This window comes from Mus musculus, chromosome 14 (assembly GCF_000001635.26).
Source record: "Mus musculus strain C57BL/6J chromosome 14, GRCm38.p6 C57BL/6J".
NCBI lineage: Eukaryota > Metazoa > Chordata > Mammalia > Rodentia > Muridae > Mus > Mus musculus.
Genome location: NC_000080.6, coordinates 110,365,606 through 110,509,784, shown reverse-complemented (window position 1 = coordinate 110,509,784; position 144,179 = coordinate 110,365,606). Strand labels below are relative to the sequence as shown.

Sequence of the window (144,179 nt, the reverse complement as noted above, 5' to 3'; positions counted from 1 at the left end):
CAGGCGCGTATGCAGGTGTCCATGTTTATGTTTTACCACAGTACCTGTATCTCTGTGTGAGAATAAAAGTGAAACTCGGGAGCTTATGGCTGTTTAATATCTTTTCTATGTTCTATGTTAGAACTACATACAAACAAAGATATCCTGTTACTTGAATTACAGATTCATTACACCCACATGTGAAAATCAGTATTCTTCCCTTCCCACAAATGAAATGCCAAAACTTGCTGCAATCCTGTTCTCTTCAAATGACAAAATCATATTCATCACATTTATAATAAGCCAAAAATTCCTCATTCCTTCTTTCTCTTTTTATTTAACCATGCACAATCTATTATTAGATAACTCAATTTGATCTTTTGTTTTGCTTCCCAATATCTATCACATTTTAAGGACAATCTCTCATTAGCACATTTATTGATATTTTTCTTGCTCAGTTTGTGTTTATCTAGTCACATTGATGAAACTTTATGTAGCTTCTGAGATTCCTAGTAGACCCAATCTCACAAGTGTGGGAGTTGTGTAGAGGTATTGGAGTCTATTGGGAATGGGCTCCACAAGTCTGCATTTTGATTGGTTTCTGCCCTGCCTTTTTTTTTTTTTTAATGATCTCCATCTGTTGCCATGAGAAGTTTTTTTGATGAAGGATGGTGACTAGCCTTATCTAGTGGTCTAAAGACAAACTTTTAGAATATAATTAGGGATTCTGCTATTTCAGAACAGTGTTGGTTATTGGTTCTCCTCCAAGTTCAATGTCATGCTGGTTCATACGTGTCATGAAATGATAGGACTGTATATTGCTTCCAACCTTTGGAAGCTTTCATGGAGTTTTCTCAGGCCATGAAATCTAGTCATGGGGGGAGGTTTTCAGTTCACTTCTAGCTCAGGAGCCTGCCATCCCTCAGTTTGAAATGCATAGTATAACTAGCAATAGAGAGTTCCTTTCTACCTCAGAAGGATAAACAAGGATAACAGAAATAGCCAGTAAGGATTTGGAAGTCTCTCGGACAGTCCTGACTAACAACATAAGAGAAGGCTTCTCATGCCTGTGATTTGCAATATTAGGTAGATATATTTTCTCAGCCAGGCTAGGAAATTTTCATTAAGATATATTTACATATACTATAGGTGTTTTATAGCATAATATATATTATTCAACAGCAAATGGTCAGCCCAGATAACATACCCACAAGTAACAATATACACACCAATTAGGTTTCACTTGTACATTTAGAAATCTATTTAAGAATTTACACATGTATAAAACAGTTAATGAAAACAGAGGCTATTAACTAGAACATGTGTAAAGAAGTATGTACAGAATGGGTTATACAGGAGGAAATCATAGGGAAATTATATAATAATCTCAAACATGAATGAAGTCATTTTAAAAAGTACAAAGAGAAAACATATTCTGCACCGACTTCTAAGAAACATCTCAGCCCTACGTAGATATGACATTATAGCAGTACCTTATTAAGAGATATACCAAGCCATACATTATTACTCTAGATGCAAACAAGCAGATCATGCTAGGCCTAACAAATAATTCACATCATCTTGATTCAGATGTAGCTGTTTTCCTTCACAAACCTGTCCAGCTGTCTGTTTCTAAAAAAGAGTTGGGGTAAATTTCTATTATTTTCTCCTGGTAAGAAGAGATTTTGTTGTCAGCTATATTGGCACCAAAACATTAAAATTTAATAGTTTAAGAAAAAGTTCCCCTCTAGCATACAATAATCATACATAATGACGGTTTGCTCTATGGCATCTCCATAAATGATATAATGCATTTAATCATATTGTATCAACCTCCCAGGCTCACTTATCTGGTCATCTTCTGATTCACAGCAAGTCCCCATTCACTTACAGGTTTGTTTATTTTTAAATTTGTAGGTATAATGAGTTTTATTAAGTTTGCTATAGGCATATTGAAGAAAAGTTATTCACAAGAGCATGGGCACCTTACTAATTGCTTTGCCACTGGAGAAAGTGTTAATCTCTCAGATTTCCTTTCTTCCTATTTATGCTATTATTAATTACCCCTTTAATCTCATTAGTTTCTCGCAGATATGTATGAGAATAGGGCCATACACTGGGGCATGGAAAATCTAGGAGTAAAGGTGAGTGACCCTTCCCTCCTTTGGTAGCCATCAATTACCAACAGTTCTCTTTAAGTCTTAGGTCTTCTCAGGACCAGCCTCCATCTATGCTAGAGATTGTCTGGCTTGATCCTGTATAGGTAGACACAGTTGCTGTTGATTAGTGTTTGCAGTACCAAAGTTCAGTAGTCAGATTTCCATAACTTTCCCGTGCCTTAGGTCCTGTGTTCTTTATAGCCGAATTTCCATGACATTGATGAGCCTTTCATTGGAGGATTTGAATTAAAGGCTCAATCTATAGTCAAGAGCACTAACAGCTAGTTACACCTTACACCTTTTAATATTGTTTTTCTTTGCAGTTTAGATTTATGGACTTTAAAATAGTTCAGAGGGATTCTTCTTTCCTCATGTGTCTTTGTCCTTCCCAGTATATCTTGCTTTGGATGGCTATTTCTATTTGAAGAATGTTCTGTTATTTCATTTTGTATCATTTACATGAACAGAGTTTTCCACATCAGATCCTTTTCCTATAGTTTTGATTCTTGGACATGTTATCTGGATAGTGTCACAAATTGCTTAGATATTGCAATCTCAATCACTTTTATATGCATCCTTTATTGCAATTTAAACACAGTAGACAACATTCTACTCTTCAGGTATTTCCTTCAGGATGGAGACTTCTGGTGATGTTGCCTCTTTTGTTTGTTTGTTTTGTTTCTTTTCTCTTCCAAAATTCCCAATTCTTTTTTTTTTTTTTATAAAATCTTACTTTTCTTATTAATATTTTTCTCTTTTGGTACTTTTTTTCTTTTATATCATTTTCCATCCATTTTGTCAACATTTGTGTGTGTTCGTATGCTTGTGTGTGTGTGTTCATATGTTTGTGTGTGTGTTAGTGTGTTTGTGCACTTGTATGTCTGCTATCTTCTTTTCCCATATTCTAAATTGAGTTATTAATCACCCATCTTTGAGGTCCAAATCAGGATATACCTAGAAGCACAGAGACAAATGAGAAGAGAAGAATCCCTCTGAACAATTTTGTAGTCAAGAAGTCTAAATTGCATTTTTTGATAGGAACTTTTGGAGTTCTTATTTGATATTTAACTCTAAGGATATTTAAATTTGCTTTTTTAGGAGTTATGGTCATTTTGAGAAATGATATTGCTCTGCTTTGTTAAATTTGTGTAGCGTACCTTGTATGTATGTATGTATGTATGTATGTATGTATGTATTTGTTTGTTTGCTATTCTTAATATATTTACATTTATCACTCTAAATTTTATCCAGTAATAGATTATGTTCATAGCACTTTATAAAATGTGCATTTTGATTAAATATATAATCATTTTACTATTTCTCTTAAAAAGGGAAAAAAGAAAGAATCTCCAATAAAGATATTAGCAGGCAGCTATTGCTCCATGTTTGCTGTCAGTGTTTTTAATTTGAGACTGAGCAACTTCATCGCCATGATTAAAGCACATGGTCAAAAGTCTGCTAATAATAATATCCCACTAAAAACTTCAACAAACAGTACTTGGCCATTTTCTCAGAGCATTTATTTCATAACCAGGCACACTGTTTTAAGAGTTTTATTCCAGCCCTTCACAGCAGCCTGTAGCAACATCAAATTACAGGAATCAGTAGCTAATCCACAGCAGACAGCGGTAAGCCACTCTGTTTTTTCTGCCTAAGAATGTGAAATGCTTGATTTTTCCAAAGTTCATCCCAAAAGACTGAATTTACTGAGACTTCTTATTTTGATCTTCAACTTTTGAGGTCAAAACCAGTAGCAGTATTAACAATGACACTGTTACTAATCTGTGTGAAAGAATGGCAGGGACATATTCTACTTGGGCAGGCTTGTATAGTTTCCAACATAAGTTCCAAACTGTAATTTAAATGTTTCAACACTTCCCAAAGAAACAGTTTTGTACTGAAGCAGTTATGTTCAAGAGCAGAAGACAGAAATATTTAGAATATTGTTTTATATTTTTCAACACTGAAACCTCAGGAAATTAATTTGTCAAACCTCAAGTTTCAGAATATTTGAACTTTCTTATATTGGATGGATAGCTTGCGTTTTCTGGGTATTGTTTATGTCATGAGATTTGAACATACCACCACTCCAGAGGACAACCAAAACTCAAATTAATAAAACAAAACAAAACAACTCTTCATGATAGCCATTTGATCTTATATTTTAAATTTCACTTTTATACACTAAGCTGTGGTTTTATCCTAGTTTAAGCTCATTGGTTCCAAAGCTTCTATAAAGACAGTTTATTCCTGACTACACAAAGTAGGCTTGATAGACTTTTATTGCTTAAACTCACCAGAACATTTTGAATGTTTTCCCAGTCAAATAGAGCTTGTTCTTCTACTACATTAGGGGAAAAAGCTTTAAACCTGATACTTAGCGACTCTCAAACGCTTATTTGTTAAAGGTCTTGTCCTTCACTCATGGTGTTCTTGAGAAGTGTTGGAAATATTAGAAGGTAGGACCTAGATAAAACAGGCCTGTCCATGATGAGGGGATTATAGCCTTTTCTCCTATGCTTTTTGTTTCCCTAACATGGTCTCACAATTTCTTGTGGGATAAAACGTTTCTGTCTAAGGAGTACAGTTGAAGTACTAAGAAGTACAGCACGTCATACTGACTCAAGCGTCCTAAATTAGTTGTGCTGTCTGAAAAGCTGAGTCACAGAGATCTGGCCAAGCTCCTGGCATCGCACCTGGTCTACCTGATCAGAAAATAACACTATGAGGTGGCTGCTATTCAATAGAAGATAAACAAGGTCATTGATTTTAATATGCATAACATTTCAGAAATATTTTAATGTGGTAAGACATCCATTATAAAATAAAAGAAAATATTGTTAAATAAATATTTTGTTCCATGAAAACCTTGAAAAAAACATGTTCAGATGGAAGTAATTATATTGTAAGTATAAATAGAGTCTGAGGTTGATTTAAGACTAATTTTAGGATGTATAAGATGGGAGGAATAACTGCACCTATTCACCCAGTCTTATAATCACAATTACTCATGGGAATGAAGCAGGAATTGGAAAAATCAAGGGTATCTCAAGCTACTCAGAAAATAGGTGAACAGGGTGAAAAATTTACTAAGATCATATTTCCAACTTATAAGCTCTATGTATATATGATCTTGCACAGTCATATAAATAGTAACATATATCATATGCTATATGTATGTTACATAAAAGTCATGTATCAATTATATATAATCAAAATTATAAGTGTATATATTGGCTTATATTATAAATATATAACAACAACATATAAAATAGAGGCTATGGATTTTGAAAAGGATCATGAGGTTATTTTGGGATGGTTTAGAGAAGTAAATATGAAGGAACTAATGATGTAATTATATGATCTGAAAAAATATTTTAAAAAATAGGTCTGGAGATTATGATGTATCCCAAAGATTGAATGTTTGTGTTGTTTTATGCATGGTCCTTGGTCTAGTCCTCAATAATTTATTTTAAAAAATAGAAATTTACATAGTAGCTCACTAACTAAAATAGAAAGGAATCCATGTGTACACTTATATTTAAAAGGCTATTGTTATTTTTCATTCAAATGTGTTCTTACTTAAAACTATCTGAAACTCTTTGGTACAAATATATCATATGCTATGCAGTTCAAGTTTGACATTAAAGTTTTGGTGACTGTATAAGTAAAATATTCAACACCATAGGCTGTGGAGATTAAAAGCTTGTATTATGGTTCTCAGGTGTTCACAAATCAGTACTTAAGTTTGGTAAGAGTGAACATGCTGACAGAGCAAAATGAATTACAATAAAACTTGATTTTGACAGCTAAAAAATATTTTGCAGCCAAATAATGCAGAACCCAACTTTCGAGCCTTAGTCAGTGCGGGGGGGGGGGGGCACTTTGATTTTCTTGGTGTATCAATGATGTTTTCAGAAACCCCTCATATGGATGGCATGGGTCTTCTGCAGCAGAAGTGAGTGCCAAATGGAATGCCCACCTCACATCCTGGTATATCTATCTTTAATAAGCACTAACATTTGGATAGAATACTTGGGTATAATACAATGTGTGAAAGTCTATCTGTTGTACTAGTACTGCTTGAAGATGATGACTGCTTCTCACACAGTCCTCCATGTATCAAGTTTCTAAAGTGATACTTCTTCTCTGTAAAGCTAACTTTTATTCACCAGACAACAATTTTTTGTCTTGGTGGCTTACTGCTGAGTAAACTCACTCACTGCTTCAAGTCAGCTGTTCTGGCTCAAACTCCTCTCCAAACTGACTCATTTAGTCTGGCTTCTCTTAGCTTCTCATTGAATTGCTCTGCTTGGCCTCAAACTAACTCTGTCAATTTGGTGTAATCTTCTGGCTCCTTCTTATTCTCTGGCTCCAACTATGCCTGTTAAATTTCATTCAACTGCATGAACTCACTAAAGAACTCACCTCCACTGCACTGCTCTTCAGTAGCTTCTCGTTCCTGTTCTCATGAGAGTTGGTCAAATCCTATCTCTGACTCATTCTGGAAATCTTCCTCTGATTTGTCCCTCAATTAGATGTTACTTTCAGACATGGATGCTTCCTTCTGCAAACTAATTTTACTTCAAAGATATGTAGTAAGAGCAGGTCTCTGTATTCCAGCCAGAGGGATTAAAGGTGTGTGGTGTGTCTACATTTCAGCCGAATCCCACAGGCATCCAGAGATATGGTCCCTTGCCAGAGTAGCCATGATGCTGCATTAAAATTCCTCTACATATTCCTATGTGAGGAGAGCTGGGCATGAAAGCTTAATGTATGTCACACTCTGACTTCAGGTTGTAAACTTCAGGAGCCAACTATGATTGCCTAATCTAACAATAACCGAGGACAATGTGAAATAGGTAGTGAATCTTTACTATTTTTATAAAATGTGATATTATTTAATAAGTTCTAAGTGATTTCAATATCAGTAATAAAGTGTTTCTGTACGAATGCAGTATCTTTTTGTTACACTCAGATACTTCCTAATCAAATTGCCCTATTTAGAAAACATTGTTTCATTTAATCTTTTTGTACAGTGCAGATTTTATCCCCTTCCTGGTCCAGCTTCTGATGGTTCCATAACCCATACCTCCTCCCCCTGTCTCCATGAGGATGTCCCCACCCTGTAGTGCCCACCTCACTAGACCTTTCCACTTCCTAGGGCCTCAGTCCAGACCCAGCAGTCCTCTGCTGCATATGGGTTGGAGTCCTCATATCAGCTGGTGTATGCTGCCTAGTTGGTAGCCCAAAGTCAGATCTCAGGGTCCAGGTTAGTTGAGAATTCTGGTCCTCAGCTTCTTCCAGGTTTCCCTAACTCAACCACAGGGGACAGCAGCTTCTGTCCATTGGTTGGGTCCAGATATCAGTATCTGACTCTTTTGGCTGCTTGTTACATCTTTTGGAGAGCAGTCATGATAGGTCCCTTTTTGTGAGCACTCCAAAGCCTCAGTAATAGCGTCAGGCCTTGGGACCTCCACTTGAGCTGAATCCCACTATGGGCCTGTGGCTGGACCTTCTTTTCCTCAGGCTTTTCTCTGTTTCCATCCCTGTAATTCTTCAGACAGAAACAATTATGGGTTGGAGTTTTTAACTTTGGGATGGCAACCACATCCCTCACTTGAAACCCTGTCTTCTTGTTGGAGGTGGACTCTACAATTTTTCTCTCCCCATTGTAGAGAATTCTTTTTTCAATCTTTTTATTAGGTATTTATTTCATTTACATTTCCAATGCTATCCCAAAAGTCCCCTACATGCTTCCCCACCCACTCCCCCACCCACTCATTCCCACTTCTTGGACCTGGTGTTCCCCTGTACTGAGGCAGATAAAGTCTACACGACCAATGGGCCTCTCTTTCCACTGATAGCCGACTAGGCCATCTTCTGATACATATGCAGCTAGAGACACGAGCTCCGGGGGGTATTGGTTAGTTCATATTGTTGTTCCACCTATAGGATTGCAGACCCCTTTAGTTCCTTGGTTACTTAAGTTCCCTCCCTTTGAGTTCGGAGAGTATCCCACCTCCCAGTTCTTTGACATATTCTGGAGGGTCCCTCCAACCTCCTACTTCCCAAAGTTGTCTGTTTCCACTCTTCTGCTGGTTTTCAGGGCTTCAGTCTTGTTCCCCCTCCCAATACTTGATCATGTTCCTCTCTTCCCCTTCCTTTCCCCTTTCTGACCAAGGTCCCTCTCTCCCAATCCTGTGAATGCTTTTCTTCTCCCACCCAAGTGGGAATGAGACATCCTCACTTGGCCCCTTCAGCTTGTTAACGTTTTTAAGTTCTGGGAATTATATCCTGGGTATTAGTACTTCTTTTGACTAATATCCAGTTATTAATGATTATATACCATGCATGTCCCTTTTAATGAGTATTTTCCATGCATGTCCCTTTTAGTCTGAGTTATCTCACTCAGGATGATAATTTGCAGTTCCATCCATTTACCTGCAAAACTCAGGATGTCCTCATTCTTAATTGCTAAGTAGTACTCCATTGTGTAAATAAAGCATCTAAAAGTATGATCACCTGCTCAGTTATAAAGACAATCACACTGGCATATGGTGTTCATTAATCTATTTCATATTTTTCTAACCACATTTATCCCTCACTAAATAATACATTTTCTTTTACAGTACTCTTGTTTGTCAGGTGTTCTACATTTAAATTGCTGTACTATAATCAATTCAAGTCTTTTATTGAGGCAGCAATATTTGATTGCCAATTCACTTAGTTCCATGGATAGACCTTTTGCATATTATATCTCTTGAGTTTTCCAATGAAGTTGAAGTTCTTACAACTATTCTTCACATTTTAATAAATACTCTGTTCTGAAATGTTTTAAACTATAAAAATGTGATACTACCCAATAGGTTGAAATATTGAATCAATTAATCCACATGGATATAACATTTTTAAGGCATAATTGATTAATGATCTCTCTCTCTCTCTCTCTCTCTCTCTATATATATATATATATATATATATATATATATATATATGTGTGTGTGTGTGTGTGTGTGTGTGTATGTATATACATATATATGTGTGTGTGTGAATTTATTTAGATATATGTTTATTATATATATGTATACATTTATAACTGATCCACAAGCGTACTTTTTGTTTGTTTGTTTGTTTGTTTGTTTGTTTTATTCAGGCGTATATATGTCAGTTCCCAGGTGCCATTCAAACAGGCTGAAAAAGCATCCTACAGATCTTTTTCTAGGAAAGAAACCTGGTGGTATTCAATTCATGCAATTCAGTTATATAGAATACAACATTAACCAGGTTAAGAAAGGATTGTGTTTATTTACTATCATCCTAAGAATACCTTGGTGTAAATAAACATGTTTCACGGTGTAATACTTTGTCATAAGCATTACTTATACAGTATTTCTAATGCTGAAATTACTTTTCACTATTAGTCATGCTGTAATTCTGGAGCAGTATATAGCACTGATTAGGAATAGTGATTCAATAATTCCACTTTTGGGGTTCAATTCTGTCCTCTCTCTTTGCTTTTCTTTTTAAAAATTAATTGATTATTTTATTTATTTACATTTCAAATGTTCCCCCCCTTCTCAGTTTCCTTTCCACAAATGCCCCATCCCACCCTCCTTCCCTTTTACCTCTAAGAGGGTGCTCCCTAATCCACCCACACTGCCTCACTCTTCTAGCATTCCCCTATGCTGGGGCAACAAGCCTCCACAGGACAAAGATCCTCCCCTCCCAGTGACATCATATAAGGCCATTCTCTGCTACGTATGTAGCAGGAGCCATGGGCCCATCCATGTATACTCTTTGGTTGGTGGTTTAGTCCCTAGGAGCTCTGGGGTTTGGTTAGTTGATGCTCTTGTTCTTCCTATAGGGTTGTTTCTTCAGAAAAGTTTGGATTGTAGTAGTGCCAATTATAAAATTGTGATTACAAGAATATCTAATTGTTAATAAGTACAATAAGTGTTTTAAGCCGTTGTTGGGTACATAATAGCTGGTAATTCTCAAAACATAATTGTTCATAATTAAGTGAAGAGACAAAGCTATCATGTATTTTATGGTATGAGAAATGCTTTTGACTCATCTGATTCTAAGAAGGAAGAAAGTTAAACAGAGACTACTACTACCATAGCATTTGGTTTCAGGACAAGAAGGGTGTTTATTTCATCTTGAGAGTATTGTCCTTATGCAGTGCTTTCCCATCCCTCCATTTTTAGTCCTCCTCAGTACAATACTTTTCATTTTACAGGAGGTACTTGTGCATGCTTGGATTATGCCTGAGGGCTCAAACCTTTCTACACTTGAGTGATAATTAAATCAATCAACCCTTCCTCTGCTATGATTCCAACTATGTAGAGAAATTATAAGCTGCCCAAGGCAGCCTTTCCTGATCTGCTTTCAATTACAATTTCTCTGCCTCCACCTGTCCAGTGAATTGAGGAAAAAGGTAACATATGTCTGCCAAGATGCTCCTCCATTCTTCTGTTTAATATTTCCTGGCTGGCACAATGAATTCCCTAGGTGTTGTTCACACTACAATGCTAGCTATAGGAGAACACTCACATGATACTATGTCCCTCAGTCGGAGAACTAGTTTGTTGGTTATCTCTCTAGAAGTAAAGTTTTATTGGTGCATTAGTTTAAATAATTAAATCTCCAATGCTACATTTTTTGGAGGGGGGTTTCCAATAATGTAGAGTGTCAGTTAATGCTAAGTAGGTGGGTGGGTGGGTGGGTGGAATGGGGAATTTTGGGAGAGGAAACTGGGAAGGGGAATAACATTTGAAGTAAAAATAAACAAAAAATAAATTTAAAAATTTTAAAAATTATACTTATATATGCTCAAATTAAAAAAAAAATGCTGACAGGAAGGACTTGATCTTCCTTATATAAGGGGATTTTAAACTAAGACTAAAAGGAGAAGGGCTGGGAGAGTATACCAGGACAGGAAACAGACCAAAGGCATGTGCCATACCTGACTTACAACTGATGCCCCGACATAGGTGGATGTTGAACTGGAGCATAAGGAGTGAATATTCTGCAAGGAAACATGAAATGCTGACTTATCTCTGAGAACTTCTAAAACTGTGAAAATAAAATCCTGCCTATGATAATGAGAACTACCTTTTCATCAATATTTTTTTTTAACTTGGTGTATCATCTGTACTATCATTATAATGCCTGAAACATCTAGGGACATAGTATACTGAAAATGGAGAGTACATAGCACACTTGTATGCCTCTATTGTAGCTGTATGTTCATGATCATGTATTCAATTAATATATTCATTGTAAAAAGAATGAATTTTCATTCACTATGTCTACCATTTCTGGTGTAATAGAAATAGTGCTTATTTCTATTATCCTTATTAAACAAGTTAATTAGCTTTAACATCTTTTATATTACTGAGAATTTTATATAGAGATATAATGGAATATGATCATGTTGACATCCTATTTCTAGCCTCTAAGCTCCTCTATATTCCCTACCCTGGTGCTTTTTGTAACTATATGCATTTTTATAATTCACTGAGCATAGTTAATATTTTCCTTATGTACAGAGTTGTGAATCTAAATTCCAAGGATATGGTAATTTGATTCTTAAAAAAAAGTTCTCCTTCCATCTTCTTCCTGTTATCTAGAATAATAGATTAGGGTTTCTTTCTTATTATGATCTCCTTTGATATTTATTACAAACAAAGATATTTCTCTTGCTATGTTTTAACCCCGCTAGTAATTTCAATCATGGTCAACACTAATGATGTTTTCATATGTAGGGTCAAAAATCAAGATCAAGATTTTGTACTGTGTGGTCCATCTCTGCACATTTGCTTGTACATTGACACACACATACCATTTTGATCAATTGTATTATAAGATGCTGATGTTTAACATGGTACCTGGAATTTAGCAATCGCTTAATGGGTACAAATCAAAATATTCTGTATTATTTTCTTCACAAATGACTTTGTTATTAGATGTCAGATGCAGAAAACATATTAATATTTAACATCTATATAATTTACTATTCGGGATCTCTGATGCAATGAATTAATAGGGGTTAAAATTATAGGCTTTTAAGTTTTTTTTCTCTCTTTGGTTCCCCCAAATCCCATTGGGGAAATTTCATCAGCTTGGCACATAACATTGAAACTAGGATATAGTGTTGTTTTTTGTTTTTTGTTTTTCTGTTTTTTCTGTTTTGTTTTTTTTTTTTTCTCTACAACTCTCATCTCCTGTAACAGTCATTTGTTCCTTTGTGTGTACTGTTCGAGTACCTTAACAAAACAAATCAGATGAAACTGTGTCCTATAGTTTAGAAAGCAGAAATAACTTGAGCCTATGGCAGATGTAATTATGAATGCTGAAAACCCTGTCTTGGTAAGGGTGCTCAAAGTTAAGATGAGCTTCGGGATTGCATCGACCTTCAGTGTAAGCAGAGTTTGAGTAACTGGTCTCTGAGGAAGATTTGGCAAATGGACTGAAACACAACCTCTAAAATTGCTTTAAGCAGCATTTTCTTGCTTATTAACAAGAAAGTTCCCTCTGCTGCTTTCTAGCTACTGCTGCACCTTTTATCATTCTAGCAACATGTCAAATTGGTCTGAAGGCAAGTCCATCAAGGAAGTGGAATGCCTGTATTTAAAAGAGCATTGGAAAGTCAAAGCTCAGACTATTTACTCTGTTTTTTTGTTATCAACTTCTGTAAATGTAGCCAAAGAATTAAATCATTAACAAATTTTGTCACTTTCTCTACATTGTTTTTAATCAATATTGAAAAATGGAGCCAGAATTATGTCTTCATTCCATAGGAATTTTATCTTACAGTTTAAAAACTGCAAATTTCAGAGCTATTGTACTCAGCATATGCTGTGCTGCTTTGTTATGTTACAAAGTCAGTCATAAGAAATCAGTACTGATACAATATACTATATTTCCCATGTATTCATTTTTAAATTAGTTTGCATGTATTTATTTTACTTTATTCCAATGAGTGATATGTGATGCAAGAGCTCTTTCTTGTGTAGTGCATCCTGCTTAAGAGATAAGTCACCCAAGGTATCCACATTGTATTTCTTTGTGGGAAGCCACATGTGCCGTTGCTGAGTGGCACTGACTACTGCTGGCCACCACACATAAGATTGGACAAACAACCAATGTGTACATATGCAGTAAAGTTTTTTGCAAAGACACTGCCTGGCCCAGGCATGATAATGAGGTTCTGTAAGGTACTGGGAGTATAACCAATCAGATGTGAGACATGCAAATGAGGTATGATAATGAGGTTCTGTAAGGTACTGAGAGAGAGTAGCCTATCAGATGAGGAACATGCAAATGAGGCTTAGTGCATAACCAATCCGGGTGTGAGACACGCCCCTCCTAGGCCTATAAAAGCAGCACCAGTTCTGGGCTCGAAGTCTTTTCGCCTCTACAATCAAGCTCTCCCAATAAACGTGTGCAGAAGGATCCTGTTGCAGCATCGTTCTTCCTGGCCAGTCAAGTGCGCGCAAGAAGTAGTGCCGAAAACCCGGGACAAGAAACATCTTCAGGCACGAGCGAAGACCCCCTGCTACAGGGAGGATTCAGAACTGCATCACTGGGAAGGAGTAGTTAATAAAGGTTCCCGCAAAACAGACTGCTGAGAAGGATCCAGCGTGGATTCAGAACTCTTCAGCTGGGGAACGGTGGTAATGAAGTGTTCCTGCAAAACAGACTGCTGAGAAGGATCCAGAGTGGATTCAGAACTCTTCAGCTGAGGAACGGCGGTACTGGTAAGTAGAAAGAAATTAATGTGAGAGGCATGCTCTCCTACGAAATAGATCTGATAATTGTTGCTGGGGTTGCTATCTTTCTTACCTTGATCTTATATCATGGCTTTAATTGTCAACTCCCAAAATGTAAAGATACAAAAAATAGTATAAAAAATAATAAAAAGCAGAAAATTAAGTCAATTTACCCTCCTCTCGAGGACTCTGAGTCGTTAGAATTGTCTAGCTCAGAGGATTCCGAATTATCAACAGGAGAGGAGGAAGATTTGAAGGAGGCTGCTGCGGAGTATGAGGCAGAAAGATCTGGTCCAATAGGGAGGAGTTTCAGTGCTCCCCCACCTACTCCGCCTTATGCAGATAAGAAAGCAATTGGCAATGGTCACTCTTTTTGCACTCCTAAAGGGTTGCAAAAAATATGTCAGGCTTTTCCTGTTTTTCAGGATCATTCTCAACAGCGATATTATGAACCAATATCGCATAAACAAGTGAAAGAGCTAGCAGAGTCAGTAAGGACCTATGGAGTTAATGCCTCATTTACTCAGTCCCAAATTGATAGATTGGCTCACAATGCCATGACTCCTTTTGACTGGATGAGTGTGGTAAAGGCATGTCTTACGATGGGACAGTATCTAGATTGGAAGTCTATATGGCATGATCTGTGTTTGAGTCAGGCCCGTACTAATGCTACTGCAGGGCAACAAGCATGGAGCTTTGAAATGCTTACAGGTCAGGGTATATGGACAAACAATCAATTAGGATACCCAGTGGAGGTCTATGATCAAATTAATCAGGCAGCAGTGAAAGCTTGGAAAGCATTGCCTAATAGAGGAGAGGTATCTGGTAACTTGACAAAAATTATTCAGGGAACTAATGAGCCATTCTCTGAATTTGTGGCTCGCATGATGGAAGCGGCAGGACGTATATTTGGTGATGCTGAGGCCGCAATGCCATTAATTGAACAATTAGTTTATGAGCAATGTACCAAAGAATGTAGAAATGCTATCACACCATGGAAAGGGAAAGGGCTACAAGCATGGATGAAAGCCTGTAGAGAAATAGGAGGACCTCTTTCAAATGCAGGGCTGGCTGCCGCAGTTTTGATGGCGCAAGCAAAAGAAATAACCTGCTATAATTGTGGACAAACAGGTCATATGCAAAAGCAGTGTACAAAGGGTAGAAAGAGTAGGTTTGAAAAGACAGAACCAGGTACTTGCCCAAAATGTGGGAAAGGAAGACATTGGGCAAATGAATGTAGATCAGTCAGAGATATAAAAGGAAGGCCAATACCTCAGTTTAAAGTGCAACAGCCAAAAAACGGGGTGAGGGGCCCCCGTCCCCAGGGCCCCCAAATGTATGGGGCATTTCAGACCACAGTGTCCATGAGGCCACCCAGAGACGGAGGAGAGCCACTCCAGGTTCAGCAGGATTGGACATCTGTGCCACCTCCAGAGTAATTCTTACACCTCAAATGGGGTGCCAACCTATTTCATCAGATTTTAGAGGTCCCTTACCAAAGGATACAGTGGGCCTACTGTTGGGTAGGTCCTCTTCTGCTTTGAAAGGATTGATGATACATCCCGGAGTTATAGACTCAGATTATGAGGGACAAGTTAAGATTATGTGTTCTGCACCCCGAGGTATTGTAGCCATTTCTCCTGGAGATCGCATTGCTCAATTACTGATTCTTCCTAGTTTGCATAACATGTTCCCTAGTAGCCAGGATTCCCGAGGGGATAAGGGACTCGGTTCTACAGGAACGAATGTGGCCTACATATCTTTAGATTTGGATAATCGTCCCACTTTACAATTACAAATAGAAGGAAAAACCTTTCAAGGTATAATGGATACAGGAGCAGATAAAAGCATTATATCCAGTAATTGGTGGCCCGCTTCTTGGCCTGTTAATCAATCGTCACATAGCTTACAAGGATTAGGATATGAGGCTACCCCAACTATAAGTGCAAAATCCTTACAATGGAAAGATAAAGAAGGAAGAACAGGGCTTTTTCAACCTTATGTACTCCATTTACCTGTAAACTTATGGGGAAGAGATGTGTTGTCAGCCATGAACTTTATATTGAGTAATGACTACTCTCAGAAAAGCAAGGAAATGATGAAAGGCATGGACAATGGCCTCAATCACCCAATGAAATGGTCAAATGGAAAAATGTCCTTGATAATAAATGGTATGGCCCGGATCCTATCTTAATCAGGTCCCGGGGAGCTATTTGTGTTTTTCCACAGGATGAAGAAAATCCACTTTGGGTCCCGACGCGACTGACAAGGACCCTGAAAGAGCAAGATGAACCCCAAGATGATTCTCCTGCTCCTGATGATTGAAACCAGGATAAGTATACCTTTATGGGCCATAGTAAGATCATGGCCAGTACCTTTACCGGTACATTCCAATTCTTCTACCTAGCCTTTGTTTTTTGCAAAGGAATGATTTTTGGATGTGCCTTATGCACGACAAACTCCTCAAGAGCCACGGGTGTATAAGAGTACTAGTTTTCATTTAAATTATACATTATGCTTTGTGCATAATGTGGATAAACCTTTTACACCCTGTATATTTTTTAAGAAAAAGATTATCTCTAATTGGGCAGATCAAATTAATACTGCTGACACTATAAGTCAGATAGCAGAAAAAACGTCTGAGGCATTGCTTACCCTGCAAAGGGTGGATTCTCATATCACCTCAGGGTTAATGTTAATGAATCAGAGAGTGGATATTTTACAACATGACATGGAACAGATGATGGATGTCATACAAATGAGTTGTGTGGCATCCACTTTGCATGTGTGCATTACTCCCAATAGGTACATTAATAATTCTTTTATTAAAAGTACAGACCTATCGAATTACCTGAAGGGGAACTGGTCGCAGGAGCTGGGAAGGTTGCAGACGAGGCTGCAGATGCAGATCCTGAACCTTAATGGGACCAGAGTGGAACCAGTGACCCTTGGAGACTTTACCTCTTGGCTTACCTCTGCTTTTTCTTACTTTAAGGAATGGGTGGGAGTGATTTTGTTTGGTGCTGCCATATGCTGTGGACTGGTGTTCATGCTCTGATTGGTATGCAAATTCAGAACTCAACAAAAACGTGACAAGGTGATTATAACTCAGGCACTTTTAGCTATTGAAAACGGCTCCTCCCCTGAAATTTGGTTATCTATGCTCAAGAATTAGTCAGCATGAGATTAGATGAGAGAGACTCAACGATCATTGATCAGCCCTTGCTCATCAATAGGGTGATCATGATTACTCCACTAATTCATTTTTTGGCTGGCCTCTTTTGCAGAGTTCGCCCTAGGTCATTTAGCAGTTATTGTCACACAGCACTGCGGTATCCAGAGACGGGCAACTTTCCTCATGCACAGTCCAACCTAAGACATGGGGCCCGGTGGCGATAGGGTTACCCTATGACGGGTAAGGCCGTGACATTAGAGGAACGACCTAAAACAGGAGCCACGGCGGATGGGCATAATTGCACAGGCCTAGTCCAGCCTCATTTTATTAAAACAAACAGGGGGAGATGTGGGAAGCCACATGTGCCGTTGCTGAGTGGCACTGACTACTCCTGGCCACCACACATAAGATTGGACAAACAACCAATGTGTACATATGCAGTAAAGTTTTTTGCAAAGACACTGCCTGGCCCAGGCATGATAATGAGGTTCTGTAAGGTACTGGGAGTATAACCAATCAGATGTGAGACATGCAAATGAGGTATGATAATGAGGTTCTGTAAGGTACTGAGAGAGAGTAGCCAATCAGATGAGGAACATGCAAATGAGGCTTAGTGCATAACCAATCCGGGTGTGAGACACGCCCCTCCTAGGCCTATAAAAGCAGCACCAGTTCTGGGCTCGAAGTCTTTTCGCCTCTACAATCAAGCTCTCCCAATAAACGTGTGCAGAAGGATCCTGTTGCAGCGTCGTTCTTCCTGGCCAGTCGAGTGCGCGCAAGATTTCTTATGTTTAAAACTCTAGGAAATCATTTTGTTATAGTATAACATTACTATAGATAAAATATGTTCTTTAATTAGATTATAGCATATGTATATCAAAGGCCCAGCCTCACATGCAGAAATACATGATGATCAAATACAGAAAGCATATTGAATTATATAATTCTATCATTATTTCTTTTATGATCAAAAGAAAGGATTTCACCTTAAGTGTGTTTCGTTTTTTGTTTTTTTCTTTTTAAAATTTTATTTAACCTTTTTTTTTTTTTTTTTTTTTTTTTTTTTTTACAATACAGATTTTATCCCCTTCCAGGTCAACTTTCTGACTGTTCCACATCCCACACCTCCTCCCCCCATCTACATAAGGATGTCCTCTACCCCCAACCACAAACCTCCCACCCAAATTGACCTCCCCACTCCCTGGGGCATCTAGTCTCTTGAAGGTTAGGTGCATCTTCTCTGACTGAGTCCAGCCTGAGCAGTCCTCTGCTGTAGATGTGTTGGCAGCCTCAAATAAGCTGGAGTATGCTGCCTGGTTGGTGGTCTAGTCTCTGAGAGATGACTGGGGTCCAGGTTACTTGAGACTGCTGGTCCTCCTCCAGTGCTCATAATTTTGATGTAATATCTAAGAATCCATCATAAAAATCTAAGGTTATGAGGAACTTTTCTTATGTTTTCTTTAAGATTCTTGTGATGACTTATCTTCGTTGTGAACATGACTGGATCTTAATTCAATAGAGATAAGCTGCTGGGTACAGCTGTGGCAGATTTTCTTGATGAGGTCTTTTACCATTTTTCATTTTTTATTGGATATTTTCTTTATTTATATTTCAAGTGTTATCTTCTTTCCCAGTTTCTCTTCCTCCCGGGAAACATCCTATCACATCCTCCCTCCCCCTGCTTCTATGAGGGTGACCCCACACCCAGTCGAATAGTTGGCTGTGAACATCTGCTGCTGTATTTGCAGGGTCTCTCAGGAGACAGCCACATCAGGTTACTTTCAGCATGTTCTTCTTGATATCCACAATAGTGTCTGGGTTTGGTAACTGTATATGGGATAAATTCTCAGGTAGATCATTCACTGGATGTCCTTTCCTTCAGTTTCTGACCCAAACTTTGTCTCAGTATTTCCTCCAATGAGTATTTTGATCCCTCTTTTAAGAAGGCCACAGTATTCACACTGTGGTCATCCTTCTTGAGCTTCATGTGGTCTGTGAATTGCATCTTGGGTAATTTGAACTTCTGTACTAATATTCACTTATCAATGAGTGCATACCATATGTGTTCTTTTGTGACTGGGTTACCTCAGTCAGGATGATATTTTCTAGTTCCATCCATGTGCCTAAGAAATTCAGAAATTTACAGTTGTTAATAGCTGAGTAGTACTCCATTGTGTAGATGTACCATATTTTCTGTATCCATTCCACTGTTGAAGGACATCTGGGTTCTTTCCAGCTTCTGACTATTATAAATACGGCTGCTATGAACATAGTGGAGTATGTGTCCTTATTACATGTTGGAGCATCTTCTGGGTAAATGCTCAGGAGAGGTATAGCTGGGTCCTCAGGTAGTACTATGTCCAATTTTCATAGGAATGGACAAGCTGATTTCCAGAATGGTTGTCCCACCTTACAATCTCACCAGCAATGGATGAGTGTTCCTGACTCTGTTTCACCGTGTGGATGAGATCCTAGTTACCAGAGTTTTTGATCTAAGCCATTTCTCAGGGTTGTTTTGATTTGCATTTTTCTGATGACCAAAGATGTTGAACATTTCTTTAGGTGCTTCTCAGCCATTTGATATTCCTTGGTTGAGAATTCTTTGTTTATCTCTGTACTCCATTTTTAAATAGGATTATTTCATTCTCTGGAGTGTAACTTCTTGAGTTCCTTGTATATATTGGATATTAGCCCTCTACTGGATGTAGGATTGGCACGCATCTTTCCTAATTTGGTGGTAGCTATTTTGTCCTATTGACAACATCCTTTGCTTTACAGAAGCTTTGCAATTTTATGAGGTCCCATTTATTAGAGCATAAGCCATTTATCTTCTTTTTAGCAATTTTTCCCCTGTGCCCATGTATTTGAGGCTCTTCCCCACTTTCTCCTCTATTAGTTTCAGTGTATCTGGTTTTATGTTGAGGTCCTTGATCCACTTGTACTTGAACTTTGTACAAGGAGATAAGAATGGATCAATTTGCATTTTTCTACATGCTGACCACCAGTTGAACTAGCACCACTTGTTAAAAAATATTCTGTCCTCTTTCCACTGGATGGTTTTAGCTCCTTTGTCAAAGTACAAGTAACCTTAGGTGTGTGGGTTTATATTCTTCCATTTTGACATATTTTTAAATGATTCTTGTTCTTTCCTATTTCTTCATTTCCTTGCACTATCATCTCCTTTTCACCATTTTCTCTCAATATTTATGAACACCTGAGCTAAAGATGAGGGAAGCTAAAGAGAACCAAGTTTCTAAGTGTCAACCATTATACTGATTTAGCTCTAAGTGAAAGCTGGATTTGGTAGTGTATGCTTGTCACTCCAGCAATCATTGGCAAAAGCATTACTAATGTGCATGGCGGTTAACCAGACCAATTGGTGAGATCTCTCTCTCTCTCTCTCTCTCTCTCTCTCTCTCTCTCTCTCTCTCTCTCTGTATGTGTGTGTGTAGGAGCTAGATAGATGATATATAGAGAATAACATACCCATTGCTCACTTATTATAAACAGAAGATTGAAAATGTCACCACTTGCAGTGTTCTAAATTCTCTTAAAAGAAGTACACATGATTATTACACTTGGGTCAGTACAGATGGGACGTTCTCAATGGAGGGACCCCAAAGCTGCAAATATTTTGTGATAATCTGGGCAAGGATTTACAGGAGATTTACAGGAGACAGGGAAGGGTGAGGAAAGTTCTAGATAGAGTAAAGAAATGTGGCTTCACAGCCCTCAGTAAGGAGTCTTGGCAAAACTGTTTAAGAGAATCTTTTAGTCAGTCTTTGAGGCCGAAACTCAGAGAAAGTAGCTTAACACAGTTTATTTGTCAAAGGAGGATGTGAACTCCAGGATGGAAGTTCCAGAATTTAATAGAATTTCTTTCTGTTTTGAAGATGGAGTTTTCTTATCTTATCTTTTCATATAAAAAAGATGAAGCTTTCCATGGTGTCCTTAACAGTGTATTAAAAGGTGCCTTTTCAAAATGTCTTCCATATATGAGCGATTCACCTTTCATGCCTTAAGATTTTCTAAAGGCTCCTAAAACTGTTTGTTACCCTAAGTACTACAACTGCAACATTAAAATTTGAAGGAAGATTAAGGAGGCCGCAAATAGTCTGAAATAGAAGCCAGAAATGAACTCTAAACTTTCCAGACTTTTAAATTTGATCAGGTTTTGTTTTTGTTGTGTTAATAATTTATGTCATGCATAACAAGTGAGAAATTAAATAATGTTATTAAATATAATAATTAATCTATATATTTTTATCAGCTAATGTAATTAATCATATGTAAATTTTATGCACACATTTAAATGTATACAAACTTATTTAACTATTAATACTTTTTCGCATGCACTAAGATTTATAAATCTTGAGTCCTTTGACAACTTGGATATTTGCCAATTCCCTATAGGGAACAATTCAGTGCAAGACTTCTGATCTATTCTATTGTGAATTGTACATTACTGCTTATGAGTTATACAAATTAACCTCAACAATGTCAGTCAACGTTCATCACTGACAAAGGTCACCAAGCAAACTGAATAAACACTAGACAAGGACATTTGACACCCTCTTATTATTGTTGTTACTATGTCTTCAAGTATGAATTGTAAATCATTGTCAAAAAATTCTAAAACCAATATGAAATATGACATTTCAGCAACTTTTGGAAATATATAAGAAACATTTTTATTTATACAAATAGTTTTTGTAAAAGAGAGTAGTGTCCATGATACCTGTATGCATTAATTTTAAGATGTTTAATTATAAAAGTCTCGATGAAGTGAACAAGATATGCTCTACAAAACCTGATACACAATATAATAATTAGCTCTATTCCCAACAGAGATCATGACATGCAGCATACAGGTTATTAAATAAAATTATCTTTACAAAACAGCAACAAGTTTGGTTTCTGAAAATGAGCACGTTAATGTGATGTACAATGCATGTCTCCTAATAAATTAATAAATATAAACATGAATGATACTTTAGAAATATTGGAAATTTTATTAGATAAATAATTGCATTCTTTGTTTCATTATATCATACGATCTGTGCATTTGCATTTTAATTTTACTTTAAAATTCTACAATAAAATTCCTTTATTCTTTGAAGTTAAAGAAAAATGATTAAGAAAAATGGCAAAATAACATTGTATTCAAGAATAACTCGTAAGTGCCTTATGCATTAATTATTTCATTGAGAATTAAAATCAGAATGTGTATTAGTTTTACTTTCAGAGATGCTTTTTAATCACAAAAACAATTCCTCTTTTGATGATGGATAGAAGATGCATTTTACTTTATTCAAGAGTATACCAACCGTTTCATTAGGATGTCTATTTTGCTGTCACAGGGTTAAAATCGTGTGTTATTTATACAATTTTTGAAAGAAATATTTGATCCAATATTTTGTCTACTTTTCTATATTTGGCAATAGCTTCTTTAATTAAATTATGCAACACTTTCTCAAAAGAAACATGCAATGGCTTTTCTACTTCTGGTTACTCAGGTAAGACTTTATAAAACAATTTGTTTTTATCTTCTAGAATCTCCACTGTTCTTGACTTATGATCTCCACATATAACTTTTTTCTCTGGAGACTGAAACCATCATAACAGCTTTTCTATCAAATAGCAAGTGATATAAATTGTGGGAGACCGAAAAATCCACATTTGCAGTATTTTTCCTGTGTTAGCACTCTTATAACTACTGTTCAGCTACATACAGACTCTCAGACCTGGAAAAGAAGCAGGCACCCTTACCAAACTGTCTTCCTGGGGGAATATCATCCCACAGCATGAATGTTGTCAAAACTAACTTAGATGTCTGCATGTTATTTAAAGATGTTTCTCCCCTAATATGTGGATCATTTATAATATTAACAATTTGTCATCTTGTTATCACTTCTATATTAAAGCATATGTGGTCATAACGTTTTTTATTTTAATATATGTAAATATATTTATAATATTTATATTACAAGCATATTTTTACAAGATTACAATGCTATTGAATATACATCTATGTAATTCTATAATAGTTTGCTGGAACTTCTTTTAAATTAGACTATGAGAGATTAAATTTTGTATTTGAATACCTACATAATTCAACCAAGAGAATTCATTTCTGTTTTAAACTGTCTGTGTTAAAATCTATTTGTCTTGGGCAAGTTGCTTCATCTTTCAGTACCACAATTAACACATTTAGTAAATGAGGTTAAAGATACATAACTTCATCAAAAAGCCAATCTAGCAGCCAGGTACCATGAGCTCCGGGTTTGAAAAGGTCATGATTATTTCTACTACTGATGATTCAGTTTGTGTGTGTGTGTGTGTGTGTGTGTGGGTGGGTGTGTGTGTGGGTGTGTGTGTGTGTATGTAACTTTAAAGGAGACCAACAGGTGACCACAGTGAAATAGAGTTTGTGATGACACAGAATCATTTGAAATTTCTCATCTCATCCAAGAGTTTGTATATGGTGTAGTCACTGTGCATTCTTCTCATTAAATCTTCACCGGAGTATCCTGTCCTTATCTCCCCTCTCTTGACCCTTTCCTTATTTTGCTTTACTCTTGTGAAACTCTCTCTTTATGCTAAGAATCCTGTATTTTCAGTTTTATATAAAAACCTTTGTACTTCAGATATTACTTCAGATTTTAAAAATATCAAATATACAAAGAAGGCTTAAAGAAATGTGCCATGTTCTATATAGTAAATAAAGTTACAAATAATGCAAGAGTCAATAGATAGTATATTTTTAGTTCAGTATAAAACTGAAATAAATAAATTAGGAAAGTTAAACTAGATTTGTAACTTGTAAGAACAGTAATGAAAAGGAAGAGGGAAACATATTTAGAAAGGAAACAAATTACACATAACCACTGAAGTAATAAAATAATAGTGAAACTAGAGAAATATTCAATATAAAAATAAGCAAAAGGTATAGCTAAAAGTCAAATATACAATAACATAACTAAGAAAACCAATTGATGTTGAACAAGTAATGAAAATAGTTTAAAACAAATCTATGTAAAGATTACAGAAGTAGAATTTTCCTAGACAAGTACATAATCCATGTTTAAAACTTATGTGAGTATGACTCCACTTACAGATTCTTTCTAAAAGAAAAATCAGTTATCAGATTCTAAATTCTAATTACTAAGAACCTTATAATTTCCGTGTAAGTAGTATTTGCTACAGATTAAGAAAATTAGAATTACCAAGATACCTTTTACACTGATGTTATTGTCACAGCTATTTATTTTTAAGCTATGTTAGTTTGGATGTGGGAAACATTTTTAAGTGTAACTCATGGGAACAATCTTATCCGCTGATTGTCTGTGGGAAATAACTGCTAATACATATGTCATGAGAATGGCCTACTTTCCAGCAGTTTCTCAAAATTCAAGTTAAATATACATTGGCTCTTCGCCCACAATCTTTGGCAAACTTTATTACACAGTGCATACAGATACAGTCACTTGGACACACGAAACACTTTCTTTAGTAATTTCTGTGGATAGGATGAGATTTGTATAATATAGGGCAGAATCTTAATATTAACAGAGAAATGTTTATCTGAATTGGTCTTTAATGTACATTACATCAATTTTTATGTTATCTACAAAATGATCCCTCTAGCTCAAACACAACTGCTGCTTTTATTTTTGTTTAATAAAATTTTGTTTTGACAAAAAAAAAATTTCTTTTAGTTTGGAAGTTTATGACTTGAATTTACATTCTGATTTTACCTTCCTTTCATGGGATGCTAAATAAGAAACATAATGCCAGAAAGGAAAAAATATAATTATATTCAAAATATTTTTATGTAACATAGAAAAACATTCTAAACTAATGGAAGCTCTAAAGGAAATTATTATTATTATTATTATTATTATTATTATTATTATACAATTTAGTAAATTATTAGTTAGCCAATTGGAAAATTCTTCATCAGACAACAATGCTTCTATGATTTGAAGATTTATTCCTCTAAAAGCCACAAGTAATCTCAAAGTCTAAACTAGGTCAAAGGTCTACTTGGAACTGGTTTTAATTTAATGTGCAGAATTTCATTTCATTATAAGAAAAATATTTCATTCATGACTAAGGTTACAAATCTCTACCAAATATGAGTGTGATAATAGCCTAAAAATATATAGTCAAAAATTTATGCTCCAGAGTAATTTTGCAAACTAGGTCAAATCCATGAAATTCTTGGCTTTAACGTATCAAGCTATATGCAGCAAAAAGAAAATGGAATTTTAAGTAATACTTTTTAACACATATAGAGTAGTGGAGATTCAATTAATCAATGACAGATGATTTTATTAGCTCAAATGGCAAATAAAGTACTGTCATCAGTAATAATTATATACATTATACTACACACATTCAAGGTAGAGATTTACAAATACTTCCTCCTGAATTATTGACATTCTTAGCTGTGATTGCTTGTTTCTGATTCTGTTAATTTTTAAAAATCTTTTCTTATATGTGAACAATTATCAAATATTCATTATAAGAAAAAATGTCAAACAATCCACTTTGTATTTATTATGAAAACTCTCACATAGTATACTAAACGTGTCTATTGCATGCATCATATATACTCATAAAGTGCATAAAATGAATTTTGGTACCTGCTAAATAATGAATAAAGTAATCTTCTTCAGATCCAGATGCTCAATTTGAATATGCTATGCAGGTGACCTTGTATCATCTTATGATCACAACTTAGAATCCATACAATGGGGAAGCCTCCGCTTCCAGACCTTGGGTGGCAGTAGTGGTGTTTACAGATGCATTTCAGAATTAACCTGTTTTAATACTCTAATGACATTTCTGGGCATTTTCTATCAAATTCTAAAAGGTCCTCTTTTGATATGGCTTATCTGGACAAACAGAGAAACAAAGTAGCACAGCTGTTGAAACTTGCTGAAAGAATACATCTAATGACAGCAAGCTTTAGTTACCATAAAATTGTGTGGATTAGTGTGATGGTTTGTATATCCTTGGGCCAGGGAGTGGCACCATTTAAAGGTGTAGCCTTGTTGGAATAGGTGTGACCTGGTTGGGATGGGTGTGTCACTGTGGGTGTGGGCATAAGATCCTCACCCTAGTTGCCTGGAAGTCAGTCTTCCACTAGCAGCCTTTGGATGAAGACAGAACTCAGAGCTCCTCCTGCGACGCCATGGATACTACCATGTTCCCACCTTGATGATAATGGACTGAACCTCTGAACCTGTAAGCCAGCACCAATTAAATGTTGCCCTTATGAGACTAGCCTTGGTCATGTTGTCTGCTCACAGCAGTAAAACCATAACTAAGAGGGCTGGTGAGATGGCTCAGTGGGTAAGAGCACCTGGCGGGGGCGGGGGGTGGGGGGGAACCTAACTAAGACAATTAGTTTTTTTTTTTTTTTTTTTTTTTTTGTAGAGTCAGGAAAGAGAGTTAGAAAAGCCTTACTCCAGTAAGCTTGCACTCCTTCAGACCATATACAGCCTATCAGCCTGAGAACAATTTTACAAATTGGGTCTAATCTGTGCGACAGTACCTTTATTTGTCACAGAAATGTTGAGATCATAGTGAAGAGAATCTTAGCCCCAGTATGTGAATTTGTTTTTCATTTAAATTGCAAAACACCTCAGGGGAGATAGATACCCCCTAAGGAGAGGAGGACTGTTTGGCATATGGTTGTAGAGGCTCAAGAACATGGCTCTCACATCTACGAAGTTCTAGTGAGGTTCTCCCCTGTTGCAACACACAATTCACGACATTCTGTTATGATCAGCCGAGAACGAGCTAAACTTAATAAAAATAGTAATAATATAATGAAAATAGTGAATTCCAAAATGATTATAGAGTATGAGTGCTCAAAGATCTTAATTCTAATTAATCATTACTTCTCTGAAATTGAAATTTAAGGAAGACATGGTGTCACCAGCCTATAATGCAAAGTACTAGAAACTCTGAAATAGTAGGAGACCATTTGTGAGCTCTTCTTGGGCTCAGTCAGCATGTTTGCCACCATCACCAAGGGCCTGGACTGGATAAGGCTTAGTGTGTGCATATTTGCACACAGAGAGGGGGAGAGAGAGAGACAGACAGACAGACAGACAGAGACAGAGAGACAGACAGACACACAAACAAAAACATACACACACACACATACAACCTGGGCATTCTGCATTTAACAACACATTAGAATTGGAAAATATTTGTTATGATTTCTTTTCTTTGCTTTGTTTAAAGCAAAATACAAAGGCTGGAGAGATGGCTCAGCAGTTAAGAGCACTGACTGATCTTCCAGAGGTCCTGAATTCAATTCCCAGCAACCACATGGTGGCTCACAACCATCTGTAATCAGATCCAATGCCCTCTTCTGGTGTGTCTGGCGACAGCAATAGTGTACTTATATACATGAAATAAATAAACAAATAAATAAGTAAATAAATCAATAAATCTTAAAAAAAAAAAAGTATTTCTTAAAAATCTATGAAAATGGTGGCGAGGTGTTGTGGATCGCCCTGAAGCTGTTTGTATTTTGATGCTAATTCTGCTTCCTGAAGAGACCTGCAGGAGGAGTGAATCCTGTACTCAGGTGACTGTCAGGGGAACTTTCCCATAATGAATAAAGATTTCAGGGGACCAATCACTAGGAGAGGAGTAGGAGGGACTTCTAGGAAGGAGAAAGGAAGAGGGGAGGCAGGAGAGAGAATTGGCTTTTAGACAGGAAGGATAATGGAGCCAAAATGTAGGTAGTGGAGACCTCTGGTTCGGGTAGCAAATTCGATGGGGTTGGGGTCTTCTACCTGAGGATTAACTTAGAATAGCTTATAAGTAGATTGCTAGTTGTTGTGCCCAGCGATTGAGTTAGCTGTTGATTATAAACTAAGTTAGTATGGTGTTTTCCTTCTAGAGAGAAAGATACTGAGGCAAAGCACGGGTTTGCAAGAAGTGCACCCCAAAAGGCTGTGAGAATTTGGAAATGTGGGGCTGATATGGTAGTGGCCTGTCAGTGGGAACTTAGCAAGCTGGGTAGAGAGAATTTGGAGCTCCAGTTCAGAGACTCACCAAAAATGAGAACTGTCCTCCAGTGTCTGGTTGCCCTATCCACTAGTGCCCAGAAGGCATAGCATGGTTTGCTTTTTTTATACATTTCACGCGACAGAGAGGAGTATTGAAGTTTAATATATTTACTCATATTCTATAACACAGGAGTTAAATTGGTTAAATGTGTTCATATTTTTATCCAAGATTAAATTCATACCTCATTTTATGCATTAATGTTTTTAAAGTGATGAACTCTATAATTCTTTCTCTTAAGAACAGACAAAAGACTATTCCCATTAAAATATACATAGTTCCTCACATCGCTGCACAGTAATTAATCACTGCCTTTTTAAATATATTTTAATAAGTTTAAATACATTTTACAATATGAAAAACAAAAAATATGTGTGATAATAGGAAAAAATTACCTTATTTAAATCATCTATTGTTGACACACAATTTATAAATTCTATATAAAGTGGATTAACTTATCATAATATATAATTCATATTTTAGTGAAGTGAAAAATAATTTATTTCCTATGGAATCCACACTTCAAAAGAAAAGCATATTGTTTGTCTTGCAGCTGGATCTTTATATCTAAAAGTCTGTTGGAATCTGAAGTAACTGAGTAATATTCAAAATGCAATGGGAGCCTTTACCAATGAAAGTGTAACTAAAATCTTTACTCAGGTAAGTAGTAAAATTTGTTTGAAAATTCTTTAAAATTCTTGAGAAGCTAATTATCAGTGAAATTTACACTGGAGTTGTGGTTACTTCTAGAAAACTGATAACATTTATGGAAAAAAATGATGCAGAATATTGATGCCAAAACCTTACAATAAAAAATAAATTTAGGCTTCCAGTCTCCATTTGTGCCCCAGAACTAAGGCTGTCCCACAGCCTTCCATACCCAAATCCTGCCAGGAGAGAACTAGTATCCCAGGAGTGCTCTTACTCCTAAGCCCAGAGGTGAGGTCACCACTTTTCCTCCAATAGCTTTCCAAAAGGGACCTACCAGGAGCTCACAGGGCAAAGGAACAGCAGAGCATCTGGGAACAGGATCCTTCCAGGCTCCGTCTGTGCCCCAGAGCTAAGACTGTCCCACAGTCTTCTGCACGCAAATCCCACCCAGGAGAGAGTTGACACAGCTAAAGTCACAGGTTCAGAAGACCACAAGAGGGACAAGCTTGCTTAGAAACAGCAAGACCAACGAACACCAGAGGTAACCAAATGATGAGAGGCAAGAACCTAAGCAACAGAAATCCAGGCAACTTGGCATCATCAGAACCCAGTTCTCCCACCACAGTAAGTCCTGGATACCCATCACACCAGGAAAGCAAGATTTAGATTTAAAATTATTTCTCATGATGATGATAGAGGACATTAAGAAGGACATAAATAACTCCAGTAAAGAAATACAGGAGAACACATGTGAACAAGTAGAAGCCCTGAAAGAGGAAACACAAAAATCCCTTTAAAAATTACAGGAAAACACAACCAAACAGTTGAAAGAATTGAGCAAACTATCCAGGATCTAAAAATGGAAATAGAAACAATAAAGAAATCTGAAGGGAGGCAACCCTAAGATAGAAAACCTAGGAAAGAGACCAGGAGTTACAGATGTGAGCATCACCAAGCTTTCCAGCTTCAGGCTGTTATAAATAAGGCTGCTGTAAACATAGTGGAGCATGTGTCCTTATTACATGTTGGAGTGTCTTCTGGGTATATGTTCAGGAGTGTAATAGCTGGGTCATCAGGTCGTACTATGTCTAATTTTCAGAGGAACCGCCAAAGTAATTTCCATAGTGGTTGTACCAGCTTGCAACCCCACCAGCAATTGATGAATATTCCTGTTTCACTACATCCTCCTCAGCATCAGCTGTTACCAGAATTTCTGATGTTAGCTGTTCCTACTGGTATGAGGTCTCAGGATTGTTTTGATTTGCACTTTTCTGATGACTAAAGATGTTGAACATTTCTTTAGGTGCTTCCTTGGTTGAGAATTCTTTGTTTAGCTCTGTATTCCATTTTTCAATAGGGTTATTTGATTCTCTGGAGTCTAACTTCTTGAGTTCTTTATATATATTGAATATTAGCCCTCTATCGACTGTAGGATTGGTAAAGATCTTTTCCCAATATGTTGGTTGCCGTTTTGCACCATTGACAGTGTCCTTTACATTACAGAAGCTTTGCAATTTTATGAGGTCCAATTTGTCAACTCTTGATCTTAGAGCATAAGTTATGTGTGTTCTGTTCAGGAAAATTTCCCCTGTTCCCATTTATTCGAGGCTCTTCCCCACTTTCTCCTCTCTAAGTTTCAGTGTATCTGTTTTTTTGTGGAGGTCATTTTTCGACTTGGACTTGAGCTTTGTACAAGGAAGTAAGAACAAGAAACTGGAAAGAATCCAGATGTCCCTGAACAGAGGAATGAATACAGAAAGTGTGGTATATTTACACAATGGAGTACTAGTCAGCTATTAAAAACAAGGCATTCATGAAATTCTTAGACAAATTGATGGAAATCGAAAATATTATCCTGAGTAAGGTAACCCAATTACAAAAGAACACACATTGTATGCACTCACTGATAAATGGATATTAACCCTAAAGCTCAGAATACTCAAGATACAATTCACAGACCACATGAAGCTCAAGAAGAAGGAAAAGCAAAGTATGGATGCTGCAGTCCTTCTTAGAAGGACATAATTCCTCATGGGGGGAATTATGGAGAAAAATTGTGAAACAGAGACTGAATGAAGGAAGGACCATACAGAGACTGCTCCACCTGGGGATCCATCGTATATACAGTCACCAAACTGAGACACTATTGTGGATGCCAAGAAGTGCTTGTTGACAGGAGCCTGTTATAGCTCTCTCCTGAGAGGCTATGCCAGAGCCTGACAAATACAGAGATAGATGCTACCAGCCAACCATTGGACTGATCCCTATGGTCCCTAATAGAAGAGTTATAGAAAGGACTGATGGAACTGAAGGGGTTTGCAACCCATAGGAAAAACAACAGTATTAACCAACCAGACTCCTTAGAACTCTCAGGGACTAAACCACCAACCAAAGAGTACTTATGGAGCATCTCATGGGTCCAACTGCATATGTATCAAAGGATGGCCCTATTGGACATCAATGGGAGGAGAGGCCCTTGGTCATGGAAGGTCTGCTGTCCTGGTGTAGGAGAATGCCAGGGTGGGGAGAGGGGTATGGTAGCATCCTCATAGAAGCAGGGAGAGGGAGGATGGTATAGAGAGTTTCTGGAGGGGATACTGAAAAAGGGATAACATTTGAAATGAAAAATAAAGAAAATATCCGATAAAATAAATGAATTTATATATTTACATTTTTTAAGTAGGCTTTTATTGATTTTTTCCTTATAGTCTAAAGTTAAGATACTCTTTACAAACATAAGTATAGTACACATCAGAATTTGAATAGTGTTGATATTGTCTAAATAAATCACAGGAAGTATTCAGACAGCAGTTTGTTTTCATTTAAATTACTGATATGACTTCGGCAATATACAGAATATTGAGCTATAAATAGATAAATAAATGCATTCGTCGTACAAAACCATTTCTAGCATGAAGACATGCTTTACTTTCAAAGAACAAAGTAGTATTATCGCTATTAATTGGTATAAATAGTTTCCTCTAGTGTGAATTTCTTTCGCTTATCTCATGTGAACATCCTTTTGACAATGATATTTAAATGAGAGTCTATGTGCATTCATCAAGAGTATGAATAGAAAGGTTACAGTTGGTAAAATAAGCCTCTTTGCTCTCACAGTATCTGTGGAGCGATTTACACATTAAAGAGGGAGCCACTCAGACACTGCACTTTTTCAATAGACTCTTCTGAAATAGGAGATCTGATCCCAAATCAGAACGGATACTCAGCTGATCTTGAGTATTAGCAGAGTCTGTCCTGAAGATAAAATACTGTTTTATAACAGAGCGTGCGGTGAAAATGGATGTCATTTAGTGGAGATATACATATATTAATTTGCCCTTGCATTCCTGGAAAGCCAAAATACTTAAATGGCATTTACCAAACTTTTTAAACGGCCAAATGTCTCAATGATCACAATCGGGATGTTCTTTCCCTGGCTAGTTCTTACTTCCTTAGTGATGGCTGGGTTATCTATGATCTCCCATCCCAGCAACAAAGGAGGGATAAACAAAACAAATCAAGATCTGAAGGAAATCTCTAGTGGAGTACAGGACACACACCATTTTATTTTCCCTCAGTGCTTTGCCCCAAAGCCCTGAATGAATTCATTACGAGGGAAGGGGTTGGTATGCTACTCGGGGTAGGTATGTGCAGAGAAGGGGTTGGTATGCTACTCGGGGTAGGTATGTGCAGAGGCCTAAGCGGACACTTCACTGATTCCTATTAACAAGTAAATTTCATGGAACAGAAAAGATTTTTTTCTCTGTTTTTGGCATTTAAGTTTTTCCCCTTAAATAGATGTCCAGAAAGAAAAAAGATAGCGGCTTTATAAAATGTGTGTATGTGTATGTATATCCACACACATTAATATTTACATTTATATATGTATATGTACACACACACATTTTATATATATATATGTATATGAGAGACTGATCAATGGTCATGTTTTCTCTTTCTTCCTCTCACTCTTGTAGACTCTCCTCTTTACAAATTTCTCACCGGCTACTCTTCATTTTGATTTGTGTTACTCTCTGCCTTCTAGGAAGCCCCTGTTTTCAGACAGTCCAGTTAACTTACTATGTACCATATTCCTTTTCATTTTCTATTAACAATATTTATATTACCAGATATTTTACATAAACTTTGAAATTAGTTGGATAGTCTGACTATTGTTTAGAATAAGCACAGAAGATGGTATTGAAGAACACATCAGATATAGACATGTATTCTACAGTTTTTAACCAGTTAATGACTATTGCTGAACCTCAATTTTTTATTTCTACAAGCAGGTCATGAATGATAATAGAAGAGAAATTTTCTTCAGTGACATAAGTGCCAGTAAAGGGCTAAAGGGTATACATTCCTGGTCCTGTAAATCACTTCTGCACACACTTATGGAAGCAACTGAGATAAGCTACACTTGGTCACAAAACAGAAATAAAATATTATGAAGCTATAAGTGCCACTAATAGAGACAAAGGTGAGGTATTAAGGCAAGTGAGGGGGTTAAAAGACAGGATAAAAAGATGAGTATTGTCAAAACATGTTATATGAATGAACAGAAATATATTAAACACATTATCAAATATAATAAGATTAACATATATTTTGTTATAATAATAAAACATCAAAATACTTGTTCAAAAATGTTTATATTTTAAAATTATTAAATTATAATTGACAGTATTTGTCATATCATCACAGCTATGCACATACCATCTTTCCTGATGTACACAAGAGGAATGTGAAAGTCAGGGATGTTGAACTTCTTGGCCAATGGAAGATAGAATAAATGATAAATGATCTGACAGTGAAAAAAAACCTACATTTCTGTGATGTCAAAGCATAAGACTCCATGTTACAAGTGTGTTTCACATCTAAAATTTAGCACAGTAGCCTGATTACCAGAAAATCCTCCCAACTTCTAAGAAACTTCATTGCAGATATTCTGCTTAAACAAAGTGTGACTTTAATAGCAAAGATGTGTTGTTTATTTTACAACTCATTTACCTGGGTCCTTGTGACATGAATAAATATCTGAGGCCAAATGTAAACATATTTATAAAAATAGTTTGATTTTTCCAGAAATGAGTTTTAGTATCTCTCTCTCTTCCTCTCTTCTTCCACCTCTCTCTCTCTCTCTCTCTCTCTCTCTCTCTCTCTCTCTCTCTCTCTCTCTCTCCTTTTCCTCTCTATCCCTTGTAGCCTGTATTACATTACATGGAGCACTGGGTATAATACAATTTATAACCTCAAACCTGCTTACTACAATGTATAACTTTAAACAATCCTTATATTCCGATCAAATTTTACCCCAGAATCATATTTGTAGGCCTGTACCACACTTTCTAAGTAAAATTGTACATGATGATTCAATAACACTATGTGAAACATGACAAGACAAAAGATTTCCATCTCAGTAGAGATGATTAAATTCAGAAATAATAAATAAGCAAATAATACATTCCAACAAATCTTGATAATAAATTAATATTTAAAGTAATGACATCACATTTGCAGAAAATAATATTTTTCCTTTAAAATATACCTGCCAATAAGAGAAGAGTTTTTTCTTTTGATTTTTTTTTGGGGGAGGAGATGGTGAAACAGGGACTTTCTATGTAGCTCTGACTCTTATGGAAGTCTGTCGAACATACTTGCCTCAAATTTACATCTACCCTACTGCCTCTGTCTTTTATGCACTGGGATTACAGCAAGCTACTCTTGGCCTAGAAGAGAGCAGATTTTTGTGCTACATGACAAACTCCTAACTTTAGGATCTTAATATCCATTTATCTCCCTACTCTTTCTGCACATCAGACATCAAAAGACTTCAGATCTGCAATTGGTTTCTTTACTCAGGGTCACCCAGGTCTGAAATTAAGTCATCATCTGGATTGTCTTTTCCCTTGGGAAATGAGATATATAAAGACCCACACTCAGTTCCTTCAGATTGTTGATAGAATTATTCTGATAGACTGTAATGGATGGCAGCTGGCTTCTCCTAAGATAGCCATCTGCAGTAGGAATCTCTGTGTCCTGGAGGTCTGCCTTCAGAAATACCAAGTTCCTGTTTCAAAGACCTCATATATTTCAGTTATTAATATCCTGGAAATTTTCCCTTTTGAGTAATCCAATGCTGCTCATTTAGGGGCCTTAATTACATCAGCAAAATCCCTTCCTCTTGTAAGCAACACAATCAGTGATTTGATATCCCTTTACCCTGCACAGAATTTTCTTGTGTTGAGACAGGGCACTACCGGGGCTATTCATTGTAGAAAGTTGTAGAAAATTTTAGAAAATTAAACAAGGGTATCTATCTCTTTGGGGGTTACCCTAAGGATTTCTATAAATTGGAATATTTTGTACTTTATATAATAGCTGCTCATCAGAGATAATGCAAAGCCACTGTAATTAGTTATAGTGAATATGACAAATAATCTTTTAAGTTGTAAATATATAGGATAAAGCCCGTCATGAATTTCAGAATGTGCCTTACACTATGGTCACCAATTCTGCTGCTTATGATGCCCAATCAACAAAGATTATTAGATATCACCATAGTTTCTAAAATACATGTCCTAATGGACGGGAATTATATAACCCAATCATCACCATTTATCAAATTTTTAAACATATATTACAACACTAATATCAAATAATTGTACTAGACGCAATCAATATAAATATTGGCAAAATGTGTTTGTCTCACAAAAATATTTAAAAATTCTCTTAGTACTTGGTAAAGATTAAATTAATTCATACAAGTGAAAATCCCAAGTTATAAATAATAACAAAGAGATGTAGGGCAATTTCAGTTGTATTTTCATTGGATACACTGGATATTAGAACAGAAATTTTTTGATGAACTCTTTGGAAATTGTCTACTTCACAATAATTCAGGGTGTGGGACCTGGTTTCACATAACGTGCAACCAGATAAAGAAGCAGAGGTGTCCAAATTTCCTTGCAAAAGCACAACTGTCTATCACAGCTTGACAGGGCTTTGAGGGCAACAAGCTACTGGCATTGTCGACGTGAAATCATGTCTTACTGCAAGCCTACAACTATATTTGAATTCACCATCTAGATATCCACCCATCCACTGTTTTTTTAGACTTTTTCTGCACCAGCTGCCGTCGTTATTTAGTATTCTCTACGGGATCTACCTTCTAAAATTTCCTGTGCATCATCAGTCTTACTGCCTGTGGTAAAGGTGTTAAAACAAAATGTTTAGATTAGTAATATCAAAAATCATCTTGGAAAGTGGTTAAAAATATTTACCAAGATGGAAATTGTGCAGTTTTGGAATATATATATATATGTAAAGAATGAAAACAAACAAAACATAACAAAAAAGCAATATTATAAAAGGCCTTTGGACGGGTTCATTTTCTGCTTTCACTTCACTTTAACAGTATTGTAGCCCTTTCAAAGATTCTCCTAACAGGACAACTGGACAGAAATCAAGTAAAACCAACTTATTCACTTTAACAGTTAAAGGTGCTAAATTTTATGAATTATGCATAATTAGAACCCAATGATTATACTAAATTGTCAATCAGTTAAAACTGAAATGTGTTCTCTGTTATGCATTGCTAGTGTATATGACTCAGCAAGAAAAAAAAAAGAAGAAAACAAAAGAAAAGAAAATATTTGTACATACCTATGTTTCAAAAGGTGATGGCAATGTTTTTCTAAAAGCTTAGCTAAAAACAGAGGTTACTCACAAGGAAAGCCATGGAGAATATTTGTGAATTGTTTGCTAGTAACCAGCTATGACCACAGCTGGCAGGACCTGTCATCTTGCAAGATTTTGCTTCTGACCCAAAGTCTTCATGACATTTTTGCACAAATCAAGCTTTCCCTTTTCAGTGGCTTACACGCTACTGTGGGATTTTTTTTCCCCATCCCCAGCTGTCAGTTATCAGCCATCAACAACATCTCTCAGTGCTTCTAGTTGCCAAATAATGGGGTTTTGTGATGTTTCCTCTGCCTCACTTGTTTGTGATCACTCAGCTTCAACCTAGGAGTCATTATGTGGTTTGTCTTACTGTCAATCACCCTTTTGTACAGGCTGGTCCCATAAAGCTGAGTTGCGATGCCTGAGACTCCATTGTCCTCGGGTTCACAGTGTATCACAACTGAGGAATTTCCAGAGAATTTGATTTTAAGTAGAAAGTATGAGCTGGAAGCAACTGGACAATGTGCTATCTGTTACCGGGCCAAAGATGCTCTCATCTGCAGATCACTAGTTCATTTATGAGCTCTTGAACTTCTTGGCATTGCGTTGAACTAATACAATTTTCAAGATCAACTTTAGACTCTTCAATTGTCCAACATTACTGAGTTGTTATCTTCTTTATATATACCCAAGCGTGACTTCACAGTAGACCTTTAACTAAAGAAATTCTAACACTGTACTTTTCCATATGCACTGGGGCATAGCAATGCTGGGGCTCATGGTCTGGAATTTGAAGGGGGAAAAAATCATCTTATAGGATCCAGAAAAGATAAAGCCCACTGAACAGTGGTGACTGAGATGGAGGTCAATTATGCACTCGTCTGAGAAAAGAGACATATTTAGAATCTAAATTGAGTGTTCGGTTTGATTCCACAGGCTGCATTGTATATCCTGTCTTTACTACTTAAAAATTACCAAGTGCTTACTCTCTCAAAATAAATATTTATATATTAATGTCAGGGTACAACTTCCCTAACATTATTAATGTTTAATGTTGCCAAGCTATAATCTTAGGTTTTCTTTATTTCAAGTTGTCTTCATAAAATTAGATAAAATTAAAGTACAAGAAAGTCTTTACATTTTATTAAAATATTAAAGTCTTATATTTTATTCTGTTATACATGGAAGTTTTTATTTAAATTTAAATTTTTAATTAAATATTTAGTCTTATGTGTTCTTTGTTCCTATTTCCATAATTAAGAATCATCATCATTAGTTGATGAGAGAAGTGTTATCTATTCCCTGTGAGCTTTCTTAAGTATAATGGAGAATCTGTATGCTTCTCTCTTTGAGACAAAGCTCATCATCCATAAACAACTGAACAAATCCTACTGGTATTTAAAGGCTATATTCATGCTACCTCTTAAATAGAAAAAAAATACGACAATAATTAATTTTTGTGGCTACTTTCTTCATTATGTGCTTTCCATTCCTTGGAATCTAAATTTTAATTTCTACATGAAAACAAATTTGTCCCTAAATAACCATATTAAAATCCGTCAGGTTTATCGTACCCTTGTGTTGAGTCTCCTTAAAAAGACCAGTGCACAGCCAACATTACTCACCCCAACTTCCTACTTGAAACAACTCGACCTCAATAGAGCAAACGGGAGTTTTAATACAAAAGTAAAACCAAGTCAGCATCAGATAGACTTAACAGACAAAAGACACAACTTAAGCTCTAAAAACTGTGCCAAAGATTGTACTGAAACGATTTCACTTTATTTACTGAACACAAGGGAGAATAATGCCATGTTCCACGCCACAGTAGGATCATATTCTGACAGGTTCCATAACTACTAGCTCTGTCGTTAGGTCACTAGCTGTCTAGATTTTCCTTCAGTTTGGCAGGAGTTGACTTAAATTGGGATTCACAGAACATGGCCCCATTATATTTGTGTCTGGCATTTCAATGTAACATATTTTGTGTTTTTCCAATGCTTGCCAGGTTTACAATTGTATTACTCTGGAAGGCCTTTGCAGGAATTTTATTCCTACATGCTGTTAAAGAAATCTCTGGAGTTCAAGATATTAGAAACAGTGCAAGAACAAAGAATGCAAAAGAGAAATAATTTTAAAAACAAAACTACATTTGACAAACCTACATAATGATTTCTAAAATGGACTTAAAAGGTCTGTAATATGCTAATTGACTTTGTGAATTTCAGATGTCATGCAGGGTTTTGCAAATGTATTTTATAAATGTCTCTCTGGAAGCATATTGCAGATTATTTATTCCTGGGAATGAGGCTGAAAAATGCTGTCTGAGCTAATTAACAACTAATCCTCTGGGTCTCCTTCTTAATTTAGACAGTGCGCATGAATTTCCTCAGAAGATTCAAGGTCAATTTATGAAAAGATGCTTGTCAGTTACTTGAATTGGACTTGGAGTTCTGTATGGGGTTCATTTGTAATAAGGAAATGATCATTTAATTTCTGCCTTGGCCAACAGGAAATTTATATTCTATCACAAGGTAGAATACTGTAATTTCAGCCAGTGATTGAATTATTTCTACTCAGAAACATAGAAGCAAATTCTCTCCAAAGGGACACTTGCCAAAGGCTGATTTTCACATTGTTTTCAGTGCGAAGGTTCCAGTGATTGTAGACCTTTGAAGCTGGAGTCTCCATGTTGCTTGTTGAGAAGAATGAGCAGATTTAGGAAGAGAAATTAGGGCTCTCGTGATTTTATCAAAAAGGCTCTTCAGTTTTCCTTAATAACAAATAGTATACACACAGAAGGAACTAAGTTGCGATAGTGATTTTATTTATGTTGTTAAATTTTCTAATTTTCTGTTCATTTGCTTTTATATGTGTCTCTTCTCTTAAGGGATACTAAAAGCAAACAATTCTTGCGGCTAAAATATCCATAGGAGTAGGGTTTTCATTTGACCATTAATTACATCCAGTTCCTTTTAACGAACTAGAATAACTTACTGCCTTAATACTTAATATAGCAAAGATGCAAGAGAAACTTGACTGGGAAAGGAAAAACACTACTTTCTATTTCTAACTGATTAGAAAAATTTCAATCCATATGAGAAGATCTGTAAAGCCAACCGTGGCTGGGTTTAGATTACAGAGAATCTACAGGGTTAGCCAAAATTAAATGCTTTAGCAAGAGACTGGAAACAATAATGAAAAATAATTTTATTTTCTTCTATCTGTACATTATACCAAATGGTAGTAACATACTGTGAGCATTCTATCTTTTCTATTTTTCATTGAATTAAATACCCTGGTACATATATTAAGATTGTATCCATTTTAAGTATATGGGTGTCTGTACGCATTTATTTCTTATATCACATATGCACATGGTGTGTACTGAGCCAGAGGAGTGTGCTAGATGCTCAGAGACTGGGGTTATAGATGGTTGTGATCTGTCATGTGGGCTCTAAGAGTTGAACATGGGTCCCTTAGAAAGACAACCTGGACTCTAAGTGGAAAGCAATGCCTCTGGCAGTGTAAACAAAGAAGCCAAGACAACAAAACACAGATTTAAAGTCTTTTATATCATTTTTGTCATTTTAGTGATTGACAAACAGTGAAAGTAAAATAACCATTCACTAAAGAAATTGTGGGCTAGAAATACAACACAGCCCCAGGAGTGCTAATATTAGTGCTCCTACTGATGGCATTTTAAAATATACACATTTAAATTTACAAACGTTTTAAAATATTACCAACAAATAGTTTGTATGCTTACTTAGATACTCAGCCTATTTTATGGTCTTTCTTCCATTCTTATTATATAGGTGGCTTATAAGATAACTTTTTGATATCACAAAACTACTGTTCATCAAAATGAATAAAATTACATTATTTTCATTCTAGACTTTTTGGCAATAGGAACACAATATAGAAATTTTAGACATAAATCTAAATACAGAAAACTAAGCTAGCAGTATTTTCTGCCTGCTGAGTTGTTGCCTACTTACAGTTAACACTAGCTCTGAGAGGTTTGTTTTCAATAACCTCCCACAAGTTTGCTGTCTTCTATTTAGCCTCCATTGACTGACATATTAAATTATGCATGATCAACTGAAAAGGATCAGTTAAATATTTGGCACTCGGTCACCATCTGTGCTTTGTACATGGACAGAGCGCATATCATTTTCATGTTTGCTTTATAAGCTGTTTAATGGATAGGGTTTCCTTAGTGTTTGTTGTCCCCCACAACCAATTCTGGTGATTGTCATATTCTGAAAATATAAAGATCTAAGCAGGAAACAGTAGGAAACTAGGAAAACAAAAAGCTCTATTATGCGGTGCCATAATTAATCGCTAACCATTCTCTTGGGGGTTAATACAGCACAGGCTGTTGATGAATGTGTCTAGGAGAAAAGATCCAATTTTATACCACAACCGAGTTTTTTTCCCAAAAAAGAATTGTGTGGTATCTTCTATTTTTTTCTTTTTAAAGCAGGCATAGTCACAAATGTTAAACCAATAAAAAGTCTCTGGCCAAAGTGCTTAGAAAAGAGATAGCTTGGTCCTCAGTCCTGAATAGGTCATCTTTAAGACTCAGTCCAAGCACCAGGAATTACTGAAAAGGAGAAGAGAGATAGAATTGAGGAGTGGGCAGTAATGTTGTAAAATGATAAAGACACTGTAAATGGGAACACACAGAATAAAATCTGCATAAAATTAAATTAATGGGAAAATAAAAAATAATTCAAACACGCTAATTCCCAAAGAATATTTTATCAACTCTCAAATATAAGAAAAATATGAGTAGATATATCTCAACTAGTTCTATATGCACTGAAAGAAAAAGATATACAGTGTTAAAAAAAAATACATTTATAGCTGAAAGAGTACTATGACAGAGCCATTAGATGTTAATAAAGACTTTTTCAACCTGTGTAACTTGACACACTATTAATACAATCATTATTTGTATATACGTATACTTATTTGTCATTATTTTATATTTAGCACTCATTACATACCCACGATATTGCATTAAATTTAATTTTGATCATCCTTTCTGCAATAGACCTTATCTTTTGTATCACATGGAGTAAAAATCCTGGGAATTATTTTTTCTTAGTAATAGTTCCTGACCTACTTGAGAGTTCAAACATCATTTTTGTTTTGCTTTGCCACTATAACTGTATATGGCAAAGCCTTCATGTCAAATGAATTTTAGAACTGCTGACCTACATAAACTGTCACAGTCTCAAAAAATAAAGACTTCTCATGAGCTTAAGTATAAGTGGAAGAAATTTTGAAAGTTATTAAACATTCTAGTAAGCTCAAAGTCTCTCACTCTTAAAATTTGTTCCTTTGTTACAGTCAAAACACATAATTAAAATGCTCATGATAGAAACTTATGGTTAACGATTAATAGGCTCACAGAGACAAGGCAAAGAAACCACAAGTCACAGGGATGAAAACTCATTTTCTTGGCCATCAAAGCTGTTAGGAGCAAGGATTAAAGTGAATGTCTTCTCAATTGCAACTCCTCCTTTCCTTCTGGAAGTAAACACAGGGGTGACTCTCTGGGTAAAAAAATCAAAGCATATAAAAAGGCATACATTTTAACCAAGGCGTTTTAAATATTGAAATTTTCTTCTAATCATAGCTTTAGGAGGCACAGAGGTTCTTTTACTCTCAAACAACCACCAGGGAATCAAGGAATGTTAAACACAGGATTGTCTATTCAAATAGAGATTTGTATAACCTGTTTCGCACCCAGATATCTGTGAGAGGAAATGCTTATGAGACAGGTGAACTTTATTTGATTTGCATGGCTTAAGACCATACCAGATCCTCCCCATCGAAGTCAATCTATAGAACTCATTTTCATGGGAGATTTCACATATGCTGAAGTGGTTCAGTGTAGTCATGTCTTATTGTACACATGGAATTGAGTTATTACCAGGATTTTTTTTTCCAAATTGTGCTGTTTCATATTCTTAAAACAAACTACCAGGTATCAGACCCTCAAAGTTTGAACCAATTTCATCTATTAAGGTGAACTTAATTGGATTTCCATTTTGCCTCTTGTAGATCAACACCCTGCTGGCCTTGATCTTTACAGGATCAACGCAGAACTAGCATGGAAGAAAACAAATTTCTACCTTGTCAAGTTGATGGCAGTCTTAGGTTTTCCTGCTTAGTATTTCATAAGTTAAGTATTTCTCTTTCATAATTCTATGGTTTGTTTTTGTTTTTTTTATAATATTATGATTATTTATTTATTTTTTCTAAAGTAGGTCAGCAGAGTCTTCTTCTTACTGCTTTAGCCGTTACTTGTAAACTTATTTAATCTTTGTGTCTGTTTGTTCTAATGGACTGTAGAAAGTCAGCTTTTCTCCTTCCTCACTTGAGCTATTAATCATAGCTATTCTGAAAGGTGTAAAATGGAATCTCAAAGTAGCTTTCATTTGGATTTCCATAATGGCTAATATTATCCAACAAATCTTCAAGCTGATTTTTTGTTTGTTTTGTTTCTTTTCTTTTCTTTTCTTTTCTTTTCTTTTCTTTTCTTTTCTTTTCTTTTCTTTTCTCTTCTTCTTCTTCTTCTTCTTCTTCTTCTTCTTCTTCTTCTTCTTCTTCTTCTTCTTCTTTTTCTTCTTCTTCTTCTTCTTCTTCTTCTTCTTCTTCTTCTTCTTCTTCTTCTTCTTCTTCTTCTTCTTTGTTAGCTATTCTGGTTTTTTGGTTTTCTATATCAAGCTGAGAATTGTAACATTGTGATGGAGTTTTGATGGGGATTACTTTGAATCTGTAGATTACTTTAGGTAGGATTATGAGTGCTAAAGTCATGCTTTTAGTTTAAAATTACTGTACTTAATAGAGTTATAAACCAAAATGTTTCAAATCTGTAAGTCGACATGCTCAAGGACAGATAAATCTATAAACTTCACATGCCCCAGGACAGATAACTCCCTGGCCTCCTGGAAGTTGTTTATGGAAGAACAACAAATCTGTAAATGAAATTCATGGACCCAACTACACACAGTATGCTTGATCACAAGTAGGTGGAGGTACATACACAGGGCTACTTCAGGATGTATGCTTGCCATCAGTGAATCAAGGCTGAAAGTAGGTATAAGGACATGAATAAAGTGATTCTCAGCCATTTTTTCAGAAGCCCAGGTTGGGCCTGGTCAGCATTCCGGCAAGTATTTAATAAAGATTATTTCAAATTTGGCTTAAAAATTCTGGTGGTGTTATTCTAACCCAGTGGGACTAAAGGATGGCCCCTTTTATTATGTTAATCTTACGAGTCCATGACCATCAAAGATCTTCTCATCTTCTGATATTTTCCCCATTTCCCTTCTTGAAAGGTATGAAGTGAGCATTCATTTCTGTATTTCTGAGGCACTGACAGAGCCTCTCAGGAGACAGCTATATCAGGGTCCTGTCAGCAAAATCTTTTTGGACTCTGCAGTTTGGTGGTTGTTTATGGCATGAATCCCCAAGTGGGGCAGTCTCTGGTTGGTCATTCCTTCAGTCTCTACTCTGAACTTTGTAACTCCTTCCATGGGTGTTTTGTTCCCCCTATCTAAGAAGGCTCAAAGTATCCACACTTTGGTCTTCCTTCTTCTTGAGTTTCATGTGTTTTTCAAATTGTGTCTTGGGTATTCTGAGCTTCTGGGCTAATATCCACTTATCAGTGAGTGGATATCATTTGTGTTCTTTTGTGATTCAGTTACCTAACTCAAGATGATATCCTCCAGATCCATCTATTTGCCTAAGAATTTCATAAATTCATTGTTTTTAATAGCAGTGTAGTAGTACTCCATAGTCATCCATTGGTTGGAGCACAGAGTCCCCAATGAAGGAGCTAGAGAATGTACCCAAGGAGCTGAAGGGGTTTGTAGCCCCTTAGGAGAACAACAATATGAGCTAACCAGTATACCCAGAGCTTCCTGGGAATCAACCATCAATCAAAGAAAACACATGGTGGGACTCTTGTCTCCAGCTGCATATGTAGCAGAGGATGGCCTAATTGATCATCAATGGGAGGAGAGACCCTTGGTCTTGTGAAGGTTCCATACCCTAGTATAGGGAGATGCCAGGGCCAGGAAGTTGGAGTGGGTGGGTTGGTGAGCATGGAGAGGGGGAATGGAAGAGGGAGGAGGAGATTTTCTGAGGGGAAACTAGGAAAGGGGATAATATTTGAAATGTAAATAAAGAAAATATCTAATAAAAAAAGAAAAAAGCTATGAAGTTTTTAATTGTACAAGCCTTTCCCTTGCTTAGCTAGACTTAACACAATATATTTATGCTATTCGAGGCTATCGTCAAGGGTGAATTTCTTGGTCTTACTGAATTGTAAACAATAGCATAACTAATACCAGATCAGTAAGGTGAAGCAGACAGAATCCCTGAAGTTCTCAATGAAACCTGTGAGTTTTGTGTCTTTAACTGGAGGTATTACACATTTTTTTCTAATATCAGTCAATACAACTATCCACTCCCCAAAAATAAAATTCTTACAAGGTCTTAAAGCTATACAAATTATTTTGTCAATGTAGAATATTTTGCTTGCATAGTAGATTTGGATTCAACCAAATTATAAAAATCGTTACTTCTCTTTTCCCAGTTTAATGTATGCATTTGGTTGGTATTAATGGGGTGATAAATTGCCTATGTACATATTCAAATATGAAACATATTTGACTACATGTCCAATTCCATAACAGAAATTTACTTTTTTTCTTAGTAAAAATTTCTTAGCTCCAAGAACTTTCCATTGAAATGCAAATGGTGTTTGGAGAGTCTGCTAAGAACTCTGCACAAATAAATGACAGAAATTAACTCACAAAGAGAGGCAAATCGGAAAGCAAATGATGCATTTATTTTGTTATCTTAATCAACTCAGCCTTTTAATAGTTTCCACATTTGTAAAATTAAAGAACTAAATTAAATGGCAATAAAAGCATACCAGTCCTAGAATTTCATTATTATGATAATGGACTTTTTCTTGGAGCTCAAACCTACTGTTTTCCATTGTTCACTTCGCTGAAGCCTCTCTGCTAACTACATTATTATTATGTAAAAGCCGGAAAACCAAATTGTGGAGGGCTACCTTAAAAGATCAAGCCACTAATCCACAAAATAATCTACAAAAACTTGAATGTTTGACCCAGACAATGTTGACTAAAAAGTATGATATGTTAACCCAATATGGCACCAAAATCTGTATTTTCTTAACAGGTAACATTCAATGTTTAATGTCATTCTATCATGATAATTCAGAGGCTGAATAGTGTGAAAAAAGTTTATAGCAATTAATGATTTTAAAATATATTATAAAGATTTTCTAATTTTATGTTTTTATTTAAAATATATCTACATTACAAAATATAAAAAGTTCAAAATACTGAAGTGATGAATTCAGAAAAATATAATAAAGCTGCATCTGTACTTTTACTGTGTAACATCATAATCAATTTTCTCTACTACTAGAGAGAAAAGAATTTCCAGTATTGACAAGCCTTTCTTCCTTCTTTGTGTGACTAAGAACTAAGAACATTGTTCCTCAAAGAGTGCCACATTGACATGCTCTGTTCTTAGAATGAAAGGTCCAGAGAGAAACTCCAAGTCTTTGTGACCATCTCCTGTCCTTCTTTCTCAAATATGCCCAGAATCAGATCCAGAAACCAGAGTCTTTTCTTCCTCCCTCTTTGAGAATTGCTATCCAAGAGAAGCCATGACACACAACTAAATGAAAAAACTTATTTGAACTTCCTAAGAATATAGATTCTGTAAAAATAAGTTTGAAGATAGTATAATTACAAAACTTTCTCGGGCATAAAAATTATAATTACTTCTTAGAAAATAGTAAACAATATATTTTCTCAAAATGAGTAATTCATCAACGTTATTTTGAAAAGTAATATTTCTTGTGTTTTTCATGATATATACCTCTTAGAATGTTTCCTTCGTCCATTAATATACCTAAAAGACAGAATTCCATTTGCAGCCAACCATATAGCAAATCGGAAAGCAACATATTTACAATTCTGCAATTGAGGAAATTAACATGAAAGAAGAAATGGAAACTTTTCGCAGATTAGGCTCTATTTGGACTCTAAGACTTTGAACCATTTAAAAATCCATCACAGCTAAAACCCAGTGCTGGCTTACTTTTATTCTGCAAGATTCTCATACAATTTAACAAGGCTCTGAAGAAGTTTGTTGGCAACACAGAGCATTTTAAAAGCAATACTTTCTGAATCTGGGGAGGTATGCTGTATCTGTTCTCAATTTCTTAACATTAAGATCATTTAATTAATATTTTAGCAAATAAGGCAAAATCAATAAAAAGATCAACTTTTGAGACTTGAAAAAGTGAGATTCTTATATTTTCCTCTTCATTCATGTTACTTAAGAACCTCCCACTGCATGCTCTTGAATTGCATGTAAACTAACTCGAAATAGCTTCCTAGCCCTCAAGCACTGCAAATTAATAATAATTGGGTCATTGCAAAGAATCAAGTGCTTTGTGTAAAAGGAATCAAACTTGTTCTATAGATCAAAAATATGTTCTCCTACTGAGATTCTTATAGGGAAAGCTAGACAATAGCAGTCTAAATTAATTCAAGACTCAAATGCAATTCTAGCAAAAACTATGTTAAAACAACCAGTATTTACTATTGAACATTAATATATGTGATATTTGACAGATAAATGATAACAAACACCATTTTATGAAATGGACTTTTGTAACTAGTTCACAAAATGAGAAATATTGATAAATCTGCTAATGCCGTTATTTTGCTTGTATTAAATCATGTAAATTTTATAAAAGTATATAATTTCATCTTCATAACATGAAATTTAATGCTGTGCAGTAATATTAATTGATATCAGTTAAAAGTAAAAAAATAATTTTTAGTAAACAATTTATCTGAGAAATATTTAGCCTGTTTTATTTATATATTCCCATAACTAAGAAGTTTTCTCATTTTGTTTTCCACTTCTTAGTCAAACATAAAGAAAATCAAACTTATGGCACAATTTGTGTTCTTGGACTTGAAGAAAATAAGAAGAATGTATTGCTGACTGGATCAACTATTGCAATAGAAAGACATGTTTTCCCAGCTGGAAACCTATAGCCATTTGTAATTTTCAGCAAGCAGTGAAGGACAAAGGCACCATGAAGCTCGTGATAAGTTCAAGAAAATCTCTATAGTGAAGAAATATGATCAGTATATCTCTGTAAGGCTAGAAAGGCAGTGTGACAGTCATGATGTCTGAAAATAAATGTAGACCCTCCTGCCCTATTGTGATCATTTAGTATGGCTCATCTAACTGACTCAAACTGGCTTTTTACTTGGTGGTGTCATTTCCTAACGAGAGGTGAAAATCAACCTAGTGTAAAAGTGCAGTAAAGATGGTCAGATTCCCAAGCGGGCATTTGGGTATTTTGTTGTTGTTGTTGTTTTATTTGTTGTTTGTTTGCTATGGGGTATTGAAATTATGGGTGTTAAGTGATTCAATGACGCATGCTTTGCAGTCTGGGGGATCACTATGTTGCCTAAAGTTCTACTATCCTCAAGCAAAAGGATAGTGGGGACTAAGCTAGGCAACCCTTCCACTGTCCCATGCAGGGTTATAGGCCACTGTGTCTATGTGCTGGTGTGGGTTATTTCTTCTCGCGAATGTACTGGCATCATCTATGATCCCGAGCACACAAAGCTACTATTAATGTGTGTTATTGATGACTGTTACACTTCAGCTGGAAACTTTACTACATGGTCTATTTTATCAGGGCCACCTTTGATTCCATTTTTTGTAACCAATCTCATTTGACTCTGAGCTTGTAAATAAAAGACTGTCACTCAAACAGGAATTTAGCATCCAATGATAGAGGGAGGCAGCCAAAGTGATGTCTGTTTTCCAGGAACTTACACATGCATATATGTACATGTATATTAGTGACCATGCTTATAGGTACACACACGCACACACACACACACACACACATATGTTCCTCTGATTCTCCTTCTTTTCATAGAATTACTTTGAAGCCAAACTCAAGGTACTAGACACGCATATTTATTCATGTAATGACTCTGTCCTCTTGAAATGCTCACCCTTACAGAAAAATTGCCATATTTTATTCATTCTCTCTCTGTGCTGCATATATCCTAAAACAAGAACCTTCATGCTCACAGTAGGCCAGCCTTTTCTGATATAAGGATTGGAATGTTGACAATCTCTTTTCCTATCAAAGACTCTCCTAGTCTGTCTTCACTTATACTCTTCATATTCTTCAAAATAGTAACTATATAACTGTTAGATATTAGTATCTTCTATTTTATTAGGAAACTGTATTAAAAGCTGTGAAATGCTATTTTCTGGACAGAGCATAGTTATTCACAAAGTCACAGCAGCCATTATCTTCATGACATTTTCCATGTGACATAGTGCGTTGAATGGGACCCATCCTTTTCTTTAGATTTGGTTTCATGATTCCTATGATCTCTGCTTGGCTGTAGACTGAGCATAATCAAAGCCTCCAAGAAGCTCCCTTCGTCTCTTAATCCCAGATGCCAGTTCTCTGGCCTGTCCCAGTGAACATAGTGATAATTACCATTTGCTATTTGCTTAAGAAAGTAACTACTTATTCTTATATTCTTATTCCCATTTTATTCATGTCATGACTCTGATCTCTCTGACAGGATCTCAGACAGGGCAGGAACTTGGAGGAAGGAGCTGATGCAGAGGCCATGGAGGGGTGCTACTTACTGGGTTGCTTCCCTTGGCTTTCTCAGCTTGCTTTTTTACAGAACCCAGGACTACCAGCCCAGGGATGGCACCATCCACAATGGGCTGTTCCCCCCACCCCCACCCCCCAGCCTTGATCAATAATTGAGAAAATGCGTAACAGCTGGATCTCATGGAGGCATTTCCTCAAGGGAGGTTCCTTTCTCTGTAATAATTCCTGCTTGTGTCAAGTTGACACGCAAAACCAGTCAGTACACTGATCTTTCATGGATTCTGACATAGAGATAAGAAAAATCAGTAAACCCTAAAACTAAGAAAATGTTCTAGACTTCTCTGTAGTAATTCTTGCAAATGATCTGTAGTCAGGGACAGTATATCTATCATTGACATGAGTGTATATGTATGTTTGTGTGTGTGTATGTTTGCATGTATGCAAAGACAAATGATAATATCCAATGTAACTGAAAAACTGCCATTATTAGATATATTTTAAATTAGCATGAAATATTATGTCAAGTCTTTGGTACAACCTCCATTGAGCCAGTGCATACTACACAGAATTATCTTAGTACATAATATTTTACTTATCAGTATGTATATTGCCTCCAGCAATTATTGTAAGTGATGGTAGGCAACAGCTCTTGGATAAAAGAAGAGAGAGACAGGAAGGTGGTCATTCTCTGGTACTAAGTGTGATCTCATATTCACAAAAACATTATATTTGAATTCTTCTGCCTTACGACCAAAAAATAAATAAATCTGAAAGCAGATGACATAAAATCTAATTATGGGCACACATGAGGGAGATTCAGAGTTACGCCTTATCGCAAGTACTGATATTACAACTGTGTTACTACTTAGTCTCAAGCCAAACTGTTTCCTTGATTTTTACAAAGGCGAAGTGTATGGATTTGGTCCAAAATTCTGTATATCTCAAGGTTTCTGTCCTGCTTGTGGTTAACGTATTACCAGTACACTCCTATTGTTTTGATCTCCCATGAGATAATCCCAGCAGGTCACAAAGGCAAGTTTTCAATGCTCTTGCCCAGGGGTAAAATCATTAGAAACTTACCTGTAGTTGACTGAAAGCCAGAGGCCTTTTGGCAGCTGCTGTATTATTCAGCAAAAGGTTCCAGTAGCAGACATAAGAGTACAGAAGATTCCAGCAACTCCATTTGTGCCTCTGATTAGATCATTAATATCTTCAAACTCAAGCAGATCAGGCCATCAATTCCAGGTGTCTCCTTTTATGTAATGTGGGCCTACCATCAATCTGCATGGCAATTTTCATTTATCCATTTTAATTAGAAAATTAAAAAAAAATCCTATTCTCAAATTCCAGCAACCTACCGAATAAGTTAGAAAGTGTTACTTTAATTATACTTGATGTTTGCACAATATAACAAGCAAATAATAGAATGCAGGACAAAAATAAAATCATTACCTTGTACCTCTAATTATCACGTTACTATATAGCCAACAAATATGACTCAGTGCCCTCAGCTTCAACAAAATGCAATTTTTGATTCTCTTTTCACTGTTTGTCTGTCAAACCAGCATTCATCTGCTTTACTGCTGCCTACTAAATGCCCCTTGATTTTTATCTGATTAATGGATTTCAAATCCCATCAGATCTTAACGTTATTAAAGGCTTTTAGGTCCCAAAATGTTACAATCACATGCTTACTTCAGAGTTGCCATTGTACACTCTCTCATGCAAAGTTGCCACAGTGGTAATATTTATGAAACTGTCTAAGTTTAATTCTCAGAATGAGAAAAAAATCCTGTATTGATTTAATATATTTAAATAGAAAAATTAAAAGTTTTCTTCCACTGATACTTGCCACAACCCTTCTAAAGCCTGCAAACAACCTTCAGATAATTTAAAATGTAGTCATCAGGGAGGAAACCTCAGTGCAGATTTGGTGTGATTGCTATCTGTCTTGCTTGCGATGAAGGTGTATGGCTTTTTCAGTTGTAGGTTCATAGCCTCTACACCCAGAGATCAAGATAAAGAAGCAACAAGGACCTGAACTAGAATAATAATACTGAGAAGAAAAAAAAAAAATCCTAGTGTTATCTATATCCTCATGGGCTCTTTAACTTGACAAGTGTGCTACAATATAGTCATGTATGTGCATTTGCAATCACAAATCATTGCATATGATACATTGTATTATGATTAAACAAGGTCTTAATTAGAATAAAGAGTAAGGAAAATCCATTTTTCAGGTGACATTTTACATGGCTAAAAAAAGAATATAGCTTTTTTTGAGAAAATATTGAACAGTTCACATTCATATCAAGAAATTTGCTATTATTTACAAGAGCAGGCAGCAAATCATTGATTTGAACAATACTAACTGAACTGAATGGCATGAGAAATGAATGGAAGTAAATTAAGGAATCCTATGTGGAGGAGTTGCAAACTGTTATAGGACTGAGTTGCCTGATTCATCTCTCTCTCTTCTCCAATAGCCTCATTCTGTGATGTCTACAATCTAAGTAAGTATAAGCATTACCCTCTCTGTAATAAACAGATCAGTTCTTGACACTCACAGAACTGGCCCCGTCTGGCTTTCTTGATGTCGCAGCAGTTTCCAGGGACTGTCTCATTTGTAGATTTTTGAGTTCAAGATATGAATGCATCTCTTCTGAGATCTAAATGTGCCAGCATCAACTTAGTAGCGTCTCTCTTCATTTACCAGCACACAGAGAATCTGTCTTTGAACTTTAGATTGTGATCATTTTTTTTTCCATTTTTTATTAGGTATTTAGCTCATTTACATTTCCAATGCTATACCAAAAGTCCCCCATATCCACCCACCCCCACTACCCTGCCCACCCACTCCCCCTTTTTGGCCCTGGTGTTCCCCTGTACTGGGGCATATAAAGTTTGCAAGTCCAATGGGCCTCTCTTTCCAGTGATGGCCGACTAGGCCATCTTTTGATATATATGCAGCTAGAGTCAAGAGCTCCGGGGTACTGGTTAGTTCATAATGTTGTTCCACCTATAGGGTTGCAGATCCCTTTAGCTCCTTGGCTACTTTCTCTAGCTCCTCCTTTGGGAGCCCTATGATCCATCCATTAGCTGACTGTGAGCATCCACTTCTGTGTTTGCTAGGCCCCGGCATAGTCTCACAAGAGACAGCTACATCTGGGTCCTTTCAATAAAATCTTGCTAGTGTATGCAATGGTGTCAGCGTTTGGATGCTGATTATGGGGTGGATCCCTGGATATGGCAGTCTCTACATGGTCCATCCTTTCATCTCAGCTCCAAACTTTGTCTCTGTAACTCCTTCCATGGGTGTTTTGTTCCCAAATCTAAGGAGGGGCATAGTGTCCACACTTCAGTCTTCATTCTTCTTGAGTTTCATGTGTTTAGCAAATTATATCTTATATCTTGGGTATCCTAGGTTTGGGGCTAATATCCACTTATCAGTGAATACATATTGTGTGAGTTTCTTTGTGAATGTGTTACCTCACTCAGGATGATGCCCTCCAGGTCCATCCATTTGGCTAGGAATTTCATAAATTCATTCTTTTTAATAGCTGAGTAGTACTCCATTGTGTAGATGTACCACATTTTCTGTATCCATTCCTCTGTTGAGGGGCATCTGGGTTCTTTCCAGCTTCTGGCTATTATAAATAAGGCTGCTATGAACATAGTGGAGCATGTGTCCTTCTTACCAGTTGGGGCATCTTCTGGATATATGCCCAGGAGAGGTATTGCTGGATCCTCCGGTAGTACTTTGTCCAATTTTCTGAGGAACCGCCAGACTGATTTCCAGAGTGGTTGTACAAGCCTGCAATCCCACCAACAATGGAGGAGTGTTCCTCTTTCTCCACATCCACGCCAGCATCTGCTGTCACCTGAATTTTTGATCTTAGCCATTCTGACTGGTGTGAGGTGGAATCTCAGGGTTGTTTTGATTTGCATTTCCTATGGTCACTTGATCTTCGACAAGGGAGCTAAAACCATCCAGTGGAAGAAAGACAGCATTTTTAACAATTGGTGCTGGCACAACTGGTTGTTATCATGTAGAAGAATGCGAATCGATCCATACTTATCTCCTTGTACTAAGGTCAAATCTAAGTGGATCAAGGAACTTCACATAAAACCAGAGACACTGAAACTTATAGAGGAGAAAGTGGGGAAAAGCCTTGAAGATATGGGCACAGGGGAAAAATTCCTGAACAGAACAGCAATGGCTTGTGCTGTAAGATCGAGAATTGACAAATGGGACCTAATGAAACTCCAAAGTTTCTGCAAGGCAAAAGACACCGTCAATAAGACAAAAAGACCACCAACAGATTGGGAAAGGATCTTTACCTATCCTAAATCAGATAGGTGACTAATATCCAACATATATAAAGAACTCAAGAAGGTGGACTTCAGAAAATCAAATAACCCCATTAAAAAATGGGGCTCAGAACTGAACAAAGAATTCTCACCTGAGGAATACCGAATGGCAGAGAAGAACCTGAAAAAATGTTCAACATCCTTAATCATCAGGGAAATGCAGATTGTGATCACTTTAACATTTGTTTTCTTTGCATTCTTGAGTAATGCAATCATGCGTAATATTGCCATTTTATAGTGATAACAAATATTCCCCTATCCAGAAGTATATTGATATACTCAGAATCAGCAAAGATTTTAATGCAAAGGAGAACAGATAAAAAATATGAAAATTGTAGTTGTTGTCATGATAGGACCTGTTATTGCCTCAATTTGGAATCCTTTAATAAGCAAGGTGTTTGAAATTTTAAAAAAATGTACCATTTACCTTGAAAAACAGTTACAAGAAGAGGTGTATTTAGGAGTATGCATAAGTTTTTTATTTAGTACATAGTATACATAAAATTCCAATGGAGGAAATAAGTAAACATTTCAAATATCATTCTCATTTGATAATGTGGATATAAAGGTCAAATATAAGACCCACACTAAGAAAAAAAATGAGGTAGAGAAACTATCAAACTAAAATCATCCATTAAGGAATGCTTGCTATATTATGGCATATTCAATAAAGTTTATTAGATAATAAGATAAAATTTCTCTCTAAATGGAAAGCATTCATAAATCATGAAAAACAATGTAGCAAGAGAAAAAGGAAGAAAGCCAAATGAAAACATAAGAACCACCTTAAAGAATCCCAACATTTGGGTGTGACAACCCAAAATCAAATGGAAAACAAAACCAGTAATTAAAATATGCAGAACACTTGAGAACCACATGAAAGATAATTTACTAAATTTGCAACAGAGAAGTGAAACTTGCATATACTGTTCAGAATTAAGTTCATTGGTCTAACAGGAGAACATTCAGGAATGTTCCAGCAAAGAAGAGCAGAGGGAAACAAACAAACAAACAAAACAAAACAAAACCCCCAAACAAACAAAAATAAAAAACACGGGTTTTTAATGTCCTGTCTTTAAATCTATGAAGGGATTCAGATATTTTATATTTATCTTTGATAACAGGAGTTACTTTAGTAGAGTCAGGGTAAGTGACATGGGCTGAAGTATTTTGTAAACAATACTTACAAGAAGCCTTAGAATAATCTATTTTATGAAAATAATACCCTTGAAAAGCTACTATGTATAATTTATTTTTGTTTGTTTCAACAAAGATCAGAGAGGCTCTCTTTCTTTAGTGAGTAGTAGTCAATGGGTCAAAAGTTCAATTACAACTACAGAATGCTCAGTTGTCCATGGGTCCTTTGTATGAAAATCTACTCCTATTATTCTACTGAATGGACATAGAAATAAAATAACTATGTTCCTTCAGGAAACTAACAACTCACTCAGCGTTTCAATTTTCTGAGTAAAGAATAATAGCCTTTCATTTGGAAAACGTAAAGGAAGAAAAATAAGTAATTAAAACAAAAACATAACAGAATAATGTCCACCAGTATGTCAGTTCTAGAGGCCTGAGAAACTAATGGATGAGGGTGAGAGTATAAAACATAATTTACAGTAGAACCCCTGGGATGTTGGTGATGTCAGAAACAGGAAATAGTGGAATTACTCAGAGTCTACCTGAAACAGGAGCAACAGACAACGAAAGTGTAGGGGTGGGGTTGGAAATATCCCAAGTCTAGCTGATGCCATCAAGATCCCCAGATTCCACACACAGAAATTCAGTGTTTGTGGTTTGCTCTCAAGTTCTACAATCGAGCCTTAGTCCAGTATTTTCTGCTGCACCTACAATAATTCCACAGAAAAGGGAATGTTTATTTTGTAGCACACTATATCCAAGTCCTGTTACTACTTTCTCAGTATTATAAAATCTAGCAGCTGAGAGTTTCTTTAGTATCAGAGAGACTTTGAGTTTTGAAATTAAGAAGAATGTTGGATATAGAGCTGGTGTCGCTGGCTGCATATGTAGCAGAAGATGGCCTAGTCGGCCATCATTTGTAAGAGAGGCCCCTTGGTCTTGCAAACTCTATATGCCCCAGGACAGGGGAACACCAGGGCCAAGAAGTGGGAGTGGGTGGGTAGGGGAGCAGGGTGGGGGGAGGGTATAGGTAATGTATATAAAGAAAATATTTTTTTAAAAAATGAATTAATTTAATTTTGTGTAATGAAATTACCTTCAATTGAGGGCAAACAGGGTGGGAAGGGTATCATTCAAAATTGTTGTTAAGCTGACAAGATATAGACATGTAGTTATTAATTTCAATTAAAATGATTGGATTAAGAAACTACGAAGATATATGTCACGGAGAGCCTCACCCCAACACTAGATGAAAAACAACTAAACTGAACACAGCTGAGGGGATGAAGGACTGTCAAAATTGGGTCACTGGGGATGGAAGGCAGGAGAAGATATAATCGAAGGAAATAGGTAGGTGAGAGTCTATGTTCAGAAAGATCATCTGATAATCTTAAAGAATGAAAATATTGCTTAAAAATAGGGAAAGCCTTAATGGGTAACACAAAATGATTTTCCAGAAAATCAAGAAAAATAAACTGTGGTTGTCATAACTAAGTTTGCAACTAATATGCAATTTTCAAAAGATGATGTTTTTCTTTTTTTTTAATTTTTTTTCCATTTTTATTAGGTATTTAGCTCATTTACATTTCCAATGCTATCCCAAAAGTCCCCCATACCCACCGACCCCCACTCTCCTACCCACCCACTCCCCCTTTTTGGCCCTGGCGTTCCCCTGTACTGGGGCATATAAAGTTTGCGTGTCCAATGGGCCTCTCTTTCCAGTGATGGCCGACTAGGCCATCTTTTGATACATATGCAGCTAGAGTCAAGAGCTCCGGGGTACTGGTTAGTTCATAATGTTGTTCCACCTATAGGGTTGCAGATCCCTTTAGCTCCTTGGCTACTTTCTCTAGCTCCTCTAATTGCTTTAAGCTTGTTTGGCTCTTTTATCCTTCACAATCAGAACTGAAGTGGTGCATTTTAACATAGAAGAATCAATAGTATATTTTTTCTAAATATAATACATAGTGTCATGACAGAATTACAGCAAAGAGTTTAAAATGTTAATGCCAAGACAGTGGACAAGACATTTAACTAAAACATTTCTTGATACTCAGCCCTATCTATAAAAGAAGAAAAATGAAAGTTTCAGCAGACATGCTCTAATAAATATCAGTGTGATTACTGCTGGACTGTCAAAGTGCCTATGACAAAATATATCAGTGTAAATTAAGCCAAATAATTTGGAAAGTTAGATTTTTGTCTTTGAGACAGGCAATTATTTTTCTGAGGGATGCTAAATAGTGTGCCACCAAAGCAAACCTCTTCCTCCCAAGAATTAATGAGCTATTAAGGAAAGGAAGCTTTATAAATTGCACACAATTAAGTTTTGAGGTTTAAAATGTACCCTTTCAGGAGGATTTGAGAGATACAAATGTAGAAAAGGGGGATTAGGAGTTGGGCTACAAACACAACTCTTACAGATTTAGATATGAGACCAAGGTTTTACTGTTAAATGTGCACACTAACATGTTAAGAAGTCAAAGTTATGAATAAAATGTGCCACTATAATGAAAAATCTTCATAAATGAGTGATTATTATACTAGTACACAGGGAAAAATCATGTCTTCATTTGAGAACAATTTACCACTTGCTATTTTGTTTAGAAATGGCACTGCTCATTCTGAACACACTGGGTGTAAGAATATTTTTAGAAGCAAATTACCTTTCTAGTTCTACTACATAATAGGAAGCTAAATTTTGCTCTATTTCTTTGCAAAGGCTACCATCAAACATCCTCTCATGTGAAGAATATCACAATGCAAATGAGTTTCCTTACTTGTATTTACTTGGACCATAAATCCCTTTATCAAGCTAGTATATCTGAAAATACAAGAAAGTTTGCAATAGTTTATTGCAAGTAGAAGGCACAAAGCAATAAAAAAATGGTTGTTTTGAGTAAAAATTCATTTTAAAACATAGGAAGATGATCTCTATGATTGGATATACATTTTAAAATCTTTGGACTGGACAATGCCAAATGTTTGATCCAGTAAATAATATGTCTTAAGTGAAGTTGTAAGCCACAGAGTTGTATGATGAGTTTCATTAAAAGTAACTCAGTACAAATATTCCCATTCTCTGTATTACAAAGAGCAGTGCAGCGTAACTCTTACAGTGCTGTCAATGCCATGTGGAATAGGAGATCTCACGGGGTAATAATCTACACACATGACCACTCTGAGGAAGTCTGCAAGCCATTTCCATCAGCTTGATAACTACATATTGAGAGATTATTACTAAGAAAATAGTTTGAGAATTTTAAAAAGCATAAAAAATGGCCTCAAGGATATGTTGGCAGAATAATTTGTTAATATCAGTAAGAGACTCATAATGAAAAGCTTAGTATCTTAGCAACAGATGACATATAAATGATAGTGTCCCTCTATTACCTGTTACTTTGAGCTGGCACTTACTTTCATTGACTCCATGCTTGCCTATTTAACACAATATTTTCCTTTGGTTTCTATGTATTATCATTGAACTGTAGTAATATTGAATTATATCTTGGGTATTCCAAGATTCTGGGCTAAAATCCAGTTATCAGTGAGTACATATCATGTGAGTTCTTTTGTGGCTGAATTACCTCACTCAGGATGATGCCCTCCAGGTCCATCGATTTGCCTAAGAATTTCATAAATTCATTGTTTTTAATAACTTAGAAGTACTCCATTGTGTAAATGCACCACATTTTCTATATCCATTCCTCAGTTAAAGGACATCTGGTTCTTTCCAGCTTCTGGCTTTTATAAATAAGGTTGCTATGAACATAGTGGAGCAAGTTTCCTTATTAAAAGTTGGAGCATCTTCAAGGTATATGCCCAGGAGTGGTATTGCTAGGTCCTCAGGTAGTACTATGTACAATTTTCTGAGGAACCACCAGACTGATTTCCAGAGTGGTTGTAACAGCTTGCAATCCCACCAGCAATGGAGGAGTATTTCTCTTTCTCCACATCCTCGCCAGCATCTGCTGTCACCTTAGTTTTTCATCTTAGCTATTCTGATTTGTGTGAGGTGGAACCTCAGGGCTGTTTTGATTAGCAATTTGCATTTCTCTGATGACTAAGGCTTTTGAACATTTTTTTTTTAGATGCATATGAGCCATTCAGCATTCCTCTGTTGAGAATCCTTTGTTTGGCTCTGTACTCCATTTCTAATAGGGTTATTTGGTTCTCTGGAGTCTATCTTCTTAAGTTCTTTGTATATATTTGATATTAGCCCTCTATCGAATGTAGCATTTGCAATCACCAAACCCAGACACTATGCTGGATGCCAACAAGAGCTTGCTGACAGGAGCTTAATATAGTTGTCTCCTGAGGGGCTCTGCCAGTGTCTGACTAATACAGAAGTAGATGTTCACAGCCATTCATTGGACTAAACACATTGGGTCCCCAATGAAGGAGCTAGAGAAACTACCCAAGAAGCTGAAAGAACAAACAATATTAACTAACCAGTACCCCCAGAACTCCCAGGGACTAAACCACCAACCAAAGAAAACACATGGTGGGACTCATGTCTATAGCTGCATATGTAGCTGAGAATGGTTCAGTTGGTCATCAGTGAGGGGAGAGGCCCTTGGTCCTGTGAAGGCTCTATGCCCCACTCCGGAGGAATGCCAGGGCCAGGAATTGAGATTGGGTGGGTTGATGAGCAGGGGAAGGGGGAGTGGATAGGTTTTCAGAGGGGAAAGCAGGAAAGGGGATAACATTTGAAATGTAAATAAAGAAAACATCTAATACAAAAAATAAAAATATATAAAAATTATAAGAAAAGAAAACAAGCATGTTCCCCATGAGAACAAAGTAGAGTAATTTTAAATATATATATATATATATATATATATATATATATAGAGAGAGAGAGAGAGAGAGAGAGAGAGAGAGTCTAATTAACTGTCTAGATTAATTTCTACATTCCTTTAGATTAAATATTTTTCTCTAAATTTTAGTAATTAGTTTGCTGCATAATTATAACAATGAAAAAAATGTTCAAAGTGTTTAACAAGCCAGGTAATTCTGTGTAATGGTAAATTAGTGGTAGAACTTGCACTTAACTTCTGCTAAAAAGGAAATGGAGTCGGAGAGAGGGTGCTGGAGAAGTCACCTGCAATATAGAGTATCTACTAACTTAATGTAGTACTACACCTGCAATGTAGAGTATTGAATAACTCAACGTCGTACTATACCTGCAATATAGAGTATCTAATAACAGAATAGTTACAGAGATTTTAACAGTAAATAAATACACTTTTATAAATTATGCGAACACTCATTTCAACATAGGTTAATTACTATTGTGATTTGCACTTAATACATTTCTGCTACGATGCCTATAATTCAAGTCACTCAGGTGGATTGAATACCAGGAACTTTTTTTTCTAAAGGTGTCTGTTTTGCCTCTGTTATTAGCAAGTGAATTCTTGGTAGTGGACCTGATATGGTGAGAAACCCGTATCCTCCACCATTTGATCCAGTGGATTGTAATTCCCTGAGTATGCCTTTTGGAACTGATTATATTATATGTAAATGAAATGGTAATTAAAATATCATCTGAGGAATGTGTTGTGTGAGAGAGATAAGCATAATTTTCTCCATGTAATAGCTTGTAATTTACTTCGGTAATGCCTTATTTTTACTTTTCTCTATGTATCTTTCTAAATGATCATTTTATGTTACTAATGTCTTCATTCAAAGTAGAATAAGTAAATGTTCAATATTTTCATGATTTTTAAACAAAGAAATAGAATCAACTTTGCCCATAGTTTTTCTACCACATTCTGTCATTTCTGACTGAAGCTATTTCATGAGTTTTTCCAAACCATTTAGTCACTGAATAAAATATTTATACTAACATAAGTAATTCCAGTTTTAACTTTATACCAGCCAGTACTATTAAAATAAATTACTAAGTCAAAACAGTCCATCTAATATTCAATGAAAATTAAATGTTTTAAAGATTTATTTATTTATTTATTTATTTATTTAATGTATACTAGTACACCAGAAAATGGCAGCAGACCCCATTACAGATAGTTATGAGCTAGCATGTGGTTGCTGTGAGTTATACTCAGGACCTCTGCTGAGCCATCTCTCCAGCCCTGAAACCTAAATTTTGACCATTACAAAGGTCTTCAAAGAAATCCTCCAATTCTGTTTCAAATACTTCTTCAACAATTTTTATGGTCTTTTCATTTCATAGCTGCCGAAAATTATGCAACATTCTCTCCTACTTTACAAATAGCAGTCAAGCACAGGAGAATTCATAATGAACCAGAAACACATGCCTTCCTGAAATTTTATAATAAAATACAAATAATGAAATGATTGCCAGTGACAATGTGTATAATTTATTAAAATTAGGTAAATATTTTACTTTATCATAGTCTCTCATTCTTTCTTTAAGTGTTTACATAAAACACTTAAATTTTGACTTACAAGATATGCAAATAATCAAAATATCAACACAAAATTAACTGACAAGTGTATTCCTCTGAATTTATAGATACTCACTTTCTTAACAAATTCTGTTTACTTTCCAGAAGACATTTGGACAATGTTTTCATAGCTCACATTATATGTGCTTTTGAAAAACAAACTATGTTCTATTGCTTTGCATAAAATATGAAGGAAAGGGCATGAAAATTAGGTTTCAAGTTCTCAGGGCTTAAATTGTATTTTCATTATGTTTTCTCATTTTCTTACAACATTTGTTTATTTTCCAGTAAAAGGGCATACTTTGTTATGACTTGTTTCAGGACTTACTCTATAGCCCACGTACATGCTTCAACTTGATTCACTTTGAATTCAGCATAAATACATTCACTGAAAATTTTTATCACTCATTCTTCTCGGTGTTTCACATTAAAATGTGTAAATCACTATATTTGTTGTAATTTCTCTTGTTATACATTTATATATATAATATTAATAAATGTTGCTTGCCTATTAAATTGCTAAGAATATATATGAAACATTTCGCGCTTTGGTTAAGTCCTAAATAATGTTGTATGCAAAGCTGTCTTGTTAAGAAGGTGAAAGTTATACAAACACAACAGTTGTTTGAATATCTCCATTTTGAATTGGTTTTCAACGTTGATCTATCTTGATCTATCTTGAGACCTCTCAATGCTGAAGCTTCCTTTTCCCTGCTTCGGCAGTGAGACAGATGGTGGCCTGCTGTGAATCAAATAGTCCTGTTGTTTTTGCTTTTATATAGAGAATAAAATAATTTAATGGAAAACTTCTGTAATTTTAAATGTAAGTAAAAATGCAAGAGCATAGTTTGTCAGTTAGAAAATTTACCAGATCCCTCGAATGTCCATTCACTTCCGGAAGGCCAAGTGGAAGCAGCCCTATGGCTTGCAATTAGATAGGTGAGAATAGGACCCAGCAAAAAGAAATATTTAAATATGTTAAATGTTCCAAACATAGAACAACCATAGTCAAATCATACTGAATAACATATGGGAATATGGGAAAAGTATTCCTGAATGCAGGGGGCAGGTGAGCATCACCTGCTCTATAGCACTATAGTGAAGCTGACACAACCTGTTTATAGAAAACAAAGTGGATGCAGAAGAGAAAAGTGGAGTGCATACAAATTGCGCACACAGAATAGCATAACAAGATCAAACCTGACTGTAGTGAAACAATGTCAAAATTAGTATTATCTTTGGACATTATTTTCAAAACATATGCAGTGATAAATGCAGTTAAAATATTATTCATTCTAATGTGAAAAAGAGAAATTCTGAGAATTATTTCAGGAGGATTCTCATTAAAAACATCTCAATTATAAGTGATAGGTTTTGCTTTTCAAAATTCACAATAATGGCATTTAGAGACTGTTAAATTTAGGGAAAATGTACAAATAGTTATGTTACATAGCTCAGTTTCACATAGGAACACAGTACATTTCCAAAAAATATCCTTGTATATTTGGCTAGGCTGGAAATAAACTGTGTTGATTTTCTTATAAAGATAACAACTTTTGTTAATGGAGTATACAAATACATTTACTTATCACCAGATGAAGTATCTGTGTTTTTGTTGTTCAGGTATATTTTGGTTTGTCGGGTTTTTTTGTTTGTTTGTTTTGTTTTGTTTTTTGTTTTTGCTTTGGACAACTACTACTTAAATTTTTACTCAGATTTCAGGAATATCATTGCTAGTTGTGTTTACTCTGGTACTGGGAATTGTCCTTATGCTTCAGGCAAGCTTTAGCTTTTACTGGTGGTCAACATAACTTTTTTCATTTTCATTTTTCAGTTCTGGAGAGAGGACCCAGGGTATTTCACGTGCTAGGCCGGCATTCTACCCTTGAACTATATCCAAATCCCTTAACGTGACTGTTGACTCAATTCATATCAAATCACTTTGTTATAGTCTATCAGAAAATAAGATATTTTGATATTAAATGGTATTTCATGAATGCATCATTTTAAAAATTTTCATTATTTACATGGTAGTAAACATTAGAGCAGGAAATGATAAAGAGCTACTCAGAAAATCCAAAAAGACATTTCTAAGCCTAGAAATCTGACATTCTATTTTCTGTTAATGAACAGCACAGTTACTTGAATTAGTTCTTTTATTGTTAGCCTGGCTTTTACGTTCTTATGATACACAAATTTAAGTACATAAAGGCCATGGGGGTATCTTAATATATCCATGCAGGTCTGAATCCTGTAATTAAAAGAAGAAAATATTCAGTTTTTTGTTTAGAAAATATAACAATGTACCAATATTTTCCTGGTTTCATGAAATATGCAATTGAAGTAAAAAAAAAAAAAGAGAAAGAGTAAAAACAGGACATAAAATACTAAGATGACTAAGACTCTATATCTTAAATTGGATCACAATACACATGATGAATGCTTTTGATTACACACAATATGGCTTGTTTTCCAATTTTTCAATTATTTTGCTATTCATACTTTATTTTACCTAACTAGAATTCATACCAGTATCATCAATTTTTGTATGAGATTTTTAAAGATTCTTTGGTTGTTTTAGAATAAGGAATCTCCAAAGGAAGTGTATTTGTATACCAGACAGGGAAGGGCAGTTTAATCAGAATTTTACATATCCATCTGTACATACTGTAAAGTTTGACCCCGCTAATGTAAGATAAGGCAATCTTGGTTCAGTGAACTGTCCCTGCTGTAACTTTTATGATTCCGGATGATGTATAAATAAAGCACTGTCATAGATGGCAAGGTCATGTTCAGGGACGTCAAGAGTTTGATGTCCAGTATAGAACATCGCCAGAACTTTGATTGCCACCACATTTCTTTGTTTATGACATCTGCTTCCCGTGGCATGGAAAGTGAAGACAGAGGCAGAAACAAAGCACAGAACAAATATTAATCGTGACAATCAATGTTCCTGATGTTGAAAACAAGATGTTTTTAAAAATTCAGTAACTGAGGATGTTAAAGCTTTGTTGATGAGACAAAAACAACAAAGCAAAAGCTACCAGGACTAATAGAATTTTAAATTAATGCTAATAAATCATGAAATTATTTTTGGCTTTTCTTTCCTGATAACTTTAAATGTTTATCCAAGGCATCATGATCATATTCAGTCCTAATCACCATATTAGATCCTGTTCCTGTGTCTGCCTACTAACATTATATCCCCAAGTAGTTTTCCTCTGTTGTCATGCTCTGTGTGTTTGTGTTGCATGCGTCATGTGTGAGTGTGTTTAATAGTGTGTGTGTGTCTGTGTATGTGTTTATTTGTATGTGTGTGTTTGTTTGTATATATGTGTATGTTTGCATGTCCATGAGTATGTGTTTGTGGCTGTGTGTGTGTTTGTGTGTGTGTGTGTGTGTGTGTGTGTGTGCATGAGTTTGTGGAGGGATGGGTGAGTGTGTGTGTGTGTGTGTCTGTGTATGTGTTTGTGCATGTGCTTATTTGTGTGTGTGTGTGTGTGTGTGTTTGTTTGTATATATGTGTATGTTTGCATGTCTATGAGTATGTGTTTGTGTGTGTGTGTTTGTGTGTGTGAGTGTGTGTGTGTGTGAGTTTGTGTGTTTGTGTGTGTGCGCGCATAAATTTGTGGAGGGATGGGTGAGTATGGGTGTGTGCGTGTGTATGAACATAACCAGAGCTGCTATATTTTCATCCCTTCAACAGCGATAGCCCATACATAAGATAGCATTTTGAAACACTCCTTGCATCTTCTGTGTCTTATAATCTTTCTAACCCTACTTTCCTAGGCCCTGTGGGGTCTTAGCTATAATCCTAGAAATACTCTTTTCAAATGATAAAATTGCAAACTAGAATATATTAAGAGTCTTGGAAAGGATACTGTATCCGGAAGTTAATAATTATCAAATGACAAATATTTACCATTAATTTTGCCAGATTGTTTTAATATATTCCCCCAAAGAGTTTCTTGATTTCCCCTTAGGTATCACAATATCATTTTATAAAAGACCAAGAAATGCAGAAAACAAAGCAAAGCACCCAAAGCTATATTATTGGAGTATTTTGGTGTCCTGCCTCTGTATGCTTTATTTAACATCTGTATTGTATTACAAATAAAAAAAAACAATTTTAAAGTATGCATCATTTCTTTCCCCACTCTCTTTGCCTGCTACTGATTGTAAGCTATCATCAGCTTTCCTGTAAACTATTTCTAGTTAATTCTGCTGCTACCATGCTACATTCTGCAGTCTTTCCAGCCATCAGTCAGCCATGCTCATGTTACTTCTATGTCTCAACCCTTCAGGGATTCCCCATTGTGTGACACTGAAGCAAAGCCTACTTTGCATGATTCACTAAGCCCTCTTTGAGTTACCTCCTGTTCTCCTTCAGGTCTCTTATGTAGGTCCTCCCTCTGGAACCTGATGCTGCATTCTTACAAATCCATGTGTTGTTCTCTATCTAATTATGCACCATCGTGTCTCTCAGCATTTGCTGTTCAGGTTGAATTTCTCGGGCTTAGATGCCAAGAGTCTAGGAAAGAATTGGTTCCCCTGTGAAACGTAACAGACCCAGTCTTTTCTGATAAGTTTCTCACACTAGACCATAAAGAAAATAATATAATAAATTCTACATGCCTTAAAACATTTTTTATAGTACAAAACTCATTTCTTTGTGTGTGTTTATGAGTTTTTAAGAGTATCATACAGAGTATTTACTATATTTCTATTCTTCCTACTCCTCCTAACTCTTAACTTTTCTACCTCTCAGATTCATGATATCAATCCCTTTCATCATTATTGTGACATGTATGCATACAAATATATACTATAACTGAAGTTTTTATGAGATTCTGGTTGAGATTTCCTGGGTTCAGCATCCATGACATGTCTAGAAGATGTATTCCACAGCAGGCATTCTGTTCCTCTGGTTCTATCAAAATTCTTTCCCACTCCTTTGCTGCTTCTGGAGCCTTCAGCATAGTGGTTGTTTATGTTCCTGTATTAGTTTACAGGAGCACAGACAGACACTTTCTGTTAGATATCTCCATAGGATTCTCTGTCTACAAGGGGAAAAAAAAAGCAAGATAAGTTGATTTAGTAAAATGATTTTAGGTATCATTGGTTCTCTGGGGTCTAAGAATTCTCCAGATATGGAAGGAAGACTTTTAGTAGTAGGCCTGAAGCTTCCTAGATTATAATTAGACAAGAGTTAGTTATCATTAAAAGTCTCACTATTACTCCTTTAGCAACACCTTTGCATGATGGTCATTGTTATGATTTGTAGAATAAACTTGTGGGTAAGATGATTAATTACTTTACTTCCTTGGCAGCTTTCAAGGAAACTTTTGATGCACTAAGAGGTAGATTTCAGAATTTAAGATTTGAGATCTATACCAGCTCAATTCCTCAATATCCTCTGTCCAAAGTAAGGAATATTTTCAGCAAGATTTTAACCTTAAATTCCAAGAAATGAGAAAGTCAGTAGTCTACATTGTTTGGAGGTTTTTGTGAACTTCACACAACTTACAACTTGAACAGAGATTTCCATTTTATGGAACTAGTTTTAGACATGTTTTATATTTTATATTTCTTCAATTATTATCTTGGAATTACAAGATAAATTAGAAAAAAGACACATAGGCATGGTCTTAGATACTCTTATGGTTTATTTTTATATTAATTTTAACAAAAATGACAAATTTGTGTCATGATGTATCAATAGATAATGCAGTTAGGGCAGCATAAATGCTGGTATTGAATAATAAAACAGGCAGAATCAGAGATAACTTTTGAGAACTCATAGATGGAGGCATTCTGCAGGTCAAATATACCTCCTGAATGACTGGGGGAGGGGTAAAAGCAGCTGACAGAAGTGGAACTTCTAATTTGATATCTTTGGGTAAAATTTCTAGTGACAGCATCAGAGAGAATTTCTAAAATGCAGTATTTCAGAGAACAGACAGAAGGAAGAGGATGTGCTATAGAAAGCTGTGTTAGATGACTCATAAAGTGATTGTGTGATGGGCAGACAGTGATGTCTAGGGTTCACATGAAAGATTTAAAAAAAAGATAGCTTTATAAAATACAAGCAAAAAAATTCCACAACTTTCTATTTACATACTGTCTTACATAATAATGCATCAAATAGATTCATGGGAAAAGTAGATTAATTGCAGATTACAATATACTTTATTTACCAATTTTATTGAGCACAGGTTAAAAATATTTTTGTTTCTTTTTCTTATCTGAAAAATGAATGATAAAATAAGTAAATATCTTATTTTTCAAGCTGTGTACTTCCACTTTTAGTGTTTCTTTAATCATGTGTTTGTTTTTATCTTCTTTTCCTTAATATGTTGCCAAGTCCTTAATTAAGAGAACATCAGCTGTATAAAGACTACCATATCATCAGACATGGACTTAGCTCCATGGTTTGGAATAATTCTGAGCTCTCAACAGTCATTTACATATAATTCTAGACAGAAGAGATGGTTGATTCTTTTTGTCCATGACTCAATGTTTTATTTTGATTAAATAGTTTTTGTTTTGTTGTTGTTGTTTCTGTTTCTCTTCAAGCAGAAATATATTTTTATGCTGGAGAATGGATGGATTTCTTACAAGGCTATACATGGGATACCGCAGATAAACTCATGTGTGTTTTCTGCTACGTCACAGTCTTCCCATTACTTATGAGAAAAACTGAAAATAGCTAGAGTATTTTGTCTTTGAATAGTGAAGGTCACTTCACATGAAAAGTATGGCAAGTAAAAATATCCATTATTCCTTCAAGTAGTCCACTTGTGCACTAAATTTTACTTATAACCAATTAAGTCAGTAATTCTTGGTAGAGAGTTCAATCCTACCAAAAAGTACTTAGTCTTTAGTGGGAGTTGAGATTAAGTGCTTGAGGCTGAATTATTCTCCCAGGTACAGACCTCACTAGAAAGGTTTTAGCTCCCAGATAGCCAGAATAAAAGGTCTTTATGTAAAGATTTCATCAAAGCATCCATTTTCTTCAACCACTCTTTCTGTAGCTTCGCCAGCCAGACAACTAAATTGCTGACACCCAAAACACTGACCCAGCTCTACTCTATCCCTTTGGAAATAGGATGCCCTGATTAGACTCAGGTATCCAATGTCAATTCTATTAAGTCTTACGACAGTCTGTATCCAGTCCATTTGATTCTGAGAACTAAATAACCTAAACTAAACCCTTTGTGCTGTACAGACAGTGGAAAGGGCTTTGCTGAATCATTTTATTAAACCTTGAAAGCCATTGAGAAAATCTAATCATTGTTTCCTAAGAGTGCTTTATAGTTATAATGTCCCAGCTTTTGATAATGTATCCATGGATCCACAGATTCACTGTTTTTTTTTTCCTTTTCTTTTCTTTTTTAAGTTTGTGAACAATTTAATTTACTGTTACTCAACTCAGTTAAAGATTTTTTTAATTTATTTATTTTTTAAGAGGTATTTATTTCATTTACATTTCCAATGCTATCCCAAAAGTCCCTCACCCGCTCCCTCACCCACTCCCCCTCCCACCCACTCCCATTTCTTGGCCCTGGCGTTCCCCTGTACTGAGGCAGATAAAGTTTGCGTGACCAATGGGCCTCTCTTTCCACTGATGGCCAACTAGGCCATCTTCTGATACATATGCAGCTAGAGACATGAGCTCCAGGGGTACTGGGTAGTTCATATTGTTGTTCGACCTATAGGGTTGCAGATCCCTTTAGCTCCTTGGTTCCTTTCTCTAGCTCCTCCATTGGGGGCCCTGTGGTACATCCAATAGCTGACTGTGGGCATCCACTTCTGTGTTTGCTAGGCCCCGGCATAGTCTCAGAAGAGACAGCTATATCTGGGTCCTTTCAGCAAAATCTTTCTAGTGTATGCAATGGTGTCAGCGTTTGGAGGGTGATTATGGGATGGATTCCCGGATATGGCAGTCTCTAGATGGTTCATCCTTTTGTCTCAGCTCCAAACTGTGTCTCTGTAACTCCTTCCATGGGTGTTTTGTTCACAATTCTAAGAAGGGACCAAGTGTCCACAATTTGGTCTTCGTTCTTCTTGAGTTTCATGTGTTTTGCAAATTGTATCTTATATCTTGGGTATTCTAAGTTTCTGGGCTAATATCCACTTATCAGTGAGTACATATTGTGTGAGTTCTTTTGTGATTGGGTTGCCTCACTCAGGATGATGCCCTCCAGGTCCATCCATTTGGCTAGGAATTTCATAAATTCATTCTTTTTAATAGCTGAGTAGTACTCCATTGTGTAAATGTACCACGTTTTCTGTATCCATTCCTCTGTTGAGGGGCATCTGGGTTCTTTCCTGTTTTTAATAGTGGCTTCTTTGATCTTTAAAACTATAAAGATGCCTTCTTCCTTTGAATTCATAACACTAAGCTTCCATCTCTCTTGATGTTATCATATAATACTCTTTGTATCCCATTGTTTGACAATTAACATCCACATATCTCTAAAAATGAGATGGCATGAAGCTTACACACAGTCACTTTCCACTCTGACTGAAAGTTGATTTAAACTATTCTTCACTAGAATCAATAGATTTTTATCATGTTTCATATAGTATTCTTTTATTTGGCTGGAAGCTGGGCCTGAGCTCTTGATTACAGACATATTTTATATACTTATTTTTACTCTGACTATTAAAATGGATAGGTATGTTTTGCTCCTATCACAGGTTCTTTACTGAATACTTCCAAAGTTTCTATGCCTACCACAGGTTGGACACACTTTCCTTTACTTGGAATAATGAAAATCATGTTCCATATTTTCTAGTACTTCAGCTGCACTCTGCTTATTAAATAAATGACTCTGTATTCAGAAAAATATGGTTTAAGTGTCTGGAGGTATCAGTGAAAAACAATATTTCATAAATGTATACAAATAAATAATTATTTTAGTTTTCATAGCTATAAATTTGTTTCTTCCTATTAGATAAAGTTTTGTCCTTCACAAATATAGGCATGTGCCTTCTTCTTCCAAATATAATGGTGGAAAACCAAGGCCTCCCAACCTACAAACTCCATTCAACCCTAGGGTCTCTTGTTGCATAAAATCAATTCTAGAGTTTCCTCTGATACCGAGATCTATTGAAAAATATAAGTTCATTCATGGATATAAAGCAACACGAACATTATCTGTATTCTTAAAGGAGATATGAAAGGTGTAGAATTCTGTTCTGAAGCATTTCTACAGTTCTACAAAAAGGAGAAAATCATTGAAAAGCCAAGATCCTGAATTACATTTCAGACAACTTCTAATTGTCTGTGGTCACATTGATTGTATTCATATGTAAGGCTGCAAATGATTTCAGATTCTGAGTATCATTCTGAATTACTTTTGGAAATATATGGCTTTCAGTCTTCATATCTGATGCAAGGAGGGCTGACACATGCCTATAATTTCAAACAGCAAAAGGCCGAGGTAGTAGAATTGGGAATTTAAGTCATTTAATCTTAGAAAGAGAAAAAGGTACATGTGATATTTGAAGATTTTTCTGTCTTCTTTATTAATGGCATAAAGGTTACTAGTTCTGAACTTGCAGATTACCTGTGGGTATTGAAATTCTATGCCTGCATCTATAAGTATAGTTGCTCATGAATTGATTGAGTTTTGAATCAAATGCATATACAGGTAATCATTGCACTAAGTAACACTGATCTGTGAAATAGTGTACTAGCACAAATTAAAACGTATATACTTGATAATTTTACACGTTAAAATATATGTTATATGTTATTTTTCTCCAACACTAGGGATTGAAGCCATGTCTTTCAAACAGCATTCTATGCAAGCAATTTGCCAGTGAGTAACACGTCCATTCATTTATAATTTCCCCTGAATAGTGAAAACAATACTAAACAATAAAAGAACAGCTGGGGGAATCACCATCCCTGACCATCTCAGGCTTTACTACAGAGAAATAATGATAAAAACTGCAAGGTATTGGTACAGAGACAGACATGTTGATCAACGGAATAGAATTGAAAACCCAGAAATAAAACCACACACTTATGGTCCCTTGATCTTTAACAAAAATACCAAATATATAAAATGGAAAAAAGAAAGCAGCTTCAATAAATAGTGATGGTCTAACTGGCTGCCTGAATGTAGAAGAATGAAAAAAGACCTATATTTGTCACCTTGTACAAAACTCAAGTCCAAGTGGATCAAGACCTCAACATAAAACCAGATACACTGAATCTTATAGAAGAGAAAGTGGGAAAGAGCCTTGAACTCATTGACAAGGGGGAAATTTCATCAATAAAACTCCAATGGCTCAGGCTCTAAGGTCAAGGATTGACAAATGGGACCTCACAAAACTTGAAAGCTTCTGCTAGGCAAAGGACATAGTCAATAAGACAAATCGGGAACTTATTGATTGGGAAAAAAATCTTCACCAACCCCACATCTGATAGAGAGGGTTAATAACCAAAATATATAAAAAACTCAAGAAGTTAATCACCAAAAAAACAAACAATCCCATCAAAAAAATGGGGTATAGAACTAAACTGAGAATTCACAACTGAGGAATCTCAAATGGCTGTGAAATACCTAAAGAAATGTTCAAAGTCCTTAAGCAAATCAAAATGACCCTTGAGATTACACCTTACACCAATCAGAACGGCTAAGATCAAAGTCTCAGGTGACAAAACTTGTTGGAGAGGATGTGGACAAAGAGGAACACTCCTCCATTGCTGGTGAGATCACAAACTGGTACAACCACTCTGAAAATCAAACATGTGGTTCCTCAGAAAATTGGAAATAGATCTACCTGAAGACCCAGCTATACCACTTTTGGACATATACCCACACGATGCCCTACCATGCCACAGGATCGCCTGTTCCACTATGTTCATAGTGGTCTTATTTGGATAGCCAGAAGCTGGAAACAACCTAGATGTCCCACGACAGAAGAATGGATACAGAAAATATGGTTCATATACACAATGGAATACTACTCAGCTAATAAGAACAAGGACGTTCTGACATTTGCAGGCAAATGGATGAAACTAGAAAATATCATCCTGAGTGAGGTAACTCAGACCCAAAAAGACATGCATGGTATACACTCACTAATAAGTGGATATTAGCAAAAAAAAAAAAAAAAAAAAAATACAGTCTATTGAATTCAAAGGCTCAGCACGCTGAAGTGCCTAAATGAGGTTGCCTTAGTCCCACTTGGAAGAGAGAAGAAAGCAATCACAAGTGGGGAGGGAGGGAGGAGGGAGGGAGGGAGGGAGAAAAGGACTTGGGTGGGAATGTGGACAGGGTGGGGCAGTTGGGGGCTGCGGGTAGAGGGGAACCTGATCTGATATTGGGTGAGGGAAAAGGATAGAAGCCCTGAGGGCCAGCAGAAAGAATGAAAACAGGCAACCTCAGGAACTAGGAGGTTGGGGGTCCTTGCAGAATGCACCAGAAACCTGGGAGGTGAGAGACTCCCAAGACTCATAGGGAGGGACATTTGATGAGTTGCCAGACAGTGGGGAGATGGAACTTGTGGAGCCCACCTCTAGTTGGAAGACAGGACATTTGTGGGGTTGCCATCCCACAGTCATACCTCTGATCCATAATTGTTTCTGTGTGAAATAATTACAGGGATGGAAATGGAGAGGAACCTGGGGAGAAGAAGGTCTGGTGACAGGCACAAAGTGGGATCCAGCTCAAGAGGAGGTCCCAAGGCCTGACACTATTACTGAGCCTATGAAATACTGACAAAAAGGGATCTATCATGTCTGCCCTCCTAGGGACCCAATGAGCAGCTGAAGGAGGCAGATGCATTTATTTGCACCCAACCAATGGACAGAAACGGCTGATCCCTTTTGTTGAGTTGGGGAAGGATGAAAGAAGCTGAGGAGAAGGGAGATGCTGTCGGAGGACCAGCGGTCTTGAGTAATCTGGACCCCGAGATCTTTTAAATACTAGACCACCAAATAGACAGCATATACCACATGATATGAGACCCCTAACACATACCATTCAGAGATGAAGCACCTAACCGTCAAGAGACTGGTTTCCAGGGAGTTTAGAGGTCAGGTGCGTGGGGGTGGGAAAATCTACGTGGAGATGGGGTGGGCTGGGGAGGAGGTGTAGGATATTGAGCAGATGGTGGGTGGATGCGGAGGGGCAAGGAATGGAATACGGAGTGTAAACGTGAATTACAAATGAAATTAAATTTAAAAACCTATGTCTGGCAATATTATACAATTATGTGAACATGTGTATGTGTATATGTGGAAGCCAGAGTTTGATGCCCATTATCTTCCCTCACTGATCAGCACTTTATTGACTAAGTTCTTTAGCTGAATGCAGAGCTCACAATTCAGCTACTCTAAGTAGCCAGCTTGTGCTCTCATCTGCCAAAGAACTCATATGTGTGTCTGCATGCTGACTTCTGGGAGTATAGGCATTCCATCAGTTCCAAATTCCACCTTTCTTCCAACATGTGGATGTTGGGTACCTGTTTTCCCATATGTGCCAAGGACTTTATTTGCTAAGATATTCTTCTGGCTTTTTTTCTTTCTTTTTCTGTTTGAAAACTCTCATGACCTTGCAGAGGATGGTCTGTAATGTATGGGACTCTTTCTAATATTCCAGAGTACGTGGAATTTTAAAGCAAAGTCACTAGAGGAACCATGCTCATATTACAATTCTTTTGAAGGAAAATAATGATATTAATATTCTTTTCTCAGAAAGAAATAAAATAATACTACTAATGGTTTGGAATATATATTAGTGGATTATGAGAAGGAATACAATCTATTGTAGGCATCTGATACTGTGTTTAACCTAATATTTTTTATATAGATGCACAAATGACAAAGTTTATTTGTACTAGAAATACAAAAAGCAAATGAATTCCTTTCACAAATATAATCAGGTAAATCTGTATTTATCTGCAGTGCAATATTATATTACGACCCTTTAAAGAAAAACAAACATCTTAAACATGTAAAGTATCTTTGCAATACTCTTTAAATCATGTCAGAGGAAAACTACTATAGCCACAATGCATTCATATTTTTAAAAGACAGGAGTTTTACTGAATGCATGATTAGAAATAAGCTGTGAATAATGGAGATCAGAATTTCTTCTGAATATTTATTTCACAGGAAAGTCTTCCAACCTAATACCATTAACAGAATGGTATTATTCTCCAGTTTCCTAGGTCAGCTTGACTCCAAACATCTTAGCACTGTGTGAGAACTCAAAATAAGCCACAGTTATATTCTAACTTCAGATCACATTATTTTAAAGTACAAAATATAATAAGAAGTTGTGTATTAAAATTCTTGCAGGACTGTCAGTTCAGCCTTTTAAGACAGGTGGGCATAGACAAAATTAATTTTATTAGTAATGGTTTTCAACTGTAAAGATGGGGTAAGTGAGCCAGCTAGATGGTATACAAGTTAGGGAGTTCCTACTGGGCAAAACAGATAATATGAATGTGATACACAGAACCCACACATTAAGGAAATAAGTGAAACTAAAATTTTCTTCTAATGTTCACATAAAAGCTGAAAAAATAAATTATACACAGTAACAATAGTAAAACAAACTGAATTATCAGTAAAAATGATACACACTCTCAGAAATATGTTGTGATTTTCTTAACTATACAATGGTTTGTTGAAGGAAGGAGATGTTTTGTTATAAAATATAGTTTTATATATACATACATACACACACACACACATATATATATATGAATGAACAGAAAAAATAAGTGTTGTTGGGGTTTAGATTTAATTTCATGATTTGTTTATTTTATTGTTTGTTTACATTTTCCAGGAACACATGTAATTTTTTGATGTGCATTCAATACACACACACACACACACACACACACACACACACACACACACAGCCTCAGATTCCCTGGAAATGAAGTCACAGGTGGTTTTTGATCCACCAGAAGTGAACACTGGAAATCACACTAAAATTCCTCTCTAAGAGCTAATTACGGTTCTTAACCATTGAGCTGTCACTCCAGTTCCACAATAAATTTCACTCATCAGTAATTTAAAATTTGGGAATACATGATCTATTTTTTCAGTAAGGTTACCTTTTCTCTCTTCTTCTATTCTCTCCATTAAGCTTTGAACTCCTAATTATACTAGTCATTCAATATAATTTTGGACAGAAAAAAATGTCCATAGAAATGCTCAATAAAAATTTCATCAATGCACTTAATTTGGATTAAACAGTCTTATGCATTATCATATGGAAAGCATATTGTATAATCAATTTTTGTTTCCAAGTTCCCTGACTCTTATTCCAGGATTGCGTTCCTATCCTTTATTTCAAAGTGATTTGAAGAAATTCACAATGTATTACAATATTTGAAATATTATATTGTAATATTGTATAAAATGGAGATGATTTATTCTTATGAAAAGATAACTTCAGCCATAGACACTCTAATATGTGAGAATCAGTTTTAAGTGGAAAATTTAATAAGCATAATAGTAATTTTTATTCACCAGATATAATTGTCATCTTGGAGGCTTACTGCTGAATAAGCTCACCTATACTAGGTCTATCCGGCTGACTGGTCCAACTCAGCTGTTCTTGATGTAATCCATATCAGAGTCTTGATGCTGAATCAAAATTTTTCTAGAAATAATAATTTTAGGGTGTTTTTATCCTTACATTTTTTTTTATTTACATGGTGGTATGTGTGTGTGAAGGCGTACTTGTCTGTGTGTACCTATATGTGTACTTGTGTGTATAATTTTGTGGTTTTGTGTGTCTGTGTGTGTATGTGTGCACGAGTGCCTGTATGTGCCAATGTGTATGCCTATGTACCTGTGTTTCTGTGTGGGTGCCAGGAGATGCATGTTTTCATATGTATGTGTGCTTGTATGTGTGTGTGTGTGCTTGTGTGTGTGTGTGTGTGTGTGTGTGTGTATGCATTCGTGTGTGTCTGGGTTTGTAGGTACCTGTGTGCATACATAAATATATACTTGGCAAAAATGCACATAGACTTGAGAAGAAATGAATAAATTACTTCCTTACATCCTTCAAGTTAATCCTGGGGATGAGACTTGTGTTAGGAGGTATATCTCTGTGTAGGGAGTCATGAGTTATCTTGTCTTTTCCAATTTTTTGTTTGTTTATATTTTAATGTAAAGAATTCTAATAAAATATCCTGAAAAATTCTAAAGCCTTAAGAAAAACTAAAATATTCAAACTGCCTCAGAGTATAAGTCTGGAGAAAATACTTTATTTTTATACGAGTGATTACTTCAAGAGATTATATTAAACTATTTAGGTGAAAATCTCAGACTTGTTTGATATGGTGAATATTAAGAGAGAAATTAAATAATACCCTATTTTCTAACATTCTTTCATTATTGTATAGAAGTAATTATATTGTAAATATAAAAAACTGCTAAATAGTAAATAAGCTTTATTCTGATTTCATAATCATACTTTTTAGCAGAAAAGACTAGAAATCTCATTGTAACTTTGAATAATTTAAATGACAGGAGGAAAAAATGATTAAATTGACAGCATAAAAATAAAAAATAATGAATTTGAAAATACATTAGCCTATGTATCCCATTATTCAAAATATAATGAACAGGGTGGATTTTACATAGATGAAATTTATTTCCAATTGACTGGGAAGTAAGATAATCCAAAACCAAAGATCTAGCAGTAAGGATAAAGATATTTTTCCTAGTTCATAGACTAAGCCTTCTCCCTGGGCCATCAAGTGATGCAAAGGGACCCGTTTGTATGATCACAAGTCATATTCTGAGGACTAATGGCCCCTTCCAGGCCATATCTAAAATGATTTAATATGGGCAATACAATCCCTGGGAAACACAATATTCAGCCCAAAAGAAAATAATTTTATACTGAGTTACAAACGTTGGGAAGTGGGCCCAACTGCCTTGTTAAAGGAGAGTTATTTGTTTTGTTTTGTTTTGTTTCGTTGTTCTTTTTTATCTTTTTTGTTTTTTTGTTTCTGTGTAGCCTTGGCTGTCCTGAAATTTGCTCTATAGACTAGCATAGCCTCAAATTCAGATATGCTACTGTTTCTGTCTCCTGAGTGTTGGCATTAAAGGTATGTGCCACAAGTGTCTAGCAAGAAGTGGTTTTTATATATTAGGGTTAAGAACAGAAAATGTGATTTTCATGGAGAATATAATATTTCAACTCAAAGTTTGTATCAATTTAAACACTATTTTATCTTAAGTGAAAATTTGACAAACATTGTGCTTGTCATACAAACAAATGAACAGACTTAACAAAACCAGATATATAAAAATATAAAGCTGAGCATGTACAGCTTTACACTAGCAGTTATGTAGTATACCAATGTACTCGAGAAATGAAGTATAAACTATGCTTTGGTAAGTATAAATTGGAATAACAATTAATGTGTATATAAATATACACATACATTTGTGTGTGTGTAAAGCAACACAGAAACTAAAGATGTGGTGAATAGATATAAGTAAGCATGAGCAATTATAGTGGTCACTTTATTTCAATTTAGAAAATAAAAGTGATAAGAATTGTAGCCATGGCATGGTGGGACCCGCCTTTAATCCCAGCACTCAAGAGGCAGAGGCAAGCAGATTTCTGAGTTTGAGGCCAGCTTGGTCTACAGAGTGAGTTCCAGGACAGCCAGGGCTACACAGAGAAACCCTGTCTTGAAAAACCAAAAAAAAAAAAAAAAAAAAAAAGAATTGTATCGAAGAATAATGGCTATTTAAACTTAGAGAGCATGTAGATTCCTCCAATATGCCCACATTTAATGGATGAAGCAAGAGCTCTTCATGTGAAAAGAACATCCATAAGATAGAAACCTCTCAAAAGTACAAAATGAAAGCATATGAACAAAGAATGGTAAATAATGCTTGAAGGTCTGGCCCAGTAAGTAAAGTGTTTCCAGCTCAAGTATGAGGACCAGAGCATGGGTCTTGAGCAATAGGGTCAAAGATGAGTGGACCTGGAAGCCTTGGTGACCCCAGCACTTTCAGCCAGACAGTGTATTTCTGGGGGTGACTAATGAAAGAGACTATCTGTATCTGGGCACCTTCTGGCTTTGTAAAAGACCTTCTCTTAAAAAATAAATAAATTAAGGAGATATTTAGAAAGACACCTATACTAACCTCTGTCTCACATTCACATAAAAGAATAAACAAATATACTGTTTTAGTTAGGTTTTCTATTGCTGTTAATAGACACAGTATACTATTCAATGGATCACAGGGCCCCCAATAGAGGAGCTAGAGAAAGTAACCAAGGAGCTAAAGGGATCTGCAACCCTATTGGTGGAACAACATTATGAACTAACCAGTACCCCGGAGCTCTTGACTCTAGCTGCATATGTATCAAAAGATGGCCTAGTCGTCCATCAATGAAAAGAGAGGCCCATTGAACTTGCAAACTTTATATGCCCCAGTACAGGGGAACACCAGGACCAAAAGGTGGCAGTGGGTAGGTAGGGGAGTGGGAGGGGGAGGGTATGGGGGACTTTTGGGATAGCATTGGAAATGTACAAGAAGAAAATACCTAATTAAAAAATATATATATAAAGAGACACCATATATATGGCAATTCTTGTAAAGGAAAACTTTAATTGAGGCTGGCTTACAGTGTCAGAAGTTTAGTCTCTTATCATCATGGTTGGACTCATGAGAGTGTGCAGGCATAATCGATGACTTTTAGGAACTCTTTTAGCCAAGAAGTACTTTTTCATTTTGTTAAATACTATATAGTTGTGAGTTAAGTCAAATCAACACTTGAAATTCAATTAATCAGTAGCAAGCTTTTGGTAATTTTTGTACCTATTCGAAAGATCACTGTGTGTCAAGATGATTAGAAAGCTCGTGAAATTGACAGAGAGAATATTTTCACATTCAATTACTTGTATAATAAGAGAACTATTTCTTTTGAAACAGCTCCAGTACAATATAAAATCTGAGAACAATCAACTTGTTACATAACCTTTTCTATTAGTCTTAAAGGATATATAAAATTCCATAAAATTTGCTAGTGCATCTTCAAAGGCTCTTTCTATTTGTGGTATCATTTTTCATTTGTATAAGAAATAATTAATTTGTGGAGGTAATTTTATAGTAATACATGAAACACCTCAGGATTCAGAATAGTTTTAAGCTTTTACAAAAGAAACCTGTTCTTCGTAGTTGGAGATGTTTTTCCCTAACTAAGCCAACAGCCCTTGGCTAGGAGACAGTTTCATGGAAGATGGAATAACGTTCAGCATTTAAAACATTTTCAGCTTGTAATTGACTTGGAACATAAATGCAGTTTAAGAAATAAAATTGGTTTGACGGGAAAAGTTCTTGAATCAGCAAGTTGGGTCAGACAACCCCAAGTATTTGATTTTCAGTAAAAAAGAGTTTTGTAATGTCTTTGAAATTTGAAAAGCTTAGTTAATATACATGGCTTTCATGTATTATTTTCTGCTTCACCCATTACTTAATAAATAGTGGTCACCTCATAAGTGCTTTTAAGTGGTTACTTACTTCAAAAGAACATGTATTGTTTGTTTGGATATATAACATTATTTTACAATGTGATCAATGGTTGGAAATATTAAGTTCTTTTTTTTCTTTTCTTTTCTTTCTTTCTTTCTTTCTTTCTTTCTTTCTTTCTTTCTTTCTTTCTTACTTTCTTACTTTCTGTCTGTCTGTGTGTCTGTCTTTCTTTCTTTGTTTCTTTCTTTTTTTTTTTTTTTTTTTTGAGACATGGATTCTCTGTGTAACCCAGGCTGTCCTAGAACTCACTCTGTAGACCAGGCTGGCCTTGAACTCAGAAATCTGCCTGCCGCCGCCTCTCAAGTGCTGGGATTAAAGGCATGCATGCCATCACCTCCTAGCTTTAAGTTATTATTCTACAGAAAGAAATCAGTAAAAAGAGGCATATATTTTTCTACAACTTGTAAGCATTCAACAAACTGTATTATCCTTCATCAAAGCAATAAACTCTTCCATGGTTTACATATGTCACTAGTGACTGTTCCTTAATATATGTCATGATTCCATATGGAGAGCTAAACCTATAACAAAGCATGATGATCCATGCTAAAAATAGGATTGTATAAAATTAACCTTACTAAGCAAATTACTTTGTCATAAAGAGCAGCAATACATAACAAGTTCTGTTTGTTTTGCTATTGATCTTCTCACATTACAGCTTAGACATCAACTTTAAGGTTGATCCTACCATGGCAATCTCATTAATAAAAGTCTTGCTGAACCTTGTTATTAGAAATGTGATAAAATTATATTTATTTCTAATAGAACAGATACTTAATTAATGAGGAATCTATACACTCTATCAAAGTTTTAAATTGAAATGGATTCTGGTTTTTTTTAATGTGTAGTTTATTATGTAATGTTGAATAAAGTGGTCATTCCACTTATGTGGTAACCATGCTGTCAGAATCAGTTCAAACATGCTGCCTATTATGATTATTCCTGAATCTTATCACTTTCTAAGGCACAGTGGATAATCCTCTGCAAACTAATGTCATGCATGATTGTCCATTTAATGGATATAAAATACTGGTGACATATACAATCTTCAAAAACCATATTAATGCATACGATATAAATAAAATCACAAATCCTCACACAATGGAAATCTTGTATTTTTCTAGTTTTCAGAAAAAAAAATATGTGATGACTTCATAATGACTTTTATATTGAGCAGATTGTTTTAATCCTTTATGTTTTAAAACATATAGAAGTTGTGCAGAAGGTTGAGAGTGTAAAAGAATACATGATAAGTGGTAAAGACAATATTGCTTGGAAATTTATATGATTCACCATCATTCTACATTATGTTATGTTGTTAAGTGAAAGTAGACTTAATACATTGGCTCACAAGGATTGTAAAACTGCTGAGAATAAGTGGCTGTGTGTTCAGCCCTGAATAGTTCATACATGCCATTCACTTCACACTCTAGGGAGTGTCTTGGAAGAGGGGATGGAAATAAGTTCAACTTTAAATGATGGGAGGGGAACTTCTGGACATGGTACAGTTTTTAGACAATAGACTCACAGCATAGATGGCCATCTGTATAATGCTGAGGCTTTCATCACTCCATCATGGTCCATAGGGCCAGATCTTCTCTTAGGGACTTCAAACAATTAAAAAAAGAAGAAGAAGAAGGAGAAGAAGTATAGGAAATGAGTAGGTCAGATAGATGGAGTGGGCAGGCAATACTCTCCACCTTTGCTTACAACATAGATTTTGGTTTGGAAATTTATCCAATGTTCATTAAGATTCACCTATAGTGTTTGCTTTAGAAACAGAGATGCTAAAATTGGAATAATGCAGAGAAGACTGGAATGGACCCTCAACAAGGATGACATGCATATTTGTGCAGCATTCCATATTTTTAACAATCACTGGTCATTAACTCAACAACAACGGACTCGATTCCTTAATACAGATATTCAGACTAACAGAATATCCATCAAATTCAGGATCCATCATTCTCTTGCATAGAAGAAACACAACTCAGCAATAAAGATAGAGAATATGTCAGAGTAAAGGCCTGGAAAAAAGTTTTCCAAGCAAATGGACCCAAGGAACAAGTTGAGGTAGCCATTCTAATAACTAATAAAATAGACTTTCAACTAAAAATAATCAAAACAGTTAGAAAAATATCCTTCATACTCATGAAAGAAAAAAAATCTACCAATATGATACTTCAGTTCTGACCATCTATGCCCCAAATACAAGGGGACCCACATTTGTAAGAGAAACAATAATAAAGCTTAAATCGCACATCAAACCTCACACATTAATAGTGAGAGACTTGAACAACAATTCTCACCAATTGACAGGTTATCACAAACTAAGCAGAGAAATAATGAAACTACTGGATATTATGAATCAAATGGACCTAACAGACATCTATAGACTATTTAACCCAAACACAAAAGTACATATCTTCTTCTCAGCACTTAGTAAATCCTTCTCCAAAATTGATGATATAGTTGGCCACATGATAAGTGAAATACTGTCTTGAACTTTAATGGACTGCCACTGTTAAAAAGAATTCTAACAGCAACAGAAACACCAGAAAAATTACACACTCATAAAATTGAACTGTCTACTCAGTGATTTCTGGGTAAAACAAGAAATAATGAAAGAAATTAAAGACTTCTTAGAATTCAATGAAAATGAAGGCAAACCATACCAAAATTATGGGACAAAATGAAAGCAGTGCTTATAGGAGTGTTCATAGCATTAAGTTCCTTCGTAAAGAACTTATAAAGTTCTCATACTTGCAATTTAAAAGTACACCTGGAGCTCTAAGGAGAAAAAAAAATCACCAAAGAGAGTAGAAGGCTGGAAATAAGAAAAATCGGGGCTCAAATTAACCTATTGTAAACAAAGAAAACAATACAAAGAATCAATGATACCAAGAGCTTGTTCATGAGAAAAAGCAACAAGATAAAAAGTAAAAACAAACCAAACTAAACAAAAGACAGAGGCACTATCCAAATAAACAAAATCAGAAGTGAGAAGGGAGACATAACAAAAGGCAATGAGGAGATTCAAAGAATCATTTCTTCTTACTTCAAAGGCCTATAATCCACAAAGTTAGAAAATGTTAATGAAATCAATGATTTTCTAGAAACATACCACTTACCAAAGTTAAATCAAAATCAGTAAACTATTTTAAAAAGCCCTATCTAGCCGGGCAGTGGTGGTGCACGCCTTTAATCCCAGCACTTGGGAGGCAGAGGCCGGCAGATTTCTAAATTAGAGGCCAGCTTGGTCTACAAATTGAGTTCTAGGTCAGCCAGACAGCCAGAGCTATACAGAGAAACCCTGTCAAAAAAAAGCCCTATCTACTAAGGGAATAAAAAGTCATTATAAAACCTTACAACTAAAAATAAATTTTAAAAAATTAGCCTAGGGATAGATGGTTTTAGCACAGAATTCTACCAGATTTTCAAAGAAGAGCTAATACCATACTCACTCCTCAAGCTGTTCCACAAAATAGAAGCACAAAAAACACTGCCAAACTCATTCTATCAAACCCCAGACCCCCTGATATTAAACCACAGAATAACTCAACAAAGAGAACTTCAGACCAATTTCTTTTATGGAACATTGATGAAAAAATACATAATAAAATATTTGCTAACCAAATCCAGGAATACATCAAAAACATCATCTATTATGACCAAGTAGGCTTCATTCCAGGGATACAGGATTCAATAAAACAAAGTCCATCAATGTAATCTACCATGTAAACAAACTGAAAGAAAAATCATGTGATCCTCTCATTAAATGTTGAAAAATACCTTTGAAAAAAAAATCCTGCACCCACCACATCATCTGAAGAAATAAAAGTAATATTCACAGACTCTTTCAAATTGTATATGATATTGATGCAGCTATTTTGGCTTCTGTTCTAGGATAGTGTCTACCTTTTGTACTTTTTGTATGTCTTATAGCCTTTTAGAAGCGAGACAATAAAAACAAAAATGGGAATAGGCTGGCACAGGAAGGGACCACTAAAATAACAATATGAAAAATCAAATAAAAAAACAAGCCTAACAAACACACCAAAAACCAAGCCAAATATAAAGATATCTCAAGGATGTTGGTGAATTTTTTTTATTCACTTTACATTCCAATTACTGACCTGCCTCCCAGTGTCCTCTGCAAACAGTCCCTCCCCAAATTCCCTTATCCCAATCTGCCCATCTCCTCTGAGAGATTAGAAGACACTTAGGAATCCCCCAACCCTTGCACACAAGTTTCTGCAGGGTTAGGGACATCCTCTCCCACTGAGTTCAGGCATCCCCATAGAGGAGGATAGCCCACAGACAGGCAACAGCATTAGAATGAGACCCTGCTCCAGGTGTTAGAGGACCCACATGAAGACCAAGCTCCATTTTTGCTACACATGTGCAGGGGGCCTACATATTCCTGAAAAATAATTAAGATACCAATGTGGAGAAAAAAAACGTACACGAAGTTCCATGTTAACAGTATGAGCTATAGGTAATTAATGACTGTTGATAAAGCAGAATCAGCTTGTGCCAGACAAGGCTACTGATATGGTGATAAAATCTGTTTTATCATACATACATATATGGAGGTTGCATTTATCAAAATACATATATACATATGCAAAATGGTAATAATTAAAATTAAGAATACATGAAATTTAGATATGAAAGTAATTAATACAGCTCATTTACTGTACCCATATATGCAGTTCACAATAATTATACAAAAATTTTAATCATCCTTTTAACCTATGTATATATTTTTGTTGATAATTTTACTATCATAAATGAGAAATTATTTTTTTATTTTTTTCAAGTCACAATATCAAGTCAGATTTTATTCTAACAGAAAAATGGCTCTTGAACATGTCAACTCAGAGATATATTATTAAATTTTATTGAATTACCAATAGATTTCTCACATTGTCTACTGTACAACTCCACTGAGCATTTTAGCAGCTCTTTACCAGGGTTTACATTTCTGTGTGGACAGCCTTCACAAGCTTCCTTATTTTATTCTATTTTTCGTATTGGATATTGTTTTTATTGACATTTCAAATGTTATCCCCTTTCCAAGTTTTTCCCTGGGAACCACTTATCACATCTACCCTCCCCCTGTTTCTATGACTGTGCTCCCCACCGACCCTCTTCCTCCTCCTTGCCCTGGCATTCTCCTATACTGGGGCAACCAGCCTTCACAGGACCAAGGGCCTGTCCTCCCATTGATACCCTACAAGCCATCCACTGCTACATATGAGGCTGGAGACATGGGTCCCTCCATGTTTACACTTTGGTTGATGGTTTAGTCCCTGGGAACTCTAGAGGGGTGTGGTTGGTTGCTAATGTTTTTCCTCCGATAGGGTTACAAATCCCTTCAGCTCCTTCAGTCCTTTCTCTAACTCTTCCATTGGGGACCCCTTGCTCAGTCCAAAAGTTGGCTGCTCTGTATTTGTCAGGCTCTGGCAGAGCCTCTATATCAGGCTATATCAACTATATCAGGATCCTGTCAGTAAGCACTTCTTGGCATCCACAATAGTGTCTGGGTTTAGTGACTGTATATGGAATGGATACCCAGGTTGAGCAGTCTCTGGATGGCCCATCCTTCACTCTCTGCTCCACACTTTGTCCCTGTAATCTCCCCCTGGAATACTTGTTCTCCTTTCTAAGAAGAAATGAAACATCCACCCTTTTGTCCCCCTTCTTCTTGAGCTTGATGTGGTCTGTGAATTGTATCTGGGGTATTCTGAGCTTCTGGGCAAATATTCACTTACCAGTGAGTACATACCATGTGTGTTCTTTTGTGACTAAGTTACCTCACTCAGGATATTTTCTAGTTCCATCCATTTGCCTAAGAATTTCATGAAGTCATTGTTTTTAATAGCTGAGTCATAGTCCACTGTGTAAATGTACCATACTTTCTGTATCTATTCCTATGTTGAAGGACATCTGGATTCTTTCTAGCTTCTGGCTATTATAAATAAGGCTGCTATGAACATAGAGGAGCATGTGTCCTTGTTATATTTTAGAGCATCTTTTGGGTACATGCCCAGGAGTAGTATAGCTGGATCTTCAGGTGGTAGTACTATGTCTAATTTTCTTAGGAACCTCCAGACTGACTTCCAGAGTGGTTGTACCAACTTGTAATCCCACCAGCAATGAAGGAGTGTTCCTCTTTCTCCACATCCTCACCAGCATCTGCTATCACCTGAGTTTTTGAACTTAGCCATTCTTACTGGTGTGAGGTGGAATCTCAGGGCAGTTTTGATTTGCATTTCCCTGATGAGTAAGGGATTTGAACATTTCTTAGGGTGCTTCTTGGCCATTCGATATTCCTCAGTTGCGAATTCTTTGATTAACCCTGCTCTCCATTTTTAATAGAGTTATTTGTTTCTTCTTGAGTTCTTTATAAACAAGAAATTCTAACCTGCATACATATGTATATCTCTGAGTATAAAAAAAGTTAGATTGAAATCAATAAAGGAAGAAGAATAATTGTTTTAATAAAATATTGTGCCATATATTTAAGCAAAACTATTGTGCCCTGTTCAAATGCTTTTGCCATTAATCACTTCAACTAATGTCGACACTTCCAAGGCAATCTCATCTGGAAGTCATCCAAATGCTAGGGCCTGAGTGATTTGCTACCTTGAAATCTTTGATAAGTCTACTTGAGGTAAGAACTGTCAGAAATGTGACAACTAAGGCCATAGATTCTTAGATGTTCTCATTCAGAATGACATTTCTGAGTTTTCCCTAAGCTTTCTTTTATGATTCAACAGAAAGAAGAGAAGTGGCTGCAATTATCCCCACTCTACTCAATATCTCATAACTATAAGAAGCATTTATCTCATGTTCCCCATCAACAAAACAAAGCAGTAAAAACAACATTTACAAATGTAAGAACTACTAGAATTCACGCGCATATTAACATTGTATATTAGTTTTTAAAAGTCTACTTTTAATTTTAAGCAGTGTTATTTCTTTCCTTACTAGAATTTTGTCTTATCAACTAAGTCCAGTAATTTTGCTTCTATTAAATTGTTAAGTAGCTTATATGTACTCCTTTGAATTCTTAAGAACATTTCTACTTATGTATTAATATATATCAAGTTTCCTTTGAACTCATTATACCATAATGTACCAACCATAATCATATAAAATCATTGCTAGCACATTAATAACTCTGTTGCTACAGTAACTTCATATTTATCTTTTTCACCCATATATTTAATACCATTTAGTTTTGTACATCTTCAACCTTTCTAGGAAATGAAACTTTGTTCTGGCAACATATGACATAATATGAATATCAAAAATGAATATGCCTATTATACCACAAGTTGAATATTGATAAATAAATATCTGTACATGCTAATAATTTATCTTTTAAAAAATAAAGAAAATTAACTTCTAAGATGGATAAGAGGCCAGAGGCTCTCCCCTCCCTCTGTCTCTCCCTCTCTCTCCCCCTCTGTCTTTCCCTCTCTCTGTCTCTCTCTCTCTCTCTCTCTCTCTCTGTGTGTGTGTGTGTGTGTGTGTGAGAGAGAGAGAGAGAGAGAGAGAGAGAGAGAGAGAGATGTTTGTGTGTAGGTCTCTGTATTTCTGCTACAGGAGGAAGCATCTCTGATGAAGGCTGAATAAGGCATTGATATATTAGTATCACAGAATATCATTAATAGTCATTTTATTACTACTATTAAAATACCAGTAGTATTTTGTTTTACTGTATGACTCTAGGCTATCTAGTGTCTCAGGTAATTGGTCACACAAGCAGTGTTGGGACTGCATTACATTGAGTGGAGTGTGCCTAAAGTAAAATCAGACACTTTTTTTTCATCACTCCCATACGCTTTGTATAACCACTGCCCGAGTACATATTTCAGGAAGGAAAACATTGTACATCAACAGATTTGTGGCTGTGTCGGTGTTTACATTTCTCTTTTTTAGAGCCTGCAGAGAACCTTCTTGCACTGAAGACACTAGGATGTAGTGGTGAAGGTTCTATGTAGGCACCAAGTTAACTTCTCCATGTTCAGTGAGCTGTGTGTATTGTCCTCAGAAATGAAGCCTCGCTGTTAGTGTGTGAGCATCAAGTTATTATCTCAGCAAAATCTGTGTTATTTGTACACTTCCTTGGGACCACTTTCAGCCAACAACTCAGTTAGATGCAATCTAGTTCTGGAACTGGAATCTTTGTTGGCAAGAAGTGGGAAGTTGGGACTCCAACTTCCCCATTATTTAGAGACTTCATTAAGATTGACTTCATATACTTTATGTTTCTACTATACTAGGTTTTCATAGCACTCCTTGAAAGATTCCCCCCACCCCAGTTCATAAACTATCCTAGTTTTCTTCTCAGTAGCTGGGATAAAACAATGACTAAGCCAACCTGAGAAGCAATGAGTTCATTTGATCTTATATTTATAAGTAAGGATACATCACTGAGAGAAGACATGGCAAGAACTCAAAGGCATGAACTGAATCTGAGACTATGGAGAAGTGATTCTCTCTGGCTTGCTCCTTGTGGGCTTTTCAACTTCCTTTTTAAAAAATAATCCATGATTACTTGTTCATGCTCTGACACTACCTACAGTGGACAGGCATTTCCAAACCAATCATTAATCAAAGGTATGCCCAGAGACATGCTCACAGGCCCGTCAGATGGAGACAATTCCTCAACTGAGATTCTTTCTTCCCAGATACATGTAGTTACATTAAGTTCACAAAAATTAAGCACCATATAAGAAAGATAGTCATAAATCATTTATTGAAATACAGTTTAGTAGGTAGTCATGTTTAAAACAATACTAAAAACACTTTTAGGAAAAATAGTCTTGGAGGACTTGCTAAAATATTCCATTATGGTCAAACTAAAAGCAGACTGTAATGATCAGTCAGTAAAGCTTATTCATCTTTATGTGATTTCATTTGACAAATTGATGATTTGATTTATTGTCCAGTTTCTTAATGGCAATGAAACTAGGGAATATGGCAGGAGGTGACTCACTTGTGTTATACTGTATTATGCAAAGTGAGATAAGACTTTTAGGTTATCAAGATTTTGCTAAATAAAATGATCTGAGTAAGACATTACTAATTATTCTCTTAAAATGGAGAATATAACATTTTCTGACTCAGTCTGTTTGCACCGTTAAGTAGTAAGCTCTAATGTTATTTGAAAGGTAAATCAATTAGGCGTATATATGACCAGTGATAGAACTATAATTTACATTAATATGAATATTCTCCTCCAAAAAAGATAATTGTAATTGCAGGAAAAACTAATTTTTTTTCAGGGAAATTATAGTGACAAGACCTTGAAACACATAAACTCATCTTATCCAAATTTGAGAGCATAAATAAATAAATATTGCATCCTGGCTTCTTTATTTCATTTTAACTAAGGAAATTGCTTTATTTATTTACATCACAATGTTGCCCCCCTCTTGTTCCCCCTCTCAGAGTTCTTCCCTGCATTCCCCTCCCCTTCACCTATGAGAGAACACCCCCCCACCTACCCCCGCGCCCAGTCCTCTACCTGGGGTTTCTAGTCTCTATAGGATTAGGCACATTCTCTCCCAATGAGGCGATACAAGGCAATCTTCTGCTATATATTGTTCTGGGGCAACTGACCAACCAGAAGACATGTATGGTCTTTGTCTGGTGGTTTATTCCCTGGGATCTCCACAGTGTCCTAGTTAGGTCATACTGTTGGTCTTCCTTTAGAGTTGCCATCCCCTTCAGTTGCTTCTGTCCTTCCCCTAACTCTTCCATAGGGGTACCTATACTCTGTCCAGTGATTGGCTGTGAGTATCTGTATCAGTTTCAGTCAGCTGCTGGTAGAGCCTATCAGAGGACAACCATGCTAGGCTCCTGTCTGAAAGCACAACACAACATCAGTAACAGGGGCAGGATTATTGCCCATCCATGGGATGGATCCCAATTGGAGCCTGTCATTGAATGGCCTTTCCTTCAGTCTCTGCTCCAGTTTTGTTCCTGCATGTATTTCAGACAGGAGCAGTTTGGGGATGATAAATTTGAATGTGGGTTTGTGTCCCCTTCCTGACTATGGGGGCTATTAGCCAAAAAGTACAAAATATCAATGATACAGCTCACAGACCCAATGAAGTTAAACAAGAGGGAAGGCCCAAGTGAGGATGTTTCAGTCTCACTTAGAACAAAATAATCATGGAAGGGAGGAGGGAGAGACACGGGTGGAAGAAGAGAGGGGAGGCAAAAAAGGGGGAGATTATGTATCAGGAGGGAAACAGAAGAGAACAGAGGGCCAAAAGAATAAATGGAAATATGCGGCTCTGGCAGAAGGAAGTTAGGGAGGACCTCTAGAAAATCCAAGAGACCTGGGATGGGGGAAGCTCCCAGGACTCAGTGTCCTGAAAGTCCAACTGTGGGCATTAGGAACCTGAAAAGACCACCTCCAGTAGTTAGACAGGCTCCGCAGTGGAGAGATGGGGATGCCAACAACCATTTAGTTTTTTTTTTTTTTAATTGTGTGTGTGTGTGTGCATGCATGCACATATATGTGATACTATTATATAGACATGGGCCTCCTATCTAAAGAAGATGCAGCAATCAGAGTGCTAGATCTCTTCTCACCAACTAATTCAGTTAAGACAGGAACTCCCCGCGGACAGACATGCACGTCAACACATTAAAGACAATCCCTCATGAAGACTTTTTTCCTATAGATTCTAGATAGTGTTAACTTGATATGTATATCCTACCATCATTCTCACTGAAGTGCAGTATTAATTTAATTTTGAAACATGCTACTTTTGTACTTGTTGAGAAATGAAGTTCACGAACGTAGAAATCACAATCTGTGAATTGGCAACAAAATTTAGAAGACAGCATTATATAGTACAACAAAAAGGAAAGATTAATAATATAGTATTTTTTTCATTTTTCTATAAAAGTCCTATTAAAGGGAAAAATGAAGTAAGATTTTTATGCAAGCTTTTACTGGAAAATACATGTTATTTTCCAAGTAGTAATATTGGTTACAGGATGCAATGACTTTACCAATGAAACACATTTCACTTGGCAGTAATAAGGAAAAATAAAAAATAAAAAAAAGTCTTACAGATCTATAAAATCAGGGTAGTTATATGCTTTCAGTGATTTTTTTTTGGGTAGTGATAATATATCTTTTTTGAGAGTGTCAAATCTGTATTCTGAAAGAGAAATTTTTGTTACCTTTTAAAAGCCAAATAGGGAAACATTTGAAATAATTGGTTCTCACTGACAGATGCTGAAAGTCTATGCATAGTAGAAATAATAAAATAGATGTGAAAAAAATTGGAAGAATGAACACCAGGTCTTGAGACCTGACCAGCTAACGAATAACATAGACTAGAAAAAAGAAAGAAACGGGACAAATTCATTTTACTGAAACACCTTCATTTATAATTAGTACCCTCACATAGCCCAGCTAAAGTAACGGCTATGTCTTTGATTCATTTGATTTTGAGGTTCAAGTCAATTGTATTATCAACATTAAAAAAATCAATAAACTATCTACCATAGTATATTATACAGATATAGACCTTGAAATACATCAATCATTTTTACACCAAGTACAATATGTCATACACACAGATTATACATATACTTAAAATACATATGTGCATATAGTAAGAGAGGAAAATATATGATTAATACATAGTAATAGCAAATGCTTTTTAAGAATTAGGGTGAAGGAGAGAAAAATATAAAATATTTTCAGGGGAAAATTACTATTATAATTATTTATATTCTGTAATATATATATATTATATATATATTATATATATATAAGTTGCAATTTATAATCATTACAGTTATAAACACATATGTATAACCTGTGTTTAATTACTGATATATCATATATTATTGGTGAACACTTGGTATAGGGCTGACAATGTTGGATTGTATAATAAATTAGGAAGTTTATCTCTAGAAAAAAACAAACTTTACATGTTTGAAAAATTATTACTTTGAGACTTAATATCTTAATGGAACATAATGAGACTTCTATCCACGCTATTATGTCAATTGGTGTCTCTAGGTAGCATATTGTTGAGATTTCATAGATCTCAAGTAGACATAATCTTACAGAGGAATTCGTAGGCATTCTTAATGAGAGACAAAGTTCAGAAGGACAAGATGTCCAAGTCCAAAGTACATTCATTTTTCTGATTTATGTACAAAAATTATGAAGTGTCAGGAGTAAAGGGGACACGGACCTAATTTTAACAGGCTTGCATTCCTGCCTTGATTTTAAAACTGATGAGTAACACATGTTGCTGGGATATCATAAGCATTACCAGCACACAGACAAAATAATCACAGAACCAAGGACCAAGGAAAACAGACAGGGGAAATAGTTTGGCAATTGTATACTCACTAGAATTGGTATAACACATTTCAAAGACAATATCTCTAAAATCAAACCACCACCCCAAAAATATGGGACTAAGAGTATATGATCTAGTGAAACATAAGTGGCAACAGAATTGAAATTTTCATAAATTTTTTCAGTAAATTATGGTAGAGATAATTTGATAATATTAAATAAAAATTTTTCCTGAATTAAATGGTAGTTTAGCTAAGGAGGAAAAGAGAGGATGGTAGAATTACTAGAGTTTTAGAAGTTTTTTGTTAACATCTACACTAAATCCATCCTGCAGCTACTCTACATCCTGTTTTCTCACAATAGTTGGATGGCAGAATGGCAAAACAGTTGTGGCAAAACAATGTAAATACAACTAAAACTGATTTTAACAAGTTTCAATAAATGCTATTACAGGCAATAACAATTCCATCTATTTTTGTTTGTTTTTTGATATTTGTTTTGTGTGTGGGGGGAGATGATTTTTGAATTGGCTAAGGATTCCCATATTAGAGTCCATTGTACCATCACTGCCCTAAATTTCTGGACTTTTACAATCATAAGAACTTTAATGATTTCTTTACTGTCTGCAGCCTGCCTGCTCTGGAATGAGCTGAAGTAGAACTCAGTAGGGCTGAAAACTGATCTCTGGTCTTTAAATGTTCTGACTATACTGAATGCTGAAGATGCTGGCTTCTAAAGAAATCTAAATCTGCCTTGTTTATTCTGTGGTTAAAAATTGCTGGTTTGGGAGATTAACACTTGGTTAACAGAGGGATAAGAACGTGATTAATTACCAGTGGTTTTTTATTCTCATTTGCCAGGTGGGAGGGAGTTTTGGAGCAATAAACTTTTATTGAACCGGGAGAAGAAAGTCATGCTTGTAGAAGAAAAAACTTTTACACTATCAAATATACACAAACATGCATGCATTCATACACACATTCATATCTACACGTCGATTATCAGATACTTATTTGTTCGGCCCAACAGTCTGTCTAATCAACCTATACCCTTATACAGACATGCCTATACTTACACACATATGCATGTGGAACAAAAACCCAAGTTCCAGGGCAGATAAAACTCACTCATTCTGGATGAAAAGGAAGCTTCAACTCATATTGAATAGAAAAAAACTACCTTCTCTTCTTTTATTGCTAGTCTGTAAGAAAAAAAATTTTTTTCACTTTAGTAAGCCTGCCTTGCTGTCTTGCTCTTAAAAAAACAAAACAAAACAAAACAAAACAAAACAAAACAAAACAAAACAAAACAAAACAACAAAACCAAAAACCAAAAACCCTATTCTGTCCCAGGTAAGGAGAAGCCTGCTTGCTGTTTCTGCTCTCTCTCCAGCTCCTTCTGTCTCTCTTCATTCTTCTCTTATGCTGTCTTATATTCCCTATATTCTGCTATCTCTTCAGTTTCTATTTAGCTTCTACTCTGCATTGCATCTACTCTCCTTTTGGATTCTTAGTTCTACTTTCTCCTTCTTTGCTCTTCATCTCTGCTCAGCTCCTCATCTCTGTACCATTTCACTGTAATGTTTCTATTGCTTCTACTCCTTTTTCTGTATTTTGCTTCTTCCATCTACCTTCTGCCTTAGTTTCTAATTCTCTTTCTGCATTTATGTAAGTGTTTTGCATATATAAAGTCATCATTCCTAGTTTTAGTACTTTCCTAGGATACATGATCACATGGTATTCCAATTATCAAATGTTCACCACAAGTTAAAACATAAATTCAAATCAGAAATTGAGCAAGTTTACAAATAGAGATGTTTACTTGTGTTTCCATGAAGAGTAATTATCTAGCAAGTATTATCTGTCAATAGCTCTGCAGGTTCATTGAAAGTTTAAACCTATAATTCTTGTGTCTAACTTAGCACTGAAGTTTTGTATAGATAAGTCCAGTCAGTATTTTATCGTCTGTCTTTGAATTTACCATAAATTGTTCGTTCTCTTTTATTGCCTTTGGTCAATTGTTTTACAGCCCTAAGGTATGTGTTCTCAATTGTAAATTCCTGCTTTCTATCTCAGAAGCAACTAACTCAAGGCAAGTGAAGACTGGCAAAGTTCTAATTAGTTTTCATATCAGAGAGAAAGCTATATTTGCAGCCCAAATTGTAAAGGCCTTAATAATTACTCATATAATTTAGGATTTTGAATGGAATCATCTATTTGTGTGTATAGTATAACTACAAGAGAGTACATCATTGTTGATCTGCAGAAAATCAGCTCAATAGAGCAAGCCCATGCCCAAGGGTGACATATTAATTTAATATTGACCTGAAAAGTCTATCGATTGAAGCAATCAGTCTTCAATTGTCATACTTCGAGGCTTGCCTGCAGGGCTCATTCATAATAATCAACAGTCCAGGGTGAAAATATCTCAGGAAGATCACCTGCTAGAATTTAGCACCTCTTAGATGGCTCCTGACCCTTTACTTTTTTATATAAATTTTTATGTTTCTTGTTGATTTGCTAAATTATGCAATCAATATAACAATACACATATCATTTAAATTTGTTTCCATGAATTGCTGAAAATAATATTTAGATTTTAAATTGTCAGTGATTACTAGGATTTAGAATTATCTAGCATATAATAATGACAACTTGTTAATTCTTAAATTTTCCTACAGCCTTTACTTGTCAAACTCATATAGTTTTTACTAGAAATGAATTAAGGCTCTACATTTTAAGTTTTACGAATGTGAAAATATAACAGTGACAATTGAAACAAAATTATGTATATATATACACATGCACATATATACATATATTAATAAGCATATATATACATATATTCATATGTGTACACATGAATATATAATTCATTCAAAATAATGTAAAGGAGATGACATTAATTTCTGATATAAAATTAATACAGAATAATAAAAATAAAAGCCTGTAAGAACCATTAAGAGTTAACAGTGATATCTATTTCTTTCCAAGTGATCTGGCTCTGTGTTCCAATTACCTATACCTTAAGGATAGCTGTTCTAAATCTGTGATCCTGACCTGTTTTAGGGGTTGCATCTCAAGTAATTTGTATATAAGAAATGTCTAAATTTTTTGCATATCAGTTATTTACATTATGATTAATAACTAGCACAATTGCATTTATGAAATAACAATGAAATCGTTTTAGAGTTGGGGGGGTCACCACAACTTGATAACCACTGGAACAATGGGTAAACAGGTTGTGGAGAAAGAGGAACACTCGCCCATTGTTGGTGGGATTGCAAGCTGGTACAACCAGTCTGGAGATCAGTTTGACAGTTCATCAGTAAATTGGACATAGTACAATGTGAGGATCCATCAATACCACTCCTGGATATATACCCAAAAGATGCTCCAACATATAACAAGGACACAAGCTCTACTATGTTCATAGCAGTCTCATTTATAATAGCCAGAAGCTGGAAAGAACCCAGATGTCCCTCAACAGAGTGAAGGATACAGAAAATGTGGTACATTTCCACAATGGACTACTACTCAGCTATTAAAATTAATCAATTCATGAAATTTTTAGTCAAGTGGAAGGATCTGAAATATATCATCCTGAGTGAGGTAACCTAATCACAAAAGAACACACATGATATGCACCCACTGATATGTGGAAATGCTACATCCACTCCTGTAGTGACACATGCAACAGTCCCTAAAAACCTGAGCACTGTCCCAAGGCAAAAAGTTCATGGAAACTTAGGCTCCTGGAAAAGTGGCATTCTGTTAAACGAATGCTCCAATGTCCTTACTGTAGTAGGTAAACGGATCTGTGTGCTTTCCCTTAATATTTCTTTATTATAAGTGCCTCTATTTGACATATAGCTAAGTTAGATTCTTCACCAGTCCTAGTCAATCTGTGAGCAGACCCTGGGCATGGATAGCTAAGAAAATGCACTACACAGGAATTTACCATTATCTAGGAAGAAGGAAGTTTGTGATCTAAGGAGGAACCAGAGTAGATACTTAGAACTATAGATAGCTGAGTTACACCCATACACAAGGAATTCCAATGGTCTAGGGGGAAGGTGAACTATACAATAGACTAGATTAGGAACTATGGCAAGGGCATGAAGCCCTTGCCCCTGGCTTCTAAGATTAAGCTAACCTTAGGTGGGACTGCATTTGAATCCCAGTTGTTAACATTGAATTTTATCCCAGTTGGTTCCTGCCAGTCCTTCCTTGTTTGCATTCCTCTGCTTTATGTAAGAATTCGGTAACCTCATTGCACCTTGTCAGTGTGTCACCTAACTTCCCTATTTTCTTCTGTATAAAACGTGTGATGCTCAATTTGACAAATTACATTCAGATCCACACTCCCTTGAGTCGAGTCTGTTTGTCACCCCATTCCTGTAGACTCTATGCTCATCTGCCAGAACCCCTGATTCCCACAGATTGACTAAGCCGGGTCTGTGGCATGGATACTAGCCCAGAAGCTCAGAATACCGAAGATACAGTTCATAAACCGCATGAAACTCAAGAAGAAGGAAGACAAAAGTGTGGATACTTCGATCCTTCTTAGAAGTGAGGACAAAATACCCATGGAAGGAGTTACAAAGACAAAGTGTGGAGCAGAGAGTGAAGGAATGATTGTCCAAAGACTGCCTCGCCTGGGGATACATCCCATATAAAATCTTCAAACCCAGAGACTATTGTGGATGCCAACAAGTGCTTGCTGACAGGAACCTAAAATACCTGTCTTCCAAGAGGCTCTGCCAGTGCCAGGCAAATACAGAAGTAGATGCTCACAGTCATCCATTGGACTGAGCACAGGGTCCCCAAAAAAAGAGCAAGAGAAAAGACCCAAGGAATTGAAGGGGTTTGCAGCCCCATAGGAGGAATAATAATATGAACTAACCAGTAACCCCAGAGCTCCCAGGGACTAAACCATCAACCATATAGTACACATGGTGGGACTCATGGCTCCAGCTGCTTATATAGCAGAGGATGGCCTAGTCAGTCATCGAAGGGAGGGGAGGCCCTTGGTCCTGTGAAGGCTGTGTGTCCCAATGTAGGGCAATGTCAGGGCCAGTAAGCAGGAGTGGGTAGGTTGGTGAGCAGGGGGAGGGGGAAGGAGGTAGGGGGTTTTCAGAGGGGAAAGCAAGAAAGTGGATAGTATTTGAAATGTTAATAAAGAAAATATCTAGTAAAAAGAAAAGGAAAACTGTCTGATATGTGGAGGCTCCAAAATTAATAAATGCAATTTGTTCCAGGAAGAAGAAATGTAAAAAGCCTTGCTGATCAAATGAGAGTGATGTCAAGAAACATGTCCAAAAATAAAATAAAATAAAATAAAATAAAATAAAATAAAATAAAATAAAATAAAATAAAATGAAATAATGAAATGAAATGAAATAAAATAAAATAAAATAAAATCCGAAGTTTTGAAAGAACCAAAAAGAGTAAGTTTATTGAGCAGTGAGAATTATTCTAGGCCTCGATTAGCAGAAGGAGTCTGGAAACTGAAGCCTTCTGTGTACAATCTTTCAGAATTTTAGATCATACAGAGTCCATAAGCTTCCAATTCCCAGCCTGAGGATAGTTAAATAGAATACCCTGGGATCAGGGCAAGCTGTGTATTCTCAAAGATAAGGTAAGGCTCTCATGCATTCCTTTCATCTGAGGAAATAAAAGTGACATTTAATTTACATAAAATATCTGATCTTGAGATAATATTACCACCATTAAATACATTATTTCTTTTATATTTTTCCTTTTATTTTACTTGATATTTTCTTTATTTACATTTTAAATGTTATCCCCTTTTCCAGTTTCCCCTCTGGAAATTCCCCATCACATCCCCCTTCACCAGGTTCTGTGAGGATACTCCCCCTTCCACCCACCCACTCCAACCTCTCTGCACTTCCATTCCCCTACACTGGGACATCGAACCTTCCCAGTACCAAGGGCCCTCCTCCCACTGATGTCCCACAGACCATCCTTTGCCACATATGCGGCTAGAGCTATGGGTCCCTCCATGTGTACTCTTTGGTTGGTGGTTTAGTCCCTGGAAGCTCTGGGGAGGTCTGGTTGGTTGATATTGTTATACTTCATATGGGTTGCAAATCCCTTCAGCTCCTTCAGTCCTTTCTCTAACTCTTCCATAGGTGACCCTGTGCTCAGTCCAATGGTTGGCTGTGAGCATCCACCTCGGTAATTGTCAGGCTCTGGCATAGCCTCTGGAGACAAATATATCAGACTCCTGTCAGCAAGTACTTCTTGAAATCTGCAATAGTATCTAGGTTTGGTAACTGTATATGGGATGGATACCCAGGTGGGGCAGTGTCTTGATGTTATTTCCTTCACTTTCTGCTCCATATTTCCTCCCTTGAGTATTTTGTTCCCCCTTCTAATATGGATTGAAGCATTCACCCTTTGGTTTTCCTTCTTCTTGTGTTTGATGTGGTCTGTGAATTTTATCTTGGGTGTTTGGAACTTTTGGGATAATATCCACTTCTCAATGAGTATAAACCATGTGTGTTCTTTTGAGCCTGTATAAACTCACTCAGGTTGATATTTTTTAATTCCATCCATTTGCCTAAGAATTTCATGAAGTCCTTGTTTTTATTAGCTGAGTAGTATTCCACTGTGTAAATGTACCACATTCCTCAATTGAAGGATATCTGGGTTCTTTCCAGCTTCTGGCTATTGAACATAGAGGAGCATATGACCTTGTTATATGTTGGAGCATCTTTTGGGTATATGCCCAGAAGTGGTATAACTGGGTCCTCAGGTAGTACTATGTCCAATTTTCTGAAGAACCGACAGACTGATTTCCAGAGTGGTTGTACAAGCTTGCAATCCCACCAACAATGGAGGAGTGTTCCTCTTTCTCCACATCCTCGCCAGCATCTGCTGTCTCCTGAGTTTTTTAACTTAGAGATTCTGACTGGTGTGACGTGGAATCTCAAGGTTGTTTTGATTTGCATTTCCCTGATGACTAAGGATGTTGAACATTTAGACTCTTCTTGACCACTTGATATTCCTCAGTTGAGAATTCTTTGTTTAGCACTGTACCCCTTTTTAATAGGGTTATTTGGTCCTATGGAGTCTACCTTCTTGAGTTTTTTGTATATATTGGATAGCCCTCTATCAGGTGTAGGATTGGTAAAGATGTTTTCCCAATCTGTTAGTTGCTGTTTGTCCTATTGACAGTGTTCTTTGCCTTACCGAAGCTTTGCAATTATATGAGGTCCCAATTGTCTATTGTTGATCTTAAAGCATAAGCCATTGGTCTTCTGTTCAGGAATTTTTCCCCTGTACCCATGTATTCAAGGCGCTTCCCCACTTTCTCCTTAGCATCAGCTACTGATTTGATCTTGGTAATTTATGTCAAACTTTCTCTTCTGTATGTTTTAATAGGTCTCCTAAGCTGTGTTCCCTTGACCCAACTGCTAATTACATATTCTAGCATACATCTCATTTTTCACAGTTGGTATTTATGTTAAAGTACATTTAAGAATAACCAGCTTCCACAAAGTTTTAAATGGTAAAATTGAAGTTCAGGATCATGGATTTCTTGGCAAATCTCTCCACTAATTGACAAGATGCTTCATTTTACAAATTACAATAAAAAAGCAGATACGTTGTGTTCCCATTTTTCTCATCCCTTATTATCTTTACTGAAGTACTCTTCTAGGTATTTGTACCCTTTCCAAACTTAAAATGGCAATTGCAATATGGAGCACCCAGTATTCGATAAATTAGACAAATTGACAATGGATCATTACTTAATTTTCTTTAAAAGTAAACAAACTTAAAGCTGTTTGGCATACTTTTAAAGTAGCTTTTTAAAATGATTTTACAAAGAAGAGTCCTAAAATTTCAAAATAAGGGAAAACTATACTTGTAGCTAGGGACCAGCCTAATTACCCAATTCTGGTGAAGTCAAGATTATTGGAGGAGAATCTTCCACTAATAATTTACTAAAGCACCATAATCTCGAACAACAGTCTATACACATCTATCCTTATACACACATATAAGTATATTCTTTTTTTTTTAGGTTTTATTTTTTTATTTTATTTTTTTTTCCATTTTTATTAGGTATTTAGCTCATTTACATTTCCAATGCTGTACCAAAAGTCCCCCATACCCACCCACCCCCACTCCCCTACCCACCCACTCTCCCTTTTTGGCCCTGGTGTTCCCCTGTACTGGGGCATATAAAATTTGCAAGTCCAATGGGCCTCTCTTTCCAGTGATGGCCGACTAGGCCATCTTTTGATACATATGCAGCTAGAGTCAAGAGCTCCGGGGTACTGGTTAGTTCGTAATGTTGTTCCATCTATAGGGTTGCAGATCCCTTTAGCTCCTTGGCTACTTTCTCTAGCTCCTCCATTGGGAGCCCTATGATCCATCCATTAGCTGACTGTGAGCATCCACTTCTGTGTTTGCTAGGCCCGGGCATAGTCTCACAAGAGACAGCTACATCTGGGTCCTTTCAATAAAATCTTGCTAGTGTATGCAATGTTGTCAGCGTTTGGATGCTGATTATGGGGTGGATCCCTGGATATGGCAGTCTCTACATGGTCCATCCTTTCATCTCAGCTCCAAACTTTGTCTCTGTAACTCCTTCCATGGGTGTTTTGTTCCCAATTCTAAGGAGGGGCATGGGGAAAAGCCTTGAAGATATGGGCACAGGAGAAAAATCCCTGAACAGAACAGCAATGGCTTGTACTGTAAGATTGAGAATTGACAAATGGGACCTAATGAAACTCCAAATTTTCTGTAAGGCAAAAGACACTGTCAATAAGACAAAAAGACCACCAACAGATTGGGAAAGGATCTTTACCTATCCTAAATCAGATAGGGGACTAATATCCAACATATATAAAGAACTCAAGAAGGTGGACTTCAGAAAATCAAATAACCCCATTAAAAAATGGGGCTCAGAACTGAACAAAGAATTCTCACCTGAGGAATACCGAATGGCAGAGAAGCACCTGAAAAAATGTTCAACATCCTTAATCATCAGGGAAATGCAAATCAAAACGACCCTGAGATTCCACCTCACACCAGTCAGAAAGGCTAAGATCAAAAATTCAGGTGACAGCAGATGTTGGCGTGGATGTGGAGAAAGAGGAACACTCCTCCATTGTTGGTGGGATTGCAGGCTTGTACAACCACTCTGGAAATCAGTCTGGCAGTTCCTCAGAAAATTGGACATAGTACTACCGGAGGATCCAGCAATACCTCTCCTGGGCATATATCCAGAAGATGCCCCAACTGGTAAGAAGGACACATGCTCCACTATCTTCATAGCAGCCTTATTTATAATAGCCAGAAGCTGGAAAGAACCCAGATGCCCCTCAACAGAGGAATGGATACAGAAAATGTGGTACATCTACACAATGGAGTACTACTCAGCTATTAAAAAGAATGAATTTATGAAATTCCTAGGCAAATGGATGGACCTGGAGGGCATCATCCTGAGTGAGGTAACACATTCACAAAGGAACTCACACAATATGTACTCACTGATAAGTGGATATTAGCCCCAAACCTAGGATACCCAAGATATAAGATACAATTTGCTAAACACATGAAACTCAAGAAGAATGAAGACTGAAGTGTGGACACTATGCCCCTCCTTAGAATTGGGAACATAAGTATATTCTTTAGCCCTCTAAAATACAACCTTGTAGACCTAAATTTTTGTTCACAGTGTAACGTTTATCCTTTTGTTATTCCAACTGTGATTTCTCTGTTCTCATATCTTGTTTCAACCTGGATATGGCATTATATCCCTTATATCAAGAATTTCCTGTCTTGAGCTTGTGTAAAAGATTCTTATAGTTTATTCTCTGCCTTGTCAATAAATGTTGGTCACTCAAAGGTGGACAGAAATGAAAATAGTATAGAAGTGCCAGTCAGGAGAAGGTGACAGAAAGAGAGGAGATTGAGGTTGCCGTGAAGAGAGGGTCCAAGAAGACACCATGAGATGCCATCAAGGTTTTGCTGACAGGAGCCTGATATAGCTGTCTCCTGAGATCTCTGCTAGTGCCTGGAAAATACAGAAGTGGATGCTCACAGTCATTCATTAGATGAAGCACAGTGTCCCCAAAGAAGGAGCTAGAGAAAATACCCAAGGAGCTGAACAGGTTTGCAGCCCCATAGGAGGAACAACAATATGAACTAACCAGTAACCCCAGAGCTCCCGGGACTAAATCACCAACCAAAGAAAACACATGGTGGGATTCATGGCTCTAGCTGCATATGTAGCAGAGGATGGCCTAGTAGGTTATCAATGGGAGGGGAGGCCCTAGGTCCTGTGATGGCTCTATGCCCCAGTATAGGGGAATGCCAAGGCCAGGAAGTTGGAGTGGGTGTGTTGGGGAGCAGGGGGAGGGGGAAGGGATAGGGGATTTTGTAGTGGAAACTAGAAAAGGAAATAACATTTGAAATGTAAATAAAAAATATCTAATGAAAGCAAAAAAAAAAAAGAAAAAAGAAAAGAAAAACAAAAACAAACAAATAAACCCAAGAAATGAAAAACCTGAAGTCCAAAGAAACAAATTATAATAATATGTGAGTTTCTTGGGGTTTTGGTTGGCAGATTGCCTTATTAGCATAGGGGTTCTCATAAGTCATTCAACTGCCCAGGTATTGAGGTACAGGTGGAAGTAAGTCTTGGTTCTCTCTGTGGTTATTGAGGACTTGCCTAAGGTACAGGCACCAGATTTTTCAATATTTATATTTAAAAGTAATTTATTTTACTCTGCTTTGCTTTTCAACAGATAGAGACTGTTACAGAAAACCACAATTAATCAAAATGCAGAGTGGTGAAGCTCCGTCTCCATGAATACATTCAGACAATACTACCATACCAAAGGCTCCAGGAACACCTGGGAAATGTTGGCAGAAAAACTGAAAAAGATAGCTGATCAAGGAGTTTGCTTTAAGATTGTGTATGGTAATATCAGAAGTGATACTCCTAAAATTTCACCAAGATGGCTCTCTAAACAAGAGCTAAATTAGGATAGAAATGAAATACCAGTCTGGCATGGATATGCCTAAGGGTCCTCAGACTATAAATGACTGAAGAAAACTAGGAATGGGTAATATGGAAGACTGATTGTTTGGTATATACATATACGCATACTCATACAGTCACAGGCACACACACACACACACACACACACACACACACACACACACACACACATTTATTTTTCTGCCATAATACAAAAAAAAATGGTCGTGAATTTGAAGGAGAGTCAGGAAGAATTCATAAGAGGATTTAGATATAGAATGTTAAACCAGAAAATAGTAATTAAAGTATAATATAAAAAAATGAAAATTTATACTCTTTCTGAGAGGTTGTTTATATATTAGAATACATATTTACTTTTTAATGTTATGCTATAAATATATTTGTTGATTTTTCCAAGCCTGATTATGACCAAAATCTTTAAAATACATTCTCTTGAAAAAAAATCTCTAATTTTACCCAATTTCCACATGCATGTAAATATACTAGGTATGTGTATTTAGTTCAGTGTTCTCAAATTAATAACTGAGTACCTTATAAGTAATAAATTATTTCTTTTTTTTCCATTTTTTATTAGGTATTTAGCTCATTTACATTTCCAATGCTATACCAAAAGTCCCCCATATCCACCTACCCCCACTCCCCTGCCCACCCACTCCCCCTTTTTGGCCCTGGTGTTCCCCTGTACTGGGGCATATAAAATTTGCAAGTCCAATGGGCCTCTCTTTCCAGTGATGGCCGACTAGGCCATCTTTTGATACATATGCAGCTAGAGTCAAGAGCTCCGGGGTACTGGTTAGTTCATAATGTTGTTCCACCTATAGGGTTGCAGATCCCTTTAGCTCCTTGGCTACTTTCTCTAGCTCCTCCATTGGGAGCCCTATGATCCATCCATTAGCTGACTGTGAGCATCCACTTCTGTGTTTGCTAGGCCCGGGCATAGTCTCACAAGAGACAGCTACATCTGGGTCCTTTCAATAAAATCTTGCTAGTGTATGCAATGTTGTCAGCGTTTGGATGCTGATTATGGGGTGGATCCCTGGATATGGCAGTCTCTACATGGTCCATCCTTTCATCTCAGCTCCAAACTTTGTCTCTGTAACTCCTTCCATGGGTGTTTTGTTCCCAAATCTAAGGAGGGGCATAGTGTCCACACTTCAGTCTTCATTCTTCTTGAGTTTCATGTGTTTAGCAAATTATATCTTATATCTTGGGTATCCTAGGTTTGGGGCTAATATCCACTTATCAGTGAGTGCATATTGTGTGAGTTTCTTTGTGAATGTGTTACCTCACTCAGGATGATGCCCTCCAGGTCCATCCATTTGTCTAGGAATTTCATAAATTCATTCTTTTTAATAGCTGAGTAGTACTCCATTGTGTAGATGTACCACATTTTCTGTATCCATTCCTCTGTTGAGGGACATCTAGGTTCTTTCCAGCTTCTGGCTATTATAAATAAGGCTGCTATGAACATAGTGGAGCATGTGTCCTTCTTACCAGTTGGGGTATCTTCTGGATATATGCCCAGGAGAGGTATTGCTGTATCCTCCGGTAGTACTATGTCCAATTTTCTGAGGAACCGCCAGACTGATTTCCAGAGTGGTTGTACAAGCCTGCACTCCCACCAACAATGGAGGAGTGTTCCTCTTTCTCCACATCCACGTCAGCATCTGCTGTCACCTGAATTTTTGATCTTAGCCATTCTGACTGGTGTGAGGTGGAATCTCAGGGTTGTTTTGATTTGCATTTCCCTGATGATTAAGGATGTTGAACATTTTTTCAGGTGCTTCTCTGCCATTCGGTACTCCTCAGGTGAGAATTCTTTGTTCAGTTCTGAGCCCCATTTTTTAATGGGGTTATTTGATTTTCTGAAGTCCACCTTCTTGAGTTCTTTATATATGTTGGATATTAGTCCCCTATCTGATTTAGGATAGGTAAAGATCCTTTCCCAATCTGTTGGTGGTCTTTTTGTCTTATTGATGGTGTCTTTTGCCTTGCAGAAACTTTGGAGTTTCATTAGGTCCCTTTTGTCAATTCTCGATCTTACAACACAAGCCATTGCTGATCTGTTCAGGAATTTTTCCCCTGTGCCCATATCTTCAAGGCTTTTCCCCACTTTCTCCTCTATAAGTTTCAGTGTCTCTGGTTTTATGTGAAGTTCCTTGATCCACTTAGATTTGACCTTAGTACAAGGAGATAAGTATGGATCGATTCGCATTCTTCTACACAATAACAACCAGTTGTGCCAGCACCAATTGTTGAAAATGCTGTCTTTCTTCCACTGGATGGTTTTAGCTCCCTTGTCGAAGATCAAGTGACCATAGGTGTGTGGGTTCATTTCTGGGTCTTCAATTCTATTCCATTGGTCTACTTGTCTGTCTCTATACCAGTACCATGCAGTTTTTATCACAATTGCTCTGTAGTAAAGCTTTAGGTCTGGCATGGTGATTCCTCCAGAAGTTCTTTTATCCTTGAGAAGACTTTTTGCTATCCTAGGTTTTTTGTTATTCCAGACAAATTTGCAAATTGCTCCTTCCAATTCGGTGAAGAATTGAGTTGGAATTTTGATGGGGATTGCATTGAATCTGTAGATTGCTTTTGGCAAGATAGCCATTTTTACAATGTTGATCCTGCCAATCCATGAGCATGGGAGATCTTTCCATCTTCTGAGATCTTCCTTAATTTCTTTCTTCAGAGATTTGAAGTTTTTATCATACAGATCTTTCACTTCCTTAGTTAGAGTCACACCAAGATATTTTATATTATTTGTGACTATTGAGAAGGGTATTGTTTCCCTAATTTCTTTCTCAGCCTGTTTATTCTTTGTATAGAGAAAGGCCATTGACTTGTTTGACTTTATTTTTTATCCAGCTACTTCACCGAAGCTGTTTATCAGGTTTAGGAGTTCTCTGGTAGAATTTTTAGGGTCACTTATATATACTATCATATCATCTGCAAAAAGTGATATTTTGACTTCCTCTTTTCCAATTTGTATCCCCTTGATCTCCTTTTGTTGTCGAATTGCTCTGGCTAATACTTCAAGTACTATGTTGAAAAGGTAGGGAGAAAGTGGGCAGCCTTGTCTAGTCCCTGATTTTAGTGGGATTGCTTCCAGCTTCTCTCCATTTACTTTGATGTTGGCTACTGGTTTGCTGTAGATTGCTTTTATCATGTTTAGGTATGGGCCTTGAATTCCTGATCTTTCCAAAACTTTTATCATGAATGGGTGTTGGATCTTGTCAAATGATTTTTCTGCATCTAACGAGATGATCATGTGGTTTTTGTCTTTGAGTTTGTTTATATAATGGATTACATTGATGGATTTTCGTATATTAAACCATCCCTGCATCCCTGGAATAAAACCTACTTGGTCAGGATGGATGATTGCTTCAATGTGTTCTTGGAATCGGTTAGCGAGAATTTTATTGAGGAGTTTTTGCATCGATATTCATAAGAGAAATTGGTCTGAAGTTCTCTATCTTTGTTGGGTCTTTCTGTGGTTTAGGTATCAGAGTAATAGTGGCTTCATAAAATGAGTTGGGTAGAGTACCTTCTACTTCTATTTTGTGAAATAGTTTGTGCAGAACTGGAATTAGATCTTCTTTGAAGGTCTGATAGAACTCTGCACTAAACCCATCTGGTCCTGGGCTTTTTTTGGTTGGGAGACTATTAATAACTGCTTCTATTTCTTTAGGTGATATGGGACTGTTTAGATGATCAACTTGATCCTGATTCAACTTTGGTACCTGGTATCTGTCCAGAAATTTGTCCATTTCGTCCAGGTTTTCCAGTTTTGTTGAGTATAGCCTTTTGTAGAAGGATCTGATGGTGTTTTGGATTTCTTCAGGATCTGTTGTTATGTCTCCCTTTTCATTTCTGATTTTGTTTATTAGGATTTTGTCCCTGTGCCCTTTAGTGAGTCTAGCTAAGGGTTTATCTATCTTGTTGATTTTCTCAAAGAACCAATTCCTCGTTTGGTTAATTCTTTGAATAGTTCTTCTTGTTTCCACTTGGTTGATTTCACCCCTGAGTTTGATTATTTCCTGCCTCTACTCCTCTTGGGTGAATTTGCTTCTTTTTTTTCTAGGGCTTTTAGATGTGTTGTCAAGCTGCTAGTATGTGCTGTCTCCCGTTTCTTCTTTCTTAAGATTCTGGAAGCTACAAAAGCTTAATGCCATGTAGAGACTGATTCAATTAGGCCCTGATTGTAACAGATTGTGTTTATGTTTTGTTTTTTAGTTTGTTTTTGTTTGTTTGTTGTTTTGTTTTTCTTTTTGTTTTTATTATGTGACTTTTTTGGCAAGAGCAAGAAAGTTCACTTGAACTATTTTATAAGGCGCCGGACTCTATTTAAAGTACTCTATATTTTTAGTCTAATCACTACTCAATGCTTTTTTTTTCTCTCTCTTAGCATAATCACCTCGGAGGCTTGCATTTGAACGTATGAATTTTTTAAAAAGAATATAAATAGCACATTACCATACCTACATCGCAATATATAATATTATAATGCATTATGTATCCATAATGGACATGTGTATTCATATTCATGAATATATATGTATTTAAATATATGTAATTTAGAAGTGTAATGAAAATGTAAATCAGTTACAGAAACAGACTTGTATAGTTACATCCTGCTGTTCTCAAGTTGTAGGGCTTGGTCTACTTCTTAAGGACTGTCAGATTTCAATACTTTCAGGAATAAGTACAGGGCTGGTGAAGCCATTGATAAGCAGCTGAGAAAACAATGTATTATTGGTTAGAATAGTTGATTAATTTACAAAATTATATGAGAAAACTGTTGGTGGTTAATTGTAGAAAATAAAGAGAAAAGCAACATAAAAAATTGAAACTAGTTCTCTCTACCTCATATTAACAATTGATCATATTATTACCAAATTATAACAGTGGCCATTATTATTACCAAAGCATGTAATTTGTGAAATTAAACCAATAATGCCATTTTATAAGAATGATGACTGATACTTTGCATTTAATTTTTTACATTCTTATTCAAGATTTTCTTACTTTTGTCTAGTATTTTATGAGTCTTTGCCAAATTTGAATGTGTCCTAGAATTCATAACATATTACAAAACTAGCATGTGTCTCCTATTTCAGAACCTTAGAAGGCTCTAATTACTTACTGCTGACATAACTGTTTTAATTAGTTATTAATTATCTGTTACAGATCTTTCTCATTGTGATTATTTGAGATGGTTCTAAGAGACTAGTGTGAAGATAGTGCAAGCTTCTGGAACCCGATTTAGTTACAATGACTAAGAGGACAGGGATAGTCCCTGAGAAGTGGACAAGAACACTGAATGAGAAATGATAAATTACCTAACATAAAAAGTATATCACACATTTAGGGCTCAAGTAGGACAGATGGTGAAACAAACCTACCTATACAGCAAGGCAAGGCATTTTGGAACTCCAGAGAAGGAATGTAATGTGGCCAAAGCCACACCACAAGGAACAAATAAACAGACAGTCCACATTATATTGTAGTAAACATAAATCAACTGTATAGTTTCGTGGGTAAGAGTCAAGAAACTTTAGTTTTCCTGGTGTCCAAATTGAGAATATTCATGAGTCTGAAAGTCTTCTAGCTTAGTGGAAAGAGAGAAGACAGATTATTGTGTAAGAAGTTTCCCCAATGAAGGAGCGAGAGAAAATACCCAAGGAGCTGAAGGGGTCTGCAGCCCCATAGGAGGAACATACTCTGTAGACCAGGCTGGCCTTGTACTCAGAAATCTGCCTGCTTCTACAACCACTGCCTGGCATATTTACTCATATTGCATTAAAGTAATTCTACAGCTTGATTAAATGAGTTCAAAATTTTTCCTTTTTGGGATTAGATATTTTTGATGCCAAAAGGCTGATTCAAGGACTGTTAATTTTGAAGTAATATAATGCTAAGATTAAATAGAATGGTAATTGGTATGGTTAACTTCATTACAATTCCTAAATTTCCAGTAATTCACTTACATTTATAATTTATTATTTTGGGGTAAATTAAAGTAGAAATTGGAAAAATCTGTTTTGAACTTTTGAAGTCATAAAATATCTAAGAAAAAACGTTCTTAATTCTACACACTGATAGTGCACAGCAGGAGAAGAACAGCTTGAGCATTTTAGAATATATTTAAAAATTGTTTCAAGTGCTATAATTTAAGATCCCATTTCCACAATAATATACTATAATAAAGGATACATGGTTACTATGAGAGAACGTTAAATCTAATAATAGTCACTAATACAAAATACCTTTATAATTTGTGATTATTTTACAACCTATTTGACATTGCAGAAGCATCTCACCAAATCTTAAACTTATTTCTGCTTAAATGTTTGTCACAGTTATGTAATAGCAATAGTAGAACACTTAACTCCTTAGTACCCAGTGCTAATATAGTGCTCATATTGTTATTATTATTATTATTATTGTTGTTGTTGTTGTTGTTGTTGTTGTGTATCAGCAGAAAGGCCAAATATAGTATTTATTTTTGAACAATACCAATACAACCAATTTCATTGTTTTTGCTCAAATCTACAATGACACCTTAGTCTGTGTTTTTAATTACTTCCAAGTCTTTTGTCATGTTGTCTCAACAGTTATTTTTTATCATATATTCCCAACAGATTTTTTAAATCTTTTCTGTTGTTTGTTTTTCTTTTGTTCATTTTTCTTTCCTTTTTTTTATAAAAAATAAATTATTTTATTTTATTTTATTTTCCTATTTTATTTTATTTTATTTTATTTTATTTTATTTTATTTTTATAGGAGAATGTGCTCCCCCTGCCCTGCTCCCCAAACAACCCATTGCTGCTTCATGGCCTTGGCATTACCCTGTATTGGGGCATATAATCTTCACAAGACCAAGGGTCTTTCCTCCCATTGACATTCTACTAGGCCATCCTCTGCTACATATGCAACTGGAGACACAAACTCTAGGGGGTACTGGTTAGTTAATATTGTTGTTCCTCCTATAGGATTGCAGACATCTTTAGCTCCATGGGTACTTTCTTTAGTTCCTTCATTGGGAGCCCTGTGTATAGATCTTTATCACTTCATTAAGTGAATAAGGGACATCTAGATTATTTTCATTTTCTGCCTAAGAATTATGATGCTATCAACATAGTTGAGCAAATTACTTTGCAGTATAGTAAGGAATCTTTTGGATATATGCAACAGAGCAATATGTCTGGGTCTTAGGGTAAAGCTATTCTTGAATTTCTGTGAAACCACCAAATTGCCTTTAAAGTAGCTAGAAAAGTTTGTACTTCCACCAGCAATGGATGAGTGTTCTTCATGCACCTCACACTCATCAGCATGTGCTATCTCTTGAGTTTTTCGTTTGTTTGTCTGTTTGTTTTCTAATGTTAGAAACTCTGAAAGGCTTCATCCAAGAGCAGATGAAATTAGATTCTGGGACCTGAGCCAAATATGAAACCCATCTTGAAGAATCTTGTAGAATTGTTTGGGATGAGATTGAGTGTCCCAGAGGCGTCAAGGACACCACAAGAAAACCTACATATACCTCTGCGAGGTTGTGAGGGCTCACAGAAACTGAACCACCACCAAAGAGCACACATAAGTGCTGAACCCACCCACCCCCACTCATTTATAGCAGATTGCAGCTTGGTATTGATGTGGATCCCCTAACAATTTTTGCAGGGGCTGTCTTGGACTCTCGCCTGTCTTTGCATTCCCTTCCCCTAGATAAAATTCCTGGTCAGGACTCAGTGGGCAAGAATGTGCTAGGATCTGCTCTTATTTGATGTGCAGGGCAGCATGGTTCCCAAAGGGGCTTCCCCATATTTGAGGAGAAGCGGAGTAGGTAATATGGGAGAGATTTATAGAAACTGGGAGAAGAGGAAAAGGGTTGCAGTTGGGATAGAATGTGAATAAATATATTAATTAATGCAAAATATGTACTTTTTGTGTTGATGGGGCTACTCATCTGGCATAGCACATCAGTGGAGGTAATGTTGTAGCTAGTGTGAGTCATATCTCTCCTTTTGTCTTGATTCAAGTATCCAACTCAGGTTACCTTGCTTGGTGGCAAGAGCCCTTACCTGCTTTGCCATCTCGCTGGCCTAAAAGCTTACCACTATAAATGATGAGAGGAAATATTAAAAGTGTCTCATATAAAATGACAGTTACTAGATAATATTAATGTTGCTAAGAGATCTTAGATAACTGTGAAATATTAACAATGCTCTGCTTAGCTGAATAAACTTCCTGTTACTGGTTGAAAACCATTTTATGAAAAATGAATTAGTATGCTATAAATCTCCAGAATATATAATAGTCTTCTTTTATCCAGAAGACTATAATAGATACATGTCACAAAAGAATAATATTCATTTCATGTTAAGAAAAACAAGAAAGTGTTAAGTGGAAATGTATTTCTGTATGTCAGGATTATGTATCTTGAATATAAGAAAGCACAGAAAGCAAAGAACATTTTACAGAGGTGATTTCTGAGAGAACAGTAATGCTGAAAAACCTGATGTGATGCAGAGAATTGGAGGGTGCAAAGAGAAGTAGACAAGCTAACACTGAATGAGCAAGCTCAAAGATAGTTGTCAGAAATGCTGGAATGAAAATGGACTGTGACCGGAATCACATAGAAAGCAAAGCATTGTTTTCAATGTGTATCGTTCTCATTTATTTACCTTGGATCTTTTTAAAATGTTGTTTCTGCTAAAAATTCATCGATTTCTTACTCAGGCCCACAAAGTAGAACAACAGAATAAACCTCTGTATTTTTGCCTCCAGTTTATGTCTGTCTCCTTTGCTTTGTGTCACCTGCTCACCTCCGCATGGAGTTAGGTAAATCACACAGGCACACAAGCTTAATCTATCTTATTCTATGCTGACAGTACAGAGATAAATCTGTGTCATAAAGCTCAGTCGCCGTGCATTCAGGAATCAACATAAACAACCTATCAGGACAGGGAACCTCTTTTCAGAGAAGGGCAGCTATCCAAAATGGTGTTGCTATACTCAAAGGCAAAAACCAGTCATCTCCTGAGAACCAAACATGGTCTTTTTAAGAAATGACAGCGACAAGGACAATTTTACAGAGTTATCATTGAGTTAGAGATCTACGTGATACAACCTAGATGAGAACTGCTTAAGGATATAAGCTGTTTCCCCTTTACCCCAAAATTTCCTCTATTTTAAGCCAAGCTATTGCCAACAAATGTGGACTTGGATAACTAATGTCTTTTTATTAATCTCTGTTTCTGAAATGACCACATGAAATGAATCTCTTTTTGCTCTTTACAATACCTTGTCTCTTTAATTTACTGATCCCCTTGTTCAATTAATAGTTGATGAGCTACCATTTTCATGAATATTCCTGCTGATATTTCTAGTAACATGTTATTCCTTTCAGGTCTGTATTCTTCTGCAATCAGTTCAAGTTTGCCTTTTGAACTGTTTGTCAATTGATATGAATCAATTTAGACAGACCCACAGTCATGCATTTTAGTGGCACCATTATTTCACATCCTCTAGCTTTCCCTGATAGTCCCTAAATATGTCCATAGTCAGTACTTTCTGCTTCCTATACACAGAGATTTTAAATGTTTCCTCCATATAAACTTTCTGGGATGTTGCTTCACAGTACTCTCAGTTTTCACTTTATTTCTTATATCAGAGAAAAACAAAGTCTAATAAACCATGGCTGCTTAACATTTCTATCTCTAAATCACCATATAAAGCTTAGTATCCATGAGTCATTACAACTGAAATGAGGTCTTGTATGTCATGTTCTATTTCTGAAATATGACTGCCACCCAATTTCCAAAATTTATCCAATATGCAAAAAATTAAAATAACACAGTCATCTACAACTACAATAACACTAACCACTAATTCTTTACAATTTTTATATACCATTTAATTGAGTTTGTTCATCTATCTTTGGCAAAAAGAAAATAAGAAATGCATTACTTCCTAGAGGCATTCATCTTTCTAGATGTGAAACTTTCTTAGTCACTGTCACTATTTAAAAATTAGTTCATTCTACTATCCTAATACATTGTTTGAATGTATTTATTAATATATAAAGCTCAGAACACCCAGGATACAATTAAATTCACAGACCACGTGAAGCTCAAGAAGAAGGAAGGCCAAAGTGCAGAGATTTCAGTCCTTCTTAGAAGGGGGAACAAAATACCCACCAGAGGAGATACAGAGACAAAGTGTGGAGTAAAGACTGAAGAAAAGGTCATCCAGAGACTGACCCACCTGCAGATCCATCCCATATACACTTACCAAACACAGACACTATTGTGGATGTCAAGAAGTGCTTGCTGACAGGAGCCTGATGTATTTGTTTCCTGAGAGGCTCTTTCAGAGCCTGAAAAACACAGAGGTGGATGCTCTCAGCCAACAATTGAACTGAGCACTGGGTACCCAAATGGAGGAGTTAGAGAAAGGACTGAAGAAGCTGAAAGACTTTGCAACCCCATAGGAAGAACAGCAATATCAACCAACTAGATCCCCCAGATCTCATAGGGACTAAACTACCAACCAAAGAGTTCACATGGAGGGACCCATGACTCCAGCTGCAGATGTAGCAGAGGATGGCCTTGTATGACATCGATGTTTACTTTCTTGAGAGTTCATCTTCAGTTCACTCCCCTTCCTCTGTATCCTACTATTCTTCCCTTCATTGCACAGTTACAATTTAACATTCTTTTAATTTTACTTACTTCTTCTCACTTATTTTCAAATTGATGATAATTTGCAGTCAACTTAACATTCTGTAGTTTTATTAATTTCATGTATTCGTTTTTTTAATTAGAATTTAAGTTTTTATGGTATTGAATTTTCATAATTTACAAGGCTAAATATAAACTGTGCTGACATTGTTACTGTTAGGAAATACTTTAAGGACCTACGCATAAGGCTCTGGAATATGTGATACAAGAAAAGATGATTCTGTAGTACTTCAGATGTTCAATATCAGAGAATAAAATGATACAAAGTTTGGACTATGATTCTGTTTCTTACAATTTTCAAATTTTTAAAATATGGCAAAATGCACATACACATATATAATGTGTGTGTATGTGTGTGTATGCACGTGTGTGATAAATATGTCAGTGCCATTTTTAAATAATATTATGATAAAGGAAAGGCAAGGAAAAGTTTATGGATATTCCTATTCATAATGACAAACTTGTCAGTCTCTGGTTAAAGCATTAGACTTGGCACAGTTCTCCTTAAAAGGAAGGCAGGATCATATGCACCTCACGTACCTTCACCTTATCAAATATTTTAACACAAATATACTTACCACACAGAGGTGCTCCTGTTTCCCTAATGAGTTTTTGTAGTTTCATAACTCTGCAACAGTTTTAAAGGACTTACCAAGATCTGCCACAGAAATTTATAGGTGTAAACCACAGAGACCAGCAACTTGATCTTATGGGCTTACTTTCTACTTCAACTTTGTTCTCAAACCTTGCGTTATATTCCCCTTTTCTGTCAGCTATCTGTATCTGTTCATGATGATTTGCATAATTAAATCTGCCATTCCTGACAGTCTACACAGATGTTACTATACTCCAACTTTTTCTGTAAGATATAAACACACACAACCATCTAAGTTCACACTCAGATTGCCATGATATAGTTCTATCAAAAAAAGTGTTAAAAATTAATGGTCTTATCAAATTCAAGGGTTTGACAGATTCAAAGAATTATGAAAACCAAAATACATAGGCACACATAGCCAATACATTTTGAAGCATTGGTTTAGTTTGATTAAACTTGTTTTGTAGCGTTTCTCTTTGAACTCAAGTGCAACAAGAGTTTCAGAGGCTTAAGACTCTTCGACGAGTTTATCACTAACAAGATCTTCACACTTATAATAATACACATTAGGGTTTTTAAGTTTATGAAGTGTTACGGAGCAGCGGATATCAAAGGAACATCTTGTACTCTGTATTGAAATAATTTGCCTGAAAGCAGGCCACCTTGCCCCCAAAGGCAGGTTAAATCACCTACCAGTCTACTGTAATTCTCCTTCTTCTCAATCTTCCTTCTTTTGAATCTATAGCCTGCCTCCACTTCTGGAATCCATTAAACGTTTCATAAGCCCTGTACAAGTACCTGCTTCTTTTCATCTGACCTAAATTAACTCAATTCCCCTTGACAATCAAGATTCTAAGGAAAAGCTCACTTCATCCTTATGAAGCTGATCTAAAGGAGTGGGTAAAGAGACTTTTATGTAATAAAATACTGCACTCCGGCAAACAACTTTTATTAACTGGCATCTCCTAAAGATCCTAAGCATACAGTTTGGGATAAATTGATTTGCTTGGTAATATTACTAAATTCTCTAAGTAAAATCCTTTACGAAACAGCAAGTTAACAAACAATCGTGAGGTGTAATACATTGCTGTTCGATTTCTATGTTTGAATCATGCAATAGCCTAAAGTAAATATGAAATTTATAATTGACATTTTCACATCTATATACAGTTTTAAAAAAAGATTTTTTCTTTAGTAATTATTCTCATTGCTATACTGCTCAATAAGTGTCACACAAGTGTCTGTTTATATTTCTTTTTGTTGTTGTTGTTGTTTTGTTTTATTTTTTTGTTGTTTATTTATTTATTTTTTTCGAGACAGGGTTTCTCTATACAGCCCTGGCTGTCCTGGAACTCACTTTGTAGGCCAGGCTGGTCTCGAACTCAGAAATCTGCCTGCCTCCACCTCCCGAGTGCTGGGATTAAAGGCGTGTGCCTCCACCGCCTGGCTTTTTTTTTTTTAACGTTCAATTTTAATCAATTTTAATTCTTACTTTGTAGTTCAATATTTTGAATATTTTCTCATATCTTAAAACTAACACAAAAATTGGGGGGGAGGCATTATCTCAAGCATTTTGTGTGAAAACACAAGAGGCTGGTAAGATGGCTCAGGATTTTAGGGTATTTTACAGTAGAAGCCAGACGACATAAATTCATTCCCTACAAGCAATGTAAGCTGGAAGTAGAGACAATACCACACAATTAGTCCTAGAGCTCATGTGCTTCTGGTGTAAACATTCCAAGCACTCCGATATCATACATCACACTTACAGGAGCGCAGACACATCCTCTCAGACATATTCCTGCAGACACATAACAATAATCCGTGAAATTAGCTTATGTAATAAAAAATGCTCATAAGATTGGAAACATGAACAAATTTTTGTCATCAGCCTCAAAAACTAAAAGAATAATGTACCGTTACCTAGAAGAATACATATAGGAAAGTAATCAATTTAATTCAATTTATTTTCTTCCTATTTATTTATTTATTTATTTATTTAACATCCTATTACTGACTTCGTGTTCCTGGTCCCCACCTCACACAGTCCCTATCTCCATCCCACCTCCATTTCTTCTCTGAAGGGAGGAGGATTCTCTGAGTATACCTTTACCATAGTATCTGCAAAGCTAGGCACACCCTTTTCCACTGAGGCCAGACAAGTCAGCCGAGCTAGAACTTATTCCACAGATAAGCAACAGCTTTAGGATTTGCCCTAGCTTCAGTTGTTGTGGGATCCACATGAAGACCGAGCAGAACATCTGCTACATATGTGCTGAGGTCCTAAGTGCAAACAGCGTGTGCTCTTTGGTTGGTGGTTCAGGCTCTGAGAGCCCCAAGGGTCCAGAATAGTTGACTCTGTTGGTCTTCTTGTGGAGTTCCAATCCCTTCCTGGGTCCTCAATCCTTCCTCCAAGTCTTCCATAAGAGTCTTTGAACTCTGTCCAATATTTGGTTGTGGGTTTCTCTGCTTCTGATTCAGTCAGCTGCTGCATGGAGCCTCTCAGAAAAACGGTTATGCTTGACACCTGCGTGTAAACAGAAGAATATCATTAACGGTAACAAGGATTGGTGCTTGCCCATGGAATGGGTTGCAATTTGGGACAGTTATTGGTTGACCATTCTTTCAGTTTCTGCTCCATCTTTGTCCCTGCATTTCTTGTAGACAGGACAAATTTAGCATCAAAAATTTTGTGTTGGTGTCCTTATTCCTCCTGACTACTAGAGGTGGACACTTCAGGTTTCTTTTCCCCCTATATGGGTCCCAGCTAAAGTAACCCCCATAGACTACTAGGAGCATCTTCCACCCCAGGTCTGTGGCGTGTATTAGAGATGCTCCCATCCTAATACCCACTATTTGCAGATTTCCAGTCATTCTCCTGCCTTCTGGTCCTCTTTCAAGTCTCTCCCCATACGTGATCCTAAATACTCTCATTCCACTCTGCATCTTCAGACCCGTACAGTTATCTCCCACCACTTGCCTCCTCTGACTATTTCATTCCCCCTTCTAAGTGAGATTCAAACATTATCCACAGCCCAAAAAAATCTAAACAAAAAGGAAGGTACTAATTCAGGAACAACATTATTATTTTCTCTGGAGGAATGTAATATTTATAAAATGTTCCTTTGTAGGAAAAAGAAGAATGCATACAAGATTTTTTAATTATTGATATTTTAAAATATCTTTTGAATGCAGATTTAAAAATTTGTTCCATGATATTTGTATAAGTGATAATTCTGTTCTAGCACACTAATATATTTATTTGAACAGTGTCAAGACTCTTGTCATTTCCAGTTATCACACATGATAATTGGTAATAATTATATTGAGATAATTATACAAAATTTTTTCAGTATAAAAATTAAAATTAAATTGCTCTTATAATTAATTATAGTAAAGATGATAACTTTTATATTAAATGTCATGCTGTTAAAAGGAAATTCATCTTTATAGTATAAATGATTCTTTATCAAGAATTCCTCATGATTACATAGTATCCATCCAAAACATAATAGGATATTATCACAAATAATGCTCAGATTAAACATTAGATTTCCACACATTTGCTCTTCATCCTATGATTATACTCATGTGTTGAAAGTTCTGAAATGATAAATTAAACTTGCAGTATAAAATAACTGAACTTGAAAAACATGAAAAAAAGCATTGAATGGATGTAATGGCATCACCTAAATCTTTTTAATTTTATGACTTCCAAATTAAATGTGAATTTCTTATTTTAGGTGTCCCTTGAAATATTTGCACATAGACCACATTTTTCATACCTAAGGGCAGATACCAGATCATTTTTGCCTTGACAAGCATTATGTACTAGTATCTATAATGTAAGAAAAACTAAAATCAGTACAAATTGTGCAATAATGCAGATATATTATATTCCCTAAAAACTTTTCAGCATACATTGAAATATTCTCCTTATAATAGTGGTCACTTCTTTTTTTTTTTTTCTCTAGCTGGCATTAAACATACAACAACAACAACAACAAAAGTTAAGGGAGAAAATAATTATTTTGATTCTTAGTTCAAAAATGGCATATATTATGGCTCCTTCTGGGAAGATTTGGAACTGCAGGTGAGCAGCAATGCCAGTGCTGCTCAGACTTCTTTCCCTTTGTATAGTTTCCGGGCTCCCAGACGAGCCATAGTGCCACCTACATCAGGTGGGTCTTAATTCCTCCTTTAATCAAAGAAAAGTAACCCCCATTACTCATGCCAAGATCTGCTCTTCCAGATGAATCTAAATTTATTAAGTTGGGCTTTAGGATTCGTCATCAGAGTATGCTTTAAGTTTTGTTAGTGAGCTTTCTACAAATCTATCTAAAAGACAACAGAGAACAACCAAAAACCAACAACCATTCATCTGATTGTTTCCAAAGTGCTAAGCTTCATTGATTCTTGGCACATACTCTGAAGAACATGTGACAAAGGACCCTCTCCTTATTATCAACTGGAATCAAAGACATTAAGAACAAGGGCAAAAGATAGGTCACCAGGACATTATCTTTCTTCAATTCTAAATTCCTCAGATGAGGCTCCATTTTCTTTCAACAGCTCCATCTTCTAAAGTTCTACCACCTCCCAAATCCTGCTTAAATTTAAGCTTTTCAATAGACTAATCCATGTATATGGGCAGGGTCCACATGATTCAGACTGTCTCACCAAAAGGCTATCAGCAGGCAATCAAGTTCCTATTACATGAATATGTGCACGTTATTCATAAACACATTATAATCTTTAGGAATGTAATAATAGCTCTAGACTGATGATTCTTCTTCTATTTAATTGTTCTCCAAAACATCTTCTTCTTCCAAATAATTCTTTTCATTTCCTGGAATGAAAGTGGAGTCATGTAGATAAAAATGGCCTCCACAGCCTCATGTATTTGAGTGCATGACCTCCAGTTGAATGCAGGGAAGTAAAATGGCACACTGCATCTGGATTAGATGATCCTGCTTTGCTTTTCAGCGTACACAAGGCCATTTTGTTGTTTATTTTCAGTGATTATATTTTTGTCTTCTTTGGGAAAGATCAAAATCAAACAGAGAAAGATGAGCCTGAAAAATTAGATACTAGATTAGAGACCATAAAACAGAGATTGAAAGAAAATAGAAAAGAAAAAAAAAATAGAAAATCCTCAAAGGAATCCAATCTGGAGGCCATATTAAATTTCAAAATTAACAGCATAATTCTGACTACAAATGAAGACTACAACTGTATATTTTCAAAAACACTCTCTAGATTATTTGAGTATGATTTACAGATAATTTGCTTATCTCAAATTTTTATCCTTGACAATATATGGAGAAGAAAAACAATGACCAACATCTCATCTTTCTTTGGTATTTCACTTCATGTGCATAAGATAATGAAATGAATTTAAATAAAAATTTCCATGTAATAGGGTATATACTATTCAAACTGTGTCCTTTAAAGCATGACTTAAAATTAAGCATGATAACCATAAAACCATATACATCTAGGTGGAATATAGTTTTATGCAGTGATATCTGAAAATGAATCTGATTCAAGAATAAATTAGTAGAAGAAATACAATCTCCAAGAACATCTGATAGCTGTATATTCTAGTTGTCCCAGTAAACTCAGTATGATAGACAAAGAATAAACAAAGTTTAAGTTTAAAAGAAGCAAGATCAGCAAATAGATAATGGGTCAGGTAGACAGTTTTGAAAAATAAATGACATAATAGTTTAGTGCAACTCTTGGCTCAACAAAATCAACACATGTGTTATAAACACATGAAAGTCATGATCTTAAGTAAGAATACTATGAATTATGTCTTTTATATAATAACTATAACAAACTTGACATTTTATTCCATTGAGGTCAGCATTGCTACCTAGAACACAATGCTCTGGAGATCTATAGAAGTTTCTAATGCCAAAATCATCTTTTATATTGAGAGACCAGACATAAACTATGTTTAACTTAGCAAATTGCTAACAACAGTTAGTTTATTGGATCTTTATTTATTTGGTGATTATAGATAATCAATATTACCATGTATACTTTGCTCTCCCATATCAAAATACCTCTTATTAAATCTTGTGATACTGCTATAACTAAGCAGATCCCAAATATTACAATGCTATATCTTGAGATATTAATAATATTTAGGTCTTCTTATTCATATTTTGGTACTGAATATGACAAAAGTTACAGCTGCTCAATAGAAAAATTGTCCAAAACTACTGAAAGGAACTAAAGTTCAATAAAAACAATAGTAAGATTAAATTTCGCACAGTACTATAAGATATTACAATAAAATACTTAGATAATCAAATAACAATTGACAAATCAAATTGAAACGTTTGCCATTATCCCTTTTTATAGGAAAAAAGGTCAGAAAACTTCCAAATATTGGGTCTCCATTTTCTCCTTGAAAATAGTAGTTGCATAATGGCCAAATTAATGCTAGTGTACTTTGTATCTGTATGTCCCAAATGATATGAGCAGAGCACACAGAGAAAACTGATTTTGAATAATGAATAAATAACAACTGTTATTGGCTAAAAGTCTAGCATAAGGAATTTTATATCTATATAACTATCGATCTTCCTGTGGCTCACAAGCTAGGAGGAAAGTGAATTCACCGTACAGCATTCTATAGGGAGATGTAACAATTGGCTCTGAATTCTGGTATGACAGAAGAAAAATTTTCCATTAAGACTTGGTGTGGAAGGTTTTCTTGATGTTCCATTACTCTTACAACACTATTGGTTCATCTAATCACTATGATATTTCAAAATTAATCCTGAATGGTTACCTGCCAAGGGAGTTCTTTACCACTTTTCCAATTGTTTGACATGACTCATGCGTAAAGACTTCTACCAGTGTGACCCTGAAATAGAATGGCCGGGTTGATTATTTTCACTTATTCCTTTCAGGGAATATTTTCTGAATATATCCAGCACTTTTAGTTGATAAAAATCATAATTAAAAAACCATTGCTTCACACAAGAATTAAAAAGCAACATAAAGATTTGGTAAATCAAATTCATTTGCTTATCTAAGGAGAAATTTTTCTGAAACACATGTAAATGCAGCCAAATCATACAATGTATAATCATAGAAGCAACCTTATTAACAAGGTGTTAGGTTTTGACAGAGTGACTCACCACAAACATCAGATAACAGTTGGCCATTTGGTTTTGGAATGAGCATGGAATCATTTTCAAAGTCTATTATACCTGATAAAACATGGGCTCCCATGCATATTAGACAAAACAAAACCAATATTGATGTATATTTAAATTACTTGATGTTTAATATTATTTGTGTGCAGACACACTTTCATATTTATTCATTTCTTTCCATAAAGACTCACCTAAGTGAATAACACAGCAATCATCTGAGGTTTAGCCCATCCCCAAGTGTCTATTCAGTAATGAATATCATCTCTGGAAACAAAACAAAAGTACAGTTATATAATTGCTTGGTCAGAATTAGGAAGTGTCAGGAAGAATTCTACCTTCTTAAAACCTGAACTATGATATGTATTCTTTCTCCCACAGTGATGATTATTTTTTAAAGATTTTATTTATTTGTTTATTTATTTTATGTATGTGAGTACACTGTAGCTATCTTCAGACACATGAGAAATTGCATCAGATCCCACTACATATGGTTTTGAGATACCATGTGATTGCAGAGAATTGAACTCAGGATTTCTGGAAGAGCAGTCAGTTCTCTTAATCACTGAGGCTTCTCTCGCTATTTTACTATTGAATTTTAGAATGAAAAAATTCTAGTTGTTGTATTTGCACCTTTATGATTCGGATTATTTCTGAAGCTTATAGACAACCAGAAGAACAATTAACTTGTACATTCATGGGTTAAAGAAAATCTAAAGCATTCCTCATAACAGCCACAGGACAGCAATTGATTCCTGAATGTTCAAGATTTAAGAAGCCAAGTTCCTTTAGTTAAATACTTAGCTCTAAAGTCACCTTGTGGAAGCCGTGGCTGCAGATGCTCCTGGTAGAGCAGTTGCCTATTATAATTGAAGTTCTGGGTTTAATTCTAGTACCAAATAAACAAAACATAGATGAGAACGTCTAAGATAATATCACAAAAATTAAAGGGAACAGAATAAGGATTTTAATGCTTTCCTTGTTTACAAAATAAGTTCAAGGCCTGCCTGCAACACTTCAGATCTTCTCAAAACAAAACAGAACAAAACAAAACAACAACAAAAAAAAAAACCCAACAGATACCTTAGTAGTATCCGAAGATATACTGGTAAAATCTCATCAGCATGACTTCCCACATGTGAAGGAGACAAAGTGGACACCAATGAACTTCTAAAACTGACTGGGGAAAGGCCCAGGAGGCTTCAACCCTACACAGAGAAGTACGAGCAACTGAGGAGCATAGGGAGCAAGAGAGAGGGTCCTCCTGAGGAAGAGCCCAGCAACTGCACACGGCCAAACAGCGACAACACACATGAAGGTAATGTTACGCCCTCCACACCTTATTTTAGAAATATGTATTCATATACAAATATATATATGAATAATTATTGAAGCAAGAGACTGTGAATTAGAAGAGGAACAGGGGAGGATAGTTGTGAAGTCTTGGAGGGAGGAGAGGGAACCAGAAAAATTCATTAAATTATAATCTCAGTTCATTTTCAGTAAATGCAAATAGAAAAACCCAACAACAATCAAACAAAATTTGAATATATTGTATTTCATTCCTGGTGTTTTCTATGTTTATTCCCAGTACTTCTTGGACTGAGGCAAGAAGACTTTCATAAATTTTCCACCAATCTAATCTACAGTGAGATTTAGGCTCAAAATGTAGTATTGGTTAAAAACCTGAGGTTTGTAACAAATGTTCATGAAACGATGCTACTTGACCTACTGCAGAGAAAAATTCTTTTTAGCCTGGATTTCTGCCATGCTCAGATTTTTTTTTAAGTACAAGCATGGATTACCAATTCCACTTGATGTAAACAAAACTTTGTATACAGCCGGTCTTGGCACACACCTTTAATCCCAGCACTCAGGAGGCAGAGGCAGGTGGAATTTTGAGTTCGAGGCCAGCCTGGTCTACAAAGTGAGTTCCAGGATAGCCAAGGCTATACAGAGAAACCCTGTCTTGAAAAAAAAAAAACTTTTTATATATAATATATATAACATATATATATATAATAACTTATTGCATCACTCCAGGTTCAGAAACTTGTGGTAGGCCAGTTTCAGATAGTTTCATTTCACCTGTAAGCTGTATCACTTTTACTGATATTGTAATTTTCAAATGCATGATATGTTTACAGATGTGCCCTGCATTTGGTGCCTTTGTTCCTATTTTGAATTTCTTTTGTTGTTGTTGTTGTTGTTCAGTCTCCTGCCTGCTTGCCAAAAGCTAGGGTGCTTCAGGCCCATGTACATCAGTGAGGTATCCTGGGTCTTTAAAACACTGAACAAACTGGAAAATGCAACACACCACATACTAAACTGAAAAGTGTCTGTGCAGTGTGTTCCTCTTTATTTTTTTAAATAAAAATTTGCCAAAATTAAAAAAAATCTTGATTAAAGAAAAAAGGATGCTCCAGTTCTACTGTGTGTTTACTTGCCTTGTGTGACAATTTTGTCACCTTAGGGCAAAATCCTTATCCTCCTTTTTTTATTTTTAAATGTCCATTTTGCTTGCCTGGAGTTTTGAAGTTTTTCTGTTGTCCAAATCACAAAACAAAACAAAACAACAACAACAACAACAACAAATACTTCCTTGGTTTATGGCATACAAGGTTGAAAGAACATAATCAAAACGAGAAGAAAAATCTACTTTCCTGAATTGGGATTTTTATTTTAGTAGTATTACTTAGTACCTTTAAAGGCCTTCACTTTTATAATTCTTTTTCCATAACTTTCAGGCCTTTATGCAGAGAAGCTAAAGAGAATGAACCCGTTCTCTGTCTAAGGCAACATTTCACTTTGATTATTTCACTGAAAATTTCTTGATAATGTGGTTAGAGCTGCATATATATATATATATATATATATATATATATATATATATATATATGCCAAGTATGAAAGCTGTAATAAAAATTAATATAAAAATTAATGGCTGAAAACATATACTTTGTTAAATGTTATATTTATTATTTAAATACTGTTAAAATAAAGGTTAATAAACATGATCCAAATACTGGTAAATAGACAGATCAAGATACTTTCTCATGAAAGATAGGTTTGATAGAAGGTATGCCTCTTTTTTCAGTTGAAATTTTAAGATAGATATAAGGAATTTCCTCAATTTGAAAACATGAGTTATTAGCATTGTGTTAAACATGCTCCCAAAAAATTTCTGGTTCATATTGTTGTTCCTCCTATAGGGTTGCAGACCCCTTTAGCTCCTTGGGGGTAATATGAACTAACCAGTACCCCCAGAGCTCATGTCTCTAGCTGCACATGTAGCAGAAGATGGCCTAGTTGGCCATCATTGGGAAGAGAGGCCCTTGGTCTTGTGAAGGTTATCTGCCCCAATATAGGGGAACACCAGGGTCAGGAAGCATGAGTGGATGGGTTGGGGAGCAGGGCAGAGGGAAGGTATAGGGGACTTCTGGGATACCATTTGAAATGTAAATAAAGAAAATATCTAGTAAAATCTTGTTTTTGAATAAAAAGAAAATAAAACCAGGGAATGAAACAGTTCCCTGTCCCCTGGGGTTCCCCCTCCCCTAAGAAAATGAAATACAAATAAAATTAAATTAGAAAGCAATAAAATAAAGTAAAATAATAAAATAAAATAAAAGTAGTTTTCATATAATGAAAAAACTATCTTCTGGCATTTGCTTTTTAATGCAGATGTCCCATGTCAGAAGGATGGATACAGAAAATATGATTCATTTACTCAATGGAATATTACTCAGGTATTATTAAGAACAAGGCCATCCTGAGTTTTGCAGGCAACTGGATGGATATAGAAAACATCATGCTGAGTGAGATAACTCAGACCCAAAAGGACATGCATAATATGTACTCACTAATAAGTGGATATTAGCCATAAAAAAAAAGTAGAGAATATTCATGATAAAGTCCACTTAACTCAAAAAGTTCAACAAGCTCTTGGGCCTGAGTCAGGATCCCTCCATCCTACTGAAAGGGAGAAGAAAGCAATCACAAATGGGGAGGGAGAGAAGGACCTGGGAGGGAGTGTGGAAAGGGGATAGGGAAGGGGGAAGGAGGGAGGGCGGAGGGGGAAGGAGGGATTTGATTTGGTATTGCATGAGGGAAAAGGATTGAAGCCCTGAGGCCCAGAAGAAAGAATGGAAACAGGCAACCTCAGAAGGTAGGAGGTCGGGGTCCCTCCACAATGCACCAGAGATCTGGGAGGTGAGAGACTCACAGGACTCAAAGGGAGGGACCTTTGATGACATGCTCTACAGTGGAGAGAGGGAGCATACACAGCCCATCTCCAGTAGGAAGACAGGGCACCAAGTGAGGGAGGGGTGCCATCCCACAGTCAAAACTATGATCCATAATTGTTCCTGTCTGAAATAATTACAGGGATGGAAATGGAGAGGAGCCTGAGGAAAAGAAGGTCCAGCTATAGCCCCAAATTGGGATCCAGCTCAAGGGGAGATCCCAAGACCTGACACTATTATTGAGGCTATGGAGTGCTCACAGGAAGGGACCTACCATGACTGCCCAGGGAAAGACCCAACAAGCAGCTGAAAGAGTAAGATGCATATATTTGCACCCAACCAATAGACAGAAGCTGCTGACCCCTGTGGTTGAACTAGGGGAAAAGTTGGAAGAAGGTGAGGAGGAGGGCGACCCTATAGGAAGATCAGCCATTTCAACTAAGCTGGACCCTTGAGATCTCTCAGTCACTGGATCACCAACCAGCCAGCATACACCAGCTGATATGAGGCCCACAACACATATACAGCAGAGGATTGCTGGGTCTGGATTCAGTCAGAGAAGATGCATCTAATCCTCAAGAGTCTTGAGGCCACAGGGACTTTTAGAGGTCTGGTGGGGTGGGTTGGGGATATCCTTGGAGAGACAGGGGTGTGGGGATGAGGTATGGGGTGTGAAGCAGTTGGAGGGTGGGCGGGTGAGGGGGGGGATAAGATGTTTGTCTACGTTTCCCCTCCTTTATGTTTTTTATACACTAAAATAAGAAAAACTTTAGGCGATTATGAAGCCTTTGAGAAAACCCCCATATGTTATGGCTATGATGCTATCAAGCAGCAAAATCAAGCTTGAATTCCCTTTGTACAACTGATCTTCATTAATAAGCCTGAAATACTTAAAATAATATATCTTACCTCTCCAAAATCTAACGTTTAGCTTGATCTGAGTAATGTTATTCCCATAATAAAGTCATTTTTGGTGATCCATAAAATCCCCAGTTATCATAAATTGTTTTGGATTTAAGATTGTTTATACATTTCATTAAAATAAGGAAAAAAAAGCACCAAAAAGGATTTCCCTAGGTGAAGTATAAATTATCCTTTAATGGAAGAAAAGATTTAAAGTTTAGCTGCTCTATAGCTCATTCTCAGAATGCCCCTCTTTATCAATTCACAATGGATGTGCACAGATTTAACAGAGGCATAATTGCAGATATGTATGCAGGACAAATGCTGGATTTTTCTATTAACTACATTCCAGTGTAATTTGATAAATTGAAGTAGAACAAAACCAAACCAAACACTTGCCCAGGGCAAGCTAAACATATTCATATTAAAGCTTCATGATTATAAAAATCCTTTATATCCTTAGGAGATTTTATGTTTCCTGTTAAAACTAATAAATAAGGTTAACTTTGAAGATATAGTCAGCACATTTTATAATGTTATGTTTTAAGAAAAATAAATTCTTCCAGGCTGTTTGAGGTGAAGGTCATGAAGTACAAACCTAAAAAAAAAAAAAAAAAAAAAAAAAGGAAGTGATGGATAAATTGTAGTATTTTAAATTTTCTAGATACGTTGTTACTTTCCTAATGTTTGACTTGATATTAAAAATCCTATATTGGGAAATTTAAGTCCCACCTGACAATCTTTTCAAATTCATTGGTTGACCACTCCCATAATTTCTGGCCCACCATTAGGTCAACACATATTTGAGGGAGGACAAATTACAGGTTGCAGTTGTTATGGCTGGGTTGATGTTGCTATACCACTGCTGGGAGCTTTGTCTGGTTATAGAAGACAGCCCACTCCACTCCCTCACAACACCTACAAAATCCATTCCATTTTAACTTTCCATGTAAATCCAAGTGAGTCCCTTAAACACTCCTTGTTACTTAGTTTCTTTGTGCCTCTTGATAGTAGCATGATTAACTTACACTTTATAGTTAATATATACTTATAATGGAGGACATACCATGCTTGTGTTTCTGGGTCTGGGTTACCTCATTCAGGATAGTCTTTTCTAGTTTTGTCTGTTGGCCAGTAAATTTCACCATGTCATTTTTTTTATTTCCATAGCTGAATAAGAGTTCATTGTGCAAATGTCCCACATTTTCTTTATCCATTCTTCAGGTGAGGGGCATCTAAATCGTCTCCAATTTCTGGAAATATGAATAAAGCTGATATGAAGATAGTTGAGCAAGTGTCTTTTATGCATATCCCTGGATTTTGAGGTAGATCAATTCCCAATTTTCTGAGGAATAGTAATATTGATGAGCAAAGTAACTCTATTAGTTTGTAGTACCATTCCATCAGCAACGGAGGGGTGTTCCCCTTGCTTCACATCTTTACCAGAAAGAGCTGTCCCTTGTGTTTCTGACGTTATCCATTTTGACAAGTGTAAGATAGAATCTCAAATTAGTTTGATTTGCATTTCCCTAGTGGCTCAAGATCTAGAACGTTTCTTTAAGTGCTTCACGGCCAATTGAGTCTACTCTGTTGACAATCATTTAAATCTGCTTCCCAGTTTTAAATTTAGATTATTTGGTTTGAAAAATAGATTTTTTTTTGGAAATATTCTGATTATGGGTTTCACTCCAACTCCTCCTCAACTACCCATTCATTCAAATCCTGATGTTTTCTTACTCTCTGTCATTAGAGAGAGAGAAAAAAAACACATCTAAAAATAATGTCAAGATAAATAAGATAATAGAAAGCAGGCAAGTCAGAATAGAATGAAACAACAAGAAAAGGAGACAAGGAAAATGAACAGTAAACACATATATACACAGACATGTATGTTCACATACAGAAATCCCATAAATATATACTATAGCCTAAAAATATATGTGAGATGCCATTATGGGAAAATTTAATACCCAGACAATGTATTATGAGACAAGGTACCTCCAAAAATTCCATCCGATTCCCTTTGTGTTACCTATCTACTGCTGGGTAAGAGATCATTCCTTTTAATTCGAATCTTCCTACAATGGAGTTTCAAAAGAGAAGCTTCATGATAAAAGTAGATTGTCTAAGAAGCGACAGTAACTTCTATTTGCTAAATATTTGGCCACATGCGAAGAAATGACAAAACAAATATGATAAATATATTTTTATATTATGGAATTTACATATTATGGAAGCTGTGAAATCTCAAGAAATATGAATGAAACATCCATCTAAAAAACTTTTAAGAAGCTTTAATTTATTTTGTAGAAATATTATTAAACAATGTTTTAATAATATTTGCTTTTTATTTAAGAGGATATCATCCTTGGTGAGGTAACACAATCACAAAAGAACACATATGAAATGAACTCACTGATAAGTGTATATGATCCCAGAAGCTCAGAATACCCAAGATAAAATTATCAAAACACATGAAACTCAAGAAGAAGGAAGACCAAAGTTGGATACTTTGATCCTTCTTAGAAGAGGGAACAAAATACCCATGGAAGGAGTTACAGAGACAATATGTGGAGCAGAGCCTGAAGGAATGACCACCCAGAGACTGTCCCACCTGGCGATCCATCTCATAAACAACCACCGAAAACAAACACTATTGTGGATGTCAACAAGAACTTTCGACAGGAGCCTGATATAGCTCTCTCCTGAGAGGCTCTGCCAGTGTTTGGCATATACAGAAGTGGATGCTCACAGCCATCTATTGGACTGAGCACTGGGTCTCCAAAGAAGGAGTTAAAGGACTCAAGTAGCTAAAGGGGTTTGCTGCTCCGTAGGAGGAACAACAATATGAACCAACCAGTACCCCAAGAGCTCCCTGGTACTAAACCACCAACCAAAGAAATACATAGTGGGACTCATGTCTCTAGCCAATATGTAGCAGAGGATGACCTTGTCAGTCATCAGTGGGAAGAGAAGCCTTGGTCTTGTGAAGGTTCTATGCCCCAGTATAGGGGAATGCCAGGGCCAGGAAGCTTGTGTGTTTGGGTTGTTGAGCAGGGGGAAGGAAGAGGGGATAGGGGGTTTTCTGGGGGGAAACCAGGAAAGGGGATAGCATTTGAAATGTAAATATAGAAAATATCTAATAAAAAAAAGGAATTGAAAAAAAAAAGAACAAAGATCCCTAAATGTAAGCCTATACATTTGTCTATTTAATTCAGATACTCATAGAAATACTAAAAATATGCATTTATTTTCTTTATTTTGTTGTCAAAGAAATTATACTATAGAAATATATTTTTGTAAATAGGCTTCTAGAAGATTATCATGACACAAAGGACCTCTGACTCTATTATGTTAACTTACAGACGTAAAATCAAGAATGACTATGAAGGACACTGTTTTTTAGATGACAGTTACTCCCTTCTCTAACCCTTCACAACCTTCAGTCTGTCGATTTTTACAGTTAAAGAAATGATACACAGCTAGTTTCTGTCTCTTTAATAATTATGCAACTCTGAAGATGGGTCCCTGAAGAGATGAAAAGCTTAGGAGGGCCTTGGGTGATGGAATGTGTTTTCGAGGTTTGCATTGGCCTACTGTGCCCTTTCTAATCCCTGTTACATGAAGAGTTACATGCTTATGAACTTAAGACACTAAAAAATGTGTTTTGTGCTATTTGATGCCACTGGCATAAGTTTTATTTTTGGTTTACTTTCTAAAGGTTTTTTGAGTCTGGTTTTTAGAAGGAACAGTCTTGCTCAATATGCAGACTGTATATGAGCCTACAGTATTTCCCAACTAAGCTTTTGAAATGCTGTTTCTATGCTCAATTTATAAACATACTTAAGAAGAAAAATATTTTAAAACTCTAGTATATATGACACTCTTCCATTGAATTAAAATGATGAAATGTTCTACATCCGAATTACCTTAAAATCATATATGCTAAATTCAAATGAAAACAACAAAAGACAATCACATGTAGAGAAAAATCATGATTTTTGAATAGATAGATATATCAAGTTTTATGTTGTTTTGGGAGTTTTAGAGTTCATGGTGTACAGATCTGGGAAATATTTTACATGTGATTAATGGCTAAATACAAATAAGTTAGAAGGCAGATGAAGTTTTAGAAGATTAATATAGCACAATATTTATTTGCCTTAAATGTTACAAATTCTAAAAATGGATGAGAATAAAGCATTTATTTTGTATATGTATAAATGCCAATTACTAATTTATTTGGCAAAGTTTTAAGAGTGTTCCAATAATTCTTTTCCTCAGATGATAACCTAGGCCACACAAATCAAGACAGAAGTTTCTTTTTATGACTCTTTGAAGAACTTAAGCTAAATTAGGAAGACTGCCAGAAAGGCTAAAAATTGCTGAATGCTCTATTTCTATCAGCAGGAATACCATTTGCATATTTTCAATATCCCGAGAAAAGATTAAATCACTAATTCTAATTTATTTAACTGTTGACATAATGTTTGAAGATAAAAATGGCTTGAAGTTCAGTACTAATTTTTCTGGTATTTGTTAAGAGACCATGAACAAAATAATATAAAATGTATCAGTTAGCTTATATTGAATGAAATTATCTTAAATGTGGAATTTAGGCGTATGTATCTCTGTGACAAATCTTGTTTGTGCACATGTAAATATTGTGGTAACTAGGTAATAAATATTGTTGTAAGTTTATACATCCTGTCCTCTGTATGGCAATGATGTAGATGTTTATGCATGGGAACATTTCTTTTGATAATAATCTGTATTTGACTGACAATTCATAGATTACTGCTTTGATAATTCTTTGTTACACAATCACTATAAAAAATCTAAAGTTTGATCTCTTGGGTTTCAGGTTTTGTGTGTGTGTGTGTGTGTGTGTGTGTGTGTGTGTGTGTGTGTGTATGTGTATGTGTGTTATGTGTTTACTTATTTTACTAAACAATTTATGGTCCCCTATGTTTTGTGCCTGACAACCTTTCCCTTCTATACTGCAGAATTCAAACCTTTTTATAAAGGAACTGAACCTGCTGTTCTTCAAAATTACACTGCAATCATGTTTCTCTTAATTAAACTCTCAAATCTTCATTAGGACAATTGGAAAGAGAACTTAAATCAGCTAATTCTGGATCAGAATTAATGGAATTATTTTTCCTCCTCATAGTGTTTGGGGCTACAACCTGAATTGCATCTTAATTCCTTTGGGCAGTTGATCTGGGGATTTTTCCAGGAAAACTGTCTTCCATGGAAGAAGATCGTTTTTCAAGCAGGGGAGATGTAAATGCAAATCATCATTCTGAAAGGATTACTCAGAGCTCCAAGCATAGATGTGGTACACATTTAACATGTTTTCTTCTTCAAACCAATCTTCTACCTCCATGTGGGTGGGCTAGGGAACCAATCTAAAACCTGAAATTGTTTGGCTATCAGATATTATTGTCAGAGATGCTGTCTACATGCAGCCAGAACTTCCAGATGCAAATGGTAAGAAACAGCCACCATCTAAACATTTTGGTTTCCCAAGGCCAAGTATTGCTGGGAATTGGTCTCATAGTTGCATTTAATTTGTATTTTAGGTTATGCAGATACACTTTCTACTGTACCTTTCTGACAAAATTCCCAAACCTATGTAGTAGATGGCATAGTTTTTACTCAATAACTATGTTGTGGTGTGTGTGTTTGTGTATGTGTGTGTGTGTGTGTGTGTATGTATGTGTGTGTGTGTTTGTGTGTATGTGTTTGTGTGTGTGTGAGAGAGAGAAAGAAAGAGACAGAGAGAGAGGGGAGGAAGGGGAGAGAGAGAACATATGTGAATCTATAACTAAGTTGCATGAATAAGGAACTAATTGAGAATATATAGAGATTAATATATAAGTTTAAAATATAAGGTCATCTCATATATGCACAAGTATCTAAACTCTTGATCTATTGTAACATAAGACAATTTAAAATCAGGATTTACATTTGCAGAACTTTGATTCGGTTGCGCAGACAATGAGAAATCCTTCAGAAACCTCATTATGATCTGAATTAATTTTGTTAATTAAAAATAATCAGGACTAATAATATTATAAGAAAGGGAATAAAGAAACATTTATTCAAAAGGAACATACTAATGTCAATAAATAAACTCTAGATTGAATCATAATATATATACAAGTAATATGTGATATAAATTTACATATATATATATATATATATATATGCATTTACTTTTAAATACATGGGTATTAAAATTTTAAGATGTAAATATATCAGTTTTAAACTAGTATTTGCATATGAGAGAGAATTTACTATTTGTATTACTGAGCCTAGCTTATAGCAATAATATTTTTCTGTTGCATCCATTTTCTTGAAATTTTCATAATTTAATTTTTTAGTGGTGAATTACATAAAGGTACATATTATATATTTAAGAGAAAGATTTCTGTTTTTGTTGGAGTCAGTTGTGTCATGTGATATTTTTCTAGAAACTGTCTTATGAAGGGATGCCTTGCTGAAGCAGGCATGTGAGAGGGGAACAGACACGTGGTGTTTTTCTGCAAGCTGTCTGGTGAGAGGGTGTGTGGTGTTTTGATGGAATGGAAGCTTGAGAGGATATGTGATGTTTGGAAAGTATATGAGTATAACCCAACATACAATGAATGACATTCTTGTTTTGGTTAGCTTTTCTAACTCTGGACTTCACCGATGATGTCCTTGCATTAGTTTGCCTTGCTTTCTTTACTGATCTCCCCTTGTTGTGACATCATAAAGAGGAAGGCATCAGAGAACTTTTGATGGTATTTTGGCTACTTCTTTCCGCTTCTGTGGGTTCCTGATTATTGATAGAGCCTCCAGTAAGTTTTCTTCAGGATTGAGCCTCTGCTACTGTTTTACAAGTGGACTAAACTGCTGACAAGGGTCAAAATCATCTGGAGAAATTATTTCTAAACATGTCCAGAACCCCCCTCTCTATTAACCTTTCTTTTCCCCTAACTCTGGTGGCTAATGGGCTAGAAGGCAGGTTGAACAGTTACAGAACCATAATTAAAGTAGGTTTTGAAAAACTCAAAGCCTATAATATCTATTTACAATTAAATATACTTATGAAAGGATATGTGTGTGAGAGGGAAAATAAACAAAAATTTGTAAAGGCCTTAGATTGGAAGGCGTAGGAAGGTATATGTAGTATGATAGTAAGAGTAAATATAGTTAGCATGGCAAGATTTAAATAGGTTTGGTATTTAGGAGCATCGAGGAACCATAGGGAGAACAGGGTAGACCTAAACAAAATATACATGAAAAAGTAATATACAAACCTGATAATTTATAAGCCATACATAGCTACACATTTATACATAAATGCCGTATGTACAAATACACACAGATATAGTGTTTGCATGGTGGTAGGTTTTATAAAGCAGAGTTGGATAATGTTTATCCCAAAGACATGGTTTTAAATGAAAATTCTGCTATAGTCTGTGAGCAGTTTCTTTAAGATTTTGTTTTTGAGCCGGGCATGGTGGCGCATGCCTTTAATCCCAGCACTCAGCAGGCAGAGGCAGGGGGATTTCTATCGTCTACAAAGTGAGTTCCAGGACGGCCAGGGCTATACATAGAAACCATGTCTCAAAAAAAAAAAAAGAAAGAAAGAAAGAAAAGTTTGTTTTTAGCTAAAGAGCCCCCCGTAGTATCTCAAAACAATAGGGACAGTCCCCATTGCTCTTGGAGGTTCACAGAGTATGTACAGAAATAATGCAGGAACTAAGCGTCCAGAGACATCACTGTAGCTACATGTTATAGTACCTAAAGGTGGCTACTTTCAGAAAAAGCCATAAATGGTCTATCCCAACTCTGCTGCAAAGTTGACTTACCAAGCTGGATATATCTGTTCCTGTAATAGTGACATAATTGTTTGGAGGTAAGAACCTGCATTCTTATTGGATTTGAGGTCCATATTATGGGAAGGAAAACATGCCTAGAATTATAAATCATGTTAAAACTTTATCCCGTGGAGGTCAGAGGCACTAGGAAATAAACTAATTTGGGTTTTGGTAAAAATGAAGTTGTATCAAACAGTTTTCTATGTATTTATGTCTGTATCCCTGCATTATTGCTGCTCATAATCTTGATCAAAGAAGTTTGATTTGGCTATGGACAATGGTTAATGTGGAAACTCATAAGCAGGCAAAGTGCTGAGATTAAATGTCTGTTTAATGAGTACTATAACCTAAGCACAAGGTCTATACCATGTTCTCCAAGGTTCCATAAATATCAGAAGTTGTAGAAATATTCCAAGATAAATAATTCAGGAGGGAAAGAAATAGTTGGCAGTGCTGCAAACATAACATAGGCATAACAAAGGCAATAAGGAATGGACATAAGACAATGCACTGCATATGATATTCACTTATCAAAATAAAATAAACATCAAACTGGACTGTTGCATATGTTTTTAAACACAGACACATAAGAACTTAGTCATTCAATCTTCTTTCTTTTTGATTTGTTTAAATTTGATAACATCAGTGACCTGCATGGAAAATAAAACCTGTCATACTTGGGTTGTTACAGAAAGTCTTCTGCCTCTTCCTACTGCACAGCTAATGAAGAAAAGCTAGAAATTGTTCAGCGTGGTTAGAGTTCTAGATGCACGTTACTGATGTTGGTAATTTAGGGTCTGAATTTAGGATGTCATCAAGTGGGTTACAGTATAGACAGTTAAAATACAAGATGGTGAGATGAGGACCAAATATTCTTTGTTATGAAAACATTTCAACAAGATTTGAAATTTATTTTTCATGCAAAAATAAGTGAATGAAACTTAAAGGAAGAAAGAATATTTTAGAACATAGGTCAACATTTCACTAATTTAATTAAATGCATATATAATTGAAATGTGAAGTCTCTAGTTTATGAAACAATGCATTTGTAAAATAATTGTATATTGATTTTTTATTATTTGGCTCATATGTTGTCTAAATAAGTTTATTTCTCTTGACTATAATATTCTGAATGTCCATAGTACGGTTCTATGATTGAAAAAATCTAGAGTATAAAAGGAAACTTTTCTGATTTTTCTTGATATTGGGTTTGATGATTTAACTAGGAATGCCCTCCCCCCAGTATGCACATATATTGGAATGCTTAGTGTTTTAGGAAGTGGCGTTACTTTTTTTTTTTAATTACGTATTTTCCTCAATTACATTTCCAATGCTATCCCAAAAGTCCCCCACACCCTCCCCTCCCCCACTCCCCTACCCACCCATTCCCATTTTTTGGGCCTGGCGTTCCCCTGTACTGGGGCATATAAAGTTTGCCTGACCAATGGGCCTCTCTTTGCAGTGATGGCCAACTAGGCCATCTTTTGATACATATGCAGCTAGAGTCAAGAGCTCTGGGGTATTGGTTAGTTCATAATGTTGTTCCACCTACAGGGTTGCAGATCTCTTTAGCTCCTTGGATACTTTCTCTAGCTCCTCCATTGGGGGCCCTGTGATCCATCCAATAGTTGACTGTGAGCATTCACTTCTGTGTTTGCTAGGCCCCGGCCTAGTCTCACAAGAGACAGCTATATCATGGTCCTTGCAACAAAGGATTGCTAGTGTATGCAGTGGTGTCATAGTTTGGAGGCTAATTATGGGATGGATCCCTGGATATGGCAGTCTCTAGATGGTCCATCCTTTTGTCTCAGCTCCAAACTTTGTCTCTGTAATTCCTTCCATGGGTGATTGTTTCCAATTCTAAGAAGGGGCAAAGTGTCCACACTTTGGTCTTCATTCTTCTTCAGTTTCATGTGTTTTGCAAATTGTATCTTATATCTCGCTATACTAAGTTTCTGGGCTAATATCCACTTATCAGTGAGTACATATTGTGTGAGTTCTTTTGTGATTGTGTTACCTCACTCAGGATGATGCCCTCCAGGTCCAACCATTTGCCTAGGAATTTCATAAATTCATTCTTTTTAAAAGCTGCGTAGTACTCCATTATGTAAATGTACCACATTTTCTGTATCCATTCCTCTGTTGAGGGGCATCTGGGTTCTTTCCAGCTTCAGGCTACTATAAATAAGGCTGCTATGAACATAGTGGAGCATGTGTCCTTCTTACCGGTTGGAACATCTTCTGGATATATGCCCAGGAGAGGTATTGCGGGATCCTCCAGTAGTACTATTTCCAATTTTCTGAGGAACCACCAGACTGATTTCCAGAGTGGTTGTACAAGCCTGCAATCCCACCAACAATGAAGGAGTGTTCCTCTTTCTCCACATCCTCGCCAGCATCTGCTGTCACCTGAATTTTTGATCTTAGCCATTCTGACTGTTGTGAGATGGAATCTCAGTGTCGTTTTGATTTGCATTTCTCTGATGATTAAGGATCTTGAACATTTTTTCAGGTGCTTCTCAGCCATTCGGTATTCCTCGGGTGAGAATTCTTTGTTTAGCTCTGAGCCCCATCTTTTAAGGGGGTTATTTGATTTTCTGGAGTCCACCCTCTTGAGTTCTTTATATTTATTGGATATTAGTCCCCTATTTGACGGGGATTAGAAAGTTGGTTCTTGGAGTAGATGGAGCCTTGTGAAGGAAGTATGTCAATAGTGGTGGACTTTAGTCTTCAAAAGCTCAGGCTAAGACTGCTATCTCTCTGTCTCTGTGTCTCTATGTCTCTCCTAGTCTATGTCTTTGTCTGTCTGTCTGTCTCTCTGTCTGTCTGTCTCTGTCTCTGTCTGTCTATCTGTCTGTCTCTGTCTCTCTGTGTGTGTCTCTGTGTCTCTGTCTCTCTCTCTGTGTCTCTGTCTGTTTCTGTCTATCTCTCTGTGTCTCTGTCTGTCTGTGTGTCTGTCTCTCTCTCCCCTTTTCTCTCTCTATGCCTGTGTATCTGGATTTAAAACTCTGAACTACTTCTCCAGTAACTCTTTGACTGGTTACTGCCAAAATTCCAGCCTTGCTTCCCACCATGCTCCCAATGAACTAAATGGGACTGTGTGCAAGCCCCAATTAAGTGTTTTATGTTTAAAGATTGGCCATAGTGGCATGTTGTCTCTTCACAACAATAGAACATTGGCTAAGGTATTGGGGTTCTATAAACTTGTTGATAATGTATTCATTTTTAAACAGGGGTTGATTAAAGAAAATAATTTTTGGAGAATAGATTTCAATACTTTGGTAAAAGCAAGAAGAGTTACTTAATATGAATTATATGATGGAAGTCACATTTGCCAGGCACATGGGCTATAAATATATAGACTAGATTAAAAAAAATGATTCCAGCAAAGAAAATGAAACAGAGATGGGTGTTATTGGAAGTTTAGGCTCCAGTAAGAGATGATACAAATGATGACTATAATTTAATGATGATTGGTTGGAATATAAAGAATTATCAGTGTTCCTCTAGGGATTCTTTCAGTTAAGCTAATTAAATGAATGCTGAAGTTATTAAAAATTGATATCAAAATATAACATACCTCCCTTCACTTTCCTTTTTTCATACCTTTCTATACATTTCTCCCTCATATGTCTCCCTTTTAATTGTGAATTTTAAAATTGGCTCATCTCTCTCTCCTTTTCAGTTAATGTCCTTAAAGGTTTATACATCTATTCTCAAAGAAGCAGTACTTTAGGTGTATTTAGGTGTATACACACACACACACACACACACACACACACACACACACACACACACACACACATATATATATATATATATATATATAGTACTTTTGTTATTTGTTCTTATTTTATTTGTATTAACCCTGAGGATATTTGCTTTACTCTATTTTTTCCATATTCCTTTTTATCGATCTTTTTTTTGATTGTTTCTTTTTGTTATAGAGATTTTATATGTTCTGTTAAGTGACTAGTCTTAGAGTTCTTCTTCTTCTCCTCCTCCTCCTCCTCCTCCTCTTCCTCCTCCTTCTTCTTTTTCTTCTTCTCCTCCTCCCCCTCCCCCTCCTCCTCCTCCTCCTTCTTTTTCTCCTCCTCCCCCTCCCCCTTCCCCTCCTCCTCCTCCTCCTCCTCCTCCTCCTCCTTCTTCACTGTCATCACTTAGGGCTAAGAACTTGTCTCATAGTTTTGGTATTCTATTAACTTGCTAATAGGATTTCTTGGAGTTACTTTTTTTGTTGTTGTCATTTATATGTTCTTTATGTAGACACTTAGTACTATGAACTTTCTCCTTGGTACCATGTTCATTCTATTCTATAAATTTAGGGATGTTGTGTATTCATTATATTCAATTCTAAAAAGCCTTTAATTTCTTTATTTCTGTCTTGACCCATTTTTCATTCATCAGAGAGTTGTTCAGTTTCTATCTTTTTTTTTGTTTTGTTTTTTGTTTTGTTTCTGTTGTTGTTGTTGTTGATATCCAGCTTTAATATGTGTTTATTCAATTTCCATTCATCTGTTTAGACTTGATTTGTATCTGGGTACATGGTCAATTCTGAAGAAAATACCATGAGTTTCTTAATAATACATTCCTTTCTGTTTTGGTGAAATATGTAAATTTCAGAGATGAAATTCCATTCATTTACAACATCAGTTATATTTATGATTTCTTTGTTTAGTTTGTCTCTTCGGTCTATTGTCTCTTCTGTTAACTGTCTATTCATGAAGGTTTGATATTGAAATCTTCCACTATCAATGTGTGAGTGTCAGTATGTGATATAAGCTGTAGCAGAGCTTCTTTAACATACCTGGGTGTTCTTGTTAATAATACAACCTCCTTTTGGTAGATTCTTACTTTGATGAGTATTTAGTGTCCATCCTTATCTCTTCAGATTAGTCTTGGTTCATATCTATTGCGTCAGATATTAAGATGACCTTATCATACATTTCAGTTCCATTTGCTTGTAATAACTCTTTCTTTTATCATATACTGATATGTATCCTTGATCCTAGGATGTTGTTCATGAAGGCAACAGATTGATGACATGATTTTACATCTCCTCTTTTACTCTGTGTCTTTATTCATGAGTGAGACAACCGATATTGAGGTGTATCAGTGACCAGCGATTGTTTATTCTTGCTATTTTGCTTTCATTGTGTACTGCCTTGTAGAAAACTCTTACATAATCATTATAAGTGTGGCTCATGAAATTTCTGGCTAAAATGCTTTTCTAGGTATTAGGAACTTACACTTAAGTATGGGGATGGGCTTGGAGGGGTGTGACTGACATGTTCCACAGGAGGGAATAAAGCAGATTGTTCTGCTGGGATAACCATACTCCTGTGTTGCTGGTGGGGATACAGAGGGAGGATGGTTAGGAAAGGCCACAATAGTATTCTGCTACTCATCTTGGGATGCAACTAGGGGATTGGATATGGAGAAGAGGATAGAGAGTGAAGATATAAAGCCTGACTTCTTGTTTAGCTGGTCTACTTGCTTCTGTGTATGGCTTAGCTGGCAGGTTTCATTAAAATGTCCTATGGAGTTGGATAACAGGAAGAGTCTGGTTGAAGGTTGGAGGAAACACTTGTCAGGGCGTGTTTTATATGGTGGGCAGAAGGGTTGGCCACAGCAGAGGATGTGCTGGGGAGCTGGGATGAGACTGCCTTGGAGGAGCAGCTTGCAACCAGAAGATAGCCTGCCTACAGTTAGCCTATCTGCTTCCTTGCTCAGAGTATTGGACAGGCTCTCAGCAAATGCCTATTAGAGTTGGGCCTGGAATAAAACAATGAGTGCAGGGAAGGAAATTTTGAGCAGAAGATCCTTGTGAGTCAGTAGAGGTTGTATCAAGGGTTGGGGGAAAGGGAGGCCAAAGCTGGCACTGTTCTGTAGAGCTGGACTTGGGACGTATTTGTAGGAACTGAACGGGAGCAGAATATCTGCAATTAGTCTACCTGATTCCCTGGCCAGAGGGGCATTCCCAGGGAATGCTCGCTGGAGTTGGCAGTTGGGATAATGCAATGAGGAGACATAAGGATGGAAAACAAAACAGAGACAACAATTTAGGTGATGAGGGTAGAACAAGAGAGGAAGGAGAGGACACAGCCAATGGTCCGCTTTGGGTGATTATGAAACTGAATGCTGGAAAAGGAATAATAGTGGTAGAGGCAAAAGTCTGCAATTAGCCTACCTGCCTTTTTCCTGCAGTTATTTATTTATTTGTTTGTTTGTTTATATGCGTATCCCTGTAAATCCATCTTTCCCAAAGCATACTTGATTAGATCGAGATGACTTGTGTGGGTAGGATCGCTTCAACTGCCATGTAGGTACAGTGATCAGTCTTAGGTCATCGGCTGGACAGTAAAAACATTTCCCATTGGGCCATCTTGCTGGCCCTTACAGTATTATTATAATCTCTCTACAGAAACACTATTTTTTCACTTAATGGGAAATATTCAATAGTAAATGGTATTTTACTTCCTATATTCCTTTATTTGCAATATACGACCCTAGTTTATTTTTCTATCAGATAATGCCATATTTATATGAATGCTAATAAATGAAACCTTTTGTTTTTCCTTTGCCTTGTGTCTATCACACATATTCCTCCTCTTGTGTGGCTAAGAAAGAGAAATCAAATCTTTTTATACTGTCTTTATATAAGGCATTATATTAAATTTGTTCATGTCCTTGAAATTATGAGCATCTCTTTATATTCAGCACCTTAACTACTACTATTATTCTTATGCCCCACATAATCTAGTATGAAAGAACCATATAAAATTCCATACAATATAAACTCAATAAATGATTACAAAGCAAAGGGGATAGTAAATACAAAATGTGTCATTGTAAAAAAAAATAAATCCATTACTAAATAGAGAAGAAGACATTATTATGAGAGAAATAAAGACCCATGAAGCAGAGGTTTCTCCAACATAGAACATGTGCCATTTATAATATCACACTATTGTTCACAGAAATGGAAACACTGCTGCTTTTCCAGTATTATTTTGCTATGGTATAAGAGGTAGAAAACGTTTTCTATTTAAAACAAGTTATCAGCACATTTCTGATTCCTAATAGTCAACTAAATACAAAAGAAAGACAATCTCATAGCACATGTTTAAATTCGATTCCAATCAAGATTGTACTTAACAACTATGCAATGCAAATATAAAAGCATTGCAACATACACAATGAAAAACTATAAAATGTTTCTGACTTGAGGGATGAATGGTGTTTTATTAAACTTACAGTTATATTAATGTTTCTACCTGCTTTCCTGGCCAGAGGAGCCTGACTGTTCCCAGGTAATGCATGCTGGAGTTGCTATAATGAGATGAATGAGGGGAAGGACGGAGGGAGAAGGAAGACGGTTTAGATGAGAATGGTAGGGGCAGATGTAAGTTAGAAGAAAAATGTACAGTTGATGTGTGAACCATATAAGTGGGACATGGTCTAATAACTGGAGTAAGGAGATGTACAACTGACTAGGCTCTCACCAATTCTCTTCTGTATAGGGACATTTTACTGTAGAAATTAATGATCTATATGTAATAAACAATTGAAATCTGTTTTAAATTTTCATAGTTATAAAGTAAATTGGTATTGAAGTATATCTCTTACATATGTGTCATATTATATCAAATATATACATGTCTAACATTTTCTTTCTTTCCCTTCCTTCCTTCCTTCCTTCCTTCCTTCCTTCCTTCCTTCCTTTCTTTCTTTCTTTCTTTCTTTCTTTCTTTCTTTCTTTCTTTCTTTCTTTCTTTCTAGAACTGTATTTTCTACTATGTATGGCCAGGGATATTAGATTTGTTGGGGACTTAACTTTTATAATTTCTTTGTATATTCTAGATATAAATATCCTGCTGTATGAACAGATAATAAAGATTATTCACATTACATAGAATGCCACACTGCTTGATTAACTTTACTGTGCAGAGGCATGTCAAATTCATGCAATCTTTTTTGTCAAATCCTGACCTTCTCAGAAATACTGGAGTTTTGTTGTTGTTGTTGTTTTGTTTTTTGTTTTTTGTTTTTTTTTAGAAGCAATCTTGGCCATAGTTGTAGCTTGAACAAATTAATGCCATATACAATAAAATAGATGCAAGTGGATCTATTACAAGAACTGTATTGAATCAGACTCATTGTTGTGGTTTTTATTAAGAATGGCATCCACAAGCCCATATACTTGACAACGTTGTTTCCTAGTTGTCAGAACTTAAGAAGTGTTGTCTAGTTGAAAGAGGTGTGTCATTGGAGACAGCCTTTGACATTCCCAAAGCCCACACCGTTCCCAATTACACCCCCCACCCTTGTAGATTAAGCATGCGCTCACAGCTGCTGTTCTGTGTATTGCTTTTCTGTTGTCATGTTCCTCACAATGACAGTCACAGGCCTGATGCTCAAAAACTAAGTCCCAGTAAACTCTTTCTTCTATGAATTCCCTTGCTCGTAATGTCTCTTCACAGCACTAGTAACCGTGAAACTCATGAATACACGTATACCCTGGTTCTTTTACTTGTGGGTCCTTGACTGATTTAGAAGCATAACAGCATACATCATTATTCATATTACTTACATGCTAAAAAACATCAAAAAAGTAATCAGAGATAAGTGAAAAGAATGAACAAGACAGGGTAACAGAAAAAAGAGGGAGCAGAAGCTAGAGTGGAACATTGAAAAAATACATTATTTTATCAAACTGTTCTTAATAAACCTAGAATTTTTAAAATAATCTTTAAAGAACATTAGGATTCTAGTTCTTAAATCATTGTTATGGGAAGATGTACAGGAAGAGTCATAGTTGACACTCTGAGCTAGTGGGTAGAAAGGAACTATGCAGTGAGGGGTGAGATGGGTATAAATTGAGTAAAATTGGAGGCTTTAAAATACTTCTCTGGATTAGTAAGGCTACCTGGACAAAGGGCTGAGGCATGAGGTCATATGTTTTTGTTTTTGTTTGTTTGCTTTTTTACAGTAATGCCCATTTTTGTTTTCTGTATCTGAGGATACAGATAAGGTTCAAATACACACTATATGTTAGGCAAGAACTAAGCCAAACCTACATCTCTGACCTATGACTTCTTTGTCTATTTCCTCTATTTTTTAAAATAATGTAACTCATCCTTCTTTTGACAGTAAACCAATCATTGTTGCAAAGTTTATCCTGCAAGAATAAACTTTGAAATCAGAAAAAATGGTCTGGGTATGAAATACTTATGAGCTATAAATATTAAAGTAATAATTATAAAATCTATTCTTTCAGGTGTCCTCTCTGACATATAAGGAAAGCATTTTGGAGTTTTTCATCCCGGACAACTGCATAGATTAATGCACCTAATTAAGAAACTTCATGTTAATACATTCATTTATTCATAGTTATTACAACTAGTGAATGACTAAGTTGCTGTTTTAATCTCATTTATTAATTTCCTTTATATACTAAATGTTTTGAAGTCCAGATGGTGCATGA

The 144,179-nt window shown here is 36.0% G+C and overlaps 1 non-coding gene across 1 annotated transcript; it reads left to right on the top strand.

The window, feature by feature from the left end:
- Positions 1–81,525: 81,525 nt before the first annotated feature.
- Positions 81,526–81,628, top strand: Gm23242. The gene has a single exon (XR_003951333.1). It is a non-coding gene; the product is annotated as a U6 spliceosomal RNA (small nuclear RNA).
- The last annotated feature ends 62,551 nt before the right edge of the window (positions 81,629–144,179 follow it).